At 43.7% G+C, this 124,454-nt stretch overlaps 3 protein-coding genes across 12 annotated transcripts in view; 2 read left to right on the forward strand and 1 right to left on the reverse strand.

Moving 5' to 3' along the window:
* The window catches only part of LOC139368229 (Kruppel like factor 8), a 115,251-nt gene extending 85,460 nt beyond the window's left edge, over positions 1–29,791 (forward strand). For all 8 annotated transcript variants that reach the window (XM_071106936.1, XM_071106944.1, XM_071106954.1 and 5 more), the window contains 3 exons: positions 11,694–11,805; positions 22,850–22,992; positions 25,543–29,791. In XM_071106936.1, the coding sequence (XP_070963037.1) occupies positions 11,694–11,805; positions 22,850–22,992; positions 25,543–25,724 (437 nt within the window). In that variant the 3' untranslated portion in view covers positions 25,725–29,791. The remainder of the gene's footprint in view (positions 1–11,693; positions 11,806–22,849; positions 22,993–25,542) is intronic.
* A 24,082-nt stretch (positions 29,792–53,873) lies between these two features.
* On the reverse strand, positions 53,874–99,155 carry LOC139368258 (Krueppel-like factor 5). 3 transcript variants are annotated; one of them, XM_071106983.1, is made up of 5 exons: positions 98,839–99,134; positions 89,550–89,557; positions 73,790–74,684; positions 73,418–73,477; positions 53,874–55,568 (listed from the first exon to the last, which is right to left on the reverse strand). In XM_071106983.1, the coding sequence occupies exons 1-5, from the start codon at positions 99,002–99,004 to the stop codon at positions 55,390–55,392; spliced, it is 1,308 nt and encodes a 435-aa protein (XP_070963084.1). In that variant the 5' UTR covers positions 99,005–99,134; the 3' UTR covers positions 53,874–55,389. The 3 variants fall into 3 exon arrangements, 2 of the variants coding, with proteins under 2 accessions (XP_070963084.1, XP_070963075.1); XM_071106974.1 differs by lacking the exon at positions 89,550–89,557 and having other exon boundaries at positions 98,873–99,155; XR_011626940.1 differs by lacking the exons at positions 73,418–73,477; positions 73,790–74,684; positions 89,550–89,557 and having other exon boundaries at positions 98,873–99,106.
* A 6,463-nt stretch (positions 99,156–105,618) lies between these two features.
* On the forward strand, positions 105,619–118,523 carry LOC139368271 (transcription initiation factor TFIID subunit 6-like). Its single transcript, XM_071107000.1, has 16 exons — positions 105,619–105,828; positions 109,708–109,868; positions 110,057–110,143; positions 110,557–110,710; positions 110,965–111,021; positions 111,171–111,287; positions 111,546–111,667; positions 112,512–112,589; positions 113,106–113,207; positions 113,418–113,600; positions 113,750–113,824; positions 113,924–114,049; positions 116,791–116,964; positions 117,212–117,403; positions 117,652–117,955; positions 118,088–118,523. The coding sequence occupies exons 2-15, from the start codon at positions 109,713–109,715 to the stop codon at positions 117,946–117,948; spliced, it is 1,920 nt and encodes a 639-aa protein (XP_070963101.1). The 5' UTR covers positions 105,619–105,828; positions 109,708–109,712; the 3' UTR covers positions 117,949–117,955; positions 118,088–118,523.
* Positions 118,524–124,454: the final 5,931 nt, after the last annotated feature.

Raw genomic sequence — 124,454 nt, forward strand, 5'->3', positions numbered from 1 at the left:
GTGATGTGGAGGTAAACCCAGGCCCTGCATGTCCCCAGGCACCCTCATTTGTTGACTTCTGTGATCGAAAAAGCCTTGGTTTCATGCATGTCAACATCAGAAGCCTCCTCCCTAAGTGTGTCTTACTCACTGCTCTAGCACACTCTGCTAACCCTGATGTCCTTGCCGTGTCTGAATCCTGGCTCAGGAAGGCCACCAAAAATTCTGAGATTTCCATACCCAACTATAACATCTTCCGTCAAGATAGAACTGCCAAAGGGGGAGGAGTTGCAGTCTACTGCAGAGATAGCCTGCAAAGTAATGTCATACTCTCCAGGTCCATACCCAAACAGTTCGAACTACTAATTTTGAAAATTACTCTCTCCAGAAATAAGTCTCTCACTGTTGCCGCCTGCTACCGACCCCCCTCAGCTCCCAGCTGTGCCCTGGACACCATTTGTGAATTGATCGCCCCCCATCTAGCTTCAGAGTTTGTTCTGTTAGGTGACCTAAACTGGGATATGCTTAACACCCCGGCAGTCCTACAATCTAAGCTAGATGCCCTCAATCTCACTCAAATCATCAAGGAACCCACCAGGTACAACCCTAACTCTGTAAACAAGGGCACCCTCATTGACGTCATCCTGACCAACTGGCCCTCCAAATACACCTCCGCTGTCTACAACCAGGATCTCAGCGATCACTGCCTCATTGCCTGTATCCGCTACGGAGCCGCAGTCAAACGACCACCCCTCATCACTGTCAAACGCTCCCTAAAACACTTCTGTGAGCAGGCCTTTCTAATCGACCTGGCCCGGGTATCCTGGAAGGACATTGACCTCATCCCGTCAGTTGAGGATGCCTGGTCTTTCTTTAAAAGTAACTTCCTCACCATTTTAGATAAGCATGCTCCGTTCAAAAAATGCAGAACTAAGAACAGATATAGCCCCTGGTTCACTCCAGACCTGACTGCCCTCGACCAGCACAAAAACATCCTGTGGCGGACTGCGCTAACATCGAATAGTCCCCGCGATATGCAACTGTTCAGGGAAGTCAGGAACCAATACACACAGTCAGTCAGGAAAGCTAAAGCCAACTTCTTCAGGCAGAAGTTTGCATCCTGTAGCTCCAACTCCAAAAAGTTCTGGGACACTGTGAAGTCCATGGAGAACAAGAGCACCTCCTCCCAGCTGCCCACTGCACTGAGACTAGGTAACATGGTCACCACCGATAAATCCATGATTATCGAAAACTTCAACAAGCATTTCTCAACGGCTGGCCATGCCTTCCGCCTGGCTACTCCAACCTCGGACAACAGCTCCCCCCCCCCCCGCAGCTACTCGCCCAAGCCTCTCCAGGTTCTCCTTTACCCAAATCCAGATAGCAGATGTCCTGAAAGAGCTGCAAAACCTGGACCCGTACAAATCAGCTGGGCTGGACAATCTGGACCCTCTATTCCTGAAACTATCCGCCGCCATTGTCGCAACCCCTATTACCAGCCTGTTCAACCTCTCTTTCATATCGTCTGAGATCCCCAAGGATTGGAAAGCTGCCGCAGTCATCCCCCTCTTCAAAGGGGGCGACACCCTGGACCCAAACTGTTACAGACCTATATCCATCCTGCCCTGCCTATCTAAGGTCTTCGAAAGCCAAGTCAACAAACAGGTCACTGACCATCTTGAATCCCACCGTACCTTCTCCGCTGTGCAATCTGGTTTCCGAGCCGGTCACGGGTGTACCTCAGCCACGCTCAAGGTACTAAACGATATCATAACCGCCATCGATAAAAGACAGTACTGTGCAGCCGTCTTCATAGACCTTGCCAAGGCTTTCGACTCTGTCAATCACCGTATTCTTATCGGCAGACTCAGTAGCCTCGGTTTTTCGGATGACTGCCTTGCCTGGTTCACCAATTACTTTGCAGACAGAGTTCAGTGTGTCAAATCGGAGGGCATGCTGTCCGGTCCTCTGGCAGTCTCTATGGGGGTGCCACAGGGTTCAATTCTCGGGCCGACTCTTTTCTCTGTATATATCAATGATGTTTCTCATGCTGCGGGCGATTCCCTGATCCACCTCTACGCAGACGACACCATTCTATATACTTCCGGCCCGTCCTTGGACACTGTGCTATCTAACCTCCAAACGAGCTTCAATGCCATACAGCACTCCTTCCGTGGCCTCCAACTGCTCTTAAACGCTAGTAAAACCAAATGCATGCTTTTCAACCGTTCGCTGCCTGCACCCGCACGCCTGACCAGCATCACCACCCTGGATGGTTCCGACCTTGAATATGTGGACATCTATAAGTACCTAGGTGTCTGGCTAGACTCTAAACTCTCCTTCCAGACCCATATCCAACATCTCCAATCGAAAATCAAATCAAGAGTCGGCTTTCTATTCCGCAACAAAGCCTCCTTCACTCACGCCGCCAAACTTACCCTAGTAAAACTGACTATCCTACCGATCCTCGACTTCGGCGACGTCATCTACAAAATTGCTTCCAACACTCTACTCAGCAAACTGGATGCAGTTTATCACAGTGCCATCCGTTTTGTCACCAAAGCACCTTATACCACCCACCACTGCAACTTGTATGCTCTAGTCGGCTGGCCCTCGCTACATATTCGTCGCCAGACCCACTGGCTCCAGGTCATCTACAAGTCCATGCTAGGTAAAGCTCCGCCTTATCTCAGTTCACTGGTTACGATGGCAACACCCATCCGTAGCACGCGCTCCAGCAGGTGTATCTCACTGATCATCCCTAAAGCCAACACCTCATTTGGCCGCCTTTCGTTCCAGTTCTCTGCTGCCTGTGACTGGAACGAATTGCAAAAATCGCTGAAGTTGGAGACTTTTATCTCCCTCACCAACTTCAAACATCTGCTATCCGAGCAGCTAACCGATCGCTGCAGCTGTACATAGTCTATTGGTAAATAGCCCACCCATTTTCACCTACCTCATCCCCATACTGTTTTTATTTATTTATTTTTATTTTTCTGCTCTTTTGCACACCAATCTCTACCTGTACATAACCATCTGATCATTTATCACTCCAGTGTTAATCTGCATAATTGTAATTATTTGCCTACCTTCTCATGCCTTTTGCACACAATGTATATATAGACTCCCCTTTTTTCTACTGTGTTATTGACTTGTTAATTGTTTACTCCATGTGTAACTCTGTGTTGTCTGTTCACACTGCTATGCCTTATCTTGGCCAGGTCGCAGTTGCAAATGAGAACTTGTTCTCAACTAGCCTACCTGGTTAAATAAAGGTGAAATAAAAATAAAAATAAAAATGCATTGCATATACAGACTGAAATATATATATTTTTTTATTTAACGTTATTTAACTAGGCAAGTCAGTTAAGAACAAATGTTTATTTACAATGATGGCCTACACCGGGAAAACACTGACGACGCTGGGCCAATTGTACGCCGCCCTATGGGACTCCCAATCACGGCCGGATGTAATACAATTTATCAGGAAGGCTCTCAGTATAGCACAGTATATCTCTTCCTGAGAGGAGTCAGGAAGTGTGTCCCTAATGGCATCCTATTTCCTATGTAGTGCACTATAGGGCTCTGGTAGGGCCTATAGGGCTATAGAGCTCTGGTCAAAAGTAGTGCACTATATAGGAAATAGGGTGCATTTTGGGACAAAGCCTGAGAGCATAGTCATCTGTTCTTTCCCCCAAAAAAATAATACTTGTATTTTTCCAAATATAGACACATCCTATGTGTTTTAATCAAATCAACTATATGCACTGAGGTTGCCTGATGCTGTTTGATAAAATAATGTTGACACAAATGACTAGAGGGTGTCCGATTGCTATTGATTTGATTGTGCCGGGCTCAGACTTTACGCTGCGCTTTGTAATAAAGACAAACAATGACAGCGATGACTGTGTGACCTGCACCCGTTGTCTCTCTCTCCTCCCTGCTGCAGCGACCACCATGGTCTGTGACCATCAACAGTGTTTATTACGCTGTCCGTGTTGCTGAAGCTGCTGCATAATGACAGCCATATCTGACTGGAAAGTGGATAGGGCCTGACCTACAGCATATTATAATCACATCAATAAACGTGTTATAATAAACTCAGAACACCGTCATTTACAAGCGTACCAGAGTGTCTTTTTTTGTCAATTTGCATTGTTTCGTGAACAGTTTATTGTTAACACTAATTATTCAAGGGTCGCTTAGTTATTTTATTTTAAAACTAAAATGCTTGATTGCATTTCAAATCATGGGTTACTCTATGCTGTGTGATGACATGAACGAATGACTGACAGATACAGTAGCCTATATCAGCATTGAACTACAAGACCTAAGTAAGTTACGGTATTAAGGCTAAACAGGATGCTCTCTTTGGCCAACAGCTCGATGGTGGTTATACAAGGCTGTTATGGGCTACTAATGATAACGACATGACTTATTATTATCATGGTGATCATAATAGTAATAATAACAATAAGAAGGAGATCAAGAAGTCAGAACAGTGTCAACAACACTAAATGAATTGTAAAGAGAGGCTGTTCTAATGAATAAAAAGTGGAAAGCTTTTTTTTTTACAGCATAGCAAATGCAGATTGGTGCTCACAGAATCAGTAGGCTATCAAACACTTAAACTGGCAACAGAAGCAGTATGTATAAAGCCAGGCACCTTTAACCTTTCTGATCTCCCCATCCCGGATCCGGGATTCAAGCTCATTACCATAACGCAACGTTAACTATTCATGAAAATCGCAAATGAAATGAAATAAATATGCTAGCTCTCAAGCTTAGCCTTTTGTTAACAACACTGTCATCTCAGATTTTCAAAATATGCTTCTCAACCATAGGAAAACAAGCATTTGTGTAACAGTATTGATGGCTAACGTAGCATTTAGCATTAGCATTCAGCTGGCAACATTTACACAAAAAAACAGAAAAGCATTCAAATAAAATCATTTACCTTTGAAGAACTTCAGATGTTTTCAATGAGGAGACTCTCAGATAGCAAATGTTCAGTTTTTCCTGAAAGATTATTTGTTTAGGACAAATCGCTCCGTTTTCTGCGTCACGTTTAGCTATGAAAAAACCCCTGTATCCAGGATTGTGTAAATCTATCAGCAAGCTCATTAGCATAACACAACGTTAACTATTTATGAAAATCGCAAATGAAATGAAATAAATATGCCATCTCTCAAGCTTAGCCTTTTGTAAACAACACTGTCATCTCAGATTTTCAAAATATGCTTCTCAACCATAGGAAAACAATCATTTGTGTAAAAGTAGCTAGCTAGCGTTAGCATTTCGCGTTAGCATTTAGCGTTAGCATTAGTGTTAGCATCCAGCACGCAACATTAACAAAAACATAAAAGCCTTCAAATAAAATAATTTACCTTTGAAGAACTTCTGATGTTTTCAATGAGGATACTCTCAGTTAGATAGCAGATGCTCAGTTTTTCCAAAAAGATTCCTTGTGTATTAGAAATAGCTCCGTTTTATACATCACATTTGGCTACCAAAAAAAATCCGAAAATTCAGTCCTCAAAACGCGAACTTTCTTCCAAATTAACTCCATAATACCGACTGAAAACATGGCAAACGTTGTTTAGAATCAATCATCAAGGTGTTTTTCACATATCTCTTCATTGATACATCGTTCTTGGACACATGCTTTCTCCCCTGAATCAAATGGTAAAGTAGAAGCAGCTGGCAATTGCGCACCGAATTCGACGCAGGACACCAGGCGGACACTTGGAAAATGTAGTCTCTTATGGTCAATCTTCCAATGATATGCCTACAAATACGTCACAATGCTGCTAAGACCTTGGGCGAACGACAGAAAGTGTAGGCTCATTCGTTGCGCAATCACAGCCATATAAGGAGAGAATGGAAAACAGAGCTTCAGAAATTCTGCTAATTCCTGGGTGATGCATCATCTTGGTTTCGCCTGTAGAATGAGTTCTGGGGCACTTACAGACAAAATCTTTGCAGATTCTGAAACTTCAGAGTGTTTTCTTTGAATATGCATAGTCGAGCATCTTTTCGTGACAAAATATCGCGCTTAAAACGGGAACGTTTTTTATCCAAAAATGAAATAGCGCCCCTAGAGCTCTAACAGGTTAACAGCTGTTGATTATAGACTTAATTTCAGTTGGGGTTTCCTCTCTCCTCACTGTTCTTAAAGGGCTGTTTTCTCACCTCCTTCCTCTGCTGCTGCCTCCACCACATTGTTCCCAACACCAATATGCTGGTTAACTTTGATATTATTCACATAGTAACATGGTCTAAGAAAAGGCACCAATTCAACAGCGCTGACAGATGTTTCGGAACCGCGCACAGCGACCACTATCAAATGTGGGAGAAAGAGCATTTGTTATAAAAAAAAATCCCTAACTATATACAATTTCAGTAGCACATGCCGACATGTGACGGCTGCGTGGTCCCATGGTGTCCCATGGTGTTTATACTTGCGTACTATTGTTTGTACAGATGATCGTGGTACCTTCAGGCGTTTGGAAATTGCCCCAAGGGTGAACCAGACTTGTGGAGGTCTACAATTGTTTTTCTGAGGTCTTGGCTGATTTTATTTAGATTTTCCCATGATGTCAAGCAAAGAGGCACTGAGTTTGAAGGTAGGCCTTGAAATACATCCACAGGTACACCTCCAATTGACTCAAATGATATCAATTAGCCTATCAGAAGCTTCTAAAGCCATGACATCATTATCTGGAATTTTGCGAGCTGTTTAAAGGCACAGTCAACTTAATGTATGTAAACTTCTGACCCACTGGAATTGTGATACAGTGAATTATAAGTGAAATAATATGTCTGTAAACAATTGTTGGGAAAATGACTTGTCATTCACAAAGTAGATGTCCTACCCGATTTGCCAAAACTATAGTTTGTTAACAAGAAATTTGTGGAGTGGTTGAAAAACGAGTTTGAATGACTCCAACCTAAGTATATGTAAACCTCCGACTTCAACTGCAACTGTCCGATAGAGGGCATCCTTGTCTAATGCCCTGTCTCACCCAGACTGGCCTACTGAGCCCCCCTCCCACCTTGACCATATATGACGCCCCAGTATACAACATCTTCACACAGGTCAAAAACCTTTCCCCAAACACAAACACAGACATTAAACAGATACTCATGGTCCACTCTATCAAAAGCCTCTTGATCTAAAGAGACCAGTTCCAAAGTTCACATTAGAACCTCTCGACAAGTCCAACTTGTCCCTGATTTAAGAACAAGTTGTCTGTGATTGAGCGTCCCGGGACACAATATGTCTGGTCCTCCTATAGAGTCCAGATGGGATATTAGCGAGGACCTCTGTTAGCGAGGACCTTGGCAAATATCTTGTTATCCGCACAGAGCAATGCCACAGGCCTCCAGCTCTTAAGTTCACACAAGTCCCCTTTTTTGGGCAGGAGAGTCAGAGCCGTCCGACAGCAGCTCATCAGCAACTCTCCTACCCCAACGCACTCACGCAACACGCAGAATAAATCCAGTCCAATTATTCACAATATCGACCCCTGGTGCACAGTCAGGGGACATCTGGATTACAGCCTCTGCCAGTTCATGGGACAACAGGGGAATGTCCATTTCATCCCTCTGTGCCAGAGCTTAGGGAGTTCTGCAAACAAAACCTGAGCACACATAGGATCAAACAATTCTGCCCTATACAACTCTGCCCCATACAACCGCATCTCCCCCACCACAGAGGTCACCCCCCCCCCCCCCCCCCCCCCCCCCCCATCAGACAGCCGTAGACAATGCATACCCTTGGTTTCACTGCTCTGTCTTACCAAACTAAAGAAGAAGGAGCTGGGAGGATAGGATGCCTGCCGAAGCCCTGGTGAAATAGACATGGTTATGTGGTCTGAAAAACCCACCGGGAGAATGGTAGCGCCCAACAGCCTATTGCTTTGATTCCTGGACAGGTAAAATCGATCAAGCCGGGCTGCACTCACCCTAGTTTCAAAGGCCTTCACCCATGTATACTGTCTTGTGTTGGAATATCTAGTTCTCCAAACATCCACTAGGTCAAACATAAGGATCTGCCCCTTTTATTCAATTTTCGCCTAAAATGACATACCCAGAATCGAACTGCCTGAACCTGATGACAGTACACGAAACCACTAGCAACTTTACCAAAACAACTCTTCCCCCCCCCCCCCCCTTTTTTTATCATCCATAATAAACAGAGGCAAATTTGCAACTACCACCCTGGTTGAGGGGGTAGAAAGAGGGGAGATTGGCACCAACACACGCCGTACAAATATTCTACTAGCAATGAGCCTACCCACCAAATTGTCTCTTTGCATGAACACAACCACAGCTTTGTTCATTCTGGAAGCGGAATGTATAAATTCAGCTCACACCTGTTTGCCGACCGCAAGCAGAACCTTATTTCCATTCTCAGGAACACACCTGAATCCATGCCGTAACGACAGCGTCTCCTCCGCGCTAGGCTGTGAAGCCGTCGCGGACACCACGCCGTTCAAAGGAAACTAAAACTCTGTCCTCTTCCACCTTAACTTTGAAAATAAAACTAAAAACTGTGGGTACAGCTGAAACAAACCGTTCATTAACCCTCCACCATAGAAAACACTCAAACTCCAAAAAACTCCCAGCATGCATGCACATAGTGAGAGAGAGAGATGAACCTGGAGAAGAGTCTAACACAATTAGACCCAACCAAATCTTGAGAAAAGATAAAGATAATTACTTGACACATTTGGAAAGAATTAATAAATAAACAGAGCAAACTAGACTGCTATTTTGCCCTAAAACAGAGAGTAAACCGTGGCAGAATACCTGACCACTGTGGCTGACCCAAACTTAAGGAAAGCGTTGACTATGTACAGACTCAGTGAGCATAGCCTTGCTATTGAGAAAGGCTATGTGCTCACTGCCCACAAAATGAGGTGGAAACTGAGCTGCACTTCCTAACCTCCTGCCCAATGTATGACCATATTAGAGACACATATTTCCCTCAGATTACACAGATACACAAAGAATTAAAAAACAAACCCAATTTGATGAACTCCCAAATCTATTGGGTGAAATACCACAGTGTGACATCACAACATGCAAGATTTGTGATTTTGCCACAAGATAAGGGCAAACAGTAAAGAACAAACACCATTGTATATACAACCCATATTTGTTTATTTATTTTTCCTTTTGTACTTTAACTATTTGCACATCGTTACAACACTGTATATATACAGTGGGGCAAAAAAGTATTTAGTCAGCCACCAATTGTGCAAGTTCTCCCACTTAAAAAGATGAGAGAGGCCTGTAATTTTCATCATAGGTACACTTCAACTATGACAGACAAAAATGAGAAAAAAAATCCAGAAAATCACATTGTAGGATTTTTTATTTATTTATTTGCAAATTATGGTGGAAAATAAAAATTTGGTCAATAACAAAAGTTTATCTTAGTACTTTGTTATATACAAATCAAATCGAATGTATTTATATAGCCCTTCGTACATCAGCTGAAATCTCAAAGTGCTGTACAGAAACCCAGCCTAAAACCCCAAACAGAAAGCAATGCAGGTGTAGAAGCACGGTATACCCTTTGTATACCCTTTGTTGGCAATGACAAACGTTTTCTGTAAGTCTTCACAAGGTTTTCACACACTGTTGCTGGTATTTTGGCCCATTCCTCCATGCAGATCTCCTCTAGAGCAGTGATGTTTTGGGGCTGTTGCTGGGCAACATGGACTTTCAACTCCCTCCAAATATTTTCTATGGGGTTGAGATCTGGAGACTGGCTAGGCCACTTCCAGGACCTTGAAATGCTTCTTACGAAGCCACTCCTTCGTTGCCCGGGCGGTGTGTTTGGGATCATTGTCATGCTGAAAGACCCAGCCACGTTTCATCTTCAATGCCCTTGCTGATGGAAGGAGGTTTTCACTCAAATTCTCACGATACATGGCCCCATTCATTCTTTCCTGTACACGGATCAGTCGTCCTGGTCCCTTTGCAGAAAAACAGCCCCAAAGCATGATGTTTCCACCCCCATGCTTCACAGTAGGTATGGTGTTCTTTGGATGCAACTCAGCATTCTTTGTCCTCCAAACACGACGAGTTGAGTTTTTACCAAAAAGTTCTATTTTGGTTTCATCTGACCATATGACATTCTCTCAATCTTCTTCTGGATCATCCAAATGCTCTCTAGCAAACTTCAGATGGGCCTGGACATGTACTGGCTTAAGCAGGGGGACACGTCGTAACGTAGTGTGTTACTGATGGTAGGCTTTGTTACTTTGGTCCCAGCTCTCTGCAGGTCATTCACTAGGTCCACCCGTGTGGTTCTGGGATTTTTGCTCACCGTTCTTGTGATCATTTTGACCCCACGGGGTGAGATCTTGCGTGGAGCCCCAGATCGAGGGAGATTATCAGTGGTCTTGTATGTCTTCCAATTCCTAATAATTGCTCCCACAGTCGTTTTCTTCAAACCAAGCTGCTTACCTATTGCAGATTCAGTCTTCCCAGCCTGGTGCAGGTCTACAATTTTGTTTCTGGTGTCCTTTGACAGCTCTTTGGTCTTGGCCATAGTGGAGTTTGGAGTGTGACTGTTTGAGGTTGTGGACAGGTGTCTTTTATACTGATAACAAGTTCAAACAGGTGCCATTAATACAGGTAACGAGTGGAGGACAGAGGAGCCTCTTAAAGAAGAAGTTACAGGTCTGTGAGAGCCAGAAATCGTGCTTGTTTGTAGGTGACCAAATATTAATTTTCCACCATAATTTGCAAATAAATTTATTAAAAATCCTACAATGTGATTTTCTGGATTTTTTTTCTAATTTTTTCTGTCATAGTTGAAGTGTACCTATGATGAAAATTACTTGCACAATTGGTGGCTGACTAAATACTTTTTTGCCCCACTGTACATAATATGACATTTGAAATGTTTTTATTATTTTGGAACTTTTGTGATTGTAATGTTTACTGTTCATTTGTAATGTTTGTTTCACTTTAGTTAATTATCTAGTTCACTTACTTTGGCCATGTTTAACATGTGTTTCCCATGTCAATAAAGCCCTTTATATTGAGAGAGAGAGGAGGGGGGGGAGACACGGGGGGAAGAGAGAGCAGCGGTGAGGAGGGTATGTGTGACGGGATGTGGTTTATGGAGATGCAGAGGAGATTTACTCATTTTGTCGTTGAATGAGGTAGGTTTCAGTAGTAATAGGGGTGGGGGGGGGGGGGTTCCTCATGCACAAAGGACAGTTCTTTACCCCGCCCCAATCCCAACTCCATCGTCACTACACCCCCACCCCCTCGCATCCTCAGGGAAGAGAAACTTTGAACAATGCATTCGCCACATCCTGACCCACTAAGAAGGGAATGGGGGTAGGGTAAAGAGGGGGGTTCACAAATACAATCACCTGCCTCCGCAGCACAGCCAACCACACCTAAGTATAATGGGAATTATCTCACACCCAAGTAGAAATTCAAATCAACTCAGCTGGGAGGGCCTGGCTTACCTTTTGTGTTGCCAAGTACTATGTGTTATGGTGGTTGGATTTAAGTTGCTAACCCCCTGTTGTTTTTGCCTTTCTCTCCCCCTCTCTGTCTGTAAACCTTTCCATCTTCCTCTACATTGTCCATTTCTTTCCTTCTCACTCTGTCCCATTGCTCCTTCTCTCTTTCTTACATCCTCTCTCTTCCCCTCTCCATTTATCCATCTTTTCCTCTAGTGCGTATCAAGCCTGGCTCGGCGTCTCCAGTGGAGTACCAGAGTGACAGTGATGTGGAGAGTGGGACAGAGTCGGGTTCAGCTTCCTTCAGTACACCGGGACTGGACACAGGGTGAGTGTCATAGACTGGAAGGTGGTGGTATTGGCCTGGACACAGGGTGAGTGTCATAGACTGGAATGTGGTGGTATAGGCCTGGACACAGGGTGAGTGTCATAGACTGGAAGGTGGTGGTATAGGCCTGGACACAGGGTGAGTGTCATAGACTGGAAGGTGGTGGTATAGGACTGGACACAGGGTGAGTGTCATAGACTGGAAGGTGGTGGTATAGGCCTGGACACAGGGTGAGTGTCATAGTGGTATAGGTGGTATAGGCCTGGACACAGGGTGGTGGTTCTGTAGGGCTCATCCTCCAGTACACAGGGTGGTGGTTCTGTAGGGCTCGTCCTCCAGTACACAGGACCTGAACACAAGGTGGTGGTTCTGTAGGGCTCATCCTCCAGGACACAGGGTGGTGGTTCTGTAGGGCTCATCCTCGAGTACACGGGGTGGTGGTTCAGTAGGGCTCATCCTCCAGTACACAGGGCCTGAACACAAGGTGGTGGTTCTGTAGGGCTCATCCTCCAGGACACAGGGTGGTGGATCTGTTGGGCTCGTCCTCCAGTGTACAGGGTGGTAGTTCTGTTGGGCTCATCCTCCAGTACACAGGGTGGTGGTTCTGTTGGGCTCATCCTCCAGTACACAGGGTGGTGGTTCTGTAGGGCTCATCCTCCAGTACACAGGGTGGTGGTTCTGTAGGGCTCATCCTCCAGTACACAGGGTGGTGGTTCTTTTGTGCTCGTCCTCCAGTACACAGGGCCTGGACACATGGTGGTGGTTCTGTAAGGCTCATCCTCCAGTACACAGGCCTTGGACACAGGGTGGTGGTTCTGTAGGGCTCATCCTCCAGTACACAGGGCCTGGACACATGGTGGTGGTTCTGTAGGGTTCATCCTCCAGTACACAGGGTGGTGGTTCTGTTATGCTCGTCCTCCAGTACACAGGGTCTGGACACAGGGTAGTGGTTCTGTAGGGCTTATCCTCCAGTTCACAGGGTGGTGGTTCTGTAGGGCTTATCCTCCAGTTCACAGGGTGGTGGTTCTGTAGGGCTCGTCCTCCAGTACACAGGGCCTGGACACAGGGTGGTGGTTCTGTAGGGTTCGTCCTCCAGTACACAGGGTGGTGGTTCTGTAGGGCTCGTCCTCCAGTACACAGGGTGGTGGTTCTGTTGGGCTCATCCTCCAGTACACAGGGCCTGGACACAGGGTAGTGGTTTTGTAGGGCTCATCCTCCAGTACACAGGGTGGTGGTTCTGTAGGGCTCATCCTCCAGTACACAGGGTGGTGGTTCTGTAGGACTCATCCTCCAGTACACAGGGTGGTGGTTCAGTAGGGCTCGTCCTCCAGTACACAGGGCCTGAACACAAGGTGGTGGTTCTGTAGGGCTCCTCCTCCAGGACACAGGGTGGTGGTTCTGTTGGGCTCGTCCTCCAGTATACAGGGTGGTGGTTCTGTTGGGCTCATCCTCCAGTACACAGGGTGGTGGTTCTGTTGGGCTCATCCTCCAGTACACAGGGTGGTGGTTCTGTTGGGCTCATCCTCCAGTACACAGGTTGGTGGCTCTGTTGGGCTCGTCCTCCAGGACACAGGGCCTGGACACAGAGTGGTGGTTCTGTTGGGCTCATCCTCCAGTACACAGGGTGGGGGTTCTGTAGGGTTCATCCTCCAGTACACAGGGTGGTGGTTCTGTTGTGCTCGTCCTCCAGTACACAGGGCCTGGACACATGGTGGTGGTTCTGTTGGGCTCATCCTCCAGTACACAGGGTGGTGGTTCTGTAGGGCTCATCCTCCAGTACACAGGGTGGTGGTTCTGTTGGGCTCATCCTCCAGTACACAGGGTGGTGGTTCTGTAGGGCTCGTCGTCCAGTACACATGGTGGTGGTTCTGTTGTGCTCGTCCTCCAGTACACAGGGCCTGGACACAGGGTGGTGGTTCTGTAGGGTTTGTCCTCCAGTACACAGGGTGGTGGTTCTGTTGGGCTCATCCTCCAGTACACAGGGTTGTGGTTCTGTAGGGCTCGTCCTCCAGTACACAGGGTGGTGGTTCTGTAGGGCTCGTCGTCCAGTACACAGGGTGGTGGTTCTGTAGGGCTCGTCCTCCAGTACACAGGTTCTGGACACAGGGTAGTGGTTCTGGTGGGCTCGTCCTCCAGTACACAGGGTGGTGGTTCTGTTGGGCTCATCCTCCAGTACACAGGGTGGTGGTTCTGTTGGGCTCATCCTCCAGTACACAGGGTGGTGGTTCTGTAGGGCTCGTCGTCCAGTACACATGGTGGTGGTTCTGTTGTGCTCGTCCTCCAGTACACAGGGCCTGGACACAGGGTGGTGGTTCTGTAGGGTTTGTCCTCCAGTACACAGGGTGGTGGTTCTGTTGGGCTCATCCTCCAGTACACAGGGTTGTGGTTCTGTAGGGCTCGTCCTCCAGTACACAGGGTGGTGGTTCTGTAGGGCTCGTCGTCCAGTACACAGGGTGGTGGTTCTGTAGGGCTCGTCCTCCAGTACACAGGTTCTGGACACAGGGTAGTGGTTCTGGTGGGCTCGTCCTCCAGTACACAGGGTGGTGGTTCTGTTGGGCTCATCCTCCAGTACAAAGGGTGGTGGTTCTGTTGGGCTTATCCTCCAGTACAAAGGGTGGTGGTTCTGTTGGGCTAGTCCTCCACTACACAGGGCCTGGACACAGGGTAGTGGTTCTGTAGGGCTCGTCCTCTAGTACACAGGGTGGTGGTTCTGTAGGGTTCGTCCTCCAGTACACAGGGCCTGGACACAGGGTAGGGGTTCTGTAGGGATCGTCCTCCAGTACACAGGGCCTGGACACAGGGTGGTAGTTTTGTAGGGCTCATCCTCTAGTACACAGGGTGGTGGTTCTGTAGGGATCGTCCTCCAGTACACAGGGTGGTGGTTCTGTAGGGCTCGTCCTCCAGTACACAGGGTGGTGGTTCTGTTGGGCTCATCCTCCAGTACACAGGGTGGTGGTTCTGTAGGGCTCGTCGTCCAGTACACATGGTGGTGGTTCTGTTGTGCTCGTCCTCCAGTACACAGGGCCTGGACACAGGGTGGTGGTTCTGTAGGGTTCGTCCTCCAGTACACAGGGTGGTGGTTCTGTTGGGCTCATCCTCCAGTACACAGGGTGGTGGTTCTGTAGGGCTCAACCTCCAGTACACAGGGTGGTGGTTCTGTAGGGCTCGTCGTCCAGTACACAGGGTGGTGGTTCTGTAGGGCTCGTCCTCCAGTACACAGGTTCTGGACACAGGGTAGTGGTTCTGGTGGGCTCGTCCTCCAGTACACAGGGTGGTGGTTCTGTTGGGCTCATCCTCCAGTACAAAGGGTGGTGGTTCTGTTGGGCTCATCATCCAGTACAAAGGGTGGTGGTTCTGTTGGGCTCGTCCTCCAGTACACAGGGCCTGGACACAGGGTGGTAGTTTTGTAGGGCTCATCCTCCAGTACACAGGGTGGTGGTTCTGTAGGGCTCATCCTCCAGGACACAGGGTGGTGGTTCTGTTGGGCTCGTCCTCCACAGGGTGGTGGTTCTGTAGGCTCATCCTCCACAGGGTATTGGTTCTGTAGGGTTCGTCCTCCAGTACACAGGGTGGTGGTTCTGTAGGGATCGTCCTCCAGTACACAGGGCCTGGACACAGGGTGGTAGTTCTGTAGGGCTCATCCTCCGGTACACAGGGTGGTGGTTCTGTAGGGCTCATCCTCCACAGGGTGGTGGTTCTGTAGGGCTCATCCTCCAGGACACAGGGTGGTGGTTCTGTAGGGCTCATCCTCCAGGACACAGGGTGGTGGTTCTGTTGGGCTCATCCTCCTGTACAGAGGGTGGTGGTTCTGTAGGGCTCGTCCTCCAGTACACAGGGTGGTGGTTCTGTAGGGCTCATCGTCCAGTACACAGGGCCTGGACACATTGTGGTGGTTCTCTAGGGCTCATCCTCCAGTTCACAGGGTGGTGGTTCTGTTGGGCTCATCCTCCACAGGGTGGTGGTTCTGTAGGGCTCGTCCTCCAGTACACAGGGTGGTGGTTCTGTTGGGCTCGTCCTCCAGTACACAGGGTGGTGGTTCTGTAGGGCTCGTCCTCCAGTACACAGGGTGGTGGTTCTGTAGGGCTCGTCCTCCAGTACACAGGGTGGTGGTTCTGTAGGGCTCATCCTCCACAAGGTGGTGGTTCTGTTGGGCTCATCCTCCAGTACACAGGGTGGTGGTTCTGTTGGGCTCATCCTCCACAGGGTGATTGTCAGATAATGGTGGCTGATTGATCCATTGTTTGTTTTATCAAGATACGATAAAACACTTATTGCTATCACAATTTCAACAGACTTTTGTGGGGTACATATTTAGGGTAGTTTGCAGTCCTGATATATGAGTAGAGTTTTACAGGAAGATTGGGGAAGGTTGAGTGTATTATTAGAGAATAATGATATAGGGTGAATTTGCTTCTACATTTGGGGTTTGGCTGTGGTGACCTGGGCCCGTCCCTCCTCCTTCCTCTCCACTCTCTGGCGCTAATTACATTACTGCAGCACTGATCTGCTCTGGACACTTATGTAACCCCTGAACACTGGAGGAGATGAGAGACTGTGTGTGTGTGTGTGTGTGTGTGTGTGTGTGTGTGTGTGTGTGTGTGTGTGTGTGTGTGTGTGTGTGTGTGTGTGTGTGTGTGTGTGTGTGTGTGTGTGTGTGTGTGTGTGTGTGTGTGTGTGTGTGTGACTATGTGCAGTGAGGCAGCAACAGGGGAGACAAAATGTGTAATTGTTTTGGTAGGAGGGAGCAGCAGCCGCCACACCCCCAAAGGCGTGACTTTGTATGAGACAGAGCTCACTCTATTTAACTGAAATGTATTGCTTGGAGAGTTCACTTAACTGTGTGTGTGTGTGCGTGCATGTGTGTGCGTGTAGGGAGGCAGCAACAGGGGAGACAGAGCTCACTCTTTCTAACTGAAATGTAGTGCTTGGAGAGTTCACTTAGCTGTGTGTGTGTTGCTGGGCAGGGTTGTCCCAGAACCAGGTGTAAACAAGATTACGTAATGCAGTTTGCCGTCATACCTCCTTATAAATGGTTTGGAGAGAGAAAAGGAGAGGAGAGGGGTGAGTTAGTGTGTTAAACAGGCAGGATAGGATGAAGAAGGAATTATATTAGCTCTATTGGTGCTGGTTTAGTGTGTTTGAGCCAATGGCTGGGCAGTGAAAACAAGAGAAAGGAAGAGAGAGAGGAGGAAAGGGTGTTAACTAGTTGGCAGGGTGGAGAAAGTGAATGGCAGCGAGGAACAGGGAGGTTGGGAGGGAGAGGAAGTAAAGGAGGGGAGATGGAGAGATGGACAGAAAAAAAAGGAGAGAGCGAGAGTTGGGGAGAAGAGCGTGAGAGAAGAGAGAGTGAGAGGAGAGTTGGGGAGAAGAGAGAGAGTGAGAGGAGAGTTGGGGAGAATAGAGCGTGAGAGTAGAGTTGAAGAGAAGAGAAAGAGAGAGTGAGAAGAGAGTTGGGGAGAGAGAGAGTGAGAGGAGAGTTGGGGAGAAGAGAGAGAGAGAGAGGAGAGTTGGGGAGAAGAGAGAGTGAGATGAGAGTTGGGGAGAAGAGAGAGTGAGATGAGAGTTGGGGAGAAGAGAGAGTGAGAGGAGAGTTGGGGAGAAGAGAGAGTGAGAGGAGAGTTGGGGAGAAGAGAGAGTGAGAGGAGAGTTGGGGAGAAGAGAGAGTGAGAGGAGAGTTGGGGAGAAGAGAGAGTGAGAGGAGAGTTGGGGAGAAGAGAGAGCGGAGAGTTGGGGAGAAGAGAGAGAGAGGGTGAGAGGAGAGTTGGGGAGAAGAGAGAGTGAAAGGAGAGTTGGGGAGAAGAGAGAGAGAGAGTGGTTGGTTATTGTTGTTACTGTTGTCCAGTGGACAATTTGATTGTCATTTTTATTTATTTTTATATTGTAAATATCCAAAATAAGCTTTGGCAATATGTACATTGTTACGTCATGCCAATAAAGCAAATTGAATTGAATTGAGTGAGAGATCAGCGTTGAACTGGAAGCTGTCTAATTGTATGGGGTTTTGACAGTTACTGTCTAGCCCTCTCTGGTGGCCTGTAAATTCACCCAGGGACCAGACATCACTATGAGATGTGATGAACCTGAACAATGGACTTCATTTGCAGTGATTATTAAGAGTCAGGCTCTGTTAAGGCCTCAGCACGCTTCAGTTCGGCTGGCACCTAACTGAACTCAGCTAGGCGAACCGAACAAGTGTGCTCGCATGCACCCTTAAAAGACCTTCACTTGAAAAATGAGAAAAAAGCAGCAATAGTGGTGTTTGTCCATTTTAAGACTCCATAGCCACTTAAAGGGGAAAGTCAGTTAAGAACAAATTTTTATTTACAATGATGGCCTACACAGCCAAACCCTAACCAGGACGGCACTGGGCCAATTGTGCGCCGCTCTATGGGACTCCCGATCACAGCCGGTTGTGATACAGCCCAGGATCGAACCAGGGTCTGCGATGCAGTGCCTTAGACCGCTGCGCCACTAGGAGCCCCAATATTGTCTCATAAAACAAAACATATAAGATCTCCTAAGTTTGTGTTAACCTCAGACCATATTTCATTTTCCCCATAGGAAACTCTGAACAAACCAGAGAGAAGTCATTTCAGGGTTTTAGGACTATAAGCTATAGGTGTTACATCATAGTAATTTCCTTCCAGGGTTAGTTGGGACATAGACAGTATGTTTGGGGATGGAGAGGTAAAGGTGTTAGTCATTTCCTTCCAGGGTTAGTTGGGACATAGACAGTATGGTTGGGGCTGGAGAGGTAAAGGTGTTAGTCATTTCTTCCAGGGTTAGTTGGGACATAGACAGTATGTTTGGGGATGGAGAGGTAAAGGTGTTAGTCATTTCCTTCCAGGGTTAGTTGGGACATAGACAGTATGGTTGGGGCTGGAGAGGTAAAGGTGTTAGTCATTTCCTTCCAGGGTTAGTTGGGACATAGAGAGTATGGGTGGGGCTGGAGAGGTGTTAGTCATTTCCTTCCAGGGTTAGTTGGTACATAGACCGTATGAGTGGGGCTGGAGAGGTAAAGGTGTTAGTCATTTCCTTCCAGGGTTAGTTGGGACATAGACCGTATGAGTGGGGCTGGAGAGGTGTTAGTCATTTCTTCCAGGGTTAGTTGGGACATAGACAGTATGGTTGGGGCTGGAGAGGTAAAGGTGTTAGTCATTTCCTTCCAGGGTTAGTTGGGACATAGAGAGTATGGGTGGGGCTGGAGAGGTGTTAGTCATTTCCTTCCAGGGTTAGTTGGTACATAGACCGTATGAGTGGGGCTGGAGAGGTAAAGGTGTTAGTCATTTCCTTCCAGGGTTAGTTGGGACATAGACCGTATGAGTGGGGCTGGAGAGGTGTTAGTCATTTCCTTCCAGGGTTAGTTGGGACATAGAGAGTATGGGTGGGGCTGGAGAGGTAAAGGTGTTAGTCATTTCTTCCAGGGTTAGTTGGGACATAGACAGTATGGTTGGGGATGGAGAGGTAAAGGTGTTAGTCATTTCCTTCCAGGGTTAGTTGGGACATAGACAGTATGGTTGGGGCAGGAGAGGTAAAGGTGTTAGTCATTTCCTTCCAGGGTTAGTTGGGACATAGACAGTATGGTTGGGGCTGGAGAGGTAAAGGTGTTAGTCATTTCTTCCAGGGTTAGTTGGGACATAGACAGTATGAGTGGGGCTGGAGAGGTAAAGGTGTTAGTCATTTCTTCCAGGGTTAGTTGGGACATAGACAGTATGGGTGGGGCTGGAGAGGTAAAGGTGTTAGTCATTTCCTTCCAGGGTTAGTTGGGACATAGACAGTATGGTTGGGGCTGGAGAGGTAAAGGTGTTAGTCATTTCTTCCAGGGTTAGTTGGGACATAGACAGTATGGTTGGGGATGGAGAGGTAAAGGTGTTAGTCATTTCCTTCCAGGGTTAGTTGGGACATAGACAGTATGGTTGGGGCTGGAGAGGTAAAGGTGTTACATCATAGTCATTTCCTTCCAGGGTTAGTTGGGACATAGACAGTATGGTTGGGGCAGGAGAGGTAAAGGTGTTAGTCATTTCTTCCAGGGTTAGTTGGGACATAGACAGTATGGTTGGGGCTGGAGAGGTAAAGGTGTTACATCATAGTAATTTCCTTCCAGGGTTAGTTGGGACATAGACAGTATGGGTGGGGCTGGAGAGGTAAAGGTGTTACATCATAGTCATTTCCTTCCAGGGTTAGTTGGGACATAGACAGTATGGTTGGGGCAGGAGAGGTAAAGGTGTTAGTCATTTCCTTCCAGGGTTAGTTGGGACATAGACAGTATGGTTGGGGCTGGAGAGGTAAAGGTGTTAGTCATTTCCTTCCAGGGTTAGTTGGGACATAGACAGTATGGTTGAGGTTGGAGAGGTAAAGGTGTTAGTCATTTCCTTCCAGGGTTAGTTAGGACATAGACAGTATGGTTGGGGCTGGAGAGGTAAAGGTGTTAGTCATTTCTTCCAGGGTTAGTTGGGACATAGACAGTATGGTTGGGGCTGGAGAGGTAAAGGTGTTAGTCATTTCCTTCCAGGGTTAGTTGGGACATAGACAGTATGGTTGGGGCAGGATAGGTAAAGGTGTTAGTCATTTCCTTCCAGGGTTAGTTGGGACATAGACAGTATGGTTGGGGCTGGAGAGGTAAAGGTGTTAGTCATTTCTTCCAGGGTTAGTTGGGACATAGACAGTATGGTTGGGGTTGGAGAGGTAAAGGTGTTAGTCATTTCCTTCCAGGGTTAGTTGGGACATAGACAGTATGGTTGGGGCTGGAGAGGTAAAGGTGTTAGTCATTTCTTCCAGGGTTAGTTGGGACATAGACAGTATGGTTGGGGCTGGAGAGGTAAAGGTGTTAGTCATTTCTTCCAGGGTTAGTTGGGACATAGACAGTATGGTTGGGGCTGGAGAGGTAAAGGTGTTAGTCATTTCCTTCCAGGGTTAGTTGGGACATAGACAGTATGGGTGGGGCTGGAGAGGTAAAGGTGTTAGTCATTTCCTTCCAGGGTTAGTTGGGACATAGACAGTATGGGTGGGGCTGGAGAGGTAAAGGTGTTAGTAATTTCCTTCCAGGGTTAGTTGGGACATAGACAGTATGGTTGGGGCTGGAGAGGTAAAGGTGTTAGTCATTTCCTTCCAGGGTTAGTTGGGACATAGACAGTATGGTTGGGGCTGGAGAGGTAAAGGTGTTAGTCATTTCTTCCAGGGTTAGTTGGGACATAGACAGTATGGTTGGGGCTGGAGAGGTAAAGGTGTTAGTCATTTCCTTCCAGGGTTAGTTGGGACATAGACAGTATGGGTGGGGCTGGAGAGGTAAAGGTGTTAGTCATTTCTTCCAGGGTTAGTTGGGACATAGACAGTATGGTTGGGGCAGGAGAGTTAAAGGTGTTAGTCATTTCTTCCAGGGTTAGTTGGGACATAGACAGTATGGTTGGGGCTGGAGAGGTAAAGGTGTTACATCATAGTCATTTCCTTCCAGGGTTAGTTGGGACATAGACAGTATGGGTGGGGCTGGAGAGGTAAAGGTGTTACATCATAGTCATTTCCTTCCAGGGTTAGTTGGGACATAGACAGTATGGTTGGGGCAGGAGAGGTAAAGGTGTTAGTCATTTCCTTCCAGGGTTAGTTGGGACATAGACAGTATGGTTGGGGCTGGAGAGGTAAAGGTGTTAGTCATTTCCTTCCAGGGTTAGTTGGAACATAGACAGTATGGTTGGGGCTGGAGAGGTAAAGGTGTTAGTCATTTCTTCCAGGGTTAGTTGGGACATAGACAGTATGGTTGGGGCTGGAGAGGTAAAGGTGTTAGTCATTTCTTCCAGGGTTAGTTGGGACATAGACAGTATGGTTGGGGCTGGAGAGGTAAAGGTGTTAGTCATTTCCTTCCAGGGTTAGTTGGGACATAGACAGTATGGGTGGGGCTGGAGAGGTAAAGGTGTTAGTCATTTCCTTCCAGGGTTAGTTGGGACATAGACAGTATGGGTGGGGCTGGAGAGGTAAAGGTGTTAGTCATTTCCTTCCAGGGTTAGTTGGGACATAGACAGTATGGTTGGGGCTGGAGAGGTAAAGGTGTTAGTCATTTCCTTCCAGGGTTAGTTGGGACATAGACAGTATGGTTGGGGCTGGAGAGGTAAAGGTGTTAGTCATTTCTTTCCAGGGTTAGTTGGGACATAGACAGTATGGGTGGGGCTGGAGAGGTAAAGGTGTTAGTCATTTCCTTCCAGGGTTAGTTGGGACATAGACAGTATGGGTGGGGCTGGAGAGGTAAAGGTGTTAGTCATTTCCTTCCAGGGTTAGTTGGGACATAGACAGTATGGTTGGGGCTGGAGAGGTAAAGGTGTTAGTCATTTCCTTCCAGGGTTAGTTGGGACATAGACAGTATGGTTGGGGCTGGAGAGGTAAAGGTGTTAGTAAATTTTTTCCAGGGTTATTTGGGACAAAGACAGTATGGGTGGGTCTGGAGAGGTGTTAGTCATTTCCTTCCAGGGTTAGTTGGGACATAGACAGTATGGGTGGGGCTGGAGAGGTAAAGGTGTTAGTAAATTTTTTCCAGGGTTATTTGGGACAAAGACAGTATGGGTGGGTCTGGAGAGGTGTTAGTCATTTCCTTCTAGGGTTATTTGGGACATAGACAGTATGGGTGGGGCTGTATGAAATATGATCGGGTAACACTAACAGTTCATATTCAGGTAACTCGCTTCTTTCTAGTAATCCTGCTAATACAGGTGATCCTCTGACATTCTGTCATTTCACTAAATACACGACTCAATGCATGTCACTCCAGCCTTACCCATATCATGACAGCCCCCCTCCCCTCTCTCTCTCTCTTCCATTGTTTCTTTCTCTCTCTCTCTCTTCCATTGTTTCTCTCTCCATCTCTTTCCTTCTCTCTCTCTCTCTCCTTTGCCTTTCTCTCTCTCATTGTTTATCTCTCCATTTATTTCCTTCTCTCTCTCTCTCTCCTTTGCCTTCCTCTCTTTCTTTCTCTCTCTCGCTCTCTCTCTCTCTCTCTCTCTCTCTTGCTCTCTCGCTCTCTCGCTCTCTCGCTCTCTCTCGCTCTCGCTCTCTCTCTCAGGTCAGGCGTAGACATGGACATGCAGGTGGATCCTGATTCGCCAGATATGAAGAGGAGACGTGTCCATATGTGTGACTATGATGGCTGTAACAAGGTGTACACCAAGAGCTCACACCTCAAAGCCCACCGCAGGATACACACAGGTAACACACACACTGACCCTGTCCCACCCACATACTAATCTTTAGCCAATGACTGACACAGGACCCACATTTTGTAGCCAATGAAGAGACACTTAATGTAGATCTATACTAGAGCTTCATATCTTATTGTTTTTTACCTAAAGTACTGCATCCGAATGACATGTTCTCTTATAAATCGATCTGTGGATACAGTAGATCGAAATGTCTTGCATTGATCGCACGGACACACCAGTATTTCTTTCTGGGTCTGTATGACGTAGGATGTGAAATCTGGAATGTCCCTCTTACCATTTCATTCGCTCTTCCGACTGTCCATCAACTCCTCGCTGAACCCTACATCACAGCCATAGACAAAGCACGTGCCTGCAATCGTTACATCGTAGCGCAGCAGGAGAGAGTGGTTTCATCACGGTAGCACATTCAGAGATTGATTTATTGGCATTCATCTAAAATAATGTTAAACAAAACACTTTGTTTGTCATAGATGGACAATATTAATATGAGATGAAAGCCAAGCTAGAGCTCTGTGAGACGTTCACAGCGATGAGAAATTTCGATCAGGAGAGACCTTTAGAAAATAAATAAGATCTTTATAATCACTTTGTCATTTGATGATGCTATATTTAGAAAGTGTATGTCATTTCAAGCCTTATTCATACAGTTTTGTTGAATAGGAAATAAATAATATTTGTATCATATTTGTACTTGAACTTGTGTCCTCAAAAGTGACTACACCTCAGCAATGTATAACTATTTTTAGCAGAAAGGTGAGTTTTGAACCTTTCTATGAGTATGCAGGATTACTAGTTATTGTTAATGGCCCTCTCAGGATAAATCATTACTAGTTATTGTTTATGGCCCTCTCATGATAAATCATTACTAGTTATTGTTTATGGCCATCTCATGATAAATCATTGCTAGTTATTGTTTATGGCCCTCTCATGATACATCATTACTAGTTATTGTTTATGGCCCGCTCATGATAAATAATTACTAGTTATTGTTTATGGCCCTCTCAGGATAAATAATTACTAATTATTGTTTATGGCCCTCTCAGGATAAATAATTACTAGTTATTGTTTATGGCCCTCTCATGATAAATCATTACTAGTTATTGTTTATGGCCATCTCATGATAAATCATTGCTAGTTATTGTTTATGGCCCTCTCATGATACATCATTACTAGTTATTGTTTATGGCCCGCTCATGATAAATCATTACTAGTTATTGTTTATGGCCTTCTCATGATAAATAATTACTAGTTATTGTTTATGGCCCTCTCAGGATAAATAATTACTAATTATTGTTTATGGCCCTCTCAGGATAAATAATTAATAGTTATTGTTTATGGCCCTCATGATAAATCATTACTAGTTATTGTTTATGGCACTCTCGTGATAAATCATTACTAGTTATTGTTTATGGCCCTCATGATACATCGTTACTAGTTATTGTTTATGGCCCTCATGATACATCATTACTAGTTATTGTTTATGGCCCTCTCATGGTAAATCATTACTAGTTATTGTTTATGGCCCTCTCATGATAAATCATTACTAGTTATTGTTTATGGCCCTCTCAGGATAAATAATTACTAGTTATTGTTTATGGCCCTCTCATGATAAATCATTACTAGTTATTGTTTATGGCCCTCTCAGGATAAATCATTACTAGTTATTGTTTATGGCCCTCTCATGATAAATCATTACTAGTTATTGTTTATGGCCCTCTCAGGATAAACCATTACTAGTTACTGTTTATGGCCCTCTCATGATAAACCGTTACTAGTTATTGTTTATGGCCCTCTCATGATAAATCATTACTAGTTATTGTTTATGGCCCTCTCAGGATAAATCATTACTAGTTATTGTTTATGGCCTTCTCAGGATAAATCATTACTAGTTATTGTTTATGGCCCTCTCAGGATAAATAATTAATAGTTATTGTTTATGGCCCTCTCATGATAAATCATTGCTAGTTATTGTTTATGGCCCTCTCGTGATAAATCATTACTAGTTATTGTTTATGGCCCTCTCATGATACATCATTACTAGTTATTGTTTATGGCCCTCATGATACATCATTACTAGTTATTGTTTATGGCCCTCTCATGATAAATCATTACTAGTTATTGTTTATGGCCCTCTCATGATAAATCATTACTAGTTATTGTTTATGGCCCTCTCAGGATAAATCATTACTAGTTATTGTTTATGGCCCTCTCATGATAAATCATTACTAGTTATTGTTTATGGCCCTCATGAAAAATCATTACTAGTTATTGTTTATGGCCCTCTCAGGATAAATCATTACTAGTTATTGTTTATGGCCCTCTCATGATACATAATTACTAGTTATTGTTTATGGCCCTCTCATGATAAATCATTACTAGTTATTGTTTATGGCCCTCTCATGATAAATCATTACTTTTGGGGATTTCTTAGGTTACGTTTTATATTACATTTAGTTAGATTTAACTGGTTTTATTCCAATATTTGCACAATCAATCAACCAATCAACTAATCATCGCCATATCTTCTTCCCTGTAGGAGAGAAGCCGTACCACTGTACATGGGAGGGCTGTACCTGGAGGTTCGCCCGGTCAGACGAGCTGACGCGACACTTCCGTAAACACACGGGCATCAAGCCCTTCCGCTGCACCGACTGTGACCGCTCCTTCTCCCGGTCTGACCACCTAGCCCTACACCGGAGACGCCACGTCATGATGTGAACCATGACCCCTGACCTTTGACCTTTAAACCTTAACCCCCTACTACCTTCGCCCTCCAACCCATCACCTCCCTCCCCAGCCCCCCTCGGGACTCAGATGGGAGGGCCTGAACTCTGACCCCTAGAGGTTCTCTGCTGTGTCACTTCCTTTTACTGTTCCCCCTCCTCTCCTCTCTAAAAAATAACCAAGGTTAAGACAACATACATGTTCCATGCGGGAGCGTTTGAAAATAAACTCGTTCATTGGACCAGCGCTGATTCGACAGGATTAGCATTGAAAATGTCACCAGTGGTCAGGAAATCAAGTAATAAAGTGGCTGTAGATCATTTGAAAAACATTTAAATGAATAGAATGGCAGTAAAACAGTTATGTTATGTGTTTGCACAGTAGTTAGCTGAAATTCACTATGATTGTGTTTATTATCCACTTTGATGGCGAGCTTTCTGTACTGCTAAAATTCACTTTCAGTCATTTTTGATCGCATTGCTGGTCCATTGTTTAGACCTAATCTTCTCTACGCTACGCCTCGTCCTCCATTTTGAACTGTGGGTCATCGTGGAGATCATTACATTAAAGAGGTGGAGAAGGAAGATCCCAAAAGGATGAGAGGAGTTTGTTGTTGTTTTCTGGTTGCTTAGCACCTGAAGGGGTAGTCCACAACTCTCATACCCCACAGTTTACCTCCTCGTTTCTCTCTCACACCCCACTCAGTGTGCACACAGCCAGAGGCTATCTACTTCAACAGCACCCTATCCATCCAGAAGATCGACAAACCAGTGAAGACAAACCTGGGATACAGCAGAGAGAGATGGACAGGCTGGACAGAGAGAGAGACGGAGGACATACTTTGAAATGATGCAGGGTTACCTACATCACACACTCAGCTCAGAGCAAGAGGAGGAGGAGGACAGAGAGGAGGTGGAGGCATGTTTGTTTATTTGAGAGGGGAAAACACTTCAGAGATTACATTTCTGTCTAGCAACTGTTTACTGTGTTTTATCATCTTCTGTTAACCTGCGTTGCATGCATGGGCTAGCTGCCTGTATGTGTGTGTGATTGTGTGTGAGTGTTAGTGTAGTGTGTGCTATTTAAAGACAGTTGATGATGCATCGTGTCCTCTCCTCCATACATATCCTTTCCTCAGCAGAGTCAGCAGACCCCTCGGGTGTGGTGGTGTAGAAATGTCTTATTCAACCCCCTTCCACGCCATTTCTCCGCTCCCCCATCTCCTAAAACAGGGAGCTACAAGACTGTGAAGATTCTGTTTTATTAATATTTTCAATCAGAAATGAAATCACGTTCACTTGCCCCACATTTATAGCTTGTTGTTCAGTAACAGTATTTGTGTTGTTTAAAAAAAAAAATGCCTTCTGTAAGTTTTTTCAATTTCTTCTCTTTCTCTTTCTATTTGCTAATGATTGGCTCATAACATAATAACATCCTTTTTTTTTACTATTTCATATCCTTAGATTGTGTTTGAGGCTGTAAAAGTATAACAAGAAAGAGGTTGAGATTACAAACTAGGGAAGCTTGTGTTTGTGTGTGTAACAAATAATCAGAACTGAGGATTTTAGAAGTGTGTGTTCGGTGCAGCCCGTCGGAGCCTTAATGAATCAAAGTCAATCTGGGAAACTCTGTTTTTAGAAACGCACGTTTGTTTTGGTCTTCAGGGTTACCCGGGAAACGGGGTCTCATTGCCCTGACGACACATCACAGCATTTCTACCCAATTATCGACCCAGATCAGGGCCTGTATTCACAAAGAGTCTCAGAGTAGGAGTTCTGATCCATATTATCATATTCATTATTATCTAAAAGGCTAAACTGATCCTAGATCAGTACTCCTACTCTGAGCCTGACTGATCTCCATGTCTTAAGGTGGTTGTTTTTAGCTCCTGCTCTCTGTGTTCACTTGATTATGCAACCTCCACAGACCTCGCTCCTAGCGCTGTACTGGGGTAAGTGGTTAAATATGTGTTGCTACAGGAACATATACAGCACTCGCTACTAAGCACTGTTCTGGAGTCAGTGGTAATGTACATCTTGCTACTGGGACATACACAAACCTCCCTCTTAAGCGCTGTTCTGAAGTCAGTGGCTAAGTACAAACAAAGTGTTTGGCTCTCTCACTAGCAGTCGCAGCAGCCATCATCATTTCAAACGCTAGCTAAATAAAACACGATTGAATTTAACATTTAATTTTTTTCTGTTGACAATGTAAAAACAAAGTGCAGATAATAGTGCTTTTCTGACTGGGAACCCAGCCTTGGTGTGGGTTGAGTTGAGCGCATGCCTGAAGCAGAGAGGGATTTTATTGGTCCACACAGAGCAATGCAATGTTCCTATGAGATTCTCTCATTCTCTGCTTCAACTCCTAACAATGTTACTAAGCACATATTTCCAGAAGAGGACATGCATTTGATTGCAACTTGTTATTAGATGGTATTAGACATTAAGGACTATGATAAATAATTCAAGAGCAGGAAGTGTACATACTGTATATAATCAAAAAGCATAATAAATGTAACAGGTGGAGTTCTATTTTTAACACTGACTAGACAATGTGAAAAATATCATTTTTTCTTTTATTTTCTACTCTGTTGGATGGATTTACAACTGAAATGTGTTATAAAAAAAAAAAGTGTTCTTTTTTTAACGTCCTAAAAATCGGTCCCGTTTGTGTCGTGCACATTTAGTTTTTGTGAGGTTGGTGAGCATGTCGGTGTGATTATGCTGCCCTAACCTTACAGTCCTAATGACCTGCAACACGCAACAACAAAACCATGAAGGACCGTCTCAACCTGAACAGCCGTCCAAAATGGCACCCTACTATCTAGTGCACTTCTTTTGACCAGGCCCCCTAGGGCTTTGGTTAAAAGTAGTGCACTATATAGGGAATATGGGGCCATTAGTTGGGACATAGACAGTATGGGTGGGGATGGAGAGGTAAAGGTGTTAGTCAACCCAGAGTTGAAAATCTGATATGATCTAACATCTGTTATCATTGGTCAAACCCACCTTACCTCATTGATGCGTACAATACAAGTTCCCCTTTAATGTCCATTGTGAAGTATTACTCCATATACCACAAAGAAAACAATACCAGAATAGATCAATACAATGCAGTACGTCAATATAGAAATGTTCTGTTCAACAAAAGACAGATCCATCTATGGTTTAGCCGTGGCAGCATACGACTTAAGACTCTATACTGTACTGTATTTGTACAAGCCCATTTATCCACTTCACTAGTCACCCCTCACTTTAACAATATGGCACCACATAATGTAAGCGTGGATTGATTGTGTGTGTGTGTGTGTATGTGCATGTGTGTATAAGTGTGTGAGTGTGCCTCTTCTTATCATTAATCAAAACTCCTTTTCTTAAAGTAACTGTCTAGTGTTGGCAGATTTTTATGACATATCACCTAGAATTAATAACAACAAGTGAAATTGTTTTACTTCCAGTTTGTTTTAATTCACTATGTTAAAACACAGGTTTTCTGCGTTGCAATAGTGTAGGTGTACCCCAACAACAGAATGGTATGGGCGTATACCGGTCATTAAAAATATTTGTGCCAGTAGACCGCTGATTGGCCAGCTCATCCTCCTTCAGGAGGATGACATCATCCTCTATGAGGAAATGGCAAGCATTTTTTAAACGGTCTGTTTGAGATACACATTTGAGCTGGGGTTTTTTAAGAAAGAAATCTCCAAATGATGCTTTGGCCACAAATACAAGTATTGGATGAGTCAACAACATTATTTAGGTATGAGTTAACAGAATAGATTGTCACTGGACAGTTACTTTAACAACCAGAATTGTAGGTATTTTATATTGAATGCATTAACTTTTGGGCCAGTACTATATTACTCAGTGCAATGCAGTTATTGTTATTGTCATTAATATTATTTGTTTTGTATTTGTACAGAACAAATCTGTAAAGATCAGTGAGGAAGAACGTGAGCTTTTTGATACTGTGAGAAATGGTGTTTCATTAAGTCTGTTTCCCCCTGTACAGTTGAGATTTACCCCACTCCTTTTATAGAATAAAAGGTTTTTGGTGCAGATTGTTGATGCAATGTCTTTATTGTTGACTACGGGTGAAATTTTCATAAAATAATTGTATCCTGGTGGAACCAGCAGGATCACTGCATTCACCATTGAAGTAAGTTACATAGAATGGTGAATGCAGGGATCAGGCTGCCGAGGCTAAAATAATCGTGCAAAGTGTAAAGATGACCATGAACCTCATTATAATCGGGCTGCATGATTAGAAACTTTTCTTCGACAATGTGCGTTTATAATGAGGCGAATATTTATGTATTGCTCAGTTTACTATACTCTAGTTAAATAAGCGCCTCCTTATAACGCACATTGTTGAAGAAAAGTTTCAAATTAAATCACACTGCAAGATAAGGCATTTTTTTTATACTTTACACATCTTTTGCATTACAAAGATGTCGCCCTTTAAATATTATTTGACAAGAAAAATGACGGTTAAGAGTGACTTTTGGGACAGTGGGAAGAATAACTTGCATGAGAGTAATATAGTCAACCTCATGGGGGAGCGCTATGACAGAGAATGATGCACAAGTGGTGAAGGTGCCTGTGAAGCTGCACTGCCTCAGACTGTTTATGCAACTCCGCCCATTCTTTCCTAGCAGCCAATCAAATTCAAATTGTAGATGGAGGGACAGCAAGAATATTTTTGAAATTTTTGATGCAGGTGTGAAAAAAATAAGCACATTGCATCCAAAAACACTGAAATATGTAGATTATTTGCGAAGACTATTTCCAATTTATACAAGCTGATATACTGTAGATTGCTGGTTAGTTATCTTTTCAAATGATCTAACGTAGCTTGCTAGATAGCTAGTTAGCTAGCTGCATATTGCTGGCTATTTGTCAACATAATGCAGCAAGTACAGCAACTGTTAAACTGCTTAGCTACCTATTTTCTGTGAAGCAATTAGCTAATCGCAAACTGTAATTTAGCTGGCTGGTTAGATAGTTATAACTATCTTTGCATCTAACACAATGCAGGCTCCTCCCAGGCTGATCAGTGTACTTAGAGGCCTTAACTAGAGTCGATGCCTGAGCCCCAGTGGAAATCAAATTAGCATAATACAGCAATCCCCCCAAAAATCTGTCAATTTGAACTAGAGATGCATCTCAGTGAATCCACCGCACCTGCCAATGTTGCGCTTCCGCATCTGCGGTGAAAGGAGACGGAGCTAGAGCCATGTTTGTCAGACAATGAGACAAAATACATTGTCTGTAGCATCCGGATGGTTTGGCCGACAAAACTATTATGATGGCTTTCTCCATTTTCTCCCACAAGTGTATTGGGACTCGTCTGAAGTCGGTACTGACAATCTGCCAACTTCTGTCTGTAGCATCTGAACAGTTTGGGCTACACACTAATATGACCCCTCTGTGGAAAGTTGAGACTCTCACGGACACAATGGTGTTCTCCATTTTTCTCTACTACCCCCACAAGCGTCTGAAGCTGGTACAGCCGATCTGCCAACTTCTGTCTGTAGCATCTGAACAGTTTGGGCTACACACTAATATGACCCCTCTGTGGAAAGGTGAGACTCTCACGAACACGTACACAAACGTGTACACTCCCATGAACACTCATCTGAAGGTCCCCCGGTACCAGTTGAAAAAACGTTATGGAAGTATATATGGAGACTGTTTAGTATCAAAAATAAGGGATGTAAAACAAAACAAATGTTTCCTGACCTTTCTCATATCTCTCAGATATAGAACAGACACTTCAAAACAAGCTTCCTTAGATTTTTTGGGGGACTATCTGTTGTTCCATGTGGTGAATATTTAATCGTTATTTGTGAAAACTTGTGGAGAAATGTTTTAATGTGGGGCGCCGTCCTCAAAGAATTTAAGCTTTCAGCCAATATAAGACACTTGTATGTACCTAAATGTTTAATATCCATATTATTTATGATTATTTATTTGAATTGAATGCCCTCCAGTTTCACAGGAAGTTGTCCCGTTAGCGGGATGACTTAAGGGCCTCCCGAGTGGTGCAGCAGTCTAAGGCAGTGCTTGAGGTGTCACTACTTTTTTATTTTTTTATTTCACCTTTATTTAACCAGGTAGGCTAGTTGAGAACAAGTTCTCATTTACAACTGCTTCCTGGCCAAGATAAAGTAAAGCAGTGAGACAAACAACAACACAGAGTTACACATGGAGTAAACAAACGTACAGTCAATAACACAATAGAAAAGTTTATATGCATTGCAGTGTGTGCAAATAAGGTAAGATTAGGGAGGTAAGGCAAAAAATAGTAATTACAATTTAGCAATTAAACATTGGAAAGATAGATGTGCAGAAGATGAATGTGCAAGTAGAGATACTGGGGTGCAAAGAAGGAAAAAAAATAACAATATGGGGATGAGATAGTTGGATAGGCTATTTATAGATGGGGTATGTACAGGTGCAATGATCTGTAAGCTGCTCTGACAGCTGATGCTTAAAGTTAGTAAAAGAGATATGAGTCTCCAGCTTCAGTGATTTTTGCAATTCGTTCCAGTCATTGGCAGCAGAGAACTGGAAGGAAAGAGGCCAAAGGAGAAATTGGTTTTGGGGGTGACCAGTGAAATATACCTGTTGGAGCGCGTGCTACGGATTGGTGCTGCTAAGGTGACCAGTGAGCTGAGATAAGGCGGGGCTTTACCTAGCAAAGACTTATAGATGACCTGGAGCCAGTGGGTTTGGCGACGAATAGGAAGCGAGGGCCAGCCAACGAGAGCGTACAGGTCGCAGTGGTGGGTAGCATATGGAGCTTTGGTGACAAAACGGACAGCCCCGGGTTCGATCCCAGGCTGTGTCACAGCTGGCCGTGACCGTGAGACCCATGAGGCGGGGCACAATTGGCCCAGCATAGTATGAGTTAGGGAAGGGTTTGGCCGGCCGGCCGGGATTTTCTTGTCCCATCACGCTCTTACGGCACCTTCTGGCGGGTCAGGCACCTGCAAGCTGACTTTGGTTGCCAGCTGGACAGTGTTTCCTCTGACACATTGGTGCGGCTGGCTTCCGGGTTAAGCGAGCAGTGTGTCAAGAAGCGGTGCGCTTGGCATGGTCGTGTTTCAGAGGACGCATTGCTCTCAACCCTCGCCTCTCCCGAGTCTGTAGGGGAGTTGCAGCGATGGGATAAGACTGTAACTAACAATTGGATATCATGAAAAAGTGGTAAAAGTAAAAATGTTTTTTTCAGTGTATATATTTTTAGGATGCTTCAAGGGGTCTTAAAATTCTAAATCAAATAGCAAAATGATCCTTGGTATGACCTTCTTAAAACAATTGCATATAGCTTAGTAGCCTAAAACCCCAAACAGCAAGCAATGCAAGTGTAGAAGCACGGTTGCTAGGAAAAAATCCCTAGAAACGCCAAAACCTAGGAAGAAACCTAGAGAGGAACCAGGCTATAAGTGGTGACCAGTCCTCTTCTGGCTGTGCCGGGTAGAGATTATAACAGAACATGGCCAAGATGTTCAAATGTACATAAATAACCAGCATGGTCAAATGATAATAATCACAGTGGTTGTCGAGGGTGCAGCAAGTCAGCACCTCAGGAGTAAATGTTAGTTGGCTTTTCATAGCCGAACATTAGGAGTATCTCTACCTCTCCTGCTGTCTCTAGAGAGTTGAAAACAGCAGGTCTGGGACAGGTAGAGAGAATTAGAGAGAGCATACTTAAATTCACACAGGACACCGGATAAGACAGGAGAAGTACTCCAGATATAACAAACTGACCCTAGCCCCCCGACACAAACTACTGCAGCAGAAATACTGGAGGCTGAGACAGAAGGGGTCAGGAGACACTGTGGCCACATCCGATGGATCTGAGGACACATGCCAAATCTTTTCAGTCTCCTGAGGAGGAATAGGTTTCTCGTGCCTGCTTCATGACTGTCAGGATGTGCTTGGACCATGTTAGTTTGTTGGTGATGTGGACACCAAGGAACTTGAAGCTCTCAACCTGCTCCACTGCAGCCCCGTCGATGAGAATGGGGGCGTGATCGGTCCTCATTTTACTGTAGTCCACAATCATCTCCTTAGTCTTGGTTATGTTGAGGGAGAGGTTGTTATCCTCGCACCACCCGGCCAGGTCTCTGACCTCCTCCCTATAGGCTGTCTCGTGGTTGATCAGGCCTACCACTGCTGTTGTGTCATCTGCAAATGTAATGATGGTGTTGGAGTCGTGCCTGGCCATGCAGTCATGAGTGAACAAGGAGTACAGGAGGGGGCTGAGCACGAACCCCTGTGGGGCCCCTGTGTTAAGGATCAGTGTGGCTGATGTGTTGTTACCTACCCTAACCTCCTGGGGGCGGCCCGTCAGGAAGTCCAGGATCCAGTTGCAGCGGGAGGTGTTTCGTCCCAAGCTCCTTAGCTTATTGATGAGCTTTGAGGGCACTATGGTGTTGAAAGCTGAGCTGTAGTCAATGAACAGCATTCTCACATACAGTTGAAGTCGGAAGTTTACATACACCTTAGCCAAATACATTTAAACCTGTTGTGACTCGGGGGGAAGTATTTTCATTTTAAAAGGGGTATTTTGTCAGGACAAGATGCTAGAATATGCATATAATTGACAGCTTAGGATAGAAAACACTCTAAAGTTTCAGAACTGATGTTGCAGGCGAAAGCCTGAGAAAAATCCAAGCCGGAAGTGCCTTCTGTTTTGAAAGCGCCGCGTTCCAATGAGTCCCTATTGAGCAGTGAATGGGCTATCAACCAGATTACTTTTTCTACATATTCCCCAAGGTGTCTACAGCATTGTGACGTAGTTTTACGCATTTATGTTGAAGAATACCCGTAAGCGGCTACATTGCGCAAGTGGTCACCTGATGCTCCAGAGAGATTCTCGTGTAAAATACAGAGGTAGCCATTACTCCAATCGGTCCTACTGAAAAACTAATTGTCCCGATGGATATATTATCGAATAGATATTTGAAAAACACCTTGAGGATTGATTATAAACAACGTTTGCCATGTTTCTGTCGATATTATGGAGCTAATTTGGAATATTTTTCACAGTTTTCGTGACTGCAATTTCCGGGCGATTTCTCAGCCAAACGTGAAGAACAAACGGGGCTATTTCGCCTACAAAAATAATATTTTTGGAAAAAAGGAACATTTGCTATCTAACTGGGAGTCTCGTGAGTGAAAACATCCGAAGCTCATCAAAGGTAAACTATTTAATTTGATTGCTTTTCTGATTTCCGTGACCAAGTTACCTGCTGCTAGCTGGACAAAATACGATGCTAGGCTATCGATAAACTTACACAAATGCTTGTCTAGCTTTGGCTGTAAAGCATATTTTGAAAATCTGAGATGACAGGGTGATTTAAAAAAAAAAAAAATATGTTTATTATTTTACAATAAAAAATAAAATAAAGACAGCAATACTAACAATGACATTCATTGTACTGTTGAATGGGATGGCCAATTTAGAGGACAAAACAAAACTTAACTCACACATACACAAAATAAAACAAAATTCTATTAGGTGGTACATGTATAAGAAGACAGCATATAGTCATTACAAGCAGTGTAGTTAAGCCCAAAATAAATATTGAGTGGAGTACAGCACAGAGTAGCAGCAGATCGTCAACCCAGTTATGAAGCGGGACTAGACCATTTATCCAGTATCGGCTGCCATATTTTGTAAAACATTGGACTTCTATTGGAGGTATTGTATCTAATCTTTCCCATATGTATTACATTCCCTAAATCCCGTAACCACATTTCAAAGGTAGGTACAGTCTCCAGTTTCCAAAATTGCAATATGAGCCTTTTGGCTAATAGAGTACAAAGAGAGACAGCTTTCCCTTCGTGGTTATTCCCATCAACTGTACCAAACAGAGCGGTCAATGGGTCTGGGGCTAGAACTCTATCAAAGGCTCTAGATAAGTAATCAAAAATTCGAGCCCAGTAAACATGTAATTTAGGACATGTCCAGAATAAGTGGGTCAACGTCCCCTCATCCTGCTTGCACCTCTCACACTGTGGTGAGGTGTCCGGGAATATTTTATGCAGTTTTACTTTTGAGTAATGTAACCTGTGTATCACCTTAAACTGTACAAGGTTGTGTCTGGCATTCACTGAAATGTGGTTTATATTCCTGAGAGCTTCTACCCAGTCCTCATCTGAGATTTCTGACCCAAGTTCTTGTTCCCAAGCCCTTTTAATGGTGTCTGCGGATACCTCTATGTGGGCCTGTAGCACATCATACAGTCTAGAGACCGACCCTTTTGAATGGGGTTTGACAAGGATCAAGCTATCTAATGTAGCTTCATTTGGCTTCATGCCATACTGTGGGATATGTGTCCTTACAAAATTCCTGAATTGGAGGTATCTGAAAAAATGTGTTGTTGGCATGTTGAACTTTCCCTGTAATTGTTGAAATGAAGCTAACTGACCATCTATGTATAGATTACCAATTGTTGTGAGCCCCTTCTCCCTCCACTGTGAAAACACAGATGACAGGGTGATTAACAAAAGGCTAAGCTGTGTCTCAATATATTTCATTTGTGATTTTCATGAATAGGAATATTTTCTAGGGACATTTATGTCCGTTGCGTTATGTTAATTAGTGTCAGGCGATTATTACGCTCCCACATGCGGGATGGGGAGTCACTAGATTAAACACAGTTTTTCACCATTCCTAACATTTAATCTTAGTAAAAATGCCCTGTTTTAGGTCAGTTAGTATCACCACTTTATTTTAAGAATGTGAAATGTCAGAATAAGTATAGAGAATGTATAGAGTGATTTATTTCAGCTTTAATTTTTTTCATCACATTCCCAGTGGTCAGAAGTTTACATACACTCAATTAGTATTTAGTAGCATTGCTTTTAAATTGTTTGACTTGGATCAAATGTGTTGGGTAGCCTTACACAAGCTTCCCACAATAACTTTTGTGAATTTTGGCCCATTCCTCCTGACAGAGCTGGTGTAACTGAGTCAGGTTTGTAGGCCTCCTTGCTCGCACACACTTTTTCAGTTCTGCCCACAAATGTTCTATAGGACTGAGGTCAGGGCTTTGTGATGGCCACTCCAATACCTTGACTTTGTTGCCCTTAAGCCATTTTGCCACAACTTTGGAAGTGTGCTTGGGTCATTGTCCATTTGGAAGACCCATTTGCGACCAAGCTTTATCTTCCTGACTGATGTCTTGAGATGTTGTCAATACATCCACAAAACGTTCCTACTTCATGATGCCATCTATTTTGTGAAGTGCACCAGTCCCTCCTGCAGCAAAGCACCCCCACAACATGATGCTGCCACCCCATGCTTCACGGTTGGGATGGTGTTCTTCGGCTTCCAAGTCTCCCCTTTTTCCTCCAAACATAACAATGGTCATTATGGCCAAACAGTTTCATCAGACCAGAGGGCATTTCTCCAAAAATACGATATTTGTCCCCATGTGCAGTTGCAGACTGTGGTCTGGCTTTTTTATGGCGGTATTGGAGCAGTGGCTTCTTCCTTGCTGAGCGGCCTTTCAGGTTATGTCGATATAGGACTCGTTTTACTGTGGATATAGGTACTTTTGTACCTTTTTCCTCCAGCATCTTCACAAGGTCCTTCGCTGTTGTTCTGGGATTGATTTGCACTTTTTGCACCAAAGTACGTTCATCTCTAGGAGACAGAGCGCGTCTCCTTCCTGAGCGGTATGACGGCTGAGTGGTCCAATGGTGTTTATACTTGCATACTATTGTTTGTACAGATTGTCGTGGTACCTTCAGGCATTTGCAAATTGCTCCCAAGGATGAACCAGACTTGTGGACAAGTCTACCATTTTTTTTCTGAGGTCTTGGCTGATTTCTTTTGATTTTCCCATGATGTCAAGCAAAGAGGCACTGAGTTTGAAGTTAGACCTTAAAATACATCCACAGGTACACCTCCGATTGACTCAAATGATGTCAATTAGCCTATCAGAAGCTTCTAAAGCCATGACATAATTTCCTGGAATTTTCCAAGCTGTTTAAAGGCACAGTCAACTTAGTGCATGTAAACTTCTGACCCACTGGAATGTTGATACAGTGAATTATAAGTGAAATAATCTGTCTGTAAACAATTGTTGGAAAAATGACTTGTGCCATGCACAAAATAGATGTCCTACCCGACTTGCCAAAACTATAGTTGGTTAACAAGACATTTGTGGAGTGGTTGAAAAAAAAGTTTTAATGACTCCAACCTAAGTGTATGTTAACTTCCAAATACAACTGAATGTATGCACCATAGAGGTATTTTAGAATGTTCGCCTGCTGTCTGATTAAAACATTTATGGAGTCATGTTTTGTAAATGATGATTGTGGTCTTTGTGTTTTGCCAATTGCACGATCACACTAGCAGCGAATAGATACGATTATCCTTGTTCAATAGAGCCATTGGACTTATCTCTACGATGTCCCTACCTGCTACGACATTGCAGGATATCTAGGTTGACTCATTTTCCCTGGTTTTGTAAAGACTACAGCCTGATGGGATCCCTACTTCCTTTTGTGTTCACACCTTCAAAGGCAGGCTTTTCAAAAAGGGGACGGTACTAGTTTCTACAGGTTCAAGGGAGGTATATTACCCTGCACTTAGGCTGGACACATCACATTTTTAATAATGCTTTTTTTTCTGATAAAAACTAGTTTATTGCATCCGCCGTGGAGCCCAGTTTAATAATATGACCATATTTCTCAGCTGCTTGCCTTCGTTTTGAAATAATCACGAAAAAACAGGCCTTATTTTAGGGCATTTTTCACCCTGCCAGCTCCTATTAGTTCTATTGAGCCCCCGGCACCAACTCGCCTTCCAAACGTTCTATTCCCAGTTTATTGCTCTAAATCACAATGCCTGCTTCGCTATTGTTGGCAATGAGACCTGCTCACGTTATTGGTAGTTAAAATGTAAAGAAACAAACAAAATACTCATGGAACTCTGATGTCGTCCCATTGTTTCCTATAGATGAAATATGTATCTCGCAATGTGTATATTTAGATTTTTTAAAGTCGTACGCCATTTTAATCTTTAGTATCTCCTATTTATAATTATGTAAGTCTCGGCAGCGAGCTCGGTTGTGATCGATCACAAGACCAGAAATAGTCTGAAGTTGTCACGACTCCTACCGAAGGTGGCTCCCCTTCCCATTCGGGTGGCGCTCGGCGGTCGTCGTCACCGGCCTACTAGCTGCCACTGATTTTTTTTCCTCCCCCTCCTTATCTGTTTATTGGTTATTAATTTGGTTATTAGTTGGGCTTTATTAGCCAGCTCTTTGTGCGTCCCTACTTTCTCATTACGCAGACATAAGTACAGTTGACACCATCGAGGTGCGGATGTTAACTTTCCACACAAGTCGTTTTTTTACAACGAACAGATTGTAGTGGTGAAATAAAAAGGGATACATTTTTTTATGCCATTTAGGCAAAATGGAATTCTAAGCAGCACTCCAGTTAAAACAGGCTCTGCGAACATTCAATTCCATTAATTTGCTATTGGCTCGCGCTAGTGTTCCAGCTTAGCCAACGTTCTTCTGCTGTTTTTCAGCCTTGGGTGAATTTTGACTCGTTCTATTGTCTAGCCTACTGCACTGTCTATCCGAGATGGCTAAATAATTATAATGGCTGCTTCTGATGATTAGTCTTTGCAAGAAGAGCTGGACGACAAAACAGTTTTTTATGTTCTTTTATATACTGACATAGGGACATACTGCCCTACTAATTTGAGCCAGAATACATTGAAGAGGAACTGAGATAACAAGAACTGCGAGACCAGCAAGCAGCGATGGGGAACTACAGTCACACTCCAACTGGTGAATGTCTGTGTGGCAACGAATTCGATCACAGACAGTTCTTACTGGAGAGGGTCACTGCAGACCCCCATTAACTGTGTGTCTATGACAGACCATCAACGTTTCGACGCACATATGGATCGAGGTGTGCTGAGATGTTCTTTAGAACCTCCTAGATCAACTAGCAGCAGCGGCCTAGACCAGCTGGACCCGGAGGGAAAATGACGAACGAGTAAGTTGCTGTTGGTAGCTAGCTAGTAATATAAGCTCTCCAATTTCACACGAGGTAGTGTTGTTCAGTACAGTATAATTTGGTGATTGATTCGGCCATAACAGGGCTTGCTAATACCATTACAAGCCAAGCTAGACAAGTTGAGCTAGCTAGCTGTTTGCTATACCTAAAATGTACTGTAGACTAACGTTAGAGCTAGCTAGCCTCAGTGCATCTTATTAGTAGCAAAACTGGAGAAATGTTTTGATGATGATGAGTAAAGGAATGACTTTGGCTTTATGACCCTTATTAGTCTTTAAGTAAGTATACATGTGTTGTAGCTAGCTAGCAAGTGTCTAGCTAACGTGTCTGTGAGATGTGTATTCTGCATCATGCTGCTACAGTACGAATACAGACAGTACACAATGATTGCCCATGAAAGTCTAATAGTGTTTTTGTCATACAGACAATACCGCTTGGTGGCCTACAGATTATTTTTTGCATTTTGTTCTACGTGGGGAGAAGCTAGGCACAGGACGCCAAATGCCTGAGTGCGCTGTTGGGGCCATTCAAGCAATTTATCCCGCAAACGATATGTTGGATAAAATAAGTTAATGACTAGAGGAGATGTGAAATGTCCATAACAACAATCTCCTTGTATCAAAGTGACTCTGGATACCTCACTCCACCCACCAAACACACACCCATATGCAAGTATTCCCTTTGTATAAGCGTTGTATTTATTATTGCCGTTAGCCCCATATACCACCCACCACTGCGACCTGTATGCTCTAGTTGGCTGGCCCTCGCTACATATTCATCGGCAGACCCACTGACTCTAGGTAATCTATAAATCTATGCTAGGTAAAGCTTCGCCTTATCTCAGCTTACTGGTCACGATAACAACACCCACCCGTAGCACGCGCTTCAGCAGGTATATCTCACTGGTCATCCCCAAAGCCAACACCTCCTTTGGCCGCCTTTCCTTACAGTTATCTGCTGCCAATGACTGGAACTAATTGCAAAAATCTCTGAAGCTGGAGACTTATATTTCCCTCACTAACTTTAAACATCAGGTATCTGAGCAGCTAACTGATCGCTGCAGCTGTACATAGTTCATCTGTAAATAGCCCACCCAATCTACCTACCTCATCCCCATATTGTTTTTATTTACTTTTCTGCTCTTTTGCACACCAGTATTTCTACTTGCACATCACCATCTGCTCATCTATTACTCCAGTGTTAATTTGCTAAATTGTAATTACTTCGCTACTATGGCCTATTTATTGCCTTACCTCCTCATGCCATTTGCATACACTGTATATAGACTTTATTTTCTTCTATTATTTTCTGTTATTGACCGTATGCTTGTTTATTCCATGTGTAACTCTGTGTTGTTGTTTGTGTCGCACTGCTTTGCTTTATCTTGGCCAGGTTGCAGTTGTAAATGAGAACTTGTTCTCAACTAGCTTACCTGGTTAAATAAAGGTCAAATAAAAAGCAGTATATTTTTATTCTACGGTATACAGTATATGTCATACATTGCCAAAATCGTTCCTGCATATTGCTGTGTAAACTCACCTTGGTCTCCAGAGCAAATACACTTAGTCTTGAGTACAATCCATGTCTACTTATTTGCTACATTGACAGACTAATCTACTATTTTATTGAAACATGTTTACTTTGAAATGATACACCAAGTTGAAATGATACACCAACTCTCTGCATCATTTGTTTTAGTTGTAAGATTTCATGAATATCACAACCAATTGATCCTGAAGTTGAAGTCAACACTTTATTGGTTTCTATACCACAATGCAGTTTGTGAGCATACTAGGCATTCCATAGTATACTACAACATCACTCTAACTGAATATGGATGTTGTGTTGATTGAATATCCCAGATGTTCCAATCATCAAATCAAAAAATCAAATGTATTTATATAGCCCTTCGTACATCAGCTGATATCTCAAAATGCTGTACAGAAACCCAGCCTAAAACCCCAAACAGAAAGCAATGCAGGTGTAGAAGCACGGTGGCTAAGAACAATGAATTGATCCTGAAGTTGAAGTCAACACTTGTATTGGTTTCTGATACAGCTGGAATCATTTAGTCACTTGTTAGTGCACTTGTAAAAAAAAAAAAAAAGGATATGAAACCCCATTATATACATATTTACAACAGCTAGCAATATCTATACCACAATGCAGTTGCGAGCATACTAGGCATTACATATTATACTACAACATCAGTCTATCTGAATATGGATGTTGTTGGTTGAATGTTCCAGACAGGATCCAGAATGCTCTTCAGCTGGTGAACCTCTTTTTGTGTTGGGTAATGGTAGCTGGTCTGGCAGAACTGCATGAGCTCCATGACCCTGGACTCATACACACATTGGGTCTTGCCAGCCCTGTGCAGTCTTTTCCGAGTCAGAGGATGTTGAGCTTGTTCCCGGCTGAAAGCTTTCATCCAATGGGTCTACGGGATCTATACTACTAAAGCTGGTGTCTAGGTCATCAGCAGCATTAGTGTGTAGGACACATAGTAGTCAATGTTGACCTACTTTGTTCCCATCAATACACACTCAAACAAGGTACTACAGTATATCCACCCAACCCCCTTGTGTCAATAGATCATGCATACTAATTAGGTGTGACCTTACTTTTAACTTTAACAGACGTTTCTTTTAGGTGATTGTTTTCCTAAAAAAAAAAGAGTTCTCAGAACTTATTGGGTTTTTCAGTGTAGATAATACAAGACACTGTGATAACCTTCACCCTCCCAACTGCCGAACCTCACATAGAGAACTGACTATCAGATACAGAGGTACCATACTCTGGAATTCTTATCTTCACATTGCCAAAACATCATTATCCCTCAATAACTACAAGTGAAGACTGGGGGTCAGCCTGATGAACCAAACTCCTCAGTAATCTTCTCCATATAGCCTAGCACTCACAGGCACGCACATTTAAACAAAACAAATATTACGGTTCAATTAATTTATACATGGATAATTAGTAGGTTTCGTTATGTTTTAACAAACCTTTTTTATTTTGTACTATATATTGATGTATTATATATAGTTTTTTTTGTGGTGTGTTTTTCATGTAAGCCCTTGGGCTTCCAAACACACCTGCACATCGTTTAAAAAAAAAAGATATCTGTATTGTTGTCTATCAATTGTTTTCTTTGGTGCAAATAAATGCAAATAAAAGTGTTAATAACATATTAATGGACATTTACAGTGAAAGAGCAGCGGTGAAATTAAATTAATATACTCTGTTGGATTTTGGACATTCTCAGCAATGAATTTCAATTTAACACTTTCAGTGATATAAGCACCTTTACCACCTCAGACGTAAGTAAACAATAGAGTATTTTAGATATCTATAGTGACATCATCTCCCTGTGGAGTTAATTTGGAAAGAGACCATTTAGCTACATAGTGCGTGGCTTGATCCGGCAGGAATGTCTGGTGAGGATGTACATTGCATTTATTATCTGTCAAAAAGTGGTGTCTAAATGTCCCACACAAAAAACAACAAAAACTAAAACATACCATTTCAACATGTAAACGTATAAATCTCTTGTCATTCAATTGAAGCCAAATGTTGCTGCATAAATTCTTCTCTGTCCACAGTATTGACAATTCTTCAGGTCCCTTGGTTTAGTTTCTTGTATTATGAGTCCTCAATGTTTCCAGCCAGACCTGCTTCATCCTGTAGATTCCTCTGTCAAGTTCAAATGTTTAAAAAAATGTGTGTTATCATTTATGTAGAACAATCAATGCTTTATCATACGTGCATCTGCAATGTAAGTCTGCGGGTTTATATTGTTGGGGATCATTATGGATGTTTACTGCATGCTACTGATACGTTGGTAGTGCTATTTATCTTGTTACATCTGCACTGTAAGTCTGTGGGTTTATATTGTTGGTGATCATTGTGGATGTTTACTGCATGCTACTGATACATTGGTAGTGCTATTTATCTTGTTACATCTGCACTGTCAGTCTGTGGGTTTATATTGTTGGGGATCATTGTGGATGTTTACTGCATGCTACTGATACATTGGTAGTGCTATTTATCTTGTTACATCTGCACTGTCAGTCTGTGGGTTTATATTGTTGGGGATCATTGTGGATGTTTACTGCATGCTACTGATACGTTGGTAGTGCTATTTATCTTGTTACCTCTGTAACTTATTTGTTCTGTCGCCAGTGGTTGCATTGTTTACCTGTTTAACTAATGCACATTGTTTCAAGTACAACATTGAAAGTTAATGTGCCTACTGCATGGTAGTATTTCTTATTCTGAGTGTGAGGTTTATCAGTCAACAGCCGATCCCTCACCTCCGTGGGGACGTAGATGTGGTCAGGAGGGCAGGTAGCAGGCGCAGGTTCACTCTCCAGAGCCTGGTGGATGTCCACATCTACGTCCCAAAACACAGGGCCAACAATATGGGAGGACGGATTGATGGGCTGGAGGTCACTCACATGACTCTCAATAGATGTGGAACCGCAAGGTAAGGGACATTCAGGTGCCCAGGCAGTGATTTTCATCCTCGACCAGGAGATGGTGGGGTCATGACGTTGGAGCCACGGAAGGCCGAGGATGAGGAATGGAAGGCTTTCTTGGTGCATGGGTCCCACGGTAAGGGTGAGTGGTGCTGTGATGTGCGTGATAGTTTGTTTATCAAGCGCTTGGACCGGAAAAGGAGAGGAGAGCAGGTAGGAGATAAGGGCCTGGTTGATAAAATTCCCAGCGACACCAGAGTCCACTAGAGCTTTAGAGACAACACCTGGGAGACAGCCAGCCAGTGAAATGGAAACCATGAAGGGTATGGTGTAAAACGATTATGAAGGAACACTCACGCCGACCCTGGGAGATGGATGATCACGGGGCAGTCCCTCTGTCCCAGTGGACTCCGGGTTGGGATGCACCGGACACTGTTGGAGCCAGTGCCCCTCCTGGCCTCAATAGGGACACAGCCCCAGGTGTCTCACGCCAACTATGTCTGGACCTCCTCGTGCAGTCCTCTTCGGAATAGGGTGTGGAGTGCACCCTATTCATTCCATCCGTTGGAGGCTGCCATGGTCCGGAAGGTGAGGGTGTACTCTGCAGCGGTCTGGGCACCCTGCCGGAATTGGAATAGTTTCTCACCTTCCTCTCTGCCTTCTGGTGGATGGTCAAAAAACGCCCTGAACATAGCTATGAACCCCTCGTAAGAACCCAGATCTTCCTCTCCTCTCTCCCAGGCAGCCGTAGTCCACGCCAGCGCCCGCCCGGTCAGCAGGGAAATGACCGTGGCAACCTTGGACCTCAAGGTGGTGGGGGCTCCCATCTGGTGAGCGAAATAGAGGGAGCACTGTAGTAGGAAGCCATGGAATCACTGACCTAGGCGGCCTGCTGGGTAGTCTGGGGGACTGGCTCGCTGGGACGGCTTGTGGTAGAAGGCCCTCTGCTGGTTGGAGGTGAATCCTCTTGGGTGGTGGATGTGGTGTTGGAGGATTAGGTATCCTTGTTCATCGACTGGCTGGGAGATGTCCTTATCTTTTGCTGAGGCAGTATTCTGTAGCGCAGGGAGTCAGGAAACAGATGCAGAAGGTCAGTGTAATAATAATCATGAAGATAATACAAGACTGGAGCTGCGTACTGAATGTAACCTGAATGTAACCAATACTACCTGATCACTAAGGGCTATATGAAGGAAGAATAATCAGGGTGGTGATGAAGTCCAGGTGTGCTTAACGATGGGGAGCTGGTATGTGCAATGTGGGTTGCCAGTACCGCTGGTTAGTAGAGCGGCAACATCGTGCGCCAGAGTGGGATTTGACGTGACACTTCGGCAAGTTTTTAAATTTACACAATACCTGTTAGCAAAGGTGACATGCAAGAGCTTGTCTTGCATAATGTCTACTTCGATGCTGATTAGCATTTTCAAATCTGAGAGTAAATAGAGGCGAATATATTGATAAAAGTCACCTTGTTGCATACAATGTTGTCACGTTCTGACCTTAGTTCCTTTGTTTTGTCTTTGTTTTAGTATGGTCAGGGCGTGAGTTGGGGTGGGCAGTCTATGTTCATTTTTCTATGATTTGGGATTTCTGTGTTTGGCCTGGTATGGTTCTCAATCAGAGACAGCTGTCAATCTGATTGAGAACCATACTTAGGTAGCCTGTTTTCACCCTTGAGTTAAGGGTGATTATTTCCTGTTTAGTGTTTTTGTCATTCACCTTACGGGACTGTTCGTTTGTTATTTATTGTTTTGTTCAGTGTTCTAGTACTTCATTAAAAGCTATGAACACTTACCGCGCTGCGCATTGGTCCTCCTCTCCTTCATACGATGACCATTACAAATGTATTATTTATTTAACCTTTATTTAACCTTTATTTAACTAGGCAAGTCAGTTAAGAACACATTATTTTTTTTGCAATCACGGCCTACCAAAAGGCCTCCTTTCGAGGATGGGAGCTGGGATTAAAAAAAAAAAAATATATATATATATATATATATATATATATATATATATATATATATATATATATATATATATATATATATATATAGGACAACACAATATAGCTCTATTTTAATAATTTATTATATACAGTGCCTTGCGAAAGTATTCGGCCCCCTTGAACTTTGCGACCTTTTGCCACATTTCAGGCTTCAAACATAAAGATATAAAACTGTATTTTTTTGTGAAGAATCAACAACAAGTGGGACACAATCATGAAGTGGAACACCATTTATTGGATATTTCAAACTTTTTTAACAAATCAAAAACTGAAAAATTGGGCGTGCAAAATTATTCAGCCCCTTTACTTTCAGTGCAGCAAACTCTCTCCAGAAGTTCAGTGAGGATCTCTAAATGATCCAATGTTGACCTAAATGACTAATGATGATAAATACAATCCACCTGTGTGTAATCAAGTCTCCGTATAAATGCACCTGCACTGTGATAGTCTCAGAGGTCAGTTAAAAGCGCAGAGAGCATCATGAAGAACAAGGAACACACCAGGCAGGTCCGAGATACTGTTGTGAAGAACTTTAAAGCCGGATTTGGATACAAAAATATTTCCCAAGCTTTAAACATCCCAAGGAGCACTGTGCAAGCGATAATATTGAAATGGAAGGAGTATCAGACCACTGCAAATCTACCAAGACCTGGCCGTCCCTCTAAACTTTCAGCTCATACAAGGAGAAGACTGATCAGAGATGCAGCCAAGAGGCCCATGATCACTCTGGATGAACTGCAGAGATCTACAGCTGAGGTGGGAGACTCTGTCCATAGGACAACAATCAGTCGTATATTGCACAAATCTGGCCTTTATGGAAGAGTGGCAAGAAGAAAGCCATTTCTTAAAGATATCCATAAAAAGTGTTGTTTAAAGTTTGCCACAAGCCACCTGGGAGACACACCAAACATTTGGAAGAAGGTGCTCTGGTCAGATGAAACCAAAATTGAACTTTTTGGCAACAATGCAAAACGTTATGTTTGGCGTAAAAGCAACACAGCTGAACACACCATCCCCACTGTCAAACATGGTGGTGGCAGCATCATGGTTTGGGCCTGCTTTTCTTCAGCAGGGACAGGGAAGATGGTTAAAATTGATGGGAAGATGGATGGAGCCAAATACAGGACCATTCTGGAAGAAAACCTGATGGAGTCTGCAAAAGACCTGAGACTGGGACGGAGATTTGTCTTCCAACAAGACAATGATCCAAAACATAAAGCAAAATCTACAATGGAATGGTTCAAAAATAAACATATCCAGGTGTTAGAATGGCCAAGTCAAAGTCCAGACCTGAATCCAATCGAGAATCTGTGGAAAGAACTGAAAACTGCTGTTCACAAATGCTCTCCATCCAACCTCACTGAGCTCAAGCTGTTTTGCAAGGAGGAATGGGAAAAAAATTCAGTCTCTCGATGTGCAAAACTGATAGAGACATACCCCAAGCGACTTACAGCTGTAATCGCAGCAAAAGGTGGCGCTACAAAGTATTAACTTAAGGGGGCTGAATAATTTTGCACGCCCCAATTTTTCAGTTTTTGATTTGTTAAAAAAGTTTGAAATATCCAATAAATGTCGTTCCACTTCATGATTGTGTCCCACTTGTTGTTGATTCTTCACAAAAAAATACAGTTTTATATCTTTATGTTTGAAGCCTGAAATGTGGCAAAAGGTCGCAAAGTTCAAGGGGGCCGAATACTTTCGCAAGGCACTGTACAGTCATTTTTGCTAATCTTTATTTAGGTTGTCAATAATTTTGGACACCAATCTATGTATCAAATTTTAGAGAAGTTTCTAGTTTAAACCTATAATCCTTACATTTACAGTACTATTTAACCCTGCAGTCTTTGGGCCTAAAGACACTGGAGACATTTAAAGGTAATTGTAATTTAAAAACATTTACGTGCTCTTCTCCTTTGAAGGTTAATGAGACATAAGATATTTGTCTTTCTGTACAATTCCAGTTTGTTTAGTTTTCATAAGAACGCACACACATACCACATACACCCTCCCTTCAACAACAGGGCGTAGCCTGGCTGAGGGAATCAACATAATTATTATTTTTAATGTCAGCAGCAGCTAACTGCATGGAGGGACTCCACCCTTCTGGCTTCTCTCTCTCTCTCTCTCTCTCTCTCTCTCTATCTCTCTCTCTCTCTCTCTCTATCTATCTATCTATTTTTTTTTTCCTCCGCTGTTGTGGTATTTTCAATCTGGGGTTTTCTGTTCCAAAACTCTACAGACCTGTTGGCAATCTCTCTTTTCACCTGTTGGAACATGCAGGCCAGGGACAATAAAGAATCTGGAACCTACATGGGCGATAATAGCGGAGAAGTCCATGTTGAGAAAAATATTAGCTCTGTGTTTTACCTCTTTAAACCTACTCTTAGACGAACAAGCTCTTTCAATGGAGGTTCTCCATAAAGCCTTTTGGTTGTGGACTGAGTAGTAGTTCATCTGGGTCCGAGAAAAAGTATTGGAGTGTTCAACACTTTATACAAATTCTATATTTTCTGACAGAGAGACCGGTTTGCTGAATGTCTAAAGCACTTCCTTCACTCGAGGAACAAGTTCTCTGTATTAATTTAATTTGAGAGGGATGACAAATCACTGTATACTGTCGTTTTTTAAGAGAACACTTAAATTGGAATTATGTACGAACAAAAGGGGATTTTACGTGGGTTGTTTTGAATGGCTGGTTGTTCATTTTGTTTTGATACTTACAGTATGCAACAAATTTGAAAGAACAACTTTTTTGTGTATTGTATTATTTTTGTTGTTGTTGTGAAATCCTGAGAATGAATAAAGAGATTTCAAATATATACAGTTTTCGTGTTGATGTTCCTTCATTTTTAATGCTGGATATGATTTCTCTGTTACTTATCTAAGTGTTATCTGCTATGAGATATTGTAGGAGGAGTGACTATTTAGCAATCAAACCTGACATCAGAAATTGGGTTAATAGTTCCGTGGACTTCTATTCCACTTCCATGGAAACCAAAATCAATAGGTTCTACTCTTCGGAAGAGAAATGGCCATGAACTGAGAACAGTTCAGAGGCCGGGATCCTCCAAGTCGTCTTATATAGCAGCGCATTAGACAGCTGACCATGTGCCCTATAAAGGACATTTCCCAAACGTTTGCAGTTATCACATTAATGGTAAATGCTACGCATGTCGGCTCAAGCGTAATGTACCTTTAAAAGTCAACAGCAACATGCTGCTTTTTTAGTGCGTCTTGGATTGAATCCCAGCCATAGACATGTTCAGTAGGGAACAGCAGATACAGGCTACAGCCACACAGTAGAAAGCATCTTTTTCATATGATAGAGATGCATAAAATTCTCCAATAGCCCTAATATATTGCTCCAATAGCATTCTGAATGATGTGAGCAGACTTTCCTTAGATCGCTTGATGAAAATGTATCCTCAGAAGAATTGTTTTTCAACTAATGGTCACATAAAGAACATTATATAATAAATATAAATTTAATAGATATTAAAAGCCCACACCAGCGAAAATCCAACTGGAAGATGCCAGCAGAGCTTACCCATGATTTTTGCAACGATGCAAATCAATAATTGATTGTTTAAGTCAAAGTATGATATATTTGGGTTTGAAGTGGGAAATCCGAAGTGGGAACTTTGTGGAAATCCGTGTCAATGACGTGTAAGTCCTTTGACTTACGTGACAGTTATGGGGCAGGCTTTAGTCAATTTGAAACTACCTTCCTTACAAACATTTTCGAGCTAACAAGTATGGGCTCCTTATATACAAAGAAAAATGCATGTGAAAATGTTTAATATACGTGAAATACAAATAATTTATTTCCACACATATATGTATTCCAAATACATTTACAGATGTATGTCACACATGAAAATACATTTTAAAAATGCATAAAAAATAAATTATTTATCCCGTTTTTGCATCCCAAAAATGTATTTTAATTTTAAAAAATCTGTATAGGTATTCTGTTACCAACCTGTTGATACTGTAGCTTACTGCGGTCTGAAATTCACTTAAACTGTTAAGAGATGTTGGCTGGGCTGACGCTGGTGAAACGGTAGAAATCAGCTATATTATTCTGAGTGGATAGGTAAATGTTAATGCAGCTGGGACACCGTTGTTTCTGGAGACGTGCACGGCGGCGCTACAGCAAGAGTGTAGCTAGCTTGCTAACAAGTAGGAGTTGCTCAATAACTATACAAGTTTGGCTGGCTATCTAGCTATAGCTAGCATAGCTAACTGTGCAGTGAAGCAAATCCATTTGAAATAAGTTATTATGTAGCTCAGTGAGTAAATCACTGCTTTACCAGTACTAACGCTGCTGCATGACCTTAGTTTTGTTACCAACGCAAAGGTGTCTCTACAATAATAAACCTAGCTGTCAAAGGAAATACAATTCAGGTAAAAGTTTTAGGACAAAACATAATTATGTTTAAATTAGCTAGCTAGCTTTCAAAGTGTATGTTGCTAGTGAAATTAGTTCATCCCTCAATTTCGCACTTCTGTGTTTAGCAGAGTAACATTCTGTCCTATCCAACATGCACCAAATATTGTAGTTGCCTATATGCCATTTTCTGTCAGGTTACTCATCCCGGCCCCGTCTGCTCTGCATGGCCACATAAATGAAACCATGGCCAAACACCTTTCCCTCCACTGAAAGGGTTTGAGTATGTCATTGTCAAGTTCATAGAGTTTGATCCATGACGACAGACAATGTGACTATAATTGTTAGTCACAGTCTTGTTCCATCGCTGCAACTCCCGTACGGACTCAGGAGAGGCGAACGTCGAGAGCCATGCGTCCTCCGAAACACAACCCTGCCAAGAAGCACTTGACAAACGGCTTGCTCAACCCGGAAGCCAGCCACACCAATGTGTTGGAGAAAACACTGTACAGCTGACGACCGAAGTTAGCGTGCATGCCCTCGTCCCACCACAAGGAGTCGCTAGAGCGCGATGGGACATGCCCGGCCAAACCCTCCCTGGAACTGGAAGAATGCTTTATGGTATAAACATTGATAAGGTCATAACAGAGGAGACAGACAGATTCCATTCATAAAGACAGAATGACAGACACACAGTATAAAACCATTTGTGGGTTTTGCCCAAACAGATATGACTTAAGCCATTTGGTTCAGTTATTACTAAGTAGTTACATAGGTATAAGGGCAACTTAGGGTGAACAGTTACCATCCCTCTTTCAAAGGTCAGCCAATCGTCACTTGCAGGTGAAAACAATTCACAGCATACAGGGGTGGTTTCCTGGGAACCCATCCCTAAATGTACTCTGCTTTGACCAATATGTATACATTGTACTATATATACCAAAAATGTGTCCATCCAACATCATTACGTTAATGAATAATTATTGTGACCAATAGTGTAAAAAAAGTGACATTTCCATGGAGTGGTTGGGCATCGTCTCATACCCTGCTGCCAATATCTTTGAACATGGTAACCTGAACGAATCACATTGGCACACACACTAGAAAAATATAAACTCTCATCAGGCTACAATACATAATATAAAACAGATTTGTAAATATCAAAGTCTGTATGGGACGATTCTATTTTCAAAATGTATTAAGGTAAAAAAAAATGTATATGGCTATAGAATGTATTTTGAGCTGTAGTAGGTTGAACTCAAGAAATTTAGAGTTTATCTAAAAAAAACACTATTGACCAATTTTTCACATCTGTGTTTTTTCATCAGAATTGACTTCATCATGATTGCTTATGGGTACCTTCATGTGTGTGTAAAATATGAACGTTTTCCGATTTTTTTATGAATACATTTTTACAAAACACTATACAACCATTGTTTATCTGGAATGGAATGTTCATATCCTACAGCATTTGACTGATATGTGGTGTTCTCACCTGATCATCTTAAGATTAATGCACTTACTGTAAGTCGCCCTGGATAATAGCGCCTGCTAAATTACAAGTGTAAATGTTTTACATGCAGATCTCATATTACCGTATTTGCTACTTTTTATAATGTATAATTTGTACAATTCTTTACAAAAAAAATATGTTATTTGTTACGCTTGACTATGTAAAACCTAGCAGTACTACTTATTACGCTGAGAGTGGGGCACATATATTTCATTTAGCCAAAAAACATGATTATTATTACAATTATTATTATCAAGTAATATATTTTATAGATGTCTGTCATTGAACAACCCCATGCCATGATTAGATAGTGAAGAAACACACCCATCTCTTTCATAATTTCTGTAAACAATGAAAGCTAATTTACCAACATTTCTGAAAATGTATATATATACACACAGGATTTTGGAATGAAACTCTTCATTTATACATAAATAGTGATATGGAATAATAATAAACATTACATGACTGTTTCTAAATATAAACATTACTTCCGAAAGATTCTATTGAATGTGGAGGCCAAGTCATCTGATGCAGCACCATCACTCTCTCCTTACACAGCCAGGAAGTGTGTTTTGGGTAATTGTCCTGTTGAAAAACAAATTATGGTCCGACGAAGGGCAAACCAGATGGGATGGCGTATCTCTGCAGAATACTGTGGTAGCCATGCTGGTTAAGTGTGACTTGAATTCTAAATTAATCAGTGACAGTGACACCAGCAAAGCATCATCACACCTCCTCCTCCATGCTTCACGGTGGGAACTACTAACTTTGTACGGTGGGAAGACACGTCTGTTGGAACCAAAAAACTTACATTTGGACTCATCAGACCAGTCCTTGTGTACTACTCCCTTCACAGAACAGCACAAACAGGCTCTAACCAAAATAGAAAGAGGAGTGGGAGGCCCCGGTGCCCAACTGAGCAAGTGGACAACATCAGTCTCAACTTAAATAGTGAAGAGGCAACTCCGGGATGCTGGCCCTCTAGTCAGAGTTCCTCTGTCCAGTGACTGTGTTCTTTTTCCCATCATAATCTTTTCTTTTATTGGCCGGAGTCGCCTCTTCACTGTTGACGTTGAGACTGGTGTTTTGGGGGTACTATTTAATGAAGCTGCCAGTTGAGGACTCGTGAGGAATCGGTTTCTTAAACTAGACACTAATGTCCTCTTGCTCATTTGCGCACCAGGGCCTCCCACTCCACAGTGGAAGGCCCTGGTGCCACAGCTGAAGTTCCACAGTTGAAGTTCAACTGTATATATAACATTTGTGGGCAATCCTAGTAGTCTGAATTTTAACCTGTATATACAGTTGAAGTCGGAAGTTTACATACACCTTAGAAAATACATTAAAACTTAGTTTTCACAATGCCTGACATTTAATCCAAGTACAAATTCCCTGTCTTAGGTCAGTTAGGGTCACCACTTTATTTTAAGAATGTGAAATGTCAGAATAATAGTTGAGTGAAGGATTTATTTCAGCTTTTATTTCTTTCATCACATTCCCAGTGGGTCAGAAGTTTACAAACTCAAATAGTATTTGGAAGCATTGCCTTCAAATTGTTTAACTTGGGTCAAACGTTTTGGGTAGCCTTCCACAAGCTTCCCACAATAAGTTGGGTGAATTTTGGCCCATTCCTCCTGACAGAGCTGGTGTAACTGAGTCAGGTTTGTAGGCCTCCTTGCTCGCACACGCTTTTTCAGATCTGCCCACAAATGTTCTATGGGATTGAGGTCAGGACTTTGTGATGGCCACTCCAATACCTTGACTTTGTTGTCCTTAAGCCATTTTGCCACAACTTTGGAAGTATGCTTTGTTCATTGTCCATTTGGAAGAAACATTTGCGACCAAGCTTTAACTTCCTGACTGATGTCATGAGATATTGCTTCAATATATCCACATAATTGTCCATCCTCATGATGCCATCTATTTTGTGAAGTGCACCAGTCCCTCCTGCAGCAAAGCACCCCCACAACATGATGCTGCCACCCCTGTTCTTCACGGTTGGGATGGTGTTTTTGGCTTGCAATCCTCCCCCTTTTTCCCCAAACATAATGACGGACATTCTTGCCAAACAGTTCAGAGGACATTTCTCCAAAATGTATGATCTTTGTCCCCATGTGCAGTTGCAAACCGTAGTCTGGCTTTTTTATAGCGGTTTTGGAGAAGTGGCTTCTTCCTTGCTGAGAGGCCTTTCAGGGTAATTCAATATAGGATTTGTTTTACTGTGGATATAGATAATTTTGTACCTGTTTCCTCCGGCATCTTCACAAGGTCCTTTGCTGTTGTTGTGGAATTGATTTTCACTTTTCGCACCAAAGTACGTTCATCTCTAGGAGACAGAATGCGTCTCCTTCCTAAGCGGTATGACGGCTGCGTGGTCCCATGGTGTTTATACTTGCGTACTATTGTTTGTACAGTTGAATGTGGTGATTGCTCCCAAGGATGAACCAGACTTGTGGTGTACATTTTTTTGGCTGATTACTTTGATTTTCCCATGATGTCAAGCAAAGAGGCATTGAGTTTGAACGTAGGTCTTGAAATACATCCACAGGTACACCTCCAATTGATTCAAATTATGTAAATTAGCCTATCAGAAGCTTCTAAAGCCATGACATAATTTTCTGTAATTTTCCAAGCTGTTTAAAGGCAATGTCAACTTAGTGTGTGTAAACTTCTGACCCACTGGATTTGTGATACAGTGAATTATAAGTGAAATAATCTGTCTGTAAACAACTGTTGGCATAATTACTTGTGTCATGCACAAAGTAGATGTCCTAACCGACTTGCCAAAACTATAGTTTGTTAACAAGAAATTTGTGGAGTGGTTGAAAAACGACCTAAGTGTATGTAAACTTCCAACTTCAACTGTATATACAGACAGACAGGTATACAATGTGCATCCATTAATACATGGAGCAATTGGAGGCAGGTGTCCATGGTCCCCTGTTTCTTTGAAAGGAGGAGCAGACATTTTGATCTTTGTGTTGGCCCTCATGCAGTGCAGTGCATTCTGGGGCTTCAGGATGGTGGTCATGTGTCCCTCTCTTCTGGTGACGCTTCAGGTGGTCGTAGCATGTGTGTGGGTGGATGTGTTGGTGGTTGGGTGTTTATGCCGGTGCACATGCTCAAGTGCATGTACGTATGTGTGCGTGTTTAGTTCTGGTGACATTTCAGGTGGTCGTAGCGTGCGCGTGTGTGTGTGTGTGTTTAGTTCTGGTGGCGCTTCATGTGTAGGGCAAGGTGATCGGACCGGGAGAAACAGCGCCTGCAGGCTACACACTTGAAGGGCTTGGCTCCCGTGTGTTTACGATAGTGTCGTGTCAACTCGTCAGAGCGGGCAAAACGCCAGTCACAGCCCTCCCAGTTGCAAGAGTATGGTTTCTCTCCTGAAACACACACAGAGAGAGACCAGGGATGTAAATACACTGTAAAATACCTAATAGTATGGGTTACAATTGGTGAGGCCTGTGTGGCTGTTAGACAGGGATGTGAATACACTGTAAAATACCTATCAGTATGGGTTACAATTGGTGAGGCCTGTGTGGCTGTTAGACAGGGATGTAAATACACTGTAAAATACCTATTAGTATGGGTTCAATTGGTGAGGCCTGTGTGACTGTTAGACAGGGATGTAAATACACTGTAAAATACCTATCAGTATGGGTTACAATTGGTGAGGCCTGTGTGGCTGTTAGACAGGGATGTAAATACACTGTAAAATACCTATTAGTATGGGTTACAATTGGTGAGGCCTGTGTGGCTGTTAGATAGGGATGTGAATACACTGTAAAATAAAACTGCCTCAAATTATGCACGCATGTACAACACACGCGCATGCACAAACACATGCCTGTTTTATGAGGTATCTACATGGTTTTACTAAAAGCCAGCAAACAATACCAACTCTGTGAAGCCCATAAACCAGGGGTCTCCAAACCTTTCTAGCATGGCTTTCAAAAATAAAACATGTTGTGAGCTAAAAGAAAGTCAAGCTTTCAAATAGGAACCTTCTTCTCCTCTCTCCTGCAAGTCTTTCTGGGGTCCTTTGTGTACAATGTAGAACATAGTATAAAAAATAAAGAAAAACCCGCAAATGTCTAGATGTGTCCAAACTTTTGACTGGTACTGTATATGAAATCAACTCTTGTGGCTTAAAACATGCTAATAATGGTCCTTTGAGTATATATATATATATATATTTTGTATACTTCCACTGGTATGCCATCCAGCCGTGGAGTTTTCCCAACCATAAAGGCCCCAATTGCATCAAGCAGTTCCTCCTCTGTCATTTGGCCTTCACATGAGTCTTTCTGTACAGATGTTAATTTTACAATATTATTAGGGAAAAAAATCCATACAATTAGTTTCAGTTAGTGGAGATGGAGGAGCCTGAAATGAAAACAAATTATTAAAGTACTTTACTTCCCCTTTCAAAATATAATTTGGTGAATCATGCGTGACTCCGTCATTTGTAACAAGTTTTAATATTTTTTTTGGTAGCATTTCTATATTGAAGATTGAAAAAGAATTTGGTGCATTTTTCCCCATATTCCATCCAGTTTGCTTTATTTTTATAATCTATTACACTGGATCTTTCTGGAATAAATTCCTCCATTTCTTTTTGTTTTTCCTCTAACTTATTGTGCCTCACAAGACAATTATTAGCATGTTTTAACCACTCCTACATAACTGGTAGATTATCAGACACGCAACAAGAAGGTCTGATATCATTATTACTGAAACAGGACCCAAGGGGTATATATATAAAGATCCAGTCCATTTAAAAAATACGAGACCTCTAACACTTCAGTGTTGTGATTAAAAATCCTAGCAAAATGCTTGGCACATAGAATTAAAAAAGTATTGTCAGATATTATTTATCCTAATCAGACAGGTTTTTTACATGGACGATACATTGGAGATAATATAAGACAAGTACTGGAAACAATAGAATACTATGAATTATTGGGGACACCAGGCCTGGTTTTCATAGCTGATTTTGAAAATACTTTTGATAAAGTACGACTGGAGTTTATATATAAATGCCTAGAATATTTCAATTTTGGGGAATCTCTTATAAAATGGGTTAAAGTTATGTATAGTAACCCTAGGTGTAAAATAGTAAATAATGGCTACATCTCAGAAAGTTTTAAACTCTCTAGAGGAGTATAACAAGGTTGTCCACTGTCGGCATATCTATGTATTATTGCCATCGAAATGTTAGCTGTTAAGATTAGATCAAACAATCATATTAAGGGATTAGAAATCCGTGGCTTAAAAACTAAGGTGTCACTGTACGCTGATGATTCATGTTCTTTTAAAAGCACAATTAGAGTCTCTCCACGGCCTCATAGAGGATCTAGACACTTTTGCTATTCTCTCAGGATTAAAACCAAATTATGAGTGTACTATATTACGTATTGGATCACTAAAAAATACACATTTTACATTACCATGTAGTTTACCAATTAAATGGTCTGAAGGAGATGTGGACATACTCGGTATACAAATCCCAAAAGAAAGAAATGATCTCCAATACATCCAATACATTTTTATAGAAAGTTAGCAAAAATAGATGAGATCTTGCTACCATGGAAAGGAAAATACCTGTCTATTTGTGGAAAAATCACCCTGATTAACTCTTTAGTCATATCACAGTTTACCTATTTGCTTATGGTTTTGCCTACACCTAGTGACCTGCTTTTTAAATTATATGAACATAAAATATTCCATTTTATTTGGATAGGCAAGCCAGATAAAATTAAAAGGGCCTATTTATATAACGAATATGAATTAGGAGGGCAGAAATGATTCAATATTAAAGCATTAGACCTCTCACTAAAGGCATCAGTCATACAAAAGTTATACTTAAATCCAAACGGGTTCTCTAGTAAATTGGTACGAATGTCTCATCCTATGTTCAAGAAGGGCCTTTTCCCCTTTATTCAGATTACACCGGCCCACTTTCGATTGTTTGAAAAGGAAATAATCTCCAAAATCTTTATTTTTTTAAACAAGCCTTAGAAAGTTGGTTGCAATTTCAGTTTAATCCACCTGAAAAGACAGAACAAATAATACAACAAATATTGTGGTTAAATTCAAATATATTTATTGATTAAAAAAAATAAAAATAAAAAATTCGAAGAAATGTTTAAAAAAAGGTATAATTTTAGTGAATGATATCATAAATATGACTGGTGGAGTTATGTCACACATGCAGCTAACACAGACATATGGAAATGTCTGCCCCACCCAAAATTACAACCAATTAATTGGAGCATTACCACAAAAATGGAAGAGGCAAGTAGAAGGGGAAAAAAGTAAGGAACTTGTATGTCGGCCCTGTATTAAAGAACATAAATGGTTAAAGAAAAGTGTGATAAATAAAAACATATACCAATTTCATTTAAGGACCAAAAACTGACAGCTGTGCCATATAAATTGCAAAATAGTTGGGAAGAGATTTGCGATGTACCCATTCCATGGCACATGGTTTATGAATTGATACGCAAAACAATGCCGGATGCAAAACTTCACATTTTTCAATTTAAATTACTATACAAAATTCTTGCAACTAATAGAATGTTATATATATGGGGGATACAATCTTCCCAGCTCTGCAGATTCTGCTGTGAGGAGTCTTTAGATCATTTATTTTGGTATTGTCCATATGTAGCTCATTTTTGGTCACAGATCCAGGAATGGCTGAAGAATTGCAACATTTGCCTAGAACTAACGCTGAAGACAGCAATACTGGGTGATTTGAAAAGCCATAGTCAATCAATCAATAATATAATTATTATTTTAGCAAAATTTTTTATTTTTAATTTACAATCAGTAGAAGCTATGAGAATAGAAATGTTCAAGTCGTTTGTGAGGCATCACAGCACAGTTGAAAAATATATGGCAAATAGAAATCCAAAATGGATGATGTTGAGAGATAGATGGGAGCTGAAGGGTGGGACTAATAGCAAGATAAAACATATAGTACATACGGGATCTGTAAAATGTATATATGTTCAGAACTTTTGTGAAATAGCACAGTTACAAATATAAATCAAACTGGACGGACATCAGAAATAGAGGAAGGACTAAAAACAAACAAAAAAATAACTATTGTAAAATAGACTGTGAATGTAAAATGTGTATAAGATGTATACATTTAAGATAAAACCCAAAATGTTTATTAGTTTACTCCAATTGGGGGATCGGTGGTAGGGTTTGCGGGGAATAATAATAAAGGTATATTCTTTAAAAAAAGTATGTATGTCTCTATATGTATGTGTATGTGTATATGTATGCATGTATGTATGGATATATATATTTACCCAAAAAATATATGGGGGATTGGAAATGATGCAGACAATTACATTGATGGAACCAATATTCTTTCCGCAATATTTAGCTGATCCACCCCTTTAAAAAATAAAAAATAAACTCTTGTGGCTTCATGTTCTCTAAATATCACTTTCCCCCAAAATTGTAGCTTTTGGGTATAGATGTGGCCATAAGCTAAAATACACATTTATTTGTTGCAGGGATTTACCGCCCCACATCTGAATTGGTTGTTTTACTGGACTTTTACTTAAATTGGCTTACACCTGTCATGGTTCCACCTGTCACCAGAGTGCGGCAGAGACCGTCCTAGAGACTTTAACAACACTTAGCTGTGCCCAATTTACTCATTATGATTTCCCTGTTAAAAGAGGTGTGTTTTCTGTTGTCCTTTGCAGAAGCTTGAATTGTTTACCGTGTGCGTTTGTTTCCTGAGTGAGTTTTTGAGACTTAGTGTTTGTTGTTTTTTCAAGTGTACTGTGATCCTGTGGCTACCGTTTCTCAGTGAAGTATTATGTTTATCCTTAACCAGTGATTCCTCATCTGGTCTCTTCTCTGCACTTGGGTTCCAACCTTATTACATCACAGCAAGCTTCTGCCTAAACATGGACCCAGCAAAGACCAGATCAAGAATGTTGTAACCCACCAAGGAGCACTGATGGGGCAGCAGCAAGAACAACTCTCCCAAATATCAGAGACCCTCTAGGCCCTTACCGACTCCAACCACAGTTCAACCTCAACCCAGGAGGAGCCAATGTCCAAGTCTCACCGCCCAGTGCTACAGGTGTCACCGTAGTTCCTCCAGGGAACCTGCACCGGGAACCCAAGATCCCAGCCCGGGAGTATGACGGCCACCCAGGAGGATGCAAGGGGTTTCTCATTCAGTATTCACTGGTGTTCGAGCTACAGTCCTCCTTGTTCCACATCGATCGGGCCATGATCGCCTAAATCATCTCTCTACTCTCGGGCAAGGCCCTGGCTTGGGCAATGTCGGTGTGGGAACAGCAGCCACCATCCAGCAGCTCCATATTAGCCTTCATTGCCGAGCTACGACAAGTCTTCGACCACTCCATCAGTGGACGAGAAGCGGCCAGTCGACTGTTCAACATCCGCCAGGGGGCCAGACCAGTGGCTGACTTCGCCATTGAGTTCTGCACCCTCGCCGCTGAGAGTGGATGGAATACGGAGACCCAGGTCACCAGGGTTTGTCTAATTCCATCATGGATGAACTGGCCTCTCGGGAACTGGGAGAGGACCTCGCCCCTAATATGCTTGCAATCAGGATCAACAACCGCCTCTGAGAACACATGAGACAGCGCCTTTTTGACACCACCCCAGTATCCCGGTTTCCTGAGGACCCCAAGCCCCCCGAACCCAGCATTAAGGAGCCCATGCAGCTGGGACGCACACTTCATAGCTCACAGGTGCGTGACAAGCGCATGCGAAGGCTGCCGCTTCTACTGCGGAGGTCTCGGCCATCTCTGTACTACATGCCCAGAGCTGACGGGAAACACCAGGGCTCGCCAGGTCAAGGGGAGACCCTGACGAGCTGTGCAGTGACCTCCCGGCTACCCAGTCATCATCTGTCACTGCCCGTAATCCTCCACTGGGAAAACTGTAGGCACCATACTCAAGCCTTCGTGGACTCCGGGGCCGCAGATATATTCATTGATCAGGATTTCGCTAGAGAATTACAACTCCCCTGCATGAAGTGTCCCATCCCTCTGCATATTCAAGCCGTTGAGGGACAGCCCATTGGCTCCAGTCAGGTGGAAAATCAGACCAACCCCATTCTACTACAGGCTGGGGTGAACCACTTAGAGACTTAGTTTTCTTTTGATCACTGCTCTTGAGAACCCCCTTATCCTGGGGTACCCCTGGCTAGTGCTACAAACCCACTAGTCTCCTGGTCCATGAGACATCTACTAGATTGGGGTAAGGACTGCCAGACTAAATGTCTAAGACCCCAACCAAGAGCCTTGCCGTGTCCTCCAGCATCCCTTCCCTCGACTGTGCCATATAACTCCTACCCGGCTCCACACCTCTCTGGGGCATTTGTACTCCCTCTCGATCCCTGAAGCAGCAATGGACAATTACATCCGTGAGTCACTGGAGGCAGGTTTCATTCAGCCCTCTACATCCCCAGCTAGTGGAGGCTTCTTCTTTGTTGGTAAGAAGGATGGAGGCCCAATTCTTCACCAAACTAGACCTCTGCAACAATTACAATCTGGCGAGAATCAGAGAAGGAGATGAGTGGAAAACTGCCTCTAACACCCCTTGTGGTCACTGAGTATTTAGTCATGCCCTTCGAAATATCGAACTCACCGGCAGTCTTTCAAGCATTGGTCAATGACACTCTTAGGGATATGTCAAATCTGTTCATCTTTGTTTACCTCGACAACATCCTGATTAATTCCAAAACCCTTCTGGAATACATACTGCATGTCCGCCGAGTCCTGAGACGCCTCCTGCAGAGCCAACTATATGTCAAGATAGAGAAGTGTGAGTGCCATGTATCCCAAGTTTCCTTCCTGGGTCAAATTATCTCTACTGCAGGCATCCAAATGGACCCCGTAAAGGTTCAGGTGGTCGCCGACTAGTCCTGTCCCACCTCACTCAAGCAGGTGTAACGGTTCCTCGGGTTTGCCAATTTTTATAGACGATTTATACGCAACATTGGTGCGGTGACAGCGCCTCTCACAGTCCTAGCCCACAAGTTCTAGACCCGTTTTTGCTGGACTCCCGAGGCTGACAGGGCATTCATGGTGCTCAAGGGACATTTCACCTCTGGACCCATCCTCGTTCATACTAAACCTACTCATCTCTTTGTGGTAGAGGTGGATGCCTCAGACACCGGAGCAGGGGCGGTCCTTTCACAGCGGAACGAAGAGGACAAGAAATTGCACCCATGTGCCTTTCTCTCCAAGCGGTTCTCGCCAATGGAACGCAACTACGATGTAGGCTACTGGGAGCTCTTGGCGGTTAAGTGGGCAAATACAGCGGGCCAACCTGGAGCTGGAGAAATTCCTCTGCTGTTTCGTCTTCACCCAGGCCAGCAATTGGCGCAAGATCATCATCTGGGCGGAGTATGCTCACAACACACTGCCAAACTCGTCCACTGGAGTGTTGCTGTTCAAGTGTCAGTTCGGGTTTGCCCTCCCGTATCCTGAACAAGAGGCCGAAGTGGGGGTGCCATCAGCTGAGGCGCTCATTCAACGATGTTGCCGCATCTGGATCAGATCGTGATCCACCTTGCTCTGCTCCTCTGCCCATTTGTTCGGCTTGGCCCTGTAGTCTATGCAGTCTCGTTATGAGGAGAAAAAGAAGCAGAATGCGACGCTGTGCGTCTTTCTTCCTTGGAGAACTTTTGCTGCTGCATCGTCTTCTAGAGGGTCTGCAGAAGCAGACCAAGCGGCTAAGCAGGCTTCCCTGGCTTCCAGGGCCACCCCAAAGTCTGCTCCTGTTTGTCCTGTTACACAAGAGCAGCGCCAGTCTGCTTGGCACAGGCGCTGTTTTACTGCCAAGATGGCGCTGACAGACAGACATGGCAGATTTGCTTTTAGCTCCTAAGCAACTTTGCAGTATTTTTATTTGTGTGTGTGTTATTTCTTACATTATTAGCCCAGAACATTTTTTGTGTTATTACATACAGCTGGAAACTATTGGATATCAGAGCGGCGGTAACTCACCAGCATTACAACTTTCCAGAATTTGATTCTTTGTTCGTAACCCTCAGGGCAATTGAACTTAACCCAGAGGCTGCTCCAAGAAGCTTCTCTGCCAGTGGAGAAGAGGTATTCGGAGTGGACTAGTCCGACAAATTGCTTCAGAGTATATTACTCGCTAATATTCAGTCTCTGGGCAAGGGTCTCCTTCCAGAGACACATCGGGGACTGTAAAATACATGAGGCAGCCATGACTTTCAAGGAATGATGGCTCTCTAGGGATATACTGTCCCCATCCATACAGCCAGCTGGGTTCACAGTACATCTTGCAGACAGGAATAAAGACCTCTCCGGGAAGAAGAAGGGCGGTGCTGTATGTTTCATGATTAACTACTTATGGTGTGATTGTGATAACATACAGAAACTCAAGTCCTTTTGGTCACCCGAATACCTCACCTAGAATACCTCACAATTAAATCCTGACTGTATTACCTCCCAAGATAACTATTTTCGGTTATAGTCACAGCCTTGTATATTCCCCATCAAGCCGATACCACGACGGCCCTTAAAGAACTACACTGGACTTTATGCAAACTGGAAACCACATATCCCGAGGCTGCATTTATAGTAGCTGGGGGATTTTAACAAAGCAAATTTGAGGAAAACACTAACGAAGTTCTATCAACACATTAACTGTAGTACTCACACTTGTAAAACACTCGACCACTGCTACTCCCCCTTTCAATATGCCTACAAGGCCCTCCCCCACCCTCCCTTCGGAAAATCAGATCACGACTCCATTTTGTTCTTCCCTTCCTATAGGAAGAAACTCAAACAGGAAGTACCCGTGATATAGTCTGCCCAATCGGAATCCATGCGTCAAGATTGTTTTGATCATGCTGACTGGGAAATGTACCGGGTAGCCTCTGAGAATAACATTGACGTATACACGGACACGGTGACTGAGTTCATCAGGAACTGTATATGGGATGTTGTTCCCACTGTGATTATTAAAGCCTACCAAAACCAGAAACCGTAGATAGATGGCACCATTCACACAAAACTGAAAGCGCAAACCACCGCATTTAACCATGGCAAGATGACTGGGAATATGTTTGAATACATACAGTGTAGTTATTCCCTCTATTAGGCAATCAAACAGGAAAAATGTCAGTACCAAGACAAAGTGGAGTCGTAATTCAACGGCTCAGACACGAGATGTATGTGGCAGGGTTTACAAACAATCACGGATTACAAAGGGAAAACCAGCCATGTCGCGGATACCGTTGTCTTGCTCCCGGACAAGCTTAACACTATTGCCCGCTTTGAGGATAACACAGTGCCACCGATCATATAATCTCCACCTTACCTGACACCCTAGACCCTCAGTTTACCGCAAGCTCATCATTAAGCTCAGGCCCTGGACTTCCTGACGGGCTGCCCCCAGGTGGTGAAGGTAGGAAACACCACTTTGCTGATCCTCAACACAGGGCCCCCACAAGGGTGCGTGCTTAGCCCCCTCCTGTACTCCCTGTAAACACTGCGTGGCCACGCATACCTCACACTCAATCATCAAGTTTGCGGATGACACAACAGTAGTAGGCCTGATTACCAACAATGATGAGACAGCCTACAGGGAGGAGTTGTTGGCCCTGGCAGAGTGGTGCAAAGAAAATAACCTCTCCCTCAAAGTCAACAAAACGAAGGAGCTGATGGCGTACTTCAGGAAACAGCAGAGGGAGCATGCCCTCGACAGGACCGCAGTGGAGAAGGTGGAAAATGAAAGATCCTCGGCATACACCTCCCTGACAATCTGAAATGGTCCACCCACACAGACAGTGTGGTGAAGAAGGCTCAACAGCCTCTCTTCAACCTCAGGAGGCTGAAGAAATACGACTTGGCCCCTAAGACCCTCATAAACTTTTACAGATGCACCATAGAGATCATCCTGTCAGACTATATCACCGCCTGGTACGGCAACTGCACCGTCTGCAACCCCAGGGCTCTCCAGAAGGTCTGGCCAACGCATCACCTGTGGGCACACTGCCTGCCCTCCAGGACACCTACAGTACCCGATGTCATAAGAAGGCCAAAAAGATCAGACATTAACCACCCTATCCATGGCCTATTCACCCCGCTATTATCCAGAAGGTGAGGTTAGTACAAGTGCATCAAAGCTGGGACCGAGAGACGCATACTTTCATATGGTCATATATCTCCCTCACAGAAAGTTCCTGAGTTTACATTTTGAGGCTCTAGCCTTGAGTTTCTGGTCCTCCCTTTTGGGCTTTCCCTCTTTACTCTCACTTAATGTTTTTTTATTTTACCCTTATTATACCAGGGAAGTTGATTGAGGAACCATTGTAATTTATAGCAATGACCTGGTGAATAGTTCATGGCAGAGGAGGTTGGATGATTGAGCCAATTGAATGAGTGGCTCCAAAGTTGTGGGCTCAGGATATTGGACTACCTGGATGACTGGCAGGTGCTAGCCGGGCCGAGGGAGCAGGTGGAGTTCCACACATGCTGGTATCCCATGTTCAGTCTCTGGGTTTATTGTGAATCAAGAGAAGAGCTTTTCCCTTCGCTTCTATCACCCACTGTGACCTTTCCAGCAGTGGGTGATAGACAATCGCTTGGACGCACTTGCTCCACCTAAACCGGTCACTCAGGGTGTCCCTGTCTCCCCTTCCAACTCTGGCTCAGTGGAGGGACCCGCAGCATTTGTCTCTGGGGACCCCCATGGGTCAAGTTATATCCCGCAGGCTGATCACGACAGACGCATCCCCCAGAGGGTGCGTTGTGCGTGGGCAGCTGAATTCGGGGGTTGTCAACAGTTTTACATCAGTTACATGGAGCTGTTGGAGGTGTACATAGCAGGCCAGCATGTGCTCGTGAGGACGCCACTTTTTTCTCAGGTTGGGAAAAGTCCAAATTTGGCTTTTCTGTCAACAGTATACAGCTCTCTCATCCTCAGAGGCTAGGAGAGTTTTGGGGGAACTCGAGCATAGTATTAGTGAGATGGAGGTAGAGCTGGTGGGGCAAGGCAATGTAGGCCTCCAGGCTAATTTATCTGAAATGCTCCCAGCTCCTCCTCTTCCTTCAGTTTGGAAAGACAGAGTGGTGAAGCCAAGGGTGAGTGTTGCCTACGGCTTTCGGATGTGCGGGTGACCTCTGTGGTTGGGGAGATGCGGGAGCGAACTGTGGAGTTGTATAGGGCAGAACTGTGTGATCCTATGTGTGCTCAGGTTTTGTTTGCAGAACTCCCTAAGCTCTGGCACAGAGGGATGAAATGGACATTCCCCTGTTGTCCCATGAACTGGCAGAGGCGGTAATTCAGAAGTCCCCCCGGCCGTGCACCGGGGGTTGATGGACTCCCAGTGGAGTTTTTTTTTTAATTCTGGAGAATAATTGGACTGGACCACTTTTGCATTTTGCATGAGTGCGTCAGGGTAGGAGAGTTGCCGATGAGCTGCCATCGGGCGGCTCTGACTCTCCTGCCCAAAAAAGGGGACTTGTGTGAACTTAAGAGCTGGAGGCCTGTGGCATTGCTCTGTGCGGATAACAAGATATTTGCCAAGGTCCTCACTAATAGACTGAAGTACCATCTGGACTCTATAGTACACAAGGACCAGACATATTGCGTACCGGGATGCTCAATCACGGACAACTTGTTCTTAATCAGGGACTAGTTGGACTTGTCAAGACTTGTCGAGAGGTTCTAATGTTAACTTTTTTTCACTGGTCTCTTTAGATCAAGGTAAGGCTTTTGATACAGTGGGCCATGAGTATCTGTTTAATGTCTGTGTTTGGGTTTGGGGAAAGGATTTTGACCTGTGTGAAGATGTTGTATGCTGGGGCGTCATATATGGTCAAGGTGGGAGGGGGCTCAGTAGGCCAGTCTGGGTGAGACAGGGCATTAGACAAGGATGCCCTCTATCGGACAGTTACAGTTGAAGTCAGAAGTTTACATAAACTTAGGTTGGAGTCATTAAAACTCGTTTTTCAACCACTCCACAAATTTCTTGTTAACAAACTATAGTTTTGGCAAGTCGGTTAGGACATCTACTTTGTGCATGACACAAGTAATTTTTACAGCAATTGTTTACAGACCGATTTCACCGATTCACTGTTTCTAAATTCCAGTGGGTCAGAACTTTACATACACTAAGTTGACTGTACCATTAAACAGCTTGGAAAATTCCAGAAAATGATGTCATGGCTTTAGAAACTTCTGTTTGGCTAATTGACGTCATTTGAGTCAATTGGAGGGATACCTGTGGATGTATTTCAAGGCCTACCTTCAAACTCAGTGTCTCTTTCCTTGACATCATGGGAAAATCAAAAGAAATCAGCCAAGACCTCTGAAAAAAAATTGTGGACCTCTACAAGTCTGGTTCATCCTTGGGAGCAATTTCCAAACGCCTGAAGGTACCAAGTTCATCTGTGCAAACAATAGTATGCAAGTATAATCACCATGGGACCACGCAGCCATCATACCGCTCAGGAAGGAGACGCGTTCAGTCTCCTAGAGATGAAGTATTTTGGTGGGAAAAGTGCAAATCAATCTCAGAACAACAGCAAAGGAACTTGTGAAGATGCTGGAGGAAATAGGTACAAAAGTATCTACAGTGCCTTGCGAAAGTATTTGGCCCCCTTGAACTTTGCGACCTTTTGCCACATTTCAGGCTTCAAACATGAAGATATAAAACTGCATTTTTTTGTGAAGAATCAACAACAAGTGGGACACAATCATGAAGTGGAACGACATTTATTGGATATTTCAAACTTTTTTAACAAATCAAAAACTGAAAAATTGGGCGTGCAAAATTATTCAGCCCCTTGACTTTCAGTGCAGCAAACTATCTCAAGAAGTTCAGTGAGGATCTCTGAATGATCCAATGTTGACCTAAATGACTAATGATGATAAATACAATCCACCTGTGTGTAATGAAGTCTCCGTATAAATGCACCTGCACTGTGATAGTCTCAGAGGTCCGTTAAAAGCGCAGAGAGCATCATGAAGAACAAGGAACACACCAGGCAGGTCCGAGATACTGTTGTGAAGAAGTTTAAAGCCGGATTTGGATACAAAAAGATTTCCCAAGCTTTAAACATCCCAAGTAGCACTGTGCAAGCGATAATATTGAAATGGAAGGAGTATCAGACCACTGCAAATCTACCAAGACCTGGCCGTCCCTCTAAACTTTAAGCTCATACAAGGAGAAGACTGATCAGAGATGCAGCCAAGAGGCCCATGATCACTCTGGATGAACTGCAGAGATCTACAGCTGAGGTGGGAGACTCTGTCCATAGGACAACAATCAGTTGTATATTGCACAAATCTGGCCTTTATGGAAGAGTGGCAAGAAGAAAGCCATTTCTTAAAGATATCCATAAAAAGTGTTGTTTAAAGTTTGCCACAAGCCACCTGGGAGACACACCAAACATGTGGAAGAAGGTGCTCTGGTCAGATGAAACCAAAATTGAACTTTTTGGCAACAATGCAAAACGTTATGTTTGGCGTAAAAGCAACACAGCTGAACACACCATCTCCACTGTCAAACATGGTGGTGGCAGCATCATAGTTTGGGCCTGCTTTACTTCAGCAGGGACAGGGAAGATGGTTAAAATTGATGGGAAAGGCCTCCCGGGTGGCGCAGTGGTTAAGGGCGCTGTACTGCAGCGCCAGCTGTGCCATCAGAGTCCTGGGTTCGCGCCCAGGCTCTGTCGTAACCGGCCGCGACCGGGAGGTCCGTGGGGCGACGCACAATTGGCCTAGCGTCGCCCGGGTTAGGGAGGGCTTGGTCGGTAGGGGTGTCCTTGTCTCATCGCGCACCAGCGACTCCTGTGGCGGGCTGGGCGCAGTGTACGCTAGCCAAGGTGGCCAGGTGCACGGTGTTTCCTCCGGCGCATTGGTGCGGCTGGCTTCCGGGTTGGATGTGCGCTGTGTTAAAGAAGCAGCGGCTTGGTTGGTTGTGTATCGGAGGACGCATGACTTTCAACCTTCGTCTCTCCCGAGCCCGTACGGGAGTTGTAGCGATGAGACAAGATAGTAGCCACTACAACAATTGGATACTACGAAATTGGGGAGAAAAATGGGTAACATTTAAAAAAAAAAATTGATGGGAAGATGGATGGAGCCAAATACAGGACCATTCTGGAAGAAAACCTGATGGAGTCTGCAAAAGACCGGGACTGGGACGGAGATTTGTCTTCCAACAAGACAATGATCCAAAACATAAAGCAAAATCTACAATGGAATGGTTCAAAAATAAACATATCCAGGTGTTAGAATGGCCAAGTCAAAGTCCAGACCTGAATCCAATCGAGAATCTGTGGAAAGAACTGAAAACTGCTGTTCACAAATGCTCTCCATCCAACCTCACTGAGCTCGAGCTGTTTTGCAAGGAGGAATGGGAAAAAATGTCAGTCTCTCGATGTGCAAAACTGATAGAGACATACCCCAAGCGACTTACATACCTTTACAGCTGTAATCGCAGCAAAAGGTGGCGCTACAAAGTATTAACTTAAGGGGGCTGAATAATTTGCACGCCCAATTTTTCAGTTTTTGATTTGTTAAAAAAGTTTGAAATATCCAATAAATGTCATTCCACTTCATGATTGTGTCCCACTTGTTGTTGATTCTTCACAAAAAAATACAGTTTTATATCTTTATGTTAGAAGCCTGAAATGTGGCAAAAGGTCGCAAAGTTCAAGGGGGCCGAATACTTTCGCAAGGCACTGTATATCCACAGTAAACCGAGTCCTATATCGACATAACCTGAAAGGCCGCTTAGCATGGACTGCTCCAAAACCGCCATAAAAACGCCAGACTATGATTTGCAACTGCACATGGGGACAAAGATAGTACTTTTTGGAGAAATGCCCTCTGGTTTAATGAAACAAAAATATAACTTTTTGGCCATAATGACCATTGTTATGTTTGGAGGAAAAAGGGGAGGGCTTGCAATCCAAAAAACATCATCCCAACCATGAAGCACGGGGGAGGCAGCAATTATGTTGTGGGGGTGCTTTGCTGCAGGAGGGACTGGTGCACTTCATAAAATAGATGGCATCATGAGGCAGAAAAAAGATGTGTATATATTGAAGCAACATATCAAGACATCAGTCAGGAAGTTAAAGCTTGGTCACAAATGGGTCTTCCAAATGGACAATGACCCAAGCATACCTCCAAAGTTGTGGCAAAATGGCTTAAGGACAACAAAGTCAATGTACTGGAGTGGCCATCACAAAGCCCTGACCTCAATCCTATAGAAAATTTGTGGGCAGAACTGAAAAAGCGTGTGCGAGCAAGGAGGCCTACAAACCTGAATCAGTTACACCAGCTCTGTCAGGAGGAATGCGAAAAAATTCACCAACTTATTGTGGGGAGCTTGTGGAAGGCTACCCGAAACGTTTGACCCAAGTGTATATACAGTTGAAGTCGGAAGTTTACAAACACCTTAGCCAAATACATTTAAACTCAGTTTTTCACAATTCCTGACATTTAATCATAGTAAAAAATTACCTGGATCACCACTTTATTTTAAGAATATGAAATAGAGAATAATAGTAGAGAGTGATTTATTTCAGCTTTTATTTCTTTCATCACATTCCAAGTGGGACAGAAGTTTAAATACACTCAATTAGTATTTAGTAGCATTGCCTTTCAATGGTTTAACTTCGGTCAAACATATACAGTGGGGCAGAAAAGTATTTAGTCAGCCACCAATTGTGCAAGTTCTCCCATTTAAAAAGATGAGAGAGGCCTGTAATTTTCATCATAGGTACACCAACTATGACAGACAAAATTAGATTTTTTTTCTCCATAAAATCACATCGTAGGATTTTTAATTACATTATTTGCAAATTATGGTGGAAAATAAGTATTTGGTCAATAACAAAAGTTTCTTAATACTTTGTTATATACCCTTTGTTGGCAATGACAGAGGTCAAACGTTTTCCGTAAGTCTTCACAAGGTTTTCACACACTGTTGCTGGTATTTTGGCCCATTCCTCCATGCAGATCTCCTCTAGAGCAGTGATGTTTTGGGGTTGTTGCTGGGCAACACAGACTTTCAACTCCCTCCAAAGATTTTCTATGAGGTTGAGATCTGGAGACTGGCTATGCCACTCCAGGACCTTGAAATGCTTCTACGAAGCCACTCCTTCTTTGCCCGGGCGGTGTGTTTGGGATCATTGTCATGCTGAAAGACCCAGCCACGTTTCATCTTCAATGCCCTTGCTGATGGAAGGAGGTTTTCACTCAAAATCTCACGATACATGGCCCCATTCATTCTTTCCTTTACACGGATCAGTCGTCCTGGTCCCTTTGCAGAAAAACAGCCCCAAAGCATGATGTTTCCACCCCCATGCTTCACAGTAGGTATGGTGTTCTTTGGATGCAACTCAGCATTCTTTGTCCTCCAAACACGACGAGTTGAGTTTTTACCAAAAAGTTATATTTTGGTTTCATCTGACAATATGACATTCTCCCAATCTTCTTCTGGATCATCCAAATGCTCTCTAGCAAACTTCAGACGGCCTGGACATGTACTGGCTTAAGCAGGGAGACACGTCTGGCACTGCAGGATTTGAGTCCCTGGCGGCGTAGTGTGTTACTGATGGTAGGCTTTGTTACTTTGGTCCCAGCTCTCTGCAGGTCATTCACTAGGTCCCCCCGTGTGGTTCTGGGATTTTTGCTCACCGTTCTTGTGATCATTTTGACCCCACGGGGTGAGATCTTGCGTGGAGCCCCAGATCGAGGGAGATTATCAGTGGTCTTGTATGTCTTCCATTTCCTAATAATTGCTCCCACAGTTGATTTCTTCAAACCAAGCTGCTTACCTATTGCAGATTCAGTCTTCCCAGCCTGGTACAGGTCTACAATTTTGTTTCTGGTGTCCTTTGACAGCTCTTTGGTCTTGGCCATAGTGGAGTTTGGAGTGTGACTGTTTGAGGTTGTGGACTGTTATACTGATAACAAGTTCAAACAGGTGCATTAATACAGGTAACGAGTGGAGGACAGAGGAGCATCTTAAAGAAGAAGTTACAGGTCTGTGAGAGCCAGAAATCTTGCTTGTTTGTAGGTGACCAAATACTTATTTTCCACCATAATTTGCAAATAAAATAATTAAAAATCCTACAATGTGATTTTCTGGATATTTTTTTCTCATTTTGTCTGTCATAGTTGAAGTGTACCTATGATGAAAATTACAGGCCTCTCTCATCTTTTTAAGTGGGAGTACTTGCACAATTGGTGGCTGACTAAATACTTTTTTGCCCCACTGTATGGGAAATGTTCGATGTATGGCTTTACACATCGCGAGAAAACACGCATTGCTGGCTCCGTTGGGAGCGGAAGCTCTCACGCACCAGTGGTCTCAGACCCTCCTTTATGCGTTTCCCTCTGTGTACCTTATTGAGCCCACACTGGTTAAGGTGAGTTGGGAGGGCTTGTCGTTGGCCCAAACAACCTTGGTTTGAGGATATTGTTTGCCTTTTTCATATGATTCTGCGTTTTGCATCATATGGGGGTTGATTTCTGTATTTTGAAAGTTACATATCTTAAATTCGATTGCTGACAAGGAAAATATTTTGGGACAATGTCAACAATGGACTAATGAAACAAATAGCAAAATATTGTTTTGGGGTGGATTTTTATTTTAAGAGTCTATTGATGAATCTGTGCGTCAGTCTAAGCTTAACTCAGTAGAGACTAAAGGATATTCCAGAGACTGGGTGTGGCAACTCGTATATCTAAAGTTTAGTTTTAGGTAGAGTGGGACATTTTGTAAAATGTATAAATTAAAACATAGCATCAACCTACATGACATCAAAGAGGGCCAACCAACTTTCTGGTAGAGAATGCAGTGATGAGTACTAAAATTGTCACCCGTAATAAAGAGCAGTGTGCTATGATAAACTGTATCTAATGGCTTCAATTATGTGACAGATTTTTTATTGCTTGGATGTGACTGCCCCCAGTGAAGAGTGATACTGAATTGAAGGAATGAATCTGTACCTCGAGTTTATCACCTGAGGATAAACCTCACCTCAACCTCACCTCATTGTCCTTGTCAGGCTTGATTCTCATGTTCTTCAGTAGAGGGCACTAGTGCCTAAACTTTCCATAGCTGTGTTGTACCTCGTTTCCCATCTTCAGAGAAGAGTAGTTATAGTCTGTACATTTCTATTTATGTAATTGTACAGAGGAAGTTACTCTTTCTTACCTGTGTGTGTCCTTTGGTGTGCTTTCAAGTGAGAGCTCTTTGTGTAAACCTTTGAGCAGCCTACAAGGAGAGAAAATGGATGTTAGTATCACTGAATGGATACCATGGAGAAGTACTCAACATTGGCCTCCTGAGGTATTTATTTCCAGCACGTCTCGGTAGGCAAACAAACAGCATCATGAAACGCATCTTCTGTATCTTTGACCAAACACGCTTTAGCCTTTACCACATTAGCCTGCAAAGTATCTATATCAATGGTCTAAATGGCACTGTGGGTGCATTCATTCATGCATTCATGCATTCATTCATTCATTCATTCATCAATCCATCCATTCATTTATTCATCTATCCATCCAGAATCAGGAGGCTCACCAGGAAAGTCACAGAAGTGGATCCGTCTCTTCTCGAGCTCAGGGTTGTTCCGTCGGTTGTACCTGGGTCCTGTCAGCACCCATTGTCCGTGGGCCATACGCATGGAGTGGTGGGACATCTGAGTGACCTTTAACCCCAGTCTGCTAGAGGCCTGGAAGGGCGGTGGAGTGGTCAGAAGCTCAGCCTGGTTCTCAGGACTACCCGGCTGCGAGTTGGGGGGTGAGGGAGGTAGGCTGTGGGGCTGTGACTGGGGCGACACCTTTGCGTGGTGGTGGTAGAAATGCTCCGGCATTGCAAACAACGAGTCACCACTGCCATGACCCACCGTTGTCAAGGAGACACTGTTCAGGTTGAGCATGGTTCTACCGTTGCCGGCTCCGCTGGTCCCTGATTGGTTGCTGCGGGAGAGTGTCATTGTGAGGTCAGCTCCGCTGACGGGGATGGGCATCTGGTAGACCTGCAGTTGTTGGGGGCCAATATGCAGCTCGGTATCTGAAACTGGGTGTCCGCTGGTGGCCATATCGGGTTTGATAAACATAGTGTTGACGGTCTGGGGAATGCTGAAGACAGACATGAAGTCAGGCAGGGTCTGGATGGAGCAGGACACTGGGACGTCCAACCGAGGCTCTGTCTTGATGTGCTGGAGGAGATGGGTCTGGTGGTGCTGCTGGGGCTTGTTGGGCCGGTTCAGGCCGGTGCAGAGGTGGGTGGTTTTGGGGAGGATGAGGTTGATGTTGATGCTGTAGGGAGCTGTGTTATGCTTCTCCTCTGAGAAGTACTTGTCCACCAATGAGGCGCTCTCTCCGCAGTTCTTCTTGTCTGTGTGGGCCATGGATGGAGGATGGAGGAGACTGCATGTGGTCTGGGGGAGGTACTTTTTCATCTCCAACTGGGTCTAGAGAGAGGGAGGAGGAGGAAGTGGGATAGATGGGGAGGGATGGAGGGAGAGAGATTAGATTAGATGGGGACACTTCCTAGTGCAATGTTGTGTATCTAGGAAGAGTCTCTTGTAGCTGTGTTTGGAATGTGTTTCCAAAGAAGAATATCTGCTGCTCACTTTTAGATAATTTGTTGAAATGTTCAGACAGAAGCACTCTGTTTTTTTATGGATTCATGATGTGCGCTGAGAGTCAGGAAGCAAGTTCAGGGAGTGAGTGTTTTAATAAATAAACGCATCTCAATACAAAACAAGAACCACAAACAACACACAGACATGGCACTGGAACAGAAACAGTAACGCCTGGGGAAGGAGCTTAAGGAAGTGACATATATAGGGCAGGTAATCAAGGAGGTGATGGAGTCCAGGTGAGTGAAGACGTGCAGGTGCGCGCAACGATGGTGACAGGTGTGCGCCATAACTAGAAGCCTGGTGACTTAGAGGCCGGAGAGGGAGCACACGTGACATTGACTAGCTTTTCATTTACAAACTAGGTTCATTTTTTAAACTGTGTTTAATTGAATCCCTAGAAGCAAAAATGGGACATATTAAGCTATTGTTATTTTTCTAGGAAAGTTCAAATGGATGCCGGATAAATATGGAAATGCAGCCCAAAACAAATCAGCCGCAACTTTAACTGTGAGTTACTGAGGCCAAACGCTAGGGCACAGGGAGTTAATCCAAGCCAAAGCCCAGCCAATCAGTTGTGTAAAAATAATTCACTGAGCTGTTGATATACTTAAGCCCTATCCAGCTGTGCACAATGGTTTACCCAACATCAGATACAATGGAGGGAAGAAAACAATCCATCAGGCCTATTATGCCTCCACAGCTATTTGAAGTGCCAGCTATGTCTGTACAGTATATTTCCAAATCTCTTCCCTAGCAACTCTAGTGTTGATGTGCTTTTCAATCAAATTCAATCAAATGTATTTATAAAGCCCTTCTTACATCAGCTGATGTCACAAAGTGCTGTACAGAAACCCAGCCTAAAACCCCAAACAGCAAGCAATGCAGGTGTAGAAGCACAGTGGCTTGGAAAAACTCCCTAAAAAGGCCAGAACCTAGGAAGAAACCTACAGAGGAACCATGCTATGTGGGGTGGCCAGTCCTCTTCTGGCTGTGCCGGGTGGAGATTTTAACAGAACATGGCCAAGATGTTCAAATGTTCATACATGACCAGCATGGTCAAATAATAATAATCACAGTGGTTGTCGAGGGTGCAGCAAGTCAGCACCTCAGGAGTAAATGTCAGTTGGCTTTTCATAGCCGATCATTCAGAGTATCTCTACCTCTCTTGAAGGGCACTTCAACCTGTGTGTGAGGTCAATAATACTTGGAAAATTCCTTATTTTGATTTGTATTGCGAGATCCTCCTGTATGAAGCTGCTGCTTTCAAAACAGGGCACAAACAGGTCTTGTGTTGGTTGATTATGTTCTGGCAAGCAGCTTAACCCAGTACTTGGCAGAGTCCTCCCTCTTGCCTGAGTGCCCATGGACTACCTGGATTGGTCCAATAAGAAACTTTTGTTTTCAGTTGCAAATGTTTTCCGTTGCATTCCGTAATGAACACAACCCTGGTTGCTTTCCTTCTAACCCTCTCACACACACTGTTTATCCTCTATGTATCAGGAGAAGAATGGGGTGCACCTGAACCAAAGACTGAGTCAGTTAATGATTGTAAAACATGTACAACTGCTACATGCCAAAGCCCAGATAACAGAGAAAGAAGAGAATAAAATATTAAACGTCTTATCAGCTCTACTCTGGGTTATGGGGTAAAGGGGGGGAAGAGTGGGGGTAGAGAAGAGTCGGGGGGGTTTCCACAATTCCGGACCATGAACTTGCCATGGTCCCAAATGGCACCGTATTCCCTATAGTGCACTACTTTTGACCAGGACCCATAGGGCGCTATGTAGGGAATAGGGTGCCATTTGGGACACAGCCAGGGGTGTTTCCATACTTCCGGTTCATGACCATGACAGTGATTTCCAGTCAAAATACCAGCCAAGTCAATCATGCCAAATATTTGAGAACAATACTGTGCGATGAAAGATGACTAATGTCACATTTCATACCATGTCACCATAGCGAAATATGATCAAATTTATTTAAATCAATCAAATGTATTTATAAAGCCCTTTTTTACATCAGCCGATGTCACAAAGTACTGTACAGAAACCCAGCCTAAAACCCCAAACAGCAAGCAACGCAGAGTAACTAGAGCATCTATACTGTCCAACAATACGATAATGCAATAAAAAATCCTTTGTCCATGGTTAGCCATGCAAATATATCTGCAACTAATCTCCAAATCAACATCCAACAACACCACTCAAGAGTTCTTTGTGGCCCTCACATTTGGCACCACTATCCTTGACATAGCACTCAATGGTGTCTGAAGTCAAAGTGCAAGTATTAATATATGCCATTTAGCAGATGCTTTTATCCAAATCGACTTACAGTCATGTGTGGATCAATTTTACCTATGGGTGGTCTCGGGAATCAAACCCACAGCCCTGGTGTTGCAAGCAACACGCTCTACCAATTGAGCCATACAGGTCCATTGTCGACCTCACTATTTCTCCTCCTCTTTTATAGGACAGTTACTTTGAGGGGAATCAGTCATCTTGGTTTGTGAACAACAATGTAGTGTCATTTAGACTGCTGACTGGTGGTGACATACATAGTCTGGTTACAGAAAGTCTAAGCATTGTGACATGCTTAGACTGGCCATAGAGTATGAGTATTGAGAGATATAGGAAACCACTGTGACTGGTAATGACGTGTAGTTTGGTCAGAGAGGCTGACTGGTAGTAGTCTGTAGTCTGGGCACATACAGTACAGTTTGATTATTGACAAGGATGAGTAGATGACCACTATGACAAACACAACAACCCAAACAGAGAGAGGAGATTACAATCATGAATTATAAAGGAAAAGCCAGGCACATCGCGGACACTGACGCCTTGCTCCCGGACAAGCTAAACACCTTCTTTGCCCGCTTCGATAAAAAAACAGAGCTGCCAAAGAGGACCACTGCCACTCATGAGGACTGTGATCTCTTGTTGTCCATGGCCTAGGTGAGTAAGACATTTAAGTGTGCTCAAGTGCCACAAAGAGGGACAAAGGTAAAGAGGGACACAGATGGCCCAGAACAGAGCAGCACGTCTGGCCCATAAATGTACACGGAGAGCTAACATCAATGACATACATGTCAATCTCTCCTGGCTCAAAGTAGAGGAGAGATTGACTGCATCACTACTTGTCTTTGTGAGAGGTATTTACATGTTGAAACCACTGAGCGGTCTTTTCAAAAGACTAGCACCAAGCTCAGACACCCATGCATACCCCACAAGACATGCCAAACGGGGTCTTTTCACAGTCCCCAAGTCCAGAACAGACTCGGGAAACATACTGTACTACACAGAGCCATGACTACATGGAACTCTATTCCACATCAAGTAACTCATGCAAGCAGTAAAATTAGATTTAAAAAACAGATAAAGCTACACCTTATGGAACATCATGGACTGTGAAGAGACACACACAGGAACACACACGCATAATAATACACACGTTAGCATACGCAATGTACACACACGTACATTGTAATATTGTTGTATGGTGGTGTTATACATTTTGTATTGTAGATATGTAGTGGTGCAATAATGTTATATGATGTACTGTTTATTTTTTTGTTTTCTGTGTGATGTGCCTTAATGTGTTTGGACCCCAAAGAGAGTAGATGCTGCCTTGGCAGCAGGTAATGGGGATCTCAAAATAAAAAAATACCTTGCAAGGCTGCCGGCCCAGACGGCATCCCTAGCAGCATCCTCAGAGCATGTGCAGACCAGCTGACTGGAGTGTTTACGGACATATTCAATCACTCCCTTTCCCCGTCTGTTGTCCCCACTTGCTTCAAGATGGCCACCATTGTTCCTGTACCCAAGAAACCAAAGGTAACTGACTATCGCCCTGTAGAAATCATTTCTGTCATCATGAAGTGCTTTGAGAGGCTAGTTAATATCACCACCACCTTATCCGACAACCTAGACCCACCCCATACCACCACAACAGATCCATGGATGACGCAATCGCCTGCACACTGCTCTATTCCATCTGGACAAGGGGAATACCTTTGTAAAAATGCTGTTCATTGACTATAGCTCAGCCTTCAACACCATAGTGCCCTCCAAGCTCATCACGAAGCTCGGGACCCTGGGTCTGAACCCTGCCTTGTGAAAACTAGGTCCTGGACTTCCTGATGGGCCAACCCCAGGTGGTGAAGGTAGAAAACAACACCTGCGCCACGCTGATCCTCAAAACCGGGGATGCACAACAGTGTGTGCTCAGCCCTCAGCTCCATGTTCACCCATGACTGCGTGGACACGCATGTTTCCAACACAATAATCAAGTTTGCTGAAGACTCAACCGTGGTAGACCTGATTACTAACAACGACGAGACAGCCTACAGGGAGGAGGTGAGGGCCCTGGTGGAGTGGAGTTAGGATCTATCAACACAGATGACAAGATGGTGCCGACAGAAAGGGTTCCCTCATTTCTAGTCCTAAGGAAACTCAACATTATTTTGTTTATTATGTATTATTTCTTACATTGTTTGCCCAGAAAATCATGAGTGTTAATACAGTGCCTTGCGAAAGTATTCAGCCCCCTGAACTTTGCGACCTTTTGCCACATTTCAGGCTTCAAACATAAAGATATAAAACTGTATTTTTTTTGTGAAAAATCAACAACAAGTGGGACACAATCATGAAGTGGAGCGACATTTATTGGATATTTCAAACTTTTTTAACAAATCAAAAACTGAAAAATTGGGCGTGCAAAATTATTCAGCCCCTTTACTTTCAGTGCAGCAAACTCTCTCCAGAAGTTCAGTGAGGATCTCTGAATGATCCAATGTTGACCTAAATGACTAATGATGATAAATACAATCCACTCGTGTGTAATCAAGTCTCCGTATAAATGCACCTGCACTGTGATAGTCTCAGAGGTCCGTTAAAAGCGCAGAGAGCATCATGAAGAACAAGGAACACACCAGGCAGGTCCGAGATACTGTTGTGAAGAAGTTTAAAGCCGGATTTGGATACAAAAAGATTTCCCAAGCTTTAAACATCCCAAGGAGCACTGTGCAAGCGATAATATTGAAATGGAAGGAGTATCAGACCACTGCAAATCTACCAAGACCTGGCCGTCCCTCTAAACTTTCAGCTCATACAAGGAGAAGACTGATCAGAGATGCAGCCAAGAGGCCCATGATCACTCTGGATGAACTGCAGAGATCTACAGCTGAGGTGGGAGACTCTGTCCATAGGACAACAATCAGTCGTATATTGCACAAATCTGGCCTTTATGGAAGAGTGGCAAGAAGAAAGCCATTTCTTAAAACCGGTTGATGACATGGCAGATTTACGCCCCCTTTGGAGGAATTGGGTACCCCTAGTAAACTGAAAAAAAAAATGTCAAAAATTGCTAATATATGCATATAATAATTATTATTGGATAGAAAACACTCTAAAGCTTCTAAAACCGTTGGAATTATGTCTGTAAGTATAGCAGAACTCACAGGGCATGCATTCTTCCAAACTAGTTTTGTGGTCATGAAAGTTGGAGCAACTTTGACATCATCGCCCCCACCCTTCCCAACCACTTATGGATCTGGGGACACTTTCTATCTCTTCCACTAGATGTCCTCATTCTGTAGAGCGTTTAATCGTTCAAATCGCGCGAGAATTGGCTCTATGGGAGTGATTTGAGTAAGTGCCGCGAGAAAAAACCTGTGCGTTAGGGCGCGAATTGGTCACAGCCATTCCTTTGTTCCAGCACTCCTGGGAAGAGCAAACGATGCCCGGTTGAATTGAAATTTGTTTTGTGTGTTTGAAACATTATAAAGCTTGCTTCTGCACTTAGTTTGACCTGTTTAGTCGACATATAATATGTAATTTTGAAGTTTTGATGCGCAACTTTTCCGGACCAGAGGACATTTTGGGTGCATTTCAGCTGATGTTATTAGCAGTAGCTAATACAAAGACGCAAGACTTGAAACCAAACGATGTATTGGGTAAGTATGAAGCCTTCCAGAACATTCTGAACGAAGACCATCGAAGGTAAGGGAATATTTATGCTTATATCTGTGTTTCTGTTGACTCCAACATTACGGAGAAATGTAGCTTGTATCTGAGCGCCGTCTCAGCATATTGAATAGTGTGCGATTTCTGTAACGTTAAAAATAAATGTAACAAAGCGGTTGCATAAAGAAGCAGTGTATCTTTCTAACTATATGTAGAACATGTATATTTAGTCAAAGTTTATGATGTCTATTTACATTATCTTGCCGCGCTACCTAGATTTCCTGCGGACATTTTTGAGTAATTTCTGAACATGAACTCAATGTAAATGGACATTTATGGATATAAATGGCATATTATTGAAAAAAAAAAAATGTACTGTGTAACATGTCCTATTACTGTCATCTGATGAAGATTTTCAAAAGGTTAGTGAATGATTTATTTTTTAATCCTGCTTTTATAATTTTATATTTTCTGGGACAAAATGGCTGCCTCTTGTCTTGGTTTCGGTGGTGGTCTAATATAAATATGTGGTGTGTTTTCGGCGTAAAACATTTAAAAAATCTGACATGCTGGGTAGATGAACAAGGTGTTTATCTTTCATTTGAGCTATTGGACTTGTTAATGTGTGGAGGTTAAATATTTCTAAGAATATTTTTGCGTTCCATGCGCCACGGTTTGAGCTGAAGGGGGGGGGGGGGCGTTCCTCTAGAGGAACTCCTGGCATCAACAGGAGATATCCATAAAAAGTGTTGTTTAAAGTTTGCCACAAGCCACCTGGGAGACACACCAAACATGTGGAAGAAGGTGCTCTGGTCAGATGAAACCAAAATTGAACTTTTTGGCAACAATGCAAAATGTTATGTTTGGCGTAAAAGCAACACAGCTCATCACCCTGAACGCACCATCCCCACTGTCAAACATGGTGGTGGCAGCATCATGGTTTGGGCCTGCTTTTCTTCAGCAGGGACAGGGAAGATGGTTAAAATTGATGGGTAGATGGATGGAGCCAAATACAGGACCATTCTGGAAGAAAACCTGATGGAGTCTGCAAAAGACCTGAGACTGGGACGGAGATTTGTCTTCCAACAAGACAATGATCCAAAACATAAAGCAAAATCTACAATGGAATGGTTCAAAAATAAACATATCCAGGTGTTAGAATGGCCAAGTCAAAGTCCAGACCTGAATCCAATCGAGAATCTGTGGAAAGAACTAAAAACTGCTGTTCACAAATGCTCTCCATCCAACCTCACTGAGCTCGAGCTGTTTTGCAAGGAGGAATGGGAAAAAATTTCAGTCTCTCGATGTGCAAAACTGATAGAGACATACCCCAAGCGACTTACAGCTGTAATCGCAGCAAAAGGTGGCGCTACAAAGTATTAACTTAAGGGGGCTGAATAATTGTGCACGCCCAATTTTTCAGTTTTTGATTTGTTAAAAAAGTTTGAAATATCCAATAAATGTCGTTCCACTTCATGATTGTGTCCCACTTGTTGTTGATTCTTCACAAAAAAATACAGTTTTATATCTTTATGTTTGAAGCCTGAAATGTGGCAAAAGGTCGCAAAGTTCAAGGGGGCCAAATACTTTCGCAAGGCACTGTACATACAGCCGGGAAGAACTATTGGATATCAGAGCGACGTCAACTTACCAGCACTACGACCAGGAATACTGCTTTCCCGAAGAGGATTCTCTGTTCAAACCATCTAAGGCATTCAAACTATTTCCAGAGGCTGACCCATAACAATGTCGCCGCAGAGTATATTACTAATGTCCAGTCTCTAGATAACAAGGTAGACGAAATTAAGGCTAGTGTTGCTTTCCAGAGAGACATCAGGGACTTTAACATACTCTGTTTCACGGAAACATGGCTCTCTTGGGACATGCTGTCGGAGTCGAAACAGCCACCTGGATTCTTTATGCGTCACGCAGACAGGAATAAACAACTCTCAGGGAAGAAGAAAGGTGGGGGTGTATGTTTCATGATTAACGACTCATGGTGTAATTGTAATAACATACAGGAACTCAAGTCCTTCTGCTCATCAGAACTAGAATTCCTCACAATCAAATGCCGTCCATATTATCTCCCAATATAATCTTAGTCGGTTATTGTCACCATGGTGTATATCCCCACCAATCCGACACCATTACGGCCCTTAAGGAACTTCACTGGACTCTATATCCGGAGGCTGTATTTATTGTAGCTGGGGATTTTAATAAAGCAAATTTGAGAACAAGGCTACCTAAAGTCTAACAGCATATCAATTTTAGTACCCAGGCTGGATCACTGCTACTATATCTTCTGCGATGCATACAACGTCCTCCCCCGCGCTCCGTTCGGCAAATCCAACCACGACTCCCTTTTGCTTCTCCCCTCCTATAGGCAGAAACTAAGAAAGGATGTATCCGTGTCTAGCTCCACGCGTCAAGATTGTTTTGATCACGTGGACTGGGACATGTTCAGGATAGCCTCAGAGAATAATATAGATTTATACGCAGATTCAGTGAGTGAGTTTATAAGGAAGTGGCATAGGAGATGTTGTTCCCACTGTGACTATTAAAACCTACATTAACCAGAAACCGTGGATAGGTGTTGGCATTTGCGCAAAACTGAAAGTGCAAACTATCGCATTTAAGCACGGAAAGATGACCGGGAACATGGTCGAATACAAACAGTGTAGCTATTCCCTCCGCAAGGCAATTAAACAGGAGAAACATCAATATAGGGACAAAGTGGAGTCACAATTCAATGGCTCAGACACAAGACGTATGTGGCAGGGTCTAAAGGCAATCACGGACTACAAAAATAAAACTATATTCAATCTCTCCATATCCCAGTCTGCTGTCCCCACATGCTTCAAGATGGCCACCATTGTTCCCGTACACAAGAAGGCAAAAGGTAACTGAACTAAATGTCTATCGCCCCATAGCACTCACTTCGAGAGACTGCTTCGAGAGACTAGTCAAGGATTATATCCACCTTACCTGTCGACCGAGACCTACTGCAATTTGCATACCGCCACAATAGGTCCACAGACAATGCAATCGCCATCACACTGCACTATAACATCTGGACAAGAGAAATACTATAAGGGCACAAGGCGAGACCCAGATGCAGACATGGGAGGCAGATGGTTTGAGTCTTTGATATTTATTATATCCAAAAGGGGTAGGCAAGAGAATGGTCGTGGACAGGCAAAAAGTCAAAACCAGTCCAGGAGGTACAGTGTGGAAGGCAGGCTCGAGGTCAGGGCAGGCAGTATGGTCAGGCAGGCGGGTACAGAGTCCATAAAACAGGTAAGTGTCAAAACCGGGAGGACTAGTAAAAGAGATTAGAAAAGGCAGGAGCACGGGAAAAACACGCTGGTTGACTTGGAACATACACGACGAGACAGGAAACACAGGGATAAATACACCAGGGAAAATAAGCGACACCTGGAGGGGGTGGAGACAATAACAAGGACAGGTGAAACAGATCAGGGTGTGACAAATACCTATGTAAGAATGCTGTTCATTGACTACAGCTCAGCCTTCAACACCATAGTACACTCCAAGCTCATCATTAAGCTTGAGGCCCTGGGTCACAACCCTACCCTGTGCGATTGGGTCCTGGACTTCCTGACAGGACACCCCCGAGTTGTGAAGGTAGGAAACAACATCCCCACTTTGCTGATCCTCAACACTGGGGCCCAATAAGGGTGTGTGCTCAGCCCCCTCCCGTACTCCCTGTTCACCCATGACTGCGTGGTCATGCACGCCTCCAACTTGATCACCAACAACAACGAGACAGCCCATAGAGAGCAGGTGAAGGCACTTGGATTGTGGTGTCAGGAAAACAACCTCTCACTCAACGTCAACAAAACAAAGGAGAGGATCGTGGACTTCAGGAAACAGCAGAGAGCGGACCCCCCTATCCACAATTGAGAGCATCCTGTCGGGCTGTATCACCACCTGGTACGGCAACTGCACCGCCCACAACCGTAGGGCTCTCCAGAGGGTAGTGAGGTCTGCACAACTCATCACCGGGGGCAAACTACCTGCCTTCCAGGACACCTACAGCATCCAATGTCACAGGAGACTGAGAAATATCTTCTATCTCAAGGCCATCAGACTGTTAAACAGCCTTCACTAACACAGAGAGACTGCTGCCTACATACAGAGTTGAAATCATTAGCCACTCTAACAAATTGATAGTTAGTCACTTTATTAATGCCTCTTTAAAAATGATCTTTACATATCTTGCACTTCTCATCCCAGATGTACAGTGCCTTGCGAAAGTATTCGGCCCCCTTGAACTTTGCGACCTTTTGCCACATTTCAGGCTTCAAACATAAAGATATAAAACTGTATTTTTTTTGTGAAGAATCAACAACAAGTGGGACACAATCATGAAGTGGAACGACATTTATTGGATATTTCAAACTTTTTTAACAAATCAAAAACTGAAAAATTGGGCGTGCACAATTATTCAGCCCCCTTAAGTTAATACTTTGTAGCGCCACCTTTTGCTGCGATTACAGCTGTAAGTCGCTTGGGGTATGTCTCTATCAGTTTTGCACATCGAGAGACTGACATTTTTTCCCATTCCTCCTTGCAAAACAGCTCGAGCTCAGTGAGGTTGGATGGAGAGCATTTGTGAACAGCAGTTTTCAGTTCTTTCCACAGATTCTCGATTGGATTCAGGTCTGGACTTTGACTTGGCCATTCTAACACCTGGATATGTTTATTTTTTAACCATTCCATTGTAGATTTTGCTTTATGTTTTGGATCATTGTCTTGTTGGAAGACAAATCTCCGTCCCAGTCTCAGGTCTTTTGCAGACTCCATCAGGTTTTCTTCCAGAATGGTCCTGTATTTGGCTCCATCCATCTACCCATCAATTTTAACCATCTTCCCTGTCCCTGCTGAAGAAAAGCAGGCCCAAACCATGATGCTGCCACCACCATGTTTGACAGTGGGGATGGTGTGTTCAGGGTGATGAGCTGTGTTGCTTTTACGCCAAACATAACGTTTTGCATTGTTGCCAAAAAGTTCAATTTTGGTTTCATCTGACCAGAGCACCTTCTTCCACATGTTTTCTGTGTCTCCCAGGTGGCTTGTGGCAAACTTTAAACAACACTTTTTATGGATATCTTTAAGAAATGGCTTTCTTCTTGCCACTCTTCCATAAAGGCCAGATTTGTGCAATATACGACTGATTGTTGTCCTATGGACAGAGTCTCCCACCTCAGCTGTAGATCTCTGCAGTTCATCCAGAGTGATCATGGGCCTCTTGGCTGCATCTCTGATCAGTCTTCTCCTTGTATGAGCTGAAAGTTTAGAGGGACTGCCAGGTCTTGGTAGATTTGCAGTGTTCTGATACTCCTTCCATTTCAATATTATCGCTTGCACAGTGCTCCTTGGGATGTTTAAAGCTTGGGAAATCTTTTTGTATCCAAATCCGGCTTTAAACTTCTTCACAACAGTATCTCGGACCTGCCTGGCGTGTTCCTTGTTCTTCATGATGCTCTATGCGCTTTTAACGGACCTCTGAGACTATCACAGTGCAGGTGCATTTATACGGAGACTTGATTACACACAGGTGGATTGTATTTATCATCATTAGTCATTTAGGTCAACATTGGATCATTCAGAGATCCTTACTGAACTTCTGGAGAGAGTTTGCTGCACTGAAAGTAAAGGGGCTGAATAATTTTGCACGCCCAATTTTTCAGTTTTTGATTTGTTAAAAAAGTTTGAAATATCCAATAAATGTCGTTCCACTTCATGATTGTGTCCCACTTGTTGTTGATTCTTCACAAAAAAATACAGTTTTATATCTTTATGTTTGAAGCCTGAAATGTGGCAAAAGGTCGCAAAGTTCAAGGGGGCCGAATACTTTCGCAAGGCACTGTATATACTGTATTTTATACCATCTATTGCATCTCGTCTATGCCGGTCGGTCATGGCCCATCCATATATTTATATGTACATATTCTTATTCCATCCCTTTACTTCGATTTGTGTGTATTAGGTAGTTGTTAAGGAATTATTAGATTACATGTTAGATATTGTTGCACTGTCAGGAACTAGAAGCCCAAGCATTTCGCTACACTTGCAATAACATCTGCTAACCATGCGTATGTGACCAATACAATTGTATTTGATTTGGTGCCAGGAAAATAACCTCTTCCTCAACATCAACAAAATGAAGGCGCTGATGGTGGACTTCAGGAGACAGCAGACAGAGCACGCCCCAACCCACATTGACGGGGCCGCAGTGGTGAAAAGCTTCAAGTTACTCGACGTACCTTAAATGATAAATTCACACAAAGAGTGGGGTGAAGAAGGTGCAACAGCTACTCTTCAACCTCAGAAGGATAAAGATATTTGGCTTCGCCCCTAAGACCCTCACAAACTTCTAAAGATGCATCATTGAGAGCATCCTGTCGGGCTGTATCCTCTCCTGGTACGGCAATTGCACTATCCGCAACCGCAGGTCTCTCCAAAGGGTTGTGCGGTCAGCCCAATGCATCCCTGTGGGCACACTGCCTGCCCTCCAGGACATTTACAGCACCCGGTGTCATTGGAAGGCCAAGATAGCACCGGAGGAGATGGCTGCCGTTTTACAGCCTCCTAACCAACTGTGCTATTTTGTTTGTTTGTAACTTATTTTGTACATATAGTTGCTGCTAGTGTCTCTTATGACTGAAAAGAGCATCTCGACAGCAATTACTCAATTCGAACTGGACAAAGATTCTTTCTTTAATGAGTCTGATGCGAAGGATATAATGCTCTCCGGAGACCAGGCCCAAATCCCTGTCAGTTGCGTGAAGAAAAGGCGGAGCAGAGGGAGAAATTTGGGGTTTCTTGTTAGGATTTGTAGGCGAGTGAGTAAATCGCCATTACCATCGGTTCTATTGGCCAAAGTGCAATCACTGTAAAACAAACTCGATGATCTACAGTCGAGACTGTCCTACCAACGGGACATTAAAAACTGTAATATCTTGCGTTTCACTGAGACGTGGCTCAATGACGACACGGATAATATAGAGTTGGCTGGGTTTTCGGTGCATCAGCAGGACAGAGCAGCTACGTCTGGTGAGACAAGGGGCTGGGGGTGGTGTCTATTTGTCAATAACAGATGGTGAGCGATGTCTAATATTAAAGAAGTCTGGAGGTATTGCTCGCCTGAGGTTGTGTACCTAATGATAAGCTGTAGACCACACTATCTACCAAGAGAGTTATTATCTATATTATTCATAGCCGTCTATTTACCACCACAAACCGATGCTGGCACTAAGACCGCACTCAACGAGCTGTATAAGGCCATAATCAAATAAGAAAATGCTCATCCCGCCTAGTGGCCGGGGACTTTAACGCAGTCAAACTTAAATCTGTTTTACCTCATTTCTACCAGCATGTCACATGTGCAACCAGAGAAAAAAGGAAAAGAAAAAAACTCTAGACCACCTTTACTCCACACACAGAGATGCATACAAAGCTCTCATTTGCCCTCCACTTGGCAAATATGACCATAACTCTTTCCTTCTGATTCCTGCTTACACAAGCAAAAACTAAAAGCAGGAAGTACCAGTGACTCGTTCGATATGGAAGTGGTCAGATGACGTGGATGCTACGCTGCAGGACTGTTTTGATAACACAGACTGGAATATGTTCTGTGATTGATCCAATGGCATTGAGGAGTAAACCACCTCAGTCACTAGCTTCATCAATAAGTGCATTGTCGACATCGTCCCCACATATCCCAACCAGAAGCCATGGATTAGAGGCAACGTCCGCACCGAGGTAAAGGCTAGAGCTGCCACTTTCAAGGAGCGGGACACTAATCTGGACACTTATAAGAAATCCTGCTATTCCCTCAGACAAACCATCAAACAGGCAAAGCGTCAATACAGGACTAAGATTGAATCCTACTATGCCGGCTCTGACGCTCGCCGGATGTGGCAAAAAACTGTAATATCTATTACAATCTATTACAGACTACAAAGGGAAATCCAGCCGCGAGCTGCCCAGTGACGTGAGCCTACCAGATGAGCGAAATGCCTTTTATGCACGCTGCGAGGCCAGCAACACTGGAGCACGCATGAGAGCACTAGCTTTTCAGGATGACTCTGTGATCACTATCTCCGTATCCGATGTGAGCAAGATCTTTAAACAGGTCCACATTCACAATGCTGCAGGGCCAGACGGATAACCAGGACATGTACTCAGAGCATGCGAGGACCAATTGGCAAGTGCCTTCACTGCCATTTTCAACCTCTCCCTGACCGAGTCTGTAAAACCCACGTTTCAAGCAGACCACCTTAGTCCCTGTGCCCAAAAATGCGTAAGTAAGATGCTTAAAAGACTACCGCCCCGTAGCACTCATGTCGGTGGCCATGAAGTGCTTTCAAAGGCTTGTCACGGCTCACATCAACACGATCATCCCGGAAACCCTACACTAGACTTCAGTGCAGCTTTTGACATTTTCGATGATAGTCTGTTTCTGGAAAAACGTGTGTTATGGCTTTACACCCCCTGCTATAATGTGGATAAAGAGTTACTTGTCTAGCAAAACACAAAGGGTGTTCTTTAATGGAAGCCTCACAAACATAATCCAGGTAGAATCAGAAATTCCCAGGGTAGCTGTTTAGGCCCCTTACTTTTTAAACTTTTTACTAACGACATGCCACTGACTTTGAGTAAGGCCACATGTGTCTATGTATTCGGATGACTCAACACTATACACGTCAGCTACTACAGTGACTGAAGTGACTGCAACACTTAACGAAGAGCTGCAGTTAGTTTCAGAGTGGGTGGAAAGGAATAAGTTAGCCCTAAATATTTCTAAAACTAAAAGCATTGTATTTGGGACAAAACATTCACTAAACACTCACTAAACCCTTATCCGGCGCCATCTAGTTGAACATCATGCACTTAGTGTAGGGATGACCAGAGATTTTCTCTATCTGGCAGACTCACTAAACACAAATGCTTTGCATGTAAATGAGGTCTTAGCTATGGAGTGTGACCATGGCTATCCACACATTTAAAAAACAAGAGAATCGTGGTCTGGTTGGCTTAATATAAGGAATTTTAAATTATTTATACTTTTAATACTTAAGTATATTTAAAACCAAATACTTTTAGACGTTTAATCAAGTAGTATTTTACTGGTTGACTTTAACTTTTACTTGAGTCATTTCATATTAAGGTATCTTTACTATTACTCAAGTAGGTCCAACTAGGTCCAAGAGGCTTCTAAACAGCTTCTACCCCCAAGCTATAAGACTCCTGAACATCTAGACAAATGGCTACCCAGACTTTTTTCAGCGCCACCTCTGGGTGAGTGTTTTCTTGATGGCTTATGGCGGAATACAGCTCATTCAATGCTGTCTTAGTGCCATCCTCTGACTGGTGTTGTATATTAACAGCTACAAATAATACAGATGAAAACTCTCTCGGTATATCTAGACAAATGGCTACCAAGACTATTTGCAGTGCCTCCCCCTCACCCCATCTTTACACCACTGCTACTCTCTGTTGTCATCTATGCATAGTCACTTTAATAACTTTACCTACGTGTACATACTATCTCAACTAACCGGTGCCCAACACATTGACTCTATACAGGGGGGTACCGATATAGTCTCGCTATTGTTATCTTATTCATATCCATATTTTTTTTAACTGCCTGGATGGTTAGGGGCTCGTAAAGTAAGCATTTCACTGTAAGGTCTACACTTGTATTCAAATTGATTTGGGTTATTTTTCCACCACTGCAGACGGAGTATACATCACGCGGCTCTGGTTCCCTCTGCTGGACGTGCCTGGTCTCGACGGGCCCTCCGGCCAGGATTAGTTGGGGATGATTGAGGCTGTTGAGTGATCAAGGGGCAGATTGCTCACCAAGCATACAAGTCCCATAAAGCTGCCATAAGGGTAGCACACAGGATTTTTTTTCAGGGAGAGAGGTTGATCCTTTATAGTCCTCCTCACGGTCTGCTAGAATGGGTCAACGGGCCCAACAAGCGCAACAGGCGGTTCAGGAACGAATGCTTGGAGGAACGAATGCTTGGAGGAACAATGCCTACAAAATGTCCACCTGGTTGAGGAAATCAGGAAGCTGCAAGGAGGAACGTCTACCGAATCGCATCCAAACCAGTTTTTAATAAAGCTAATGGAAAACAACATCATCAAAACCTGACTGTCCCCGTTCCTGTCCGTGCCCGTTCCTCTCCGCCCACTTGTACTTTGGTCCGTTCAAATGTGCAAAGGTAGGTTTTGATGTCGTTGTCCTCCATTATCTTTATTAAAAACAGGTTTGGATGCGATTCGGTAACACCCTAAAGGCCTATTCTGACCTCAACGCTGAACAGGCGGCTAACTATGACGATCTCAAACGGGAGATACTCAGCCATTACGGGTACAACCTGGCCCGTCAGGCCCAACTGGTCCACAACTGGAGGTTCGTGGCCGACACCTCCCCCCAAGCCTAGATGAGCGACCTATTGTGCATCACCAGGGCATGGCTTCTAACCAATGATGCCACCCTCTCCATGATAGACAAAGTGGTCACGGATCGCTTCTTAAGGGCACTACCCCATGACATGAAGAGTGTGACGAGTCTATGCGAGCCCTAGACCTTGGAGGACCTCCTGGGAGCATTAGCGATGCATCAGAACACAGATGCTCTGCTGAAGGGGAGCCGGGCCGAGTTGGGGAACCGTTCGAGTGGATGGAAGGACACCCCCACCGCAGTATTCCCCGGACCGACAGTCAGCCAGGCTAAAGGGCCGCAGACCATCGGAAAAACAGCCGGGTGAGAGCCGACCCGCCGCTGACAACCACAGGTGAATGGAGACCAAAGGAGGTGTTTTGAGTGTGGCGGCCTGAGACACCTCCCATGGAATTGCTTGGGTCGAGACGAGTCAATGCCATCAGAGAGCCCCGGAGACGAAACTGGTCATGCAGTAAACTACGTCATCTCCTCTTGGGCCCACCCATTGTCATGGTGAAAGTCGACGGACACGACACCCAAGTTCTGTTGGACTCCAGGAGTATGGTTACGCTTGCAAACACGTGCCTGCTGGCCCAGGAGATGTCCGTCTCCTGTGTCCACAGCGACACCAAGCAGTATCCGACCGTGCAGGCCAACATAGTGACACCACAAGGAAGCTACTGGATGATGTTGTTGTCAGTGCTGTACCCGAGTTGCCGGTACCCATCCTCTTGGGACGAGATTGTCCACTGTTCGCGACACTGTGGAGGCAGGGGCGCCGGAACCAAACTCCCCTAGTGAACAACCGGAGGAGCTGCTCATTCTCCCCCTCATCTATTTTGAGGGACCAACTGAGACACCTACTATGGGCCGAATGAGGGGACAGTTCAGGACCACCCAGTGGGAGGATAGCAGTGGATGGACAGCTACTTCCGGGGGTGAGTGACTGGCGATACACCAATTTCCAAATCAAGATTAACCTTTCGTTTCAGATGTTGCACAAACAGGGGGAATGTCGAGAGGCGCCCGGTTCCACTGGCCGTGGAAGACTATAGCCGCAGATGTCCGGAGTGTCAAATCACCGCCCCAAAAGCACATTCCAAAATACGCTGGTATCCCTTATCGATCATTGGGTGCCATTTGAGCACATCGCCATGGACATAGTGGGTTCCCTGGTAAAAACGGCACGAGGACACCAGTACATCCTGGTCTTTCACCCACAGATGGATGGGCTTGTTGAATGTTTCACTATAATGCTCAAGCTAATGCTGCAGAAGGTCATTGAGCAGGACAGGAATAACTGGGATCAGCTACTACCCCACCTAATGCTCTCGGTCTGAGAAGTACCCCAGTCCTCCAATGTTTTTTCCACTTTCAAACTCCTCTACGGGAGGAGATAACACATCCTACTGAACCTCGCCAAGGAGGTGTGGGTATCCCAGCCAAACCCCTTACGCAGCGTGGTGGAACACATGGAGACTATAAGTGAGCGAATGACAGCGGTATGGCCAGTGGTAAGGGAAGAAATGGAGAAGGCCAAACGCGCCCAAGTCAAGGTCTACAATCGGGAACCTAACCCCGAGAGTTCCAGGTGGTTGACAAGGTGCTGGTCTTCATCCCCCATGTAAGTTCTTGGCAACATGGCAAGGTGATGAGGTGATAGAGAAGCTGGGACCTGTCAATTACCACATACGGCAGCCAGGGAGATGGAAACCCCAACATATTTACTACGTGAACCTATTGAAGAGGTGGCACGTGAGGACAGCCTTGGCCGTGTTATGGTCAAGACCCAGGACGCCAAGGGTACCAGTGGTTGTCCCGAGCAATGAGGACCTCGGCCCGGCCCAGAAGCAAGAGCTCCGGGAGTTCATCGATCGGAACACGGCCGTATTCGCCGAGAACATCGAACACCAAGTCCACACCCAGCCCGGGAAAACGTTATGAAAGAGGCCATACCGGATCCCAGAGGCCCGAAGGTACACAGTGGCCTATTTGGATGATATCATCATCCATAGCCAAGGTTGGGAAGAGAACCTGATGTGCCTCCAGGCGGTACTGGACGAGCTCAGGCATGCCCTGTTGACAGAAAACCCCAATAAATGCAAGATGGTGTTTGAGGAGGTGGAGTACCTGGGGTATTTGATCGGACAGGGGAACATCAAGCCCCAGGGGAGGAAGGTCCACGTGGTACGTGATTGGCCCATCCACACACCAAAACACAGGTCCAGTCCTTCCTGGGGCTAGAGGGATAATATTGCCGGTTAATTCCAAACTTTGCGGCTATAGCCTCCCCCTTTACTGATCTAACCAGGGCCGGCTCCCGAAAACAGTGACATGGTCAGACGAGGCCGAAGCGGCATTCAGGCGCCAGAAGGAAGCGCTGTGTTCCCATCCGATTCTCATAATGCCCGATCTCCAGGTATTGACATCTGCAACACAGGACTAGGGGCTGTCCTGTCCCAGTTATATGATGGGGAAGAACACCCCATCATGTACATAACCCGAAAGCTGATACCTAGAGAAAAAAAGTACTTGATCATCGAGACAGAGTGTCAAGCGGTGAAGTGGGCGCTGTTGGGCACCTACCTCACCCTGGTCACAGACCATGCTCCCCTGGTCTGGATTACCAGGGTAAGTGACACAAACGATCGGGTCACCAAGGGGTTGTTGTCCCTTCAACGCTTCTCTTTTTCTGTTGTGCACAGGTCAGGGGCAAAGCATGAGAACACGGATGCCCCATCGAGAAAGGAGACATACAGCGTCCTCCCCATTAGGGCTGGGGGGGTGGAGTAGCATGGATTAGCCACCAGGGGGAGACTGTCGATGCACGCTGCTGGTTAAAGGTTGCTCCTGTATAGTTGTCCTCACGGTCTGCTAGAACCGAGGGGCTCGGGTCTTTTCCCCAAAGGAGACCGGAGCCCAGAAGATGGTAACCCGGAGGAGGTTTCCTGGGGGAGACCTATTATTTCTACCTTTGCCTTCCGTCCTGCTAGCTAACGTTCAATCACTGGAAATATAAATGGGATGTACTGAAAGCACGTATATCCTACCAACAGGACATTAAAAACTGCAATATCTTGTGTGAGTTGTGGCTGAACGACAACATTAAGAACATACAGCTGGCGGGTTATGCACTCTATCGGCAGGATAGAACAGCAGCCTCTGGTAAGACACAGAGCGGGGGCCTATGCATATATGTAAATTACAGGTGGTGCACGATATCTAAGGAAGTCTCGAGGTGTTGCTCGCCTGAGGTAGAGTATCTCATGAAAAGCTGTAGACCACACTATCTAACTAGAGAGTTTTCATCTGTATTTTTCGTAGCTGTCTACATACCACCACAGACTGATACTGGCACTAAAACCTCACTCAATGAGCTGTATACGGCCATAAGCAAACAGGAAAATGCTCATCCAGAGGCGGTGCTCCTAGTGGCCTTGGGCTTTAATGCAGGGAACCTTAAATAAGTTGTACCTCATTTCTATCAGCATGTTAAATGTGCAACAGTCTGAGGTCCTGAGCGCTCTGGAGCAGGTTTTCATCAAGGATCTCTCTGTACTTTGCTCCATTCATCTTTGCCTCGATCCTGACTAGTATCTCAGTCGATGCCGGTGACATGGTGCCAGGTTTCCTCCAGACTTGACGTTTGGCATTCAGGCCAAAGAGTTCAATCTTGGTTTCATCAGACCAGAAAATCTTGTTTCTCATAGTGTGAGAGTCTTTAGGTGCCACATATGACAGCCCGCAAACTCCAAGCAGGCTGTCATGTGACTTTTATTGAGGAGTGGCTTCTGTCTGGCCCCTCTACCATAAAGGCCTGACTGGTGGAGTGCTGCAGAGATGGTTGCCCTTCTGGAAGGTTCTCCCATCTCCACAGAGGAACCAAAGGGTTCTTAGTCACCTCCCTTAACCAAGGCCCTTCTCCCGGGTTTGCTCAGTTTGCTGCAAACTTTTTTGGTACCCTTCCCCAGATCTGTGATTCGACACAATCCTGCCTCGGAGCACTATGGTCAATTCCTTCGACCTCATGGCTTGGTTTTTGCTCTGACATGCACTGTCAACTGTGGGACCTTTTACAGACTTTCCAAATCATGTCCAATAAATTGAATTTAGCACAGGTGGACTCCAATCAAGTTGTGGTAACATCTCAAGGATGATCAATGGAAACAGGATGCACCTGACCTCAATTTCAAGTCTCATAGCAAAGGGTCTGAATACTTATGTAAATAAGGTATTTCTGTTTTTTTATGTTTAATACATTTGCTAAAATGTCTAAAAACCTGTTTTCGCTTTGTCATCATGGGGTATTGTGATGTCATCATGGGGTATTGTGATGTCATCATGGGGTATTGTGTGTAGATTGCAGAGGATATGTTTTTATTTAATAAATTATAGAATAAGGCTGTAATGTAACAACATTTGGAAAAAGTCAAGGGGTCTGAATACTTTCCGAAGGCAGTGTAGATTGTATCACCCAGAATGAAGGGTTTGACAATTACTATCATTGAAGTGATAAAAGATAGAAGTAGGGAATGTGGAGGAAAAATATATAGTCTGGAAGGACAGCCTTGAATTGTACATCTTGTCTCATACAATCATTGGTTCCTGTAGGTGCTGGGTAGAGATATGAGGGGGAGACGGTCATGACCCCCTCCTCAGACTTTTTGGCAGAACGCCCAGAACATGTTCTATAAGTTAAGATAGGAGACGGTGCCAGACACATGCAGGAACCAACCCTATGAACTATGCCTATGCTACTTGTCTGTGTAAGCAGTATATAAGACAACTAACGGGACTGCCACGGCAGAGCTATCTTCAGTCCGGTACTTTATGCATCATGCAAGTTGACTGTGACCTCTCCAGCTTGCTGATAATAAATAAGAATTCATTTAAGATTGAGTTCAGGTGTCCCTGGACGTAATTTCCAAGACACAATCAAGCTATTTATTCTCTATTTTAAGACATTTTAAGACGGGCTACCTGTGTTGATTTCAACCCTAGGCATGTAGCCTTGGCAGGCTACCTGTGTTGATTTCAACCCTAGGCATGTAGCCTTGGTAGGCTACCTGTGTTGATATCAACCCTAGGCATGTAGCCTTGGCAGGCTACCTGTGTTGATTTCAACCCTAGGCATGTAGCCTTGGCAGGCTACCTGTGTTAATTTCAACCCTAGGCATGTAGCCTTGGCAGGCTACCTGTGTTGATATCAACCCTAGGTATGTAGCCTTAGCAGGCTACAGCAGGAAAACTGGGGAACTCTGATTTCATATAGAGAATACTGTTCATCTAGAAGAACGACCCTTACGAAAACAAAACTTTCAGTCAGAGTGCAGTATAATTACAGTACACGGCAGTGCTATGCAATTACTGCATCCAAAATAACACAGTGGACTGCAGTTACTGTACTTTACTGCAGTTTCAAAATGTCAATCTTTTTTTTGTAAGGAGAGACTTGGGTGTTTATGAACAACTCGGGTTTATTAACTACAACTTCCTTGAAAGCTATAAGCAACAACCGTTTAGCACAGGTATGGTGGCTCCCATAGGACATCTAAGATGAGTCGAAAGGATCTCACAACAATAACTCCCAGGGGCTAGATATCAAACTAAATCAACTGCTTACTATGGATTTTCATGACAATTACATTGGCATATGCTGTGCAGTGCATGTGAATGGATGCTGGCTACTCTCGCACACAAATTTCCCACCGTTGACAGGCGTCTCTCAATGTGATTTCGGCTTGAGAGTCATAGTTCTCAGTGATGGGGTCATAATAGCTAGCTCCAACCATTCAAAAGTTAGAGCCAAATCTATAGGAAGAAAACTGAAACCGCTCTGTTTTTCACAATCACATTTAACGGCTATTGGAGGTTACTTGCGTAACCCAGGTTCTATAAACTCCGGGGCATTCGGTGGATTTATTATTGGGGGGGTGGGACAACAACATAGCACTCTGGAATATTTGGGGGGACACTTAAACTATACTGACTGGGCCTATGAAGGGGGGCCACGTTTATTACTAATCCCCAAGTCAATCACAGACTACGGGAGGTGCACAGTACCACATAGAGCCATGGCTACATGGAACTCTATTCCACATCAGGTAACGAATGCAAGCAGTAGAATCCGATTTTAAAAACTGTTAAAAATACACAGCGGGGACTGTGAAGAGACACACACAACAGCACAGACACACATACACATGATAAGACACGTACTCTACACACACGCCAAGTGGATTTTGTAGTGTAAATAATGTGATAGTAGAGTAGTGGCCTGAGGAAACACACTTACTGTCTTGTGAAATGTGATGTAATATTTTACATTCTATATAACTGCTTTAATGTTGCTGGACCCCAGGAATGGGGATCCTTAATAAATACAAATACTAATCAAGAAGAGAAGGCTTTTTGAACTTTCAATAGTCTGATTACTAAAACAATTCCTGAATCTCTGTATAGAGAAAGGAAATGGGCCCTATTCTTATTCTTTCTATCATTAGCCTAAATCCATCCATGAACACAGACAGTCAAATGACTATCATAAACACACCAGAGGCTATAAATAGATCAGATACATCCACATCAAAGTTAATAGCTGTGAATTCCAAAGAAACTTCCATGACCAAAAGAGAGCATCAAGAGTAATTGGACACCGTCAGATCCCATTCAACAGTTGGCATTCCGCCAGATGTTGCAGGGTAAACATAAAACACGACACCAGAAAGGAAACTGAACTATCTGCAGTTGGGGGTCGGAAACTGGGGAGAACCTCACACACACCCTCTTAAAATCAGCAGCAAAATAGCAGTAGACAGATCATGTGCAAAAACTGAGGTCTATAGTATTATTATTTAATTATAATGACATTTTAATGAGAAAAACATGGTCAAATTGAGGTTAACTCATTCGTATTGTCTTGAACCATAAATTAATCATTTTTCGATGTGTTCAATGATATTACACTGTACAGTTTACTTGCACCTTGTTCGATCCTCTGCTATCCTATTCGAAGTAGGCTACTCACTGTTTTATTGCACACTTGTTCGTCCCGGCTAAATAGATAGTTGTGGTCCTACTTTAGTCCACTTCTATTCATAAAACAATCTTTAAACGAATTAAATGCACAAAAAAATATGCATTTATAACGAAGTGACTAACAAATCTAAAGACATAAAAAATACGAATCAATTTGTATGCCCTTTCAACAACATTATTCCAAGTATGGAAGCATGCTTGGGTCGAGAAGACTAGCCTAATGCACGGGTAATAACGCTTTAGGCTTTTCTATAGGCTAACAATTTATGGAAAATCATGTATATTGAATAGGCCTACATGTGCTCTTTCTCCCAAGAACATTGAAATAATGAATTCATTATTATGTATGTATATACAACAATGTTTATTGGGGTTAGAGAATAGAGGGGGACACATAGTTTATTTTATTGAGTGGATGTGCCCACGATCCAACTGACTACAAAATATAAACCAGGAGAAGAGCGGGATAGGGTGGAACCGCTGGCCGTACCTGACCTACCCTCCACCGGGTTAAGATGTCGACTAATTCTCACCCGGGGTTTCACTTCTTCAAAAACGGACGAGTCATCTGCGCCGTCCGCTCCAGACAGCCGCACAGGTTGCGTGAAAACCGCGCACTCTTCTGTGTGTGCCGGATTCATGGCCTGTCCTATACTAGTTTCCATAACTATCTCCTGGATAAAACGTATTCAAATAGCTCTTTATTTATAAATATAACTTATGTAAAGTACATATAGATTTGACAACTGCTGCGTGATAAGCGCGTCTTTATCGGATCCAGGAACGCCCGGTAATTCCAAATGCCTCCCTCTGGCTCATATGTCGTTTTACCTGCGCTCAAGTAGCCTATGGCAGTGAGACCTGGAAGTCATGATTGACAGGAACACTAGCCAATCCAAGCGAGGAGGCGCGGGTGGGGGGTAAACGTCGAAACTCGAACAGCTAATTTTGGGTATTAATTCCAATTGGTGAAGCTAGCACTGGCGGTTCTAGCTTGTATAGCTCCTTGGGCGAACCACGCCTTCAGCCCCCCCCCCCCCCCCCCCCCACAGAAAAAACATTTAAAACTATATAAATACAAAAATAAGAATCATAAATATCAAAAAGAAGTAACAAAGACAAATATAAACAAATTGTAGTATATAAATACAAAATATAATTACATTTTTACACTACTCATTTATTGCCTTGTCAGTTTGGGATTGGATCCAGCAACCTAACCACTAGGCTACCTGCGTGTGCTTTGGGGACCTTTAACAGAATGTGACTGGCAGAACAGTGTTGTATGTGGAGGATGAGGGCTGCAGTGGATATCTCAGATAGGGGGAGTGAGGCCTAAGAGGGTTTTATAAATAAGCATCAACCAGTGGGTCTTGCGACAGGTATACAGAGATGACCAGTTTACAGAGTATAGAGTGCTGTGATGTGTCCTATAAAGAGCATTGGTGGCAAATCTGATGGCTGAATGGTAAAGAACATCTAGCCGCTCGGGAGCACCCTCACCTGCCAATCTATAAATTACGTCTCCGTAATCTAGCATGGGTAGGATAGTCATCTGAATCAGGGTTTGTTTGGCAGCTGGGGTAAAAGAGGATTGATTTACAATAGAGGAAACCAAGTCTAGATTTAACTTTAGCCTGCAGCTTTGATATGTGCTGAGAGAAGGACAGTGAAGGACATCTACCAATACTCTCAAGTATTTATATGAGGTGACTACCTCAGGGACCCTGATAAAATAAAGGTTAAAATGTGTTTTATATATATATATATATATATATATATATAGCATTTTACTTTGTATATATTTCATATATATTTTTTATATTTTTTATTTCAATTTCTTATCTAAAGACTGAACATACTCTCCTGCAACCCGCCTCACCCAATGTGGTATGGATCTGCTATTCTTTATACTTTAGAACCGGACCCCCCTCAGTAGCTAGCCAGCTAACTAGCTACTAGTCAGTTAGCCACTGCTAGCAGTCATCCCCGTTAACTCGGACATCTGCCAGCCTCAACTGGTGCAATTCCTGCCAGTCTGCACAGCGCGATATCAACGCAGAGCATATCGGACTGCATTTCTCTACCAAATCTTCGGATTCATACCGCAAGCTCTGAACCTTTACTCCGGATCATTGCAGCTAGTTAGCTTCCAGTTAGCCTGGAGCTAGCCTCGAGCTAGGCCCATCTCCCGGCTAGCCGAAGAGATCCATCAGACAATTCCTGGGCTTCACTACTTCTTTTGCCAATTGCCTGGACACTTTGCTGCCGGCCCGGAGCCCCTCCGATCCATCACGACTGGTCTGCCGACGTAACCGTCCGAGGGGGTTTCAACAGGCTCTCTTGTTGCGACGTCCCCACGAGGACCATCTGCTAGCCCCGGCCCGCTAGCTGTCTGAATCACCGTGCCTCCAGCTCGCCTAGCTACTCACTGAACCCTTTGATCACTCGGCTACACATGCCTCTCCCTAATGTCAACATGCCTTGTCTATCTGGTTAGTGATTTTTGTCTTATTTCACTGTAGAGCCTCCAGCCCTGCTCAATATGCCTTAGCTAGCCCTTTTGTTCCACCCCCCACACATGCGGTGACTCACCTGGCTTAAATGGTGCCTCTACAGACAAAACCTCTCTCATCGTTACTCCATGCCTAGGCTTACCTCCACTGTACTCACATCCTACCGTACCCTTGTCTGTACATGATGCCTTGAATCTATTCTTCCACGCCCAGAAACCTGCTCCTTTTACTCTCTGTTCCAAACGCACTAGACGACCAGTTCTTTTAGTAGCCTTTAGCCGTACTCTTATCCTACTCCCCCTATGTTCCTCTGGTGATGTGGAGGTTAACCCAGGCCCTGCAGCCCCAAGCTCCCATTCCCCAGGCACTCTCATTTGTTGACTTCTGTAATGGGAAAATAATTGGTTTCATGAATGTTAACATTAGAAGCCTCCTCCCTAAGTTTGTTTTATTTACTGCTTTAGCACACTCTGCCACCCCAGATGTCCTAGCCGTGTCTGAATCCTGGCTTAGGAAGGCCACCAAAAATCCTGAAATGTCCATCCCTAACTATCTACTGCAGAGATAGCCTGCAGAGTTCTGTCATACTATCCAGGTCTGTGCCCAAACAATTCAAGCTTCTACTTTTAAAAATCCACCTTTCCACCAGCTGTGCCCTGGACACCATATGTGAATTGATTGCCCCCATCTATCTTCAGTGTTCGTACTGTTAGGTGACCTAAACTGGGACATGCTTAACACTCTGGCCATCCTACAATCTAAGCTAGATGCCCTCAATCACACACAAATGATCAAGGAACCTACCAGGTACAACCCTAAATCCGTAACCATGAGCACCCTCTTAGATATCATCCTGACCAACTTGCCCTCTAAATACACCTTGACTGTCTTCAACCAGGATCTCAGTGATCATTGCCTGCGTGCGTAATGGGTCCGCGGTCAAACGACCACCCCTCATCATTGTCAAACGCTCCCTTAAACACTTCAGCGAGCACCCAAATCCAGACAGCTGATGTTCTGAAAGAGCTACAAAATCTGGATCCCTACAAATCAGCTGGGCTAGACAATCCAAACCCTGTCTTTCTAAAATTACCTGTCAAAATTGTTGCAACCCCTATTACGAGCCTATTCAACCTCTCTTTCTTATCGTCAAAGATCCCCAAAGATTGAAAAGCTGCCACGGTCATCCCCCTCTTCAAAGGGGGAGACACTCCAGACCCAAACTGTTATAGACCTATATCCATCCTGCCCTGCCTTTCTAAAATCTTCGAAAGCCAAGTTAACAAACAGATCCCCGACCATTTCGAATCCCACATTACCTTCTCCACTATGCAATCTGGTTTCCAAGCTGGTTATGGTTGCACCTCAGCCACGCCCAACGTCCCAAACGATATCATAACCGCCATCAATAAAAGACAGTACTGTGCAGCTGTCTTTATCGACCTGGCCAAGGCTTTTGACTCACTCACCGTATTCTTATCAGCAGACTCAATAGCTTTGGCTTGTCAATCACCGTATTCTTATCGGCAGACTCAATAGACTTGGCTTCTCAAATGACTGCCTCGTCTGGTTCACCAACTACTTCTCAGATAGAGTTCAGTGTGTCAAATCGGAGGGCCTGTTGCCCGGACCTCTGGCAGTCTCTATGGGGTGCCACAGGGTTCAATGATGTCACTCTTGCTGCTGGTGATTCTCTGATCCACCTTTACGCAGACGACACCATTCTGTATACATCTGGCCCGTCTTTGGACACTGTGTTAACTAACTTCCAAACTAGCTTCAATGCCATACAACACTCCTCCCGTGGCCTCCAACTGATTTTAAATGCTAGTAAAACTAAGTGCATGCTTTTCAACCGATCGCTGCCCCCACCCTCCCGCCCAACTATCATCACTACTCTGGATGGGTCTGACCTAGAATATGTGGCCAACTACAAATACCTACAGTTGAAGTCAGAAGTTTACATACACCTTAGCCAAATACATTTAAACTCAGTTTTTCACAATTCCTGACATTCAATCCTAGTAACAATTCCCTGTTTTAGGTCAGTTAGGATCACCACTTTATTTTAAGAATGTGAAATGTAAGAATAATAGTAGAGATAATGATTTATTTCAGCTTTTATTTCTTTCATCACATTCCCAGTGGGTCAGAAGTTTCCATACACTCAATTAGTATTTGGTAGCATGGCCTTTAAATGGTTTAACTTGGGTCTAACGTTTCGGGTAGGCTTCCACTAGCTTCCCACAATACGTTGGGTGAATTTTGGCCCATTCCTGCTGACAGAGCTGCTGTAACTGAATCAGGTTTGTAGGCCTCCTTGCTCACAAACGCTTGTTCAGTTCTGCCCACACCCGTGCTTCACGGTTGGGATGGTATTCACGGTTGGGATGGTATTCTTCAGCTTCCAAAAAGTACGATCTTTGTCCCCATGTGCAGTTGCAAACTTTTTTTATGGCGGTTTTGGAACAGTGGCTTCTTCCTTGCTGAGCGGCCTTTCAGGTTATGTCGATATAGGACTCGGTTTACTGTGGATATAGATACACAAACCCAGCCTAAAACCCCAAACAGCAAGCAATGCAGGTGTAGAAGCACGGTGGCTAGGAAAAACTCCCTAGAAAGGCCAAAACCTAGGAAGAAACCTAGAGAGGAACCAGGCTATGTGGGGTGGCCAGTCCTCTTCTGGCTGTGCCGGGTGGAGATTATAACAGAACATGGCCAAGATGTTCAAATGTTCATAGATGACCAGCAGGGTCAAATAATAATAATCACAGTGGTTGTCGAGGGTGCAACAGGTCAGCACCTCAGGAGTAAATGTCAGTAGGCTTTTCATAGCCGATCATTCAGAGTATCTCTACCGCTCCTGCTGTCTCTAGAGAGTTGAAAACAGCAGGTCTGGGACAGGGAGCATGTCCGGTGAACAGGTCAGGGTTCCATAGCCGCAGGCAGAACAGTTGAAACTGGAGCAGCAGCATTGCCAGGTGGACTTAGACAGCAAGGAGTCATCAGGCCAGGTAGTCCTGAGGCATGGTCCTAGGGCTCAGGTCCTGAGAGAGAGAGAGAGAGAGAGAGAGAGAGAGAGAGAGAGAGAGAGAGAGAGAGAGAGAGAGAGAGAGAGAATACCAGATACAGTATAACAGACTGACCCCGACACATAAACTACTGCAGCGTAAATACTGGAGGTTGAGACAGGAGGGGTCGGGAGACACTGTGGCTCCAGCCGACGATACCCCCGGACAGGGCCAAACAGACAGGATATAACCCCACCCACTTTGCCAAAGTACAGTCCCCACACCACTAGAGGGACTATCATTTGTTTTTCAACAGGGCAATGACCAAAGACACCTCCAGGCTGTGTAAAGGCTATTTGACCAAGAAGCTGAGTGATGGTGCTGCATCAGATGACCTGGCCTCCACAATCACCTGACCTCAACCCAAATGAGATGGTTTGGGATGAATTAGACTGCAGAGTGAAGGAAAAGCAGCCAACAGGTGCTCAGCATATGTGGAAACTCCTTCAAGACTGTTGGAAAAGTATTCCAGGTGAAGCTGGTTGAGAGAATGCAGAGAGTGTGCAAAGCTGTCATGAAGGCAAAAGATGGCTACTTTAAAGAATAAAATATATTTGTTTAACACTTTTTTGGTTATATGATTCCATATGTGTTATTTCATAGTGTTGATGTCTTCACTAGTATTCTACAATGTAGAAAATAGTAAAAAATTAAGAAGAACCCTTCAATTAGTAGGTTTGTCCAAACTTTTGACTGGTGTATATATATATATTTATATATTTGTTTGTGTGGAATTGGTCTGCGGACCTACAAAAGGGGGGACATATGGCCCGTTGACCGCCAGTGGCCCATCTGCTGTACAACAAATTATGACCTGTACTTTGTTATATTCTAATCACATTCATGTTCCCATTATACCTGTAGCACCCCTTTTGTGGGGTGAGACATCCCATGTCCCTGTTCATTAATAAAGATTACCTGTAACTCAACCAGTGGAGGCTGCTGAGGGGAGGGCGGCTCAGAATGACTGGAATAGAGTAAATGGAATGGTATTGATACCATTCCATTCACTCCATTCCAGCCATTATACTCCATTACAGACATTATTATGAGCTGTCCTCACCTCAGCAGCTCTACTGAATGTTTTATTTTATTTAACCTTTATTTAACTAGGCAAGTCAGCTAAGAACAAATTCTTATTTACAATGATGGCCTATCCCGCCCAAACCCTAACCCGGACGATGCTGGGCCAATCACGGCCTGTTGTGATACAGCCTGAAATCAAACCAGGGTCTGTAGTGACGCCTCTAGTACTGAGATACAGTGGCTTAGACCGCTGTGCCACTCGGGAGCCCAATTCGAATTATAGATTGGTCCCCAGATTAAAAAGAAGTGGATAGGTGTAAGAAATATTATGATTGCATTCCTTTCAAACCTGTGGATTAGTGTTGGAATGAGTTGTAGGAAGTAGATTTAGGGCAAATAGCTCAGAATAAAACTAGAACCATCACTGACAGGCAGAACTAGCCGATTGGTGAAAACATCCAACTAATCTTTACAGATGTGTAGTATCAAATATTTCTAAAATCGTTTTAAAAAATAGTATATTGTAGGGAAATAATTATTGGAACTACATTTTACAATAAGACCAACTTCATAAAAATGTATACCACCATAGATACAAATTTACCACGGTTCAAAATATAGGATGACATTACATTCAAGTAAACATGTTTGAGGACCTTGAAAAACAAAACAAGATGGCGGATTTTCTGAAAAAGGGTTCGGAGCTGCAAACCATAGCTAAATCAGTTAAAAATAAATCTACAAATAAATAAATACTGTAATTAGTTAGGTTGGCAAACGAACCACTGTCAAATATTTAAATAGTATTTGTTTGTTTTGAATAATTTTGTATTTTCTCCTGTTGCTGTATTACGACCGTATTGGTAACTTTGGAAGGTAAGAGCGCTATGCTAGGCTAATCAACTTGGCTCGCTAGCATTAGCTAACCATTACATCAACAACATGCACGGAACTGTATACAAATTGTTTGAATAACACATATATCGCAGAATCTGCTGCATATGTTGTTTTTGGTTCTGATATGTAATTCGCTTGCAAACTATCGGGTAAAATCTCAGACCGGGTAGGTAATTTAGGCTGGAACGGTCTAGTAGCTAGCTATGCTAACTAGCCTGCATGCCTGCAAGTTGTTATTACATTTCGATGACTACCGTTCGCTCTCTTTGAGTTTTAACGAAGAAGCCTAACGTAGCTTTGTAGGCTGTGGACCCTATGTAATCAATCAATTGGCTAATTGTTTGGATTCAAATACCAGGCTTGAGCTTCTTCTCATTTGATTTTATCTCCTGGACCGAAGCGTTCAAAGATTAAGAAATGGCAGCAATTTTCCTCCACTACACACAAGGAGTTTTGAACTGATGAGAACAACCCTGCACTGTAAAAAAAAAGAATGCTGTTGTTTTTACAGTAACTTAATGGCAGACAGTAACCTGTAAGTTACTGTAAACAAATAGTACAGTATGTTACCCTAAATTCCAAATAAACTTTGGTTTAACAGTACAGTAAATTCCAAATAAACATTGGTTTAACAGTACAGCACTGTTAAACCAACGTTTCTTTGGAATTTACGGTAGCATACTGTACTTTTTAACATTAACTTACAGGTAACTGGCTACAAGTAAGTTACCATTAAAAAAACAGTATTTTTTTTACAGTGTGTGGAAGGAGCTCAGTCTACAGAAAACATACAGACGAGGTGGTAGGAAAATGATCAGCAAATTGAACTGCGAGCAGTACAACATGGACACCGGGGTCCAAGATCGCTTGCCAGTTCTGCAGGCTGACTCTCAGGCAATTGACAAGACCCACTCCAAGCCAATCCTGTTTATAATTTACATGCTCCCTCTCGGCCAAATCGTCAGAGATTATAACATCGACTTCCACACTTTCGATAACCAAACCGGACACCATCTCTGCCCAAGCAAAACTCAGCAGCTGCCTAGAGGACATCAGGGCATGGATGAAAGGTAACTTTCTCCAATTGAACAGTAGCAAGACTGAGGCTTTGCTTATTGGGACACCCAAACAGTTTACCAGTGCTGCAAACATCTGCCCTACAATCACTGGCCAGGCCATCCACGTGTCCTCTGTCATCTCCAACCTAGGAGTCAAGTTTCATCCTTCTCTGTCCTTCGATGCCCACATAAAACAAATATGTAAAACACTATTTTTCCATCTTACACTGAACACAAATATAAATGCAACATTTTCTAAGATTTTACTGAGTTACAGTCCATATAAAGAAATCAGTCAATTGAAATAAAGAAATTAGGCCCTAATCAATGGATTTCACATGACTGCATCTGTTGGTCACATATACCTTAAAGGTAGGGGTGTGGATCAGGAAACCTGTCAGTATCTGATGTGACCACCATTTGCATCATGCTGCACGACACATCTCCTTCATAGAGTTGATCAGGCTGTTGATTGTGGCCTGTGGAAAGTTGTCCCACTCCTCTTCAATGGCTGTGCAAAGTTGCTGGATATTGGCGGGAACTGGAACACGCTGTTTTACACATCGATCCAAAGCATCTCAAACATGCTCAATGAGTGACATGTCAGGTGAGTATGCAGGCCAGGTGGTGGATGAATGGCACAACAATGGGCCTCAGGATCTCATCACGGTATCACTGCATTCAAATTGCCATTGATATAATGCAATTGTGTTTGTTGTCTGTAGCTTATGCCTGCCTATACCATAACCCCACCGCCACCATGGGGCACTCTGTTCACCATGTTGACATCAGTAAACCGCTGGTCTCCACAACGCCATACGTCTGTCATCTGCCCGGTACAGTTGAATCTGGGATTCATCTGTGAAGAGTACACTTCTCCAGCGTGCCAGTGGCCATCGTTGGTGAGCATTTGCCCTCTGATGTTGGTTACGATGCTGAACTGCAATTAGGTCAAGACCCTGGTGAGGACGACCAGCACGCAGATGAGCTTCCCTCAGACGGTTTGTGCAGAAATTATTTTGGTTGTGCAAACCCCCAGTTTTATCAGCTATCTTGGTGGCTGGTCTCACACGATCCTGCAAGTGAAGAAGCCGGATGGTTACATGTGGTTGTGAGGCCGGTTGGACATACTGCCACATTTTATAAAGCAACGTTGGTAGAGAAATGAACATTCAATTCTCTAGCAACAGCTCTCACTGACATTCCTGCAGTCAGCATGCCAATTGCACGCTCCCTCAACTTGAGACATCTGTGGCATTGTGTTGTGTGACAAAACAGCACATTTTAAAGTGGCCTTTTGTTGTCCCCAGCACAAGGTGCACCTGTGTAATGATCATGCTGTTAAATCAGCTCTTGATATGCCACACCTGTCAGGTGCATGGATTATCTTGGCAAAGGAGAAATGCTCACTAACAGGAATATAAACAAAATCTCTCAAAATTTGAGAGAGATACGCTTTTTGCCTATGGAACATTTCTGCAATCTTTTATTTCAGCGCATGAAACATGGGACCAACACTTTACATGTTGCATTTATATTTTTTGGACATTTATATTTTTTGGTCATACCCTCACTCTCCCAGCCAGATGCAGATATCCATGCCTTCATCTTCTCTCGGATCGACTACGGCAATGTGTTGTTTGGGAGCCTCCCAGCTAAATCACCACAGAGGCTCCAACTAATCCAGAACAGTGCTGCCAGGGACTTGACCAGGACCAAGAAGTCAGATCCCATCACCCCGATCCTGGCCCAACTCCACTGGCTACCGGTCAACTACAGGATTGACTTCAAAATCCTCATCCTTGGATTTAAACCCTTGAATGGATTGAGGTGCACCTACATCAGTGACCTCATCTCAATCAGCGAGCCACCTCACACTCTCCGCTTCAGCAACTCCCTGCTGCATCAAGTCTCCAAGACACGTCTCTGAACTATGGGGGACCGAGCCTTCTGCTCCCTTGCCCCTCGCCTATGGAATGCTCTCCCTGACCATCTGAGAGCTGCTCCGTCACGCTGAACTTTTAAAACGGGACTTAAAACCCACTACTACAGACTTTCATAGTCCTAGACCCAATGTAAAATGTATTTCGCACCTAGCCCACTATTGCTATTTTACCTCCATTGATTCTAAAGGTATGGTATTTTTATTGTATATAATGTTTTACTTTTTTCCTCAGTTGAGCTTTGAGATAACTCTACTGAAAAGCAGTTTTACAAATTAAATGTCTTCTTATTATTATGTAAAGTTGAAGACGCATGCTAAGCTTTTGCCCATTCTGACAGAATGAGGGAACATAAGCTGACTGGCAGCTAGTATATTTGTGCTGCCTTCAATGAGAGGTGAAATATGTGTTTTAATGACGTTACAGTAGAGTGGGAAAGCTGGTGGTCAGTCATCTGATCTGTAATATCTCTAATCATGAGGTTTTTATGTTTTTATTTATGCAATCTTGAGTTCACCATCCATTCCTGAATTTCCAGAAGCCTAACATTAGATACAGTGACAGCCTGGGATATAGCCTGTATTTAGAGGCATGCTTTGTGTTCAAAACAAGATGAGTCGTTTTAAATGAGTCAGAATGTTTGTTTTCTAAGATGCAACTGGAAGTGAGTTATAACATGGTCATTCGAACCCAAAACAAGATGAGTCGTTTTAAATGAATCAGAATAATGTGTGTTTTCTAAGATGCAGCTGGAAGTGAGTTATAACATGGTCATTAGAACCCAAAACATAGGAAAAATAGTTTTCTTTCAGCTTGACGTCCCTCATTCACCTCCCAACTATCCCTCTATCCCACAGCCACCATGGCGGAGGAGCGGAGGCCGAAGCAGTGCACTGTGGTTCTGCCCACTGAGTCCATGAAGGCCATGGCAGAGTCCATAGGAGTGGGGCAGCTACAGGAGGAGAGCTGTGCCGCCCTGAGCGAGGAGGTCAGCTACAGAATAAAGGAGATCGCCCAGGTAAGAGCAGGGCCGAGTTCAATAGGGCACACCGTAGCAAAGTGATTTGCGGAAAATGAGAATCTGTTCTTTTTGGATGACTCACGCTGACATGTTGCATCTCAGTTCATATCAATACCAATGTACACAGGGTAATTATGTTATGAAATGTGATCCTTTTCTGTTTTCCCCCTCCCTTTGTCTTCCAGGACGCGTTGAAGTTTATGCACCACGGAAAGAGACGTAAACTGACGACAAGCGACATAGATCATGCTCTTAAACTGAAGAATGTAGAGGTGAGGGGGACTATACTATACTATACTATGTCATCATGGAGAAATGGTTTTCTTTGGAGAACATTTCACAGGACCTCAATGAAATATATAGGCTTTATTGAAAGCAACATTTGAGATGTTATTTACATAAACAGACTTGGTTAAAAATGTCAGTAGATCAATTACTAAGCGATCTTCAGATAAATGATTAAAGCCACTACAAATTCAACTTAACCTGTTTTGGGTTGCTAGTGTGACAGAATGTATTGATATCAGTCAATTGGTGGCATACTTATTGATGGCAGTCACTACACATGACTTGTACATTTCAAGTCACTGCACATATACATGCACCATTTCAGTTTCAGTGTGTATCTATGCGAACAGTATTAGTCATCCTAGTGCTCGGTTTCATAGAGGCCTCTCCTCCACAGCCTCTGTATGGGTTCCAGTCGCAGGAGTTCATCCCGTTCCGCTTTGCCAGCGGAGGAGGGAGGGAGCTTCACTTCTACGAGGAGAAGGAGGTGGACCTTAGTGACATCATCAACACACCCCTCCCTAGAGTCCCACTTGACGTTTCACTCAAAGGTATAATTCTATTTTGTTTTGTAAAAATGTTGTATTGATTTGACAAAAACACATACCTCCACACAGAATGATACTGACGCATTCAAACATTTCAAAGGTATAGACCTACTTACTTTGATGTTGATTGTATTTTATTAGATCCACTTCCATTGTTATCCATATGTCATATGATGGTATTATCTTTAAACAAGTGTTTGGGTTTGTTGGTTATACAAGCTCTGGTTGTACCTCCTCTCTTGTTTTCTGTTCCTCAGCTCACTGGTTAAGTATTGAAGGTGTCCAGCCTGCTATACCAGAAAACCCACCCCCAGGTGAGATGTCTGTCTGTGTCTGTTTCCATCCTTCTCTATCATCTACTTGAGTAAAGCAGCATTCTTCTCTAAACAACCACATTTCCATCATGTGTATATTTTCACTGTGTATATACCATCTCACTTCTTTCCCCTTCTCTTTCCCTTAGCCCCCAAAGAGCAGCAGAAGGCTGAGTCTACAGAGCCCCTCAAGGTGGTCAAGCCTGGTCAGGAGGAGGAGGGCTCCATCCAGAAGGGCCAGGGAGCTATATCTGCAGAGGCTAAAGGTCAGGAGCTTCTGATGTGTCTGTACGCCATCTTAAAATTGTATATGACACATAACATGTCAAACTGAACCATACTGTGTTGGCTCTGATATTTTCTTTTCACATTGTCCTTTTCAGCACGGTTCAAGCCGCTATGGTAGATGTGTAACTAAGCCAGTGAAGTGCAGCTTGGCTCAGCACGGTAGTGTGAAAAGGATACTAGAAAAGCTATTCTTATTTAATCAATGTTTGTGGTCCCTCTGGTTTGGTCCCTCCCAGGTAAGAAGGAGGGTCTGATGAGGATGAAGCCCCGCAGTACTCACGAGCTCTCAGTGGAACAGCAGCTCTACTACAAGGAGATCACGGAGGCCTGCGTCGGGTCCTGTGAGGCCAAGAGAGCTGTGAGTTTTGTGTCTTGAGTCAACCAGGTTTCTGGCTAAAATGTCCTTGTACTGGGTAGAGTTCATGATGCTGTTGACCTTAACAAGGGCCCAGGACCAGTGGAAACAAACTAGCCCCATAACATCAGAGATCCACCACCATATTTTACAGTAGGTTTGGGGTTATTCTCTGCTTATCACATCTTTCTCTCAAAACCACCACAGGTGTGCGTGACCAATTGAGCTATATTTTAATGTCATCCAACAAATGTAAATGTGTGCATTTTGCTAAAGGGCATTGGCACTTAGATTTGAACCGGTGCTATGGTCAGATGACATGAAAAGAGAGCTCTTTGTCCAAGCACACCAGTGGGTTTGGCGTCAAAAGAAGAATGTGATTTTGCAATGGCCATCTCCAGACTTGAACCAACATTGAAAAGCTGTGGTTTGAATTAAAGAGAGCAGTCCACAGATTATGTATGGGGGGGATGGTCTAAATTCTGTAATCTCATAAAACATGGTAGAAACAGGCATAGTGCCCTTAAGGGGTGGGTGTATTGAAAACGGGTGCCATCATTTGGACCCCTATCTTTTTGATAGAAAATACGTTTTACTTGTTAAACAAAATATATTTATTTGAGAAATTGTATTAATATAAATAATAAATCATTTTAATTTCATTTCTTTGCATACAATATAGCAAATTATGAATATTATTTATTTTATACAGTATTTTTTTGCTCATTTTTATCAAGGGTGCCAATCATTTGGGTCATGACTGTATTTCTGTGTGTATGGTTTTCTTATTGTTGCCACGTTATAATGCCATCTCTCTGACCCAGTATGTCTCTCTTGTCTTCTTCAGGAGGCTCTACAGAGTATTGCTACAGACCCTGGGCTCTACCAGATGCTCCCCAGATTCAGCACATTTATCTCTGAGGGGGTGAGGTTCTCTTCCTTCCTGTCAATCTCTAGTCTCTACTCTGTCAATCTCTAATCTCTACACTATTTCTCAATTGTCGAAACGAATCTTCCCTTCCTTCATCCTCATCTTATTCACTGCACTGATCTGAAAGAACTGACCAGGTGAACGCTAACCTAATGATGAGCTTACACTATATTGTTTTCACCTGTCCAATCATTTCCAATCATTGCAGCTGAGAGAAAGGAGATGAGGAGAATACATTTTCAAGTTATTTAGATAGAGCCTAAGTGTTTCAGTGCAGTAGGGATCATGGCCCTGTGACCTTTAGCTTGTTCTTCTCTCTTACGTCCTCCTCTCCTACTGTAGGTCCGTGTGAACGTGGTGCAGAACAACCTGGCCCTGTGACCTTTAGCTTGTTCTTCTCTCTTACGTCCTCCTCTCCTCCTGTAGGTCCATGTGAACGTGGTGCAGAACAACCTGGCCCTGTGACCTTTAGCTTGTTCTTCTCTGTTACGTCCTCCTCTCCTCCTGTAGGTCCGTGTGAACGTGGTGCAGAACAACCTGGCCCTGCTCATCTACCTGATGAGGATGGTCAAGGCCCTCATGGACAACCCCACACTCTACTTAGAGAAATATGTAAGAGTTCTAACACAACTAAATATCATACACAGTTTACTGAAAACTAAAACTAAACACATGACACAGGTCAATATTACACACAGTAAACTGAAAACCAAATTATTTCTGGAGCATTTTGACACACAGACCTCAACTGCTGATCATAACACCTGCCATTTGATGGGTCCCTCTCTTGCTCCTCTCCCTGATTCCCTGGTGGTGGCCTAGCTGCATGAGTTGATCCCAGCGGTGGTGACGTGTATAGTGAGTAAGCAGCTGTGTTTGCGGCCTGACGTGGACAACCACTGGGCTCTGAGGGACTTCGCTGCCCGTCTGATGGCCCAGAGCTGTAAGACCTTCAGCACCACCACCAACAACATCCAGTCACGCATCACCAAGACCTTCACCAAGGTATGTGGAGATGCGTCCGATTGATCAACTTTTACTTGGAAGGAAGTGTGTGTGTTTTTAGTTGAAATAAATAACATATAATACTGGGATTGAGACAGTAAGCATTATTATTAGCCATGAACATCTCCTTCCCTTCATCTTTCTCTCAGAGCTGGTTGGATGAGAAGACCCAGTGGACGACACGGTATGGCTGCATCGCTGGACTGTCTGAACTAGGACCTGACGTGAGTACTGCCTTTCTGCCATTTTAAGAAATATTCTTACCCTGGTCTGAGCTGTGGTATAATAGAATACTCTGTCTCTCATATCTTTCTCCCCTCCAGGTGATCAAGACGTTGATCCTGCCCAGGCTCACTGTAGAAGGAGCTCGTATCAAAGCTGTGTCTGAGGGACCTGTGGTCTCCAACATCGATAAGATAGGAGCAGACCACGTCCAAAGCCTTCTACTGGTGAGGAGCCGAACACAGACTGTTATTGTTCTACTTATTATTTTATTTGATTTATTTCACCTTTATTTAACCAGGTAGCCTAGTTGAGAACAAGTTCTCATTTGCAACTGCGACCTGGCCAAGATAAAGCAAAGAAGTGTGAACAGACAACAACACAGAGTTACACATGGAGTAAACAATAAACAAGTCAATAACACAATAAACAAGTCAATAACATAGTAGGAAAAAAAAATCTATATACATTGTGTGCAAAAGGCATGAGGAGGTAGGCAATAAATAGGCCATAAGAGCGAATAATTACAATTTAGAAGATTAACACTGGAGTGATATGATCAGATGAACATGTGCAGGTAGAGATACTGCTGTGCAAAAGAGCAGAAAAGTAAATAAATAAAAACGGTATGGGGATGAGGTAGCTAAATTGGGTGGGCTATATACCGATGGACTATGTACAGCTGCAGCGACCGGTTAGCTGCTCAGATAGCAGATGTTTAAAGTTGGTGAGGGAGATAAAAGTCTCCAACTTCAGAGATTTTTGCAATTCGTTCTAGTCGCAGGCAGCAGAGAACTGGAAGGAAAGGCGGCCAAATGAGGTTTTGGCTTTAGGGATGATCAGTGAGATACACCTGCTGGAGCGTGTGCTACGGGTGGGTGTTGCCATCGTGACCAGTGAACTGAGATAAGGCAGAGCTTTACCTAGCATAGACTTATAGATGACCTGGAGCCAGTGGGTCTGGCGACGAACATGTAGAGAGGGCCAGCCGACGAGAGCATACAGGTCGCAGTGTTGGGTGGTATAAGGTGCTTTAATAACAAAACGGATGGCACTGTGATAAACTGCATCCAGTTTGCTGAAATGAGTATTGGAAGCTATTTTGTAGATGACATCGCCGAAGTCGAGGATCGGTAGGATAGTCAGTTTTACTAGGGTAAGTTTGGCGGCGTGAGTGAAGGAGGCTTTGTTGCGAAATAGAAAGCCGACTCTAGATTTGATTTTGGATTGGAGATGTTTGATATGAGTCTGGAAGGAGAGTTTGCAGTCTAGCCAGACACCTAGGTACTTATAGATGTCCACATATTCTAGGTCGGAACCATCCAGGGTGGTGATGCTAGTCGGGTGGGCAGGTGCAGGCAGCGAATGGTTGAAAAGCATGCATTTGGTTTTACTAGCGTTTAAGAGCAGTTGGAGGCCACGGAAGGAGTGTTGTATGGCATTGAAGCTCGTTTGGAGGTTAGATAGCACAGTGTCCAAGGAAGGGCCAGAAGTATACAGAATGGTGTTGTCTGCGCAGAGGTGGATCAGGGAATCGCCCGCAGCAAATCAAATCAAATCAAATTTTATTTGTCACATACACATGGTTAGCAGATGTTAATGCGAGTGTAGCGAAATGCTTGTGCTTCTAGTTCCGACAATGCAGTAATAACAAGTAATCTAACTAACAATTCCAAAACTACTGTCTTGTACACAGTGTAAGGGGATAAAGAATATGTACATAAGGATATATGAATGAGTGATGGTACAGAGCAGCATAGGCAAGATACAGTAGATGGTATCGGGTACAGTATGTACAAATGAGATGATTATGTAAACAAAGTGGCATAGTATAGTATAAAGTGGCTAGTGATACATGTATTACATAAGGATACCGTCGATGATATAGAGTACAGTATATACGTATGCATATGAGATGAATAATGTAGGGTAAGTAACATTTATATAAGGTAGCATTGTTTAAAGTGGCTAGTGATATATTTACATCATTTCCCATCAATTCCCATTATTAAAGTGGCTGGAGTTGAGTCAGTGTCAGTGTGTTGGCAGCAGCCACTCAGTGTTAGTGGTGGCTGTTTAACAGTCTGATGGCCTTGAGATAGAAGCTGTTTTTCAGTCTCTCGGTCCCAGCTTTGATGCACCTGTACTGACCTCGCCTTCTGGATGATAGCGGGGTGAACAGGCAGTGGCTCGGGTGGTTGATGTCCTTGATGATCTTTATGGCCTTCCTGTGACATCGGGTGGTGTAGGTGTCCTGGAGGGCAGGTAGTTTGCCCCCGGTGATGCGTTGTGCAGACCTCACTACCCTCTGGAGAGCCTTACGGTTGAGGGCGGTGCAGTTGCCATACCAGGCGGTGATACAGCCCGCCAGGATGCTCTCGATTGTGCATCTGTAGAAGTTTGTGAGTGCTTTTGGTGACAAGCCGAATTTCTTCAGCCTCCTGAGGTTGAAGAGGCGCTGCTGCGCCTTCTTCACGATGCTGTCTGTGTGAGTGGACCAATTCAGTTTGTCTGTGATGTGTATGCCGAGGAACTTAAAACTTGCTACCCTCTCCACTACTGTTCCATCGATGTGGATAGGGGGGTGTTCCCTCTGCTGTTTCCTGAAGTCCACAATCATCTCCTTAGTTTTGTTGACGTTGAGTGTGAGGTTGTTTTCCTGACACCACACTCCGAGGCAAGAGCAACATCATTGATATATACAGAGAAAAGAGTCGGCCCGAGAATTATTGTTGACTACAATGTTAATATTTCATTGAAGATGCATCTTTATGATAAAACATGTTTGTTTTAAATAGGACCACAGACAACATATCATATTGACCGCTACATACATTTTGGGATGGTTTCCCAGACACAGATTAAGCCCAGTACTGGACTAAAAAGCTCCCCTGAACATGTCTAAGACTGGCTACACATACCCACCTGGAACAGAGACATCCTTGACTAATATCCTCTTCTCTCTCAGAAACACTGTGCCAGCGTTATCGCCAAGACTCGTCCCCTGCCTGACAACATGGAGCAGTACCGGGCAGACTACGGTTACCTGGGGCCCACGCTCTGTTCCCACGTGGTTAAGGCCCGGGCCCAGGCAGCACTACAGGCCCAGCAGGTCAACAGAACCACACTCACCATCACACAGGTAGGGCACCTAGATGTGTAAAACCATGTATATGAACTGCTTGAGGTCGGAGTCAATTCCATTTCAGTTCGATTTATATTCCAATTCAAATTTTCTCAAATTTTCTCATAAAAAAATGATACAAATTTCTGTTAACTTCCAGAATTGAAATGGAATTGACCTCAACGCTGATATGAACTGACAATATCAGCAACTGTAATGATCCAACGTAACGTTACAAAACCCCATCTGTCTGTCTGTGTTGCAGCCTCGGCCCACCCTAACGGTGTCTCAGAGCGGGATAGGAGGGTCGGGGGGGTCCCGTTCGCCCAGCATCATCAAGGTTCCCAGCTCCCTCACCCTCATGTCCACCCGACCAGGCACCCCAACACAGCCATCGCCACCGGCAACCAAGTACATCGTCATGGCAACCAGTGCAGGGGCGTCCTCCACCCAGCAGGTACTGGACGGTAGTCTTGTTGTTGTTTTTTTATATTGATTTGCAATTATATGAAATAGTAACAAAAACAAACTCTTGTATTCACTCTATGTCCTCCTAGATTCACTAAACATTTAATATACAGTCATTGATATCCTATACATTCCTTTTTTATAGACCTTCAAGTTTCTCTGATAAAAGCCTCTAGATTATCTCGATGCCCTAGTTAAGTGTTGTGATGTGGAATGTAATATTCCCCTCTCCTCCAGGTGATCACCCTGAGTTCCTCCTCGGGCTCCTCGGTAACCAGCACGGTTGCCAGCGCTACCTCCACCCTGCAGCCTCTGGTCAAGCTGGAGTCCAGAGGGGCCGGCGGCCTGGGGGGGTCGCGACCCCTCCAGAAGTACATTGTGGTGTCTCTCCCCACGTCCGCCTCTTCCTCCCTGGAGAGTAAGAGTGGCATGCTCCCCCCCTCCTCTTCCTCCACCTCTCCCATCTCGCTGGAGGCCGGGATGAAGATGGATCGCTCAGACTCTCCCGGGGCCAGCACACAGTCCCCGCACTAAGATACTGGCTTCGTCCCAAATGGCACCCTACTCCCTATATAGTGCGCTACTTTTGACCAGGGCTCATTAGGGCTCTGTTAAAAACTAGTCCAGGATCGATAGGGCTCTTGTCAAAAGGAGTGCACTATATGAGGAATAGGGTGCCATTTGCGACGCAGACACTGGCTTGTAATTGGCTTAGGGTGGTCAGACAGCCCTCTGATTGGATGTCGATGGTGATAATGAGAGATACCTCTACCTCTCTGATAGGACAGAGATTAGGTGCCTGAAGGGGGAGGAAGGGATTACTTTTGGGAGCTGGGGTGGAAACTAGCAACTTCTGAGTCTAGAGTAGCAGAAGAATTGTCAGAAAAGGGGGATATTATGCGAAAGTGATTGATAGAGACCAGATGGGATGGCGGGAGGAGTGGATGGATGGGTGCATGCAGTAAAGTGCACAAATCGCATCTCTTTTCTTATTGTACATACATTCACACGTGTCTAAAAGCTGTGTGGGCATTTATAATGGTTCAACCAACATTCTAATTGATTTTATGTTCCTTTTTTACACTATAATAAACCTGATTTTGTAATGATTTTATGGCGATTGCTTCGCATTTTAATTAGTGGAGGTAGCCTGGGTGTCAGTCAGTTTCTGCTCTCTTGTCAATTCCTTATGGATTTTTCTTCCAGACATGACATGTTTGGCTTCACAATGACAGCAGTGGAGTTGGCGAGAGAGCAAACGGATCTGGGATTAAGCTGAAGTGCAGGAGGATGATTGACAATATGGTTAACAGCTGACAATAGAAATAAAACTTAGTAGCCTAAAGACCTACATTCCTTACATAAACATCGTTACATTCTTAGGATGTCAGCTTTAATTTGAGGGTATTTTCATCCATATCGGGTGAACCGTTTAGAAATGACAGCACTTTTGTACATAGATATACCCCCTAGACATGCTAACCTCTCACCGTTAGTGGTAGGTTAGCATTTTTTGGGGGGGTATGATATTTGTTAACTGCTAGGCTACCTGCCGCTAGGATGCTGCTCATCCTTTTAACAAATAAAGAGCTGTGCGTGGCTTAGCTCTGGTCCTGGGCCCGTTTCCTAAATAAAGAGCTGTGCCTGCCTTAGCTCTGGTCCTGGGGCCCGTTTCCTAAATAAAGAGCTGTGCCTGCCTTAGCTCTGGTCCTGGGCCCATTTCCTAAATAAAGAGCTGTGCCTGCCTTAGCTCCGGTCCAGGGCCCGTTTCCCAAATAAAGAGCTGTGCTTGCATTAGCTCTGGTCCTGGGCCCGTTTCCTAAATAAAGAGCTGTGCCTGCCTTAGCTCTGGTCCTGGGCTCGTTTCCTAAATAAAGAGCTGTGCCTGCCTTAGCTCTGGTCCTGGGCCCGTTTCCTAAATAAAGAGCTGTGCCTGCCTTAGCTCTGGTCCTGGGGTCGTTTCCCAATAGCGATGGAATTTAGGCTTACAAGTGTTTTAAACTATCAATATTTTCTACAACAGTCGTAAATGTAAGGTGTTTCCCAAAACGCCATGCAGAGAGAATGGTCGCTAAGTGCGTCGTTGGAGCAATGCTGCTTTCGTATCAGATTTCTCCATTCAAATCTTTCCTTAACATTAGAATTATGTCACAATACTAACGACTGAGATATTACCACCTACGGCTGCAAATATTGAGGCGGTTTATTATAATGCTTTACCCAATAAAAATTCACAAAATCCCCGATTTGGCACATCCTTGCGCACTTGTTAGGTCACATATCATTGAGACAAATTACAGACAGTAGCCTACATGTTGCAAAATAGAACTCAATTGAATTAACATGAAATGTAGGCATACAGTGCCTTGCGAAAGTATTCGGCCCCCTTGAACTTTGCAACCTTTTGCCACATTTCAGGCTTCAAACATAAAGATATAAAACTGTATTTTTTTGTGAAGAATCAACAAGTGGGACACAATCATGAAGTGGAACGACATTTATTGGATATTTCAAACTTTTTTAACAAAGCAAAAACTGAAAAAATTGGGCGTGCAAAATTATTCAGCCCCTTTACTTTCAGTGCAGCAAACTCTCCCTAGAAGTTCAGTGAGGATCTCTGAATGATCCAATGTTGACCTAAATGACTAATGATGATAAATACAATCCACCTGTGTGTAATCAAGTCTCCGTATAAATGCCTTTATGGAAGAGTGGCAAGAAGAAAGCCATTTCTTAAAGATATCCATAAAAAGTGTCGTTTAAAGTTTGCCACAAGCCACCTGGGAGACACACCAAACATGTGGAAGAAGGTGCTCTGGTCATATAAAACCAAAATTGAACTTTTTGGCAACAATGCAAAACATTATGTTTGGCGTAAAAGCAACACAGCTCATCACCCTGAACACACCATCCCCACTGTCAAACATGGTGGTGGCAGCATCATGCTTTTCTTCAGCAGGGACAGGGAAGATGGTTAAAATTGATGGGAAGATGGATGGAGCCAAATACAGGACCATTCTGGAAGAAAACCTGATGGAGTCTGCAAAAGACCTGAGACTGGGACGGAGATTTGTCTTCCAACAAGACAATGATCCAAAACATAAAGCAAAATCTACAATGGAATGGTTCAATAATAAACATATCCAGGTGTTAGAATGGCCAAGTCAAAGTCCAGACCTGAATCCAATCGAGAATCTGTGGAAAGAACTGAAAACTGCTGTTCACAAATGCTCTCCATCCAACCTCACTGAGCTCGAGCTGTTTTGCAAGGAGGAATGGGAAAACATTTCAGTCTCTCGATGTGCAAAACTGATAGAGACATACCCCAAGCGACTTAAAGCTGTAATCGCAGCAAAAGGTGGCGCTACAAAGTATTAACTTAAGGGGGCTGAATAATTTTGCATGCCCAATTTTTCAGTTTTTGATTTGTTAAAAAAGTTTGAAATATCCAATAAATGTCGTTCCACTTCATGATTGTGTCCCACTTGTTGTTGATTCTTCACAAAAAAATACAGTTTTATATCTTTATGTTTGAAGCCTGAAATGTGGCAAAAGGTCGCAAAGTTCAAGGGGGCCGAATACTTTCGCAAGGCACTGTATAGCCTACTGCTAGTTAAGATGGTTCTGTACTGGATGGCCACCATTTTGCAAGCTCTGATCCATTTTTTTTGTGATTATTTTGTCATTTATTTTTACTCTATTTTCACTAAATGTATCCACTCTTAATTCCTACAACCAACAAGAAGTCTTTAACATCAGATTGGGCTCTATGTAATTCCAACCCAATTTTCGGGCTACCCAAGAGGAAACGCCAGCCTTACAGAGGCAAGAGAGGGGGGATCCTGCTGAGATTAAGGCGAAGGGAAAACCGACCCTCCATTCTACTGGCTAACGTTGATAATAAAATCGATGACTTCCGATCACAGATTTGCTACCAACGGGATTCTCAGAACTGCAATATTCTTTGCTTTTCAGAAACATGGCTCCCGGACAAGATACCCCCCATGGCTATCCAACTTGATGGGATTCTCCATTCACCAGGCAGACAGGACAGTGAAGTCGGGGAAATCTCAAGTGGGGGAGGGTTTTGCCTCTTCATCAACTCCAACTGGTTTGCTAAGCTAATACCTGCGTGGTGGAAGTGTTTTGGAATACCTGATGGTGAAATGCCGACCCTTCTACCTTTGCTAGCGCTAATTGGAATATGTTTCGAGACTCCGCCGATAACAGTGACGAGCTAACTACCTCCGACACTGGCTTCATTAGAAAATGACTGCGGGCCCCAACGGTATTCCAGAGCATGCACAGAACACCTGGCAGGCATATTCACGGTACTTTTTAGCCTCTCCTTGTCCCAGTCTGTAATCCCCACATGTTTTAAGATGATCACAATCATTTGTGTTCCTAAGAACATGCCACAATGTCTACCACCCTGTAGCACTCACTTCTGTAATCATTAAGTGCTTTGAGAGGCTGGTTATGGCTCACAATAACTCCACCATCCCAGACACACTAGACCCACTCCAATTTGCATACCGCCCCAACAGATCCATAGACTACGCTCTTCAAGCTGCCCTCACCGACCTAGATAAGAAGAATATCTATGTGAGAATGCTGTTCATTGACTACAGCTCAGCGTTCAACACCATTGTCTCCTCCATGCTCGTCATCAAGCTTAGGACTCTGGGTCTGAACACCTCCCTCTGCAATTGGATCCTGGACTTCCTGATGGGCCGAACCCAGGTGGTGAGGGTAGACAACATCACCCCGGCAAAGCTGAATTTTAACACAAGGGTGTCTGCTTAGTGCCCTCCTGTACTCCCTGTTCACCCACGACCGTGTGGCCACGCACGACTCCAACACCATTATCAAGTTCGCTGCTATCACGACGGCCTGATCACCGGCAACTAGTCAGCATAGCATAAAGGGAGGATGTCAGAGACCTGGCAGTGTGGTGCTGGAGAAATAACCTCTCCCTCAACGTCAGTAAGACCAAGGAGCTGATCTTGGACTACAGGAAACGGGGGGGGGGGCGAGCACGCCCCCATCCACATTGACGGGGCGGCAGTGGAGCATGTAGACTGCTTCAAGTTCCTCTGTGTCCAAATCACAAAAAATACTTAAAATGGTCCAAACAAACACGCACAGTCGTGAAGAAGTGTGACAGTGCCTCTTCCCCCTCAGGAGGTTGAAAAAATGTGGAATGGGCCCTCAAATCCACAAATTTCTCTACAACTGTACCATTGAGAACATATTGGATGGTGATAAGGATCAGGATCCAAGATGGCAGCATGTCAAGTCTTTTGTCTGTGACTAGTAGATTTTAATTTACTAATAACCTATTCATTTATGGTGGAGCAAATCCACAATTTCCTTGTTGTGTAGTGGAAACTATTTTGTTTTGCTGGTGTAAAGATCGCGGGTCTCCCACAACTCGGATACATTTTCTTTCTTGCTTTTTGCACTTCTTTACTTGAAGTTTACCAAAGTAACCCGGTTGGCCTGGGTACTATCCTCAGCTTTCCCTCTGCAGAGTGTCTCGTCCAAGCTGCTCCTCTCCTCTATTTCTTACATCTCTCAGAGAAAAGGTCCATTTTCATGGTTTTTCTTTATGCATTGACTTTACTGAACTCTGGAGAAAACTAACATTATCGCTGGGTGAGTACATCTGACAATGTGCTCTCCCGTCCATTAGATATTTTGTCTGCGGGAATTCGTTATTTTTCACTCGGTTCACTCGTCCAAGTGCCGATGCATTTGTGGCATGATGTGAACGGTACGAATGTGTCACTACCAAAGTCTAATTGTTTCAAAATACTGTTTTGTATTGTCTGGAAACTCACTTGTAGAATTCGCTTGCAGTAGGTCTCTTAAAAAAGAGAAGCCGTGCAAGGTTTTTAAACAGAGGTGCCTAGTTATTCTTCTTTTGTTTTATATCAGGTAACGTGTAACCTAACCATGGCCCTGATATGAAATATCTCCAAACTCCCTCTGATTTTAAATCTAGATCTGGTTTTGGTATTTTTCATTTAAATGTACGCAGCCTGTGCTCAAAAATTGATGGGGTTAGGATTTGATCTAAATCAACTGATGCTGATGTAATTGTGTTTTCTGAATTCTGTTCCTGATGAACATATTTGTATAAATGGTTACAATGTGTATCGCTCTGATCGAGTTAAGAAAGGTGGGGGTGTGGCTAAATTCCTTGTAAGTGTGGCAAAGTCTGAAACTATTTGTAAACAGTTGGAATTTCTTGCTTTGAATTTTGAGGTTTCAAAGGGTCTCTCTCTCTAACTGATTGGCTGTTATAGACCCCCCTCTGCTCTCGGTGGATGCATTTTTTTTTCTCTGATGCACCTTACGTCTAAACTTCTTTACAGTGAAATGATCTTGACTGGGGATCTCAACTGGTGTTGGTTAAAGTGTTTTGTAATTCTATGAATCTTACCTAGTTGATTAACTCACCCACTCTCCCAAATCTCAAATGTCCAGATCAATCTACCCTGATTGATTTGATATTGACAAATGTTCCACATAAATATTCTGCGGTTGGTGTTTTTTGTAATGATTTAAGTGACCATTGTCCTGTTGTTGCTGTTATAAATACTAAGGTTCCAAAGACAAACCCACGTTTTATTCGTTTGAAGTGTTTTAATGAGCAGGATTTCTTTCATGATTTGTTTTATTTTGACTGGAGCAAGATTGAGCTTATTCCTGATGTGGAAACTGGCTAGAAATTATTTCATGATGGTTTTCTCCAAATAGTAAACAAACATGCCCCATTCCACAGGTTCTGATTGAAAGGGAGGGATAATCCATGGTTTTCTTCTGAGCTGTCTTGTATTATTCACGACCGTAATCTAGCCTGGGCTAAAGCAAGGAAATCATGTTCTGATGCTGATTGGCTTGTTTTTAGGCAGTTACGAAACAAGTGTTTTTTTCTTCTCAGGAAGACCAAGTCTGAATATTTTATGTCTGTTACCACTGATAACCTGAATGACCCTAGACGGTTTTGGAAGTCTATTAAGTCTATGTCTGGT

The sequence above is a fragment of the Oncorhynchus clarkii genome, chromosome 2 (assembly GCF_045791955.1).
Source record: "Oncorhynchus clarkii lewisi isolate Uvic-CL-2024 chromosome 2, UVic_Ocla_1.0, whole genome shotgun sequence".
NCBI classification, from domain to species: domain Eukaryota; kingdom Metazoa; phylum Chordata; class Actinopteri; order Salmoniformes; family Salmonidae; genus Oncorhynchus; species Oncorhynchus clarkii.

What these genes read in the sequence shown, in the direction of transcription:
- LOC139368258 (XM_071106983.1), bottom strand. Translation starts at nt 99,004, where the DNA reads ATGGAAACTAGTATAGGACAGGCCATGAATCCGGCACACACAGAAGAG. An exon ending in CCACTTCTGTGACTTTCCTG is followed by an intron (nt 73,478 to 73,789) that starts GTGAGCCTCCTG and finishes CTCTCCTTGTAG; the next exon opens with GCTGCTCAAAGGTTTACACA. An exon ending in ACACCAAAGGACACACACAG is followed by an intron (nt 55,569 to 73,417) that starts GTAAGAAAGAGT and finishes TGTGTGTTTCAG; the next exon opens with GAGAGAAACCATACTCTTGC.
- LOC139368271 (XM_071107000.1), top strand. Translation starts at nt 109,713, where the DNA reads ATGGCGGAGGAGCGGAGGCCGAAGCAGTGCACTGTGGTTCTGCCCACT. An exon ending in TCACCAAGACCTTCACCAAG is followed by an intron (nt 113,601 to 113,749) that starts GTATGTGGAGAT and finishes TCTTTCTCTCAG; the next exon opens with AGCTGGTTGGATGAGAAGAC. An exon ending in ACGTCCAAAGCCTTCTACTG is followed by an intron (nt 114,050 to 116,790) that starts GTGAGGAGCCGA and finishes CTTCTCTCTCAG; the next exon opens with AAACACTGTGCCAGCGTTAT.